A 144179-nucleotide genomic window follows, 5' to 3' on the forward strand; every position below is an offset into this window, starting at 1 on the left:
AGTAGCACCTAATAAACAAGCAAAACAACAACAACAAAAAACATTTCTTTGTTGAGACTACGTTGTGAAATTTTAAATAACACTAAGCTGTAGAAAAGTCAGATTTGTTTTTTTATCAAATTGTTTATGTTTCCAGGAGTGTTGGATATTCATGTTTTTGAGACTTTACAGATATTTCAGCTGATTTTCTCTAAAGCTGAATAAATAATTATTATTCCAAGTAATGTCCAGCATCATCCATTCACTGCGAACCATGTTAAAATAAAATGTATTATTATAAATTCTGAATCTATGTACTGTTTACCATTGTCCCATGTCTGCCAAACATGTTGTGTGGTCCAAACATCAACTGCAGTCTGAAACTGAACTTTTGATTCTGATTTTAGGATTGAATGCACTTAACTGCATAGAAAGTTATAGGATGCCCCCTTACTATTTAGTGAACGACTTAAACTCCAGTGTGCTGTCTGTCTGCACTGGTCTCAGTTTGAAATGCACCTTATTTTCACTACATGCAGCCTCTGAAAGCATAGCATTCTGAGATGCTGTTCTTCTCACCACAATTGTACAGAGCGATTATCTGAGTTAACGTAGACTTTGTCAGTTCGAACCAGTCTGGCCATTCTCTGTTGACCTCTCCTCATTAACAAGGCATTTCAGTGCACAGAACTGCCGTTCACTGGATGTTTTTTGTTTTTGGCACCATTCGGAGTACATTTTAGAGACTGTTGTGGATGAAAATCCCAGGAGATCAACAGTTACAGAAATACTCAAACCAGCCCACCTGGCACCAACAATCATCCATGCGATTATCTAATCAGCCAATTGTGTGGCTGCAGTGCATAAAATCATGCAGATACGGGTCAGGAGCTTCAGTTAATGTTCACATCAATCATCAGAATGGGGAAAAAATGTGATCTCAGTGATTTGGACCATGGCATGATTGTTGGTGCCAGATCCTATTCTGAGATGCAGGTTGGCGCTGTTTTGGCAGCACGAGGGTGACCTACACAATGTTAGGCAGGTGGTTTTAATGTTGTGGCTGATCGGTGTATATATAGGATTGCATTTACTAATGTTAATGAATAGAACCGTATTGCACAGAAATAACAAAGTTAAACATAACAAAATGTATATTCAAATGAAGCTAAATGATTCAAAGTTGTGTTAGAGTTGAAAGTTATTCAAAATAACTAACATGTTTTTTTTTCTTTACTTTTGAGGAAATGTGGTATGAGTTTGATATCACGTGTTTTTTTTTTTTTTTTTTTTTTTTTGTCCAGATCTGTTAAATTATTCAAAAATATACATTACAAATGCAATTAACAAAATGTTTTACTTTTTTACTGGAATCTTCTATGATGAACACGTTTTCAATTACTGTACCTTATTATTTACAATTACCTTATTTGTCAAATACCCTTAAATAAGAACTCAAATATTTCTCAACAAATTCTTCCAAAATATTTTTTTGGAGTTGCCTCGTTTGCTTCTATTTTTATTTCTCCAAAATAATTTAAAGCTAAGCTTGTAGGCTCCTCTATGTAGAAGGTTCTGCTAGTATCCAATCAAACAACCAAAAGTAGACGTTCTGGAAACCGAGAGCCAATCAAAACAAGCAGAAAAGTTGAACGTTAGGTGTCATCATGTGTAAAGGGATAGAATAATAGTGCCGCTCTGCGGATCCGATCAGATACAGGAAAATAGGTCAAGAGAAGGAACGTCAGAAAAGTTTATTACGTATAGACATCGTAGGCAACAATATCATTTCAAACATGGATAAGAAACAGACTATTAATTTTGGAGCGGGACCGGCGAAACTTCCAGAGTCGGTAAGTGCTTCTCCAAAATTGGTTGAACTTTACAGTTGCGATTTTATTCACGGTAAAGTTAACGATATTTGATAATATAGTTTTATTTACGCGTCAACGCGTTTGCGTATTTTGTGCCAATATAATTTGCTAAATATGTTTATTATTTGGGATGCAGGCTGTAAAACAACAGCAAATCCGAGGGAATACCGAGTTTCGCTGGTCTCCAGAGATGTGTGATTTTGTATGTGTGATGTTGCATCAGCCACAACTTGGTATTCACATGTCTTCCCCCCAATGCCTGAAGAGTGCAAAGGCTTTATATATCCAAAGTGTTAGTAAAAATGCTACTGATAAATGGATGATGGCTTGCACCTTCTGCGTTCAAAGATTTCATTGTTTTTATTTAGTTAAACCATGCATGCCATGTGCATTAAAATGGCTCATTTTGCATTGTGCATGAAATTCCAACATGTTCATTCAGTGTTTCTGCTTATTGCATGACTTTCCAACAGTTCAAAACTTGCCAGCAATTGTGTGAGAACCAGATACAGCATAACCAGAAGGTTTGACAGGTCGTGATTTGTTTTGATAGTTGTTACACATCCAGATATGCGAGTATATGGATATGTTTTTTTATGCTTTATTTGATCTATCCAGTAATCAGTTGCTTGCCATTTCTCATTAGATAACCAAAAAAACCCAACTGATCTCTTTTCTCTCATGTGATTTGGTGTGTTGTCTAACATTACTTAATCCATTTGGGCTTTAGTTTCAAGTTCAGTGTCAGATTTCATTTTTTCATTGATGTGTCCTGTTGTAAATTAATAATGCCATTTAATAATGTTAATGATTACACGGGCTTCATTTCTTATTAAACTGATCATACGACTTGTCCAAAAGCATGTCCATCCTTTTATCTTGCTGTTTGGATTTCTGAACAATGGCTGTCATGTTCGGAGGTTTGAAGTTGTATTTCACTCAAGCATTAATGTACATGTTTCATTCTTAGGTTTTATTCCAAGCACAAAAAGAGCTGCTGGATTACAGTGGCACTGGAATAAGCATTCTTGGTAAGGATCTGCATTTTGAAATATAAATTGGGTATGGGAAATCCCAAGATTTTGGGAGGTAATCATTTCTTTTTCACGTCTTATCCAGAGATGAGCCACAGATCGTCCGATTTCACCAAGATTTTGAACACTGCTGAAAGTCTTCTGCGTGAACTTTTGTGAGTATTCAAGTTTCATGAAACAGACCTTTCTTAAAGGCCAATGGACATATGTTTTTTTGCTTGCATATTTCTTATATCTGTTCACTTTGTACAGGAATGTACCTGAAAACTATAAGATACTGTTCTTGCAAGGTGGTGGCTCGGGACAGTTCAGCGCAGTTCCTCTAAATCTGATTGGCCTGAATGAGGACAGGTGTGCTGATTATCTGGTGACGGGTGCTTGGTCTGCAAAGGCAGCCAAAGAGGCAGAGAAGTATGGAAAAGTGAATGTGATCCATCCAAAACTGGATAGTTACACCAGTGAGTCATCAACATTTTTTTTTTAATGACTGAGAGGTGCCTTTACTGATATTAGATGATAACCTGAAAAAGAAAATACACTTTTAACTGAATTGAAAGAGCTTTACACTTATAAGAATACAGGATATGGATACAGAAAATGAGTTGACATTTCTTTAAAGTAAATAATAGTTTTAAAGATCCCATGAAATTAAAACTGAAGTATTTTGGCTTTTACATCATGTCTATTAGCTTTGAGGTAATCTTTATGCTTGTGTACTTTTAATAAACTAAAAATGAACTAAAATTGTATTTGTCACCATTTTATGCAGTCTATGATCTATAGGAAATAATCTTATTACAACAATTTGAGTTTTTGTTAACTGTGCTTTCATACAGTAGTCTGACTGATCAGTTTTTTCATACCGGTCTGAACTGATTCTGATTTCTAAGCATAAACAAGAAAAATTTGCATTGTAGGAAAGTTTTGATATTTGTGATAAACTGATGATAATCGGATGATATTTGGCGGTTTTTTTCACTAATATTTTGCTATTGAAATGAGAGTGCATGTTCTTTTGAAAAATAATTTTTGTGAATTTTGACTAAATATTGTGTAAAATAAGTGTCAAATTAGTTTAAATTTCAGTACATCTTATTTCCTGTCATTAAATGTTATTATATATTGGCTTTATATCGGCCATCGGCCACCCTGCTCTCTAGATGTAGGCATCAGCCATTAAATATAGAGTGAAAAAAGTATCTTTTCATTGTAATACAATATGTTGTGTTGTTGAAGGTCTTTATTCTTTCTTTATTCTTTCATTAGTAAATTGCTGTTATTTAAACCCTCAGTCTTGGAAAATCTGTATTTGCTATGTACATTTGACATTGACCACATTTACATGCACTTAAGAAAACAGTTTACTCTGGGGGTTTTGCAGAAAGCAGCATTCTGTAACGTCATGTAAACAAGAATGATGATTTCCTTACGCCTTTAAAGGGATTAAGAGAAAGTAGTTTAACACACCTGGGTTTCTCCCAAAGATTGTGTTTTATGTGGCCACGTAAATAAATAAGCGGCATTCTTACAGGTTTTTGAGGAGTGCGCATGTGCGTGAACAGACCGGATAACGTCATAGGATAGAGCCCAACAACACATGGGAAAAAATTCAACATTTCTTGGAGCACAGTGGGAAAAGCAAATACACTATAAACTATACCCATTTAGACACACCAATGTAAAATATCGACTGGCCCTCACATTCGCGTATATGCGCACAAGTACATTGGGGGAATCCCAGAGTTTTACATAAGAGGGAAACCCCACTATTGCAGCGCAATTCCGCTGCAGGTTGTGATGGAAAGTTAAGAAAACAAACACAGCAACAACTCTGGAATATCTGGAAATAAAGCGAAGCAACAGAGAATAATATAGCAAAGTCTTCCTCAGATGCCATTTTTGTTATTTACTCAAGCTTTGTGGGGAAATTACATTGCTTTGGAGAAAGCTGATTACTGATCGAGCCACATGTATACGGGAGTAATGAGTACGCCGCTTACACAGTTCATGTAAACGGGAATGCCTCTTTCTCGCAATAAACCGCTGTATCGCAATAAGCGGCTATCTGGTGTCCGTGTAAATGTAGTCATTGTATCCAAATCCATCAATCTGATGACACAGCTCTTATCCTCCCATGACTGTTAATCCAAACCTTTTCTCAGAGATTCCCGACAGTGGCACTTGGTCATTGAATCCTTCAGCATCATACTTCTACTACTGCTGCAATGAAACTGTGCATGGTGTTGAGTTTAACTTCATCCCTGAAACTAAAGGAGTGGTTCTCGTTTGTGATATGTCATCCAACTTCCTCTCACGACCAGTAGATGTCTCAAAGGTCGGTGAAAGTTCTCTAGTTAACATTTAATTTTTGTATTTCAGTATCTTTATCATAAAAGTAGTAATTTAAAGGGGTCATATCATGAGGAATTCATTTCCTTGATCTTTTTAGAGTTCATTGTACTATGAAAAAATTATACTGTACATTTTTATTTGAAACTAAACTGCTCGTTCTGACCTTTCCCAACTTTCTGCCGTCACACATATAAATACCTATTCAGAAGCTTGAGTCATTGTGAGGTAAAAGGGAAAAAGCAGAATAGATGTTACTATTCCTAAATACCAGATAAACTAACAATAAAAGTAAAATGAGGGAAAGTTTGTGAACATTGAGCTGTTCCTGGCTGTGTGCAGCACCTGCCACACTGCATATCCTTCTTAAGGATCCCATTACAAACGAGTAGCTGAAGTTTATTTTTAATAAGGTCTCTGATCATCTTAGTAAGATCTTAGCAGTTTAAAAATAAATTATAAAAATATCTGATATTTCCCCTATAACAGAAAACTAAATAATTAAAAGAAAAACTTGCTAATAAAAAGAAAAATGATACTGTTACAGGGATCTCAGAATGTTCTGAAAATGATTTATCATAATTGGCTGATTTTAAGGTTGTGCTTTTGTCCATTTCCACAGTTTGGTTTGATTTTTGCTGGTGCACAGAAGAATGTTGGTTGTGCTGGTGTGACAGTTGTGATTGTAAGAGAGGATTTGTTGGGCAAAGCTTTGAAGGAATGCCCAATAACACTGGACTACCAGGTACAGGCCGGCAATAACTCACTCTACAACACTCCACCATGCTTCAGGTATTTATTTCTTTGTTTATCAAAATGTGTATCTCAGTATTGGGGAATAGTTATAGTAGTGATGCCACTAACTTAACCATATTGTCTCACTCATGTAGAGCTGAAAAACCAAATCTGTTAAGTGAATTGGTTCTTTTGGACAATTCGTGTAAATGAACCGGTTAAAATAAATGACAACTTTTATATTTAGTTTTAGGAACTCCAACTTATATTTAGTGAGCCGATTCTTTCGACGGTTCATGTAAATGAACTAGTTCACATAAATGATTCACTGATTCACCTGAGCCTCTATACGAACTCCTCCCAGGAGTGATGATTTCTGAAGCCCACATGAAATCATGCCAGTCTTATTGGCAGATGGTTCTTGACGCTCAGCCCCCCGTGCGCTCATCATCCCGAGCATATATACCGGAGTGCAGTGCCATTTTGTTTGAATTTTTCTCTTCAGGGTTCGTAATCTCTTGTGCTCTACTAAGCCTGATTCTTCGCTTTGTCGTCTGAGCTGGCACACCTGAACAGTGAGTGGATTATTTTCTTCTCCTTGTTGTGCTTCCAACGATCAGCGTATCCTTTACACTTCTGTGTATGATATTGATTACATTGTGTTGCATTGTGTATTGCTTTCAGTGAAATTAAACTAAAATAGCCTTTTGTTAAACGTCTTCATAGAGATGGCATTTCACACATTTTTCCCTCCGTGTGAGCAATATATCCCTCTTTCGGATGGGCACAAGTTCTGCATTGTCTGCCTGGGTCAAGCACATGTGATGCTGTGGTCATTGAGACTGACTGCATTCACTATGAGCACATGGAACTCAAGATGCTTCGCTCTCGTCTCGTTTTCTTTCTGAAAGCCAGTCCCCAATGTCGGCTCCCAAAGGATCTCATGAGGAAGGTAAGCAAGGACAGGATTTAGAGTGGAGACATTTTGAGGATTATTTCCTCTCCTATTTCAGTTGGCTTCCTCTATTTGGTTCACCTGTGGCGATCTTCAGCCCACCATTGGTGCACATGGTATGATCTCATTCAGTGGGCCGAAAACCGAGCAAGCAAGGTTTACGATGCAGAGTTGATGGAGGTTATTACTCAGGTGGTGTTCTCAACTAGATTAACTGTTTTTACCAAGTCTGTGCGACATGGACAAAAGGGACCCGGACCCTGAGTCCTTCAAGGAGCTGCGCTGCACCACAGACCTGGCACTACGGTCTACCAAGATTACTGCCTAGGCTATCGACAGATCTATGGGAAGTCTGGTGTACTTTGATCATCATCTTTAGTTGAACGTTTCAGAGATATGTGACAAGGACAAGGTCTTTCTGTTCGTAGCTGTGGTGTCACAGCAGGGACTCTTTGGTGACCCCAATGCTTCACCGAGAAATTCTAATCAGCCAAGAAGAATTTGGTTGCACACAACCACATCTTGCTGAGGCAAGGTGGTGTTGTAGCGCAGCTGGTTCGCTCACGCTCACTCAGTGGCCCGCAAAGCGCTCCTGAGTCTCTGGTTCTCCTTATTTTCGCCTTCCCTCGGCCTCAGCAGCCATGGCCAAGCTGCAAAATTGTGGTGTTCTGGTTATCATTCCAGCGTGAAATCTCCTTCTGGGCGGGGCTAGCGTACCTGATGTCCCCGAGACTACTCTCTCACTCTCCCCAATGCTGCATGCCAGGATCGATAACATGTTTCCAGTTCTGTAATTGTTTGTGCTGTTGTTGGTAGTATGCCAAATGTTTTGTCACAGGGCCCAAAACCGCTCTAACAAAATAAGATATGTCACAGGGGAGCTATTGTACCCATTAGCCCGTCATGTGGATGTGTGGCATAGCCTTCTGGGAGTCTCCAGCTGGGTACTGAGCACAATTGAGCATGGCTGCGTGATTCAGTTCATGAGCCGACCACCTCATTTCAACCCCGTTCTGTCAGGGTCTTTTTGCAAAAAAAAGGAGAGCATTCTTGTGTTCAGTGCTTGTGTGCAGTGCTCAGAAAGTCTTACTTCTAGGGGGCCTACCCTTCGGTTTGTACTTGGCTCCCCGCACATTTACAAAATGTTTCGATTTTAGGGCATTATGCGTGTGTATTGAGCGAACAACAAATCAGTTCAGCTCTTTGTCTGCCTTGAAAGCCTTTCAAAATGTTTGTCCGTCTCTAAGCAAAGATTTTCTATCTGGGATTTTGATGTCATTGTGCTCGCTTATGACTTTTAAGGCATAGAGTGCCCCATGGGTGTTAAAGCTCCATACCAGCAGGAGCATGGCCTCCTCATGGGCTTGGGCTAAGGGCGTGTCGGCGTTGTGGTATACAATTCCCACAGTGTCAGCTACTGGCGCAGCGTCGACGTGACCAACTTAAAAAAGGAAACGTCTCGGTTAAGACTGTAACCTTCGTTCCCTAAAAAGAGGGAACAAGATGCTGCGTACACATGCCGCAGTACAGATTTCTCACTGTTAAGAGACGAGAGATGGCTCCTACTACCTTCAATCAAACAATCCTGATGAAATGGTGCTGTGCTCCAGTTTATTTACTAGCGATGATGCAAACATGTGGGGTAGAGCGTCAAGCAGCATCCACCAGTGAGACTGGCATGACTCCATGTGGGCTTCAGAGATCGTCACTCCTGGGAGGAGATCCCATAATGTCAGCTACTGATGCAGTGTCTCGTTCCCTCCTTTCAGGGAACCAATGTTACAGCTGTTACAGAGACATTTACTATAGTAATATTTGTAACCATGACTGTAGTTAATACTACACTACTGTAAAACCATTGTTAATTGTCTTATGGGAATGTCACCCTAATTAAATATATAACTATCAAGTAATATTATTGACTCATGCAATCAGAACTGAATGCAGAATTAAATAAAATCATCCAATTGGTATATGTCTAGAAGTCTTTTGTTCTTTACATAGCTTCAAAATAGTTAGCTACTTTTTTAGTAGCTTGTAGTCTAGCTAACTACTTTTTTAAAAGAGTAACTTAACTGTACTTTGTTATGATTAGCTTGTAGCTTTGGAAGCTACAGTTTCAAAGTAGCTTGAAGTGATACTGGTGTATTGATACTGTGTATTTTTATTTAACTGGTCTGTATGTGGTACCTGTATATTGTGGAAATGTATGTAAATTGTCAATTCTGCGTTACTGTGACTAGGTAATTACAAATGCTTACCGGCATTTAATTTTGAAATTTTAATGCTTGTTCAAGAAATAGCCAGTAATATTAATCATTATTAATATAAAAATGTTGCTACAGGCAACCATAAACAGCCTATAGTAAATTAACCATATTACTTGGCACAACGGTTATTATTGTGATTATTACGCACAAATGTATCTTATTAAAAACCAGTTTCTTTTTAGAAAGCTGTAGCAAAAGAAATGTTATACAAGCATAAGCCACTTCATGCTGTGCATAACAATGTTTGTAGCACTGTTTGTGAGGTTTTAGGCTTATTACTGTAAAAATGTTTTTAATGAAGATAAAGATATAACAGGGATGTGAGAAAGTCGTGGAAAATCTGTACATGATATACTTGCTTTTTAAAACATTTTATAACCTTTTTTTAATTATTATATAGACCTATTTCTAAATAAGTGTGGACTTGTTTTCAATGCATTGAATTGAACAGACTCCTTGACATCAAAATATAAAAATTTATATCAATATGTAGTAAAAGCTAACCACATGTTTATGTTTGTTACAGTATTTACATCATGGGTTTGGTACTGGAGTGGATTAGGAACAATGGAGGGGCAAATGCCATGGAACTACTAAGCAAACAGAAATCTGACATGATCTATGACATCATCAACAGCTCCAATGGATTCTACTCGTCAGTGAGATTATTTGAATATCATAACATGTTAAAGCCCAGTTTTGGACATTTTTAAGGCCAGTTTTCTTTCCTGTGATTTCTATTGAAACAGGAAGTTTGGAAGGAACATTGAAGAACTTTCCCCCTTTTTTTTTATATAGCCAATAGTCTTCATTTTACGTCACAGCCATGAATCATGATTTGCTACGTTGTGGGATAAGGTGGAGGGACATTCTCATTCTAGAGATCATTTTAGTAGACAAAATTATTAAAATAATTTTAGCAGTATACCAGCTTACTGATGACCTCAAAGCTAACATTTAAAGATTTTAAGTATCTGTATCATTATTTAATAATAAAAATCATTAGAATAATGAGAATTTAGTTGAAATAAAAATAAACAAATGATGCTTTTGCATATATTATAATCCCCTGATTTCATATCTTACCATTATAGAAGATAACCTTTATTTTAATCTCTTGTCTGGTTGTAAAGTTTTCACAATCACTTTGATTGTTTTTGTCAAAATGACATTTTTACACCGTTTTACACCCCCTTCGTTGACTTTATTGATTTCAGATGCCTTGTTGATGAGGCGTGTCGAAGCCGTATGAACATTCCCTTCCGCATCAGAAAGAAGGAAGGAGATGAAAGCCTTGAAAAGTTATTTCTGGATGGTGCCTCAAAACTTGGAATGATCTCACTGAAAGGACACAGGTGTAAAAAATATTACATAAGTGTTTCTGTAATTTATGCTTCTAGGTATATATTTTAAAGTTAATGCCTGATATGATAGTAAGAGATTAAAATTTTTGGTGACTTAAAATATTGCACAAACTACAAAGAATAACCCCCGATTACCCTTAATTTATCCATAAACAGATAAGGAAGTGTTGCATCTAGTGTAATGTTACCATTTATGTCTTTTTATGGTAATGATTTATTTTATTATTATTATTATTATCATTATTTTGCAGGTCTGTGGGTGGTATCCGAGTTTCCTTGTACAATGCTGTGACTGTTGGAGATGCGAAGGCTCTCGCCACATATATGGAAGAATTCCTAAGGGATCATCAATAGCCTGAAGGTTGTTTAAGCTTGTAGTAGTTTTTACTTAGAAGGGTTCTCAATTGTGACATCATTAGGCTAAAATGATACTAACAGCTATCTGGCAATTATTGCAACAAGTTGTAGCAGTGGAACTAAATATAATAGGAAATCTTATCCTTTACTCTTCCATTCGAATTACAAATTGTTGTCATTGTTGCGTTGTGACTTTTTTTCACACAACTGAGCCTTTTATTCTAAATCTAGTGTGCCTTAATGCGTGTAAACATTGTAATTCTAAAACATTCCATGTTTTACTGTTGAAAATGTGTATATGTTATTAGTGAATGAATAGACAGAATGCTGTGATACAAGCAAAATAAAATAAAACACTACTAAAATGCCTCTTTTCTTCTACGCTAGCTTCCATACTTGGTAGTGCCAAACTGCAGCTATTGTTGACTTTTGTATGACAGATTACTTGCTATGTTCCTCATTTGTAAGTCAAGTTGGATAAAAGCGTGTCTACTAAAGATAAATGTCTACTAAATATAATATGTAAATGTCGGAGTATACCAAGATCCCATGATGAGTGGTGTTACTGAGATCTCAATTGTTTCCAAAACGACACACTTTACATTGGTATGCTATGGGTTCAGTAAATGGAATCCTGTAGTTTAATCTGTATGCCTTTTCAGTACTACGTATATATTATTCAGTGGTATTACCATTACCATTTCTTTACCATGGTATCACCACAGTATTTTTGTAAGGGTGGGTCTATACGTTATCTACACCCAAGTGACCGATTTGTTTATGTGTGTCAGCAAGTGCTAAATTAAAGTTCATTTTGGAAGTAAATGAAATAATATTATGTGTGTGGCCTTTGTATTTGTGGATAATTGTAAAATGAACATATTTTTGTAAAGTACTGTCTTTATTGTGAAGCACTGAGTTTCAGATGGCAAGCAGGAAATGACTTTTATTTTGACGGCATGAAAGAACAGGAAGTGGAAAGACCCAACAATTACACAACATTTGAGAAGGCAACAGCGATAATAATGTCAGCTGTCAGGACATGCCCTTAAAAAAGTAAGATGTTAAATTCATACTTAATTTATGTGTAATTAAGAACTACATTCACATTTATGCATCTGTTATTTAAAATGATGTTTGAAATATGAAATGATTGATCAGGATAAGGCTGGTGAATGTTGATCAAACACCTGCATGTATGTTTGCTGGGAAGATTGCGGAAATCAAAGATGATCTCATTTGGAAGGCAAGATTAATATTAATGCGTAGTTGATGAGTGCGGCTTCTCATTATTAAACGGACTGTTCTTGTTTTTCTGTTAGTTGGACTCATGAAGTGTCCTCCTCCTAGTACTTCTCACAAGTTGCTCTTTGTCCTCGGCAGTTAAATTGTTACATAGAAACTACTCATTTATTACTTCACGATTTGATGATGCTTTCAGACGACAACATCAAACATGATACAATATAATTTTTTTTTCGCCGAGGTAAACAAGACATAAAGCACATTTGCACAAAATCTTTTTCATCTTTAAATACTGCCTGTGAGTCGTATGGTTGAGTCATGTTCTGTGCTTTTTATTTTTTAAACTATTATTAACATGTTATTTGGCATCATTACTCTTTCAAAATGCGCCATCATGACCATAGCTTCTGTTATTATCGTTACAGTAAAACTTTGGTAACTTGGTATTAGTCACCACTGTCATCAAAAAAGAAAGCTTTTTACACTGATTGAGGAGGTCCCATATTAGGCTAATATCAATTAATAATATGGGATCTCCTCAGAACCCAGACTTTATATTGGTCATCAAGTGGTGACCCAAAATAGTGAACCGTACAAAATATCAACAAAAATGTCCTTTAATCAAACGTTGGAATTTCTAAATATGTCCAAGAAATGCTTTGGCCCAACAGTATGCAAAACTGACAATTTTATAAATGTTTAAACAACAGCAGAAGTGTGATCTACCAGCCTAACAGATGAATCAAATACTGGGTGAAATACTTTATTAGTAATAACCAGTGCTGTGTGGATTACTTGTGAATTGCAATCAGTAAATTACATGACAAAAAATGCAATCAGTAACATAATCTCATATTTTACATTTTGGGTTAATCTAATCCGATTACTTTCAACCTAATTCTATTTTATTTTATGTTACGTGCATTTGAGTAGGATAATAATTTTAACATAAATGTACAAAGAGGAAGAAAATGTATTCCCTTCTTTATTACTAACAAAAAGAGTCTCGTTAAAAAGAGCTCCTTATGATATTTTTAAAAAGTGCATTAAACGTTACATGAATGAAATAAACATTAAATCTAACAGCAATGACAGTGCATGGCCAAAGTTTATAATTCAAAACACAGACATTCATTCACACAGTTCATTTTAAGTGCATAAAACAATAGCAACATTACGAACATTAATGACCATAAAATCAACATAAAACGATCATAAAAGGAACGAATGACCATATAATCAACAGCAACGATGTTACCTAGGTCAAAGCTTTCATCTAAAAACACTGAAACACTTTTAACCCTTTCTGCTTACTGATAGTCCATCACATATACCAAAACTGAGGTGCAAGATATTATCATTTGAACAGCAAGAATATTCTAAAAGAGCAGAATATTTTAAAACAGAAGAGTTTCACTGAGTCGCACAAGGAACAATTGTGTCAAGTTTCATGCAGTTGACTCCACTGCATCAGCAGCAACAGTGGAGCGATGGGCTTTGTTCCATATTGCTTCTCATTTTGCTGTTGAACTATTGTGAACCCTGCGGTGTACCTTATAGATGGCATCCACTAGATCCTTTGAAGCAATTAAGTTCAATGTGTGAGCAGCACATCATTGTTGAGGTAGTACGAAATAATATATATATATATATAAAAAACATCTAGTTCATTTTAAGTGCATAAAACAGTGAAACATTATATGAACAAACATGAATGAACCTGAAATCAACAGCAATGACATTACGAGGTCAAAGCAAACAGATCAAAACTCTGACAAACGTACTTTTAACACTTACTTCTTAGTAATAGTCCATCACCTGGGGCCGGCTGCACCAGCTATACGTAAGTTACAATTTAGCCTAGTTGTGGCGTAAATGGGCACTGAGTCACAATTTATGCACTACTAAATACGTGAGCGTTGCACCATTAAACTTAGGTAGGACGAAACCCTACGTATAAACTAAATATTTACGGAAGCCTCCGACCAGGAGTAACGGATGGAATAAAAAAGCAGACTCATTTAATGACTTAAATGAGCTCATGTTTTGGTTGACAGGCATCAGTCCTTTCGACATATGATGATGTTGACATTTACACTCGTTTACATTTACAAGAGAAAGCATTATGTAAAAAACGTACCTCTTCAGCAGGAAACCGATCTAACGGTGCACTTTCCTGTGTACGCCGCCCGGTGTCAAGTTTCAACATATACGAAATAGTTATTAAAATGAATAAATGTCTGTTTTTCCAGCCTGTTGTATTAGTATTTATATATTTATTGTCCCTTATTCATTTTAGATACAGTTATTGAATATTGTTATTTACATAGGCTATACCATTAATAAAAAGTGTTTTATTACGTATCGTATTTCAATGGGGATATAATTTGTTACAGCTGACAGTTACGTGAGCAAACAAGGTTTGAACAAGTTCAAACTGAAATTCACAGCTTTTTAAGACTTCTGTGTACAAATTTCAGGGCTGCTTATTGGATCAATACAGGTAAACGTCATATTATGCGACTACGCCTTATTTTAATGGAGAGCTTACGACCTACTAGTTAAGTCTTGCCTTAAGAATAGGTGGTGCAACCAAATTAAGCACTGACTTAGTTACAAACTAACTAGTAGTTACTATGCCCTTAGTGTGAACTTTACGTCCCAATTTACGTGAGAACTTAAGCACAGCTGGTGCAGCCCTACCCTGTTCCTTAGCTGAGGTGCATATCTTACTGTTGTAACGTAAAAGGAGCACATGCTCAAAATGTTCATCTGTGAGACTATTGCGCTTTGGGGTAAAATGATGTTATTGATATGAAAATGATCAATAAATTATTAACAATTAACTGCAATTGCCTTGTTAATATGTAATCATGTAATCTATAAAGAGTAACTGTAGTCCAATTACAAGTATGTTAAAATACAAGTACTTGATTTTTGTAATCAGATTACATGCAATCCATTACAACTCAGCACTGGTAATAACCATATTACCAAATTATTTTTGCACTGGAGTAATGTATTAATTAATGGGCCAGTGGTCTTTGACATTAGCACAAAAGAAAAAGAGAATTTTCTCTTATCTTCTAAAAATTGATAAACCTATTCATTTGCTTTCCAAAGAATGCATGATTATGTAGTAATCTGCATTTTATTATTGGCATTTAGCATTTTTCTACCTGCTTTCTGCAACCCTACTTAAACCACTTTTGAGAACTACTGCTTTAGATAGTTTATAATACATTTAATTTTAGTGACCATAATGGGAATATTTGGATTAACACTGAAGTAAACTGGGAATTGTAAACAAGGTATAGCTTTTTGTTCTACTTTGTTTGTTCTCAGCATCACCTAATTTTTCATCCATAAATCCAGACAGCAAAGAAAATGAGTGACAAGGGAAACAGGAAGTTCTCTCCGCGATACAGAAGGCAGAAGGAGGCGGATGAAGCAGAGAGCTGGAGGAGCCCGTCCGGACGAGAGAATGTGAGATATGAGCACAGCTACAGTCCTATATCCGACGGTCGAGCTTGTGACAGTGATGGGAAAAGAAGATTTAAAGCCTCATTGTCATACAGCTCTCCTGAAGGAAAAGCCCTCAGACAGAGTCCGTCTCACAAAGACCGAAGTCAGAGGGGCTCACCTGCCGACCACAAGAACTGGAGACAGCGACCACGAGATGGACAGAAACAAGACATGCTTGGTAAAACAAATAGAGAAAGTATGACGATGTGAGGAGATCGTGATGTTAAAAACGTAGCTAAAATCTGTCTGTCGATCTATCAGATAGCATGCAGAGTTGGAGGGAGAGGAGCAGAATCGTGTCAATTGAAAGGTGCCTCACGAGACGGGATGTTTCACAGCTCTGTTTGGAAGTAGATGGCAGTGATTGTGACAGTTTTGTTCAGAACAGAGAGGTAAGGAAATTATGGACTAACCGGTTAAACATTTTAAAACTCAAACTGGGCAAAATGCAAAGAGATTCATGCCATGCTGAAAGGAATATTCCGAGTTCAATACACGTTAAGCTCAGTTGACAGCATTTGTGGCATAATGTTGATTACCACAAAAATGTATTTCAACCCGTCCCTCTTTTCAATGTTAATCAAGGTTACAGTGAGGCACTTAGAATGGAAGTGAATGGGGAATTTGGAAGTGAAATCTGTAAATGTTAAAATACTCACTGTTTAAAAAGTATAGCCAGCAGACATAAACAATTTGCATGTTAGTGTGATAAAATCGCCTACTAGTTTTGGGCTCATAACTCAAATTTCTATGTTCCTTGAACTTATTTTTATCACATATCCATAGACTTAAGATTTTAAGTGTTAACTCAAACTATTGAGTACAAAACTGAGGCTATGGGGAATATCCGTAATGTCTTGCGCTTGAATTAATTAATTATGTTTCCTTGGTCAAAGGGAACTTATGGAGACCTTGCTTTTCTGTATTCAAGTTTGTCGACATTGGTCCTTTTTAGATGAAAACATGTGATAACTGACATGCATAATTTACCTGTCAAAAGTTTGGACATCTTTGACTGAATTTGTATCTCATAATCTTTTCCCTTTTGATCTCAAGGATCATGCTTAAATGCTTGTAATATAAATTGTGGCTGCATATGAATTTCTTTTTAAAACTAAAATTGTACATTTAAAAAAACAGAAATGGATGACTTGGGCCGTATATTTATAGTGTAGGAAAAGTATATGTATAATTTCCATACTTCCTCAATCCCCTACTTTGTGTTATTTTATAGTTCTGATGACTTCACTATATATATATATTTTTTTTTTTAAATGGTACAGTAATAATAATGAGTGTGTTCACACATTTGACTGGTAGGGTAATACAATTACTATATTTGTTGACATTTTCAGACTTTTTTCTTTTTATGTATTCTGATTAGAAGTCAAGCATCAGTCTCAAGTTTAAGTGTGATAAATGTAAAATATGCTTTGAAGACATCTCATCAGCTCTCAACCACATCAGAGAAAGATCCCACAGAAGGAAAGCCAAGGTGAGAAACCAATCATGACTAAATAACACATAAAAACACAAATTAAAAAATTAGAAAAGTCAAAAATGTTTTCGTTAGTCTGTTGTTTAAAGTCTGATGAAGTCAAAAGGCTACGTCAATATGAACATCTCAAAAATAGACCTTCTCTTTTTGAATGACATACTTGCCAACCAGTCGTATGCATACCCCAGGGAAAGATTTTGTTTTTGCTCTGAGAAACCTATAAAACAGAAATTACGACTTACAAAATATTTGGGCCATCAAAGATTTGAATTACTTTTAAAATGTAATTACTAATACACCGATCAGCCACAACATTAAAACCACCCACCAAAAGAGCGAATTGCATTCTGAGATGATATTCTTCTCATCACAGTTGTACAGAGCGGATTTCTGAGTTACCGTAGACATTGTCAGTTCGAACCAGTCTGGCCATTCTCTGTTGACCTCTCTCATCAACAAGGCATTTCCATCCGCAGAGCTGCCGCTCACTGGATGTTTTTTGTTTTTGGCACCATTCGGAGTAAATTCTAGAGACTGTTGTGTGTGAAAATCCCAGGAGATCAGCAGTTAGAGAAATACTCAAACCAACCCGTCTGACACCAATAATCTTCTGTCTATGTGATTATTTAATCAGCAAATCGTGTGGCAGCAGTGCAGTGTATAAAATCATGCAGATATGGGTCAGGAGCTTCAGTTAATGTTCACATCAACCAACAGAATGGGGGAAAAAATGTGATCTCAGTGATTTCGTCCATGGCATGATTGTTAGTGCCAGACGGGCTGGTTTGAGTATTTCTGTAACTGCTGATCTCCTGGGATTTTCACACACAACAGTCTCTAGAATTTACTCCGAATGGTGCCAAAAACAAAAAAAACATCGAGTGAGCTGCAGTTCTGTGGACGGAAATGCCTTGTTGATGAGAGAGGTCAACAGAGAATGGCCAGACTGGTTCGAACTGACAAAGTCTACAGTAACTCAGATAACCGCTCTGTACAATTGTGGTGAGAAGAATATCATCTCGGAATACTATTCTGAGATGCAGGTTGGCGCTGTTTTGGCAGCACAAGGGTGACCTACACAATATTAGGCAGGTGGTTTTAATGTTGTGGCTGACCGGTGTAGATTAAAATACTAATCAGTTGTGATTAAACAAACCAAAATATTGTGTCTGTAATGTGTACACGTTCATATGTTGTTGTGGGTGATGATGCAAAATGATGTCCAGTAATGTGTTCAAAGAAGCATATTTCTGGTTCGTGTTGATGAAGAGGTACTTGAGTATTATTGAGGGGCTGTGAGGGTATACAAGAATAAAAGGTTGGGAAACTCTGGTCAAGATAAGAGATAGTTACCTGCCGCAGAGTGCTCTGCTTTTCTAAATTGTTTAAATATGTCCTCCCTATACAGGAACTGCAGAAGTTGACACTGCTGTTGAATATACCACCACCTGGAAAAGCACAATGTAATTCTATCAGCTCTGCTATGGAGAGTGTTGTTACTAAATTTGGCTTCAGTGATGAGGATCTGAAACAACGCCAGAATATTCTTACTCTCATTGAGAAAGTCCTTCGACCTGTCCTTCCAGGTATGTAACAGCAAAGCAGTAAATGTAAAACTTTTTGAATGCTTGAATGGGTGGTTCTTCCAATAGTTTTTATTTATTTTGCAGAATGCCAGTTCAGGTTATATGGATCTTCTTGCACCAAGTTTGGTTTCAAGGATTCTGATGTAAACATTGATGTGAAGTTTCCGTCCCATGTGAGTAGAGCGTGCTTATGGGGTATCTATGTATCTATTTGTATATATTTATGTATCTATGTATATATAAATAACTTCAGGCCTATTTAAATGAGTGATTTTTACATATTTACGTGTACAATTTTACATTTAGAATGACAAATATAATGTAAAATATTATTAGCTCAATGATTGGCAGATCGTGGGTGTATGAATCAATCCACTTTTAATGGTTGTTTCTTTATTTTGGACCTAATTGTGTCAGTTGTGAAGAAAGACTGATTAAAATTTGATGTCGACCGATAGTGACATTTGCCGATACCGATAGCTAAGGTGGTGGAAAAGGCAGATAACCGTTTATTAAAATAACAAATATGCATTGAAGTGAGCATAAAAATATGGATGAATATTGTCGATAATGAAAGATTTAGATACAGAAAATTTCCACTTAATTGTTTTTATTTCCCCTCTATAAGCCACTGTTATACTGTAGAACAAAGCAGTTCTGTCTGTAGCCTCCTTCAGCACTGACCACAGTGAAACATGAAGGAATAAAAAACAAAAACTTTCAGCAACTATCGGCATAGATTTTTGTGATAAACCATACTTTCAAAAAGCAACTATCGGCATGATTAATCTCTAAAAACGATATATTGGCCTACCTCTAATTGACCTTTGTAGAGCCGAGGAGGGCGGGGCCGGGCTAGAATGAGACACACCCGGTCCCAATCAGCCTGATGGGGCGCGCGAGGGATAAAGGCGGCCGGGGACGACAGTTCGAGAGAGAGAGAATTACAGACAGCTGTGCTGTGTTTTTAGTTGTGTGTTTTTGGTTGTGTTTTTGGTTAATAAATTATTATTTAAGTTGTCAAGCCAGTTCTCGCCTCCTCCTTTCCTCTAAACCCCCTTACACTGGTGCGAAACCCGGGAAGGAGGAGGGATTCCCGTTGCAGGGTCCTCGACACTGCCGTCCACCCAGGGGAGCGCCGCTGCCGTCCGACGGGGGACGGAGTAGCCCGACCACCCGGACGCGGGGAACGGCCGCCGTCCGCGAGGCGAGTGGGGACGGGACTCCCCGACCGCCTGGAGCGAGGGAGCCGCTGCCGGGGGCGGAGGAGTGCCCTGCCGTCCCCCGGGAACGCGGAGGGGTCGAGAGAAGACCGCCGTCCGCAGGGGGAGGAGGGAAGTGACTCCCCGACCGCCTGGAGTGGTAGGGCCGCTGCCAGGGGCGGAGGAGAGTCCCCATGGGACGTCGGGAAAGCGGAGGGGCGTTCTGTCCGCTGGGGGTCGGAGGTCTGACTCCGGTCCGCCCGGGGAGGAGCGGCTGCAGTCCGCCTGAGAGGGTGGAGTAGTGATCGAGGGCCACGCGACGGCGCATCAGAGAACCGGCTTGACAACTTAAATAATAATTTATTAACCAAAAACACAACCACAAACACACAACTAAAAACACAGCACAGCTGTCTGTAATTCTCTCTCTCTCTCGAACTGTCATCACCGGCCGCCTTTATCCCTCGCGCGCCCCATCAGGCTGATTGGGACCGGGTGTGTCTCATTCCAGCCCGGCCCCGCCCTCCTCGGCTCTACAACCTTTTTTATTTTACTTAATTATAATTAATCTCAGCATATTTATTCAATTACTATAAACTGATATAGAGATCGTAGGGACAGTACATAAAATACTGTGTTCATTCCCATTTTCTCCCCTTATAAAAACACCTGCATTTATGATTCAAGCAAGAATCTACAGTGCCACAGTAAATAGACTACAGGTGCATCTCAATAAATTAGAATGTCATGGAAAAGTTCATTTATTTCAGTAATTCAACTCAAATTGTGAAACTCGTGTATTAAATAAATTCAATGCACACAGACTGAAGTAGTTTAAGTCTTTGGTTCTTTTAATTGTGATGATTTTGCTCACATTTAACAAAAACCCACCAATTCACTATCTCAACAAATTAGAATACATCATAAGACCAATAAAAAAAACATTTTTAGTGAATTGTTGGCCTTCTGGAAAGTATGTTCATTTACTGTATATGTACTCAATACTTGGTAGGGGCTCCTTTTGCTTTAATTACTGCCTCAATTCGGCGTGGCATGGAGGTGATCAGTTTGTGGCGCTGCTGAGGTGGTATGGAAGCCCAGGTTTCTTTGACAGTGGCCTTCAGCTCATCTGCATTTTTTGGTCTCTTGTTTCTCATTTTCCTCTTGACAATACCCCATAGATTCTCTATGGGGTTCAGGTCTGGTGAGTTTGCTGGCCAGTCAAGCACACCAACACCATGGTCATTTAACCAACTTTTGGTGCTTTTGCCAGTGTGGGCAGGTGACAAATCCTGCTGGAAAATGAAATCAGCATCTTTAAAAAGCTGGTCAGCAGAAGGAAGCATGAAGTGCTCCAAAATTTCTTGGTAAACGGGTGCAGTGACTTTGGTTTTCAAAAAACACAATGGACCAACACCAGCAGATGACATTGCACCCCAAATCATCATAGACTGTTGAAACTTAACACTGGACTTCAAGCAACTTGGGCTATGAGCTTCTCCACCCTTCCTCCAGACTCTAGGACCTTGGTTTCCAAATGAAATACAAAACTTGCTCTCATCTGAAAAGAGGACTTTGGACCACTGGGCAACAGTCCAGTTTTTCTTCTCCTTAGCCCAGGTAAGACACCTCTGATGTTGTCTGTGGTTCAGGAGTGGCTTAACAAGAGGAATACGACAACTGTAGCCAAATTCCTTGACATGTCTGTGTGTGGTTGATGCCTTGACCCCAGCCTCAGTCTGTTCCTTGTGAAGTTCACCCAAATTCTTGAATCGATTTTGCTTGACAATCCTCATAAGGCTGCGGTTCTCTCGGTTGGTTGTGCATCTTTTTCTTCCACACTTTTTCCTTCCACTCAACTTTTTGTTTACATGCTTGGATACAGCACTCTGTGCACAGCCAGCTTCTTTGGCAATGAATGTTTGTGGCTTACCCTCCTTGTGAAGGGTGTCAATGATTGTCTTCTGGACAACTGTCAGATCAGCAGTCTTCCCCATGATTGTGTTGCCTAGTGAACCAAACTGAGAGACCATTTTGAAGGCTCAGGAAACCTTTGCAGGTGTTTTGAGTTGATTAGCTGATTGGCATGTCACCATATTCTAATTTTTTGAGATAGTGAATTGGTGGGTTTTTGTTAAATATGAGCCAAAATCATCACAATTAAAAGAACCAAAGACTTAAACTACTTCAGTCTGTGTGCATTTAATTTATTTAATACACGAGTTTCACAATTTGAGTTGAATTACTGAAATAAATGAACTTTTCCACGACATTCTAATTTATTGAGATGCACCTGTATATTTATCATGAACCTTTTTTCCCCCAGCTATTACAGGCATCACATAAAGGAAGTATTTTCATTGTTGCGGCTCATGTTATCTGTGCCTCACTGGAGTTTGACTGTTGTTGGCTCAAACTTGTGATACACAGTCATTTGTCTTTGGCATTTGGCCTTTCCCAAACATCAAATAAAAATGTTGCATTTTTGTCAATGTTTGATTCATAGTTAAAATGTATCATTTGTTTTTGCTGCTGAATTTTGGTGATTTGTAAAAAAGAAAACCAAATCTCTCAATAGTTGCAGCACCCTGATGTTTTCCTCCTAGCTCAAGAGCATCTCTCTAAAAGTGGTAAGTTACTGTTCATTTTTTATTTTTATTTTTTTAATTACAGGTACTTTACAGGTAAATTTTTTTTTTTTTTTTTTTTTGATTAAATATTTTGTTTAATTGGTGCAGACTACTTTTTTTTTTTTTTAAATGTATTTTATTATTTATTATTATTATTATTATTATTATTTAATTCAATTAAATTATGATTATTATGTGTTTATTTTGTGAGGATATTTTTAAAGTATATGAATGAACAGATGATTAGGACCTGTGTGTTTTATTTGGCCATGGTACAAACATGAGGGGTATGGTTTCAGGGATACATTACTATAGAATCTTTTTGAAAATGTAATTTAAAAAAAGTAGAATTTATAAATATGTATATTGAAAGGTATAATCTTTATTTATATATATATATATATATATATATATATATATATATATATATATATATATATATATATATATATATAATTTTTGAAGTATCTTAAAAAAATATTTAATTTATCACAAGAGAATGGAAAGTTTCCTCTACTAGTTTTAACTAGTTGTAATTCCACAGCTCTGTTCATCAGTGTGGAGGGAGACATTCATAAGAGGATGCCTGTTGTTGTTTGCAAAGAGAAATCAAGGTGTGTGCTTCCTCTCCTATTACTCATTTCATATCCATTCAAATCCTATAATTTATAAGCTATCCATTAAGCATATTACTGTATATTGACAAGCCTTTTATACAGTGCATTCAGAAAGTATTCAGACACCATCATTTTTTTCACATTTTGTTATGTTGCAGCCTTATTCTAAAATACTTTTATACTTTATTTTCACATCAATCTACACTCCATGCCCCATAATGACAAAGCAAAAAAATGATATTTTTATACATTTGCAAATTTTATTAAAAACAATAAAATGAAATATCACATTGACATAAGTATTCAGACCCTTAACTCAGTACTTAGTTGAAGCACCTTTGGCAGCGATTACAGCCTCAAGTCTTCTTGGGTATGATGTGACAAGCTTTGCACTCCTGGATTTGGGGATTTTCTGCCATTCTTCCCTGCAGATCCTCTCAAGCTCTGTCAGGTTTGATGGGGACCGTCAGTGGACAGCCATTTTCAGGTCTCTCCAGAGATGTTAGATTGGGTTCAAGTCCGGGGCTCTGGTTGGGCCACTCAAGGACATTCACAGAGTTGTCTCTAAGCCACTCTTGCGTTGTCTTGGCTCTGTGCTTAGGGTCATTATCCTGTTGAAAGGTGAACCTTCAGCCCAGTCTGAGGTCCTGAGTGCTCTGGACCATGTTTTCATTAAGGATATCTCTGTATTTTGCTGCATTCAGCCCTGACCAGTCCCCCAGCCCTGCTGCTGTGAATTTCATTTTTTTATTTTTTATTTTTTTTAAAGCATTTTAGCATAAGACTGCAACATAAAATGTGAAAAAAATGAAGGGGTCTGAATACTTTCTGAATGCACTGTATATTATTATGAATGCTCATTTGTCAATTTAAACTTTGTTGCTGTATTTTTTGTTCTCCAAAGTGGTCTGATATGCAGAGTCAGTGTAGGCAATGAAAGTGCATGCCTGACAACAGCATATCTGGCTGAGCTGGCAAGTCTAGAACCACATCTCATCCCTCTGACTGTATGCTTCAGATACTGGGCCAAGGTAACACTCATTTGTACTACACCATGTGTGTTATTATACGTAGGTTTAAATAAATACTAAATAGTAGGTGTCTCTTTTCTGGTCAGCTCGTTTGCACAAAGGTTGCTCGGGCTGCAGAAATGTCTGGAAATAAAGAAATGTATGCTACTCATAGCATATCGAGTTGAATACCACCCATGTTAAATTGCTTTTTCCCCTCAAAAGTTTTATTTCATGTCTTTTTGTTTTTCTTATCAAGCAAATGCTTAAAGGGGTCATGAAATGCTCTTTTTATATGTTTTTTTTTTTTAAAATCTTCCCTGAGGTACACTGATAATGTTAAGTTTTTTTTTGCACCAAAACAGTCATAATTTAGTAATATATGATCATTTTCCATCCTGTCTCTGGCCCTCTGTCTGAAACATTCGGTTTTGGCCTATGCGCCTCCTTAAAACTTCAACATAATTCCTCTGTTATGATTTGCTAACAGCGTGCAGCCCCTCAAAATCAACCATATTTGAAACACAATCGGAAGAAAATGAACAACCCCACAATATTATAAAACTACATTTCAGGTTTTACACATAACGCACATCCAACACAGTGCATTTGAATATATTAAACTGCTCATCTCAAGCACAACTATTAACACTCAGCACCATAAACTATCAAACAGTCATGACATTTGAAATATTCATGAATTAAATGGTTTACTTACTGCTTTGCATTGGGTCCAAGTGTTGTAGGGTAGTCGTGGAAGTACAGAATGAGGCGTTTTGGCAGCTTGGTTTCAGTAAATGCTTTTATTGCATTGGGGATTAAGTTTTGAGTTCTGAAATTTGCAGTATGTTTTTATAGTAGAAAGAGCTTTTATATGCCAAAATATCAAGGAAAATTGTATTCCTCATGACATGACCCCTTTAACCTAGCAACTCAACATTGTCCAAGAGATATGTTGTTAAAACAGTGATACATGGGTTAAATAGGCAACATTTTATCATGAAACTGTATAAACATTAAAGCTCTAATTTAAAGGGTGTGTGTGTATTTTTATATCTTAAAAATATGTGATATGTTTGTTGTTTATGAATCAGATTTGTGATGTGGACCAGATGGAAGAAGGTGGTCTTCCATCCTATTGCTTTGCACTAATGGTGATCAGTTTCCTGCAACAACGCAAAGAACCTGTCTTACCTTCATACCTCGAGTCTGTGGTGTGTCAGTCAACTTTAATACATAAAGTAATAATAAAATAAAATAAAAAAGTAATGTATATGCAGCTGGTTATTAGCTCAAAATAAATGGTGAGAGGAGTGATGAGGGGGGTTATTTGGTGGTAATGACCAGCTGATTATATATTATCTTTCTTATTACAACATGGCTACTTTCCAGGTAAATTCATACATAGCCAAGAAATATTTCTTTTTTGTTGAAATAATTTTTTTTATGTGAGATGAAAATCAGTGCAGATTTATTTGAGACAACTAACACAGATATGTTTGAAATTATACAATTGCACTGGGACAGTAATACAGTTTAGTAGTCACTACTGTGTAGTGTGCCATGAGTTACCAATCAGAATCAAGTATTTCAGAGAGTTGTTTAACTAACATCAATATGGCCTTTACTCCACCTATGAGATGCAATCTCAAACTAGAAGATTTAGAAAATTGTTAGAAAGGGTCACTAATATTTATTAAGGAATTTTTATAGTAAATGGTTTAGCATTGTGACGGTTTATCCAATAAAAAGTGATATTTAGAATCTTCTCTTGTAACTTTTTGAAGTCACTACAAGGTGACAGAGACTGATGTTGTGCCTGTTTTTTAGGGTCTGTCCTTGAATAAATTGAAGGGTTTCTCTTTAACTGGTGTTGAAAAGGGGTGTGTGCTCTGGGAGTTTGATCAAACCTTCACTGATTCATCTTGTGAAAAAGTTATCAAGAAGGGAAAGGTTAGTATGTTCTTAGATAACTAAGTTTGGTACAGCAAATACCAAAATGCAAATACAGTCAAGCCAAAAATACTACAGTAATTCTACAGTAAGGTTTTTTTTTTTTTTTTTTTTATAACCAATTTCTTCATAATTTTTTTTCTCTCTGTAGGCTCCACTGGTTTTCAAAGACCACAGTCCTTCTGTGCCATTGGGGAAGCTTTGGGTTGAGTTATTACGATATTATTCCCTAGAATTTCAAATACCTGAGAAAGTCATTAGTGTGCGAACCAATGCCGACCTTTGGCGTGATTTTAAAGACTGGCCCAAGAAAAGGATTGCAATAGAAGGTCTGTATCCATAACGTTTCACGATACCATCGTTGAACTGTAGTTCCATTTCATAATGGAACAAATCAAGATGTATCTTTTTCTTTTTAGATCCATTTGCCGTCCAGAGGAATGTGGCTCGGACGTTGCATAGCCAGCTGATTTTTGATTACTTCTTGCATTGTCTCAAAACAACATATAAGTACTTTGCGTCTCCTGCTAAATCCCAAGCAGGCAAAACCAGTTCAAATAGGCAAACCGACAACACTGTACATATCAAGCAACAGTCTAAGAGTGCCACAAATCATGTTGATTCAGCATTGAGGAGGACAAAAGTGGCCTCTGAAGTCTTGGTCAGGAAACATGCGAGATGCAGCTTAGATCATGCTGAACATCTCGAAGACTCCGACTGTCTGATTGAGCTGGAACAGTACGATGAGGAAGAATGTGGCTCTGACATTGACAGTGAGGTATGAAATAAGCATAACAGTCTTTTTGTTTTGACATTTTTATTTCATTTTAATTTCTGTTGCTATTTTATTATCAATTTGTCCTTTTATTTTAGTTTAGATCATTTAGTTTTAGTTTTGTTTGCATTTCCTAGTTTTTCAAATTCCTTATAGCCTTTTTGTTAAGTCATATTACAGAAGTAAAATTGGGAGCGAATGCCATGTCAGGTTTACTCTATGGACATTTAGTTGTTTTCCAGGAAAAATATAATTTTTTTTTAAAAAAAATTACATTGAAAATGCAAAATTGAAATATTGTTGCTTGAGATTCGGGAAATACTGGAGACCCAGTTCTTGCATTCAGCTGTTCCCCTCAGAAATACATAATGTTGAAATTTCTTGACCTTGTAGGCTGAAGACGAGGAAGATGATGATGATGATGACGACGACATAGAGCTTGATGAATCCGGGTGTGATCATTCGGGCGATGAGATCTTCCCCTTTGACCGGGAGATAAGTGATGAGATGGGCTCAGATTCAGACCCAACGGAATACAAACCGCAGACAGAGCTTTCCAAATCTCAATCAACTGTCCAAACACAGTCAGACACTGAAGGCATTCAATATGTCTTTAACAAGCAAGTGTTCAATAATGGCAAGGTAGGTGCAGTGAAAAATGTTTGTGCAGTTTAAGTGTATAATTTGGTCATTCTCACCTCATAGCTGCCTAAAGATGAGGCCAGTAAATGAAAGGGTTGTGGCCCTGTTTGTTCAGAATGGATTTTGAACATTGGGCATTAAATATTGAAACCAGTTACTTTCCAATGGGACACATTAGCTACATTTTCACTATCGGGCCAGGGCCAATAACCTCAGACCTCAAGCCGCGAGACCAAAATTGACGTATATCCACCATCGTGCCAATAGCCCCGAAGCGTTGCCCTAAAACCCACCCTTAATATGCTGCCCTGGTGCTAACTTCATGAAGCTGCTGTTTTGTTTACTAATCTCCACCTTTGACATTGACCCCGCCTCAATCCCCAGTTGGCCTTCTTTGGCCCACAGGTAATCGTGGCCCAAAGGGGCCTGACCTTTGGCCCTAAGGAAGCCCAGAGGAGGCACGATGAAGCCCCCGGAAGTGACATTGGGAACTCAACTAGCCCTGGCATGCACTAGCACACCCCCATCTGGCCCAATAGTGGAAACGTGGCTAATATTGTCTTCCTCAATTGAGCAATTGACAGTTCAAAAAGCTGAATCTTACATTGTCACATTCAAATTTGGGGATATTTTTGGTCTTATTGTAGACACTTGTAAGCTAACGTGAATGAAAATCCAGCTCAGCAGAACCCAATTCTTATCAAGTAATCATGAGCAGCTGTTTTACTTAACAGCAGTCTATACATAATTTACACCTGAATAATGACACTGCAAAATTTTTATAGTCATTGAATTGAAAATGCACAATAAGGAATTAAAATGGGGGAATTGTTATTTATGGTGCATCTAAGTCATGTCAGAATGAACGTATTTACGAGTTAAGCACGCATGAACACCACAACAAAGTCGTAGTTAGCAGTGGGAAATTCTGGATTTTCTTTAAGCCCTGACTTTCCGAGTTGGGGGATTTTCGATCAAAGAATCATGACGGAAACAAATTGGTATTGGAAATAATAGGGGTGTGTGATATGACCAAAATCTGATATCACGTTATGAGAAATGTTATATCACGATAACGATATAAACTCAGCAAAAAAAGAAACGTCCTCTCATTTTCAACTGCTTTTATTTTCAGCAAACTTAACGTGTAAATATTTGTATGAACATAAAAAGATTCAACAACTAAGACATAAACTGGACAAGTTTCACAGACATGTGACTAACAGAAATGGAATAATGTAGGGGGGTTACTACACTAGGTGACCTATATGAGAATGGAGTGTTGAGATCCTTTCAAAATTTGGTTCAACTTTTTGGGATTCCTAGATTCCTAGAAGTATTTACAGCTGCGCCACCTGCTCTGTACTGTTTTTTGGGAGTGGTTTACACCCCCCCCTAAAGCGGCAGATACTCTGGGAGTGGTGATTACTGCTTTTGGAAAAGGTCACGAGGCATCAGTGTATTACTCCCTGCTAATTCAGAGTCTGGGGGACGGAACTTCAACTTCTCTTAAAAGATTATCTAAACCTGGCATTGGAGGAGGGAGTGTGGTCTAGGATTCTAGAAAACGTAAAATCTGCATCTAGAGATGCAAGGGTTCGCCTTATTCAATTTAAGATTTTACATATAGTCTGTTGGACCCCCTCTAGATTGCATAAGCTTGGTCTTAAAGACACACCCACCTGCTGGCAATGTCAATCAGAAGATGGAGACACAACCCATGTCTTTTGGGGATGTGTTAAAATTCAAGAATTTTGGTTGAGGGTCCAGAGTTTTATGGGTGATGTATTAGGTACTCAGATTTCATTTTGCCCCAGACTCTGTATTTTAGGTGATGGGGCGGTCATTGATGTAGGGGATAAGTACATAAAGAATTGGATCCTGGCTGGTGTTATGATAGGCAAACAGGTTATCCTTAGAGGATGGAAGTCAGCTGGAGCCCCCTCGTTTCGTGAGTGGTACGAGGAGATGGGCAGGGTAGCGACTTTGGAGGAGTTGTCATATAGAATGCTAGGCAACATGGATATGTTCATCAGGAGGTGGGGTGGCTATTTGGCCTTTTTGGAGGGCTCTCGGGGAGGGGCAGTGGAGGGAGATGTGTTGTTTTAAATGTGTGTGTTGTAGCCTTTTTGATTTTAAATGTATACTGTTTTATTGTCTTTTTGTGTCTTTGTCAATTACGTTTGACCGCTGGGGGATCTGTTCGTGTTGGGTGGGGGGGGTTAATGTTCGAGAAAAATGGGTTGTAAATAATATTAAAAAAAATATATATATTATTTTTTTTTATTTATTTTTTTTTTATTATTATTATTATTATATTTGTATATGTTATATGGAATCAATAAAACTGTTAATAATAATAAAAAAAATAAATAAAAAAAAACAAAAAAAAAATGGAATAATGTGTCCCTGAACAAAGGGGGAGGGGGGGGCAAAATCAAAAGTAACAGTCAGCATCTGATATGGCCATCAGCTGCATTAAGTACTGCAGTTCATCTCCTCCTCATGGACTGCACCAGATTTGCCAGTTCTTGCTGTGAGATGTTACCCCACTCTTCCAATAAAGCACTTGCAAGTTCCTGGACATTTCTAGGGGTAATGGCCCTAGCCCTCACCCTCCAATCCAACAGGTCCCAGACATGCTCAATGGGATGGCCTTGGCAGAACATTGACATTCCTGTCTTGCAGGAAATCACGCACAGAACAAGCAGTATGGTTGGTGGCATTGTCATGCTGGAGGGTCATATCAGGATGAGCCTGCAGGAAGGGTACCACATGAGGGAGGAGGATGTCTTCCCTGTAACGCACAGCGTTGAGATTGCCTGCAATGACAACAGGCTCAGTCCGATGATGCTGTCACACACTGCCACAGACCATGACGGACCCTCCACCTCCAAATCGATCCCGCTCCAGAGTACAGGCCTCGGTGTAACACTCATTCCTTCGACGATAAATGCGAGTCCGACCATCACCCCTGGTGAAACAAAACCGTGACTCGTCAGTGAAGAGCACTTTTTGCCAGTCCTGTCTGGTACAGCGAAGATGGGGTTTGTGCCCACAGGCAATGTTGTTGCCAGTGATGTCTGGTAAGGACCTGCCTTACAACAGGCTTACAAGCCCTCAGTCCAGCCTCTCGCAGCCTATTGCGGACAGTCTGAGCACTGATGGATGGATTGTGCGTTCCTGGTGTAACTCGGGCAGTTGTTGTTGCCATCCTGTACCTGTCATGCATGTGTGATATTTGGAAGTACTGATCCTGTGCAGGTGTTGTTACACATGGTCTGCCAGTGCGAGGATGATCAGCTGTCCTTTCTCTCTCCCTGTAGTGCTGTCTTAGGCGTCTCACAGTACGGACATTGCAATTTATTGCCCTGGCAACATCTGCAGTCCTCATGCCTCCATGCAGCATGCTTAAGGCATGTTCACGCAGATGAGCAAGGACCTTGGGCATCTTTCTTTTGGTGTTTTTCAGAGTCAGTAGAAAGGTCTCTTTAGTGTCCTAAGTTTTTATAACTGTGACCTTAATTGCCTACTGTCTGTAAGCTGTTAGTGTCTTAATGACCGTTCCACAGGTGCATGTTCATTAATTGTTTATGGTTCTTTGAACAAGCATGGAAAACGTTGTTTAAACCCTTTACAATAAAGATCTGTAAAGTTATTTGAATTTTTACAAAATTATCTTTAAAATACAGTGTCCTGTCCAGTGACATGGATATATTGACATACACAATGTACAAACCTTGCAAATCGCTGTTTTCTGCTCAGTATTGCGTTTTAGGTATGAGCGGTCCCTCCGCCTTCCTCCATTTATCCGACAGAGTGTGTAATGCGTACGTGTTATGTGCTGTACACATTTCTCGTGTGGCAATTTTGCGTTACTGCGATAGAGACAATAATCCAAAATGCATACCGTCTGGCACATTTTTACCGGTTTATCATGTCTACCGATATATCGGCCATCCCTAGGAAATAATTTAGTTTTACTTGTGGATTTCTAACTAGTTGGTGTGCATTTTTGTATTGTTTATAAAGAATAGCGATAGGTTGCCAACAAAAATAAGACTCATGTTGCTGGTTTGAGGCGACTGGCGTGTGCAACAAAACTTCATTTCTAGGGATGCACCGATGTATCAACTGCTGATATTTATCGGTCAATTATTGATCAAGTTAAAACCATCGGAATATCGATAATAAGCATGAAAAGGGCAATATGAAAAACCGATGGTTTATTTAGAATGAATTAGTAAAACACTATGTAAAAACTCTGTGAATTCAAATGCACAATCAAGAAAATTAATAGCCACACTATGTAGAAGTGTTGGCTCTCCTAAGAACATGTAATATTTTGTTCTCACATTAATGCAAGAAAAAAAAAAGAAACAGTGTAAATGGACGTGACAGTTGTGAAAGCGGCATTTAGCTTTAGGCTACGTGATGTGGAAAACATCCAAAATGCTTTGAAACCAGCATACTTTGACTTCTGAGATATCAGTATAGAACATGTAATATTTAGTTCTCACATTAATGCAACCCCCCTCCCCCAGTCTTTGACTTCTGAGATATTGGTATGATATCCAATAATGCTGCATGATTGATTGAATTAAGAGTGAAATTGCAAAATGGCTTTGTGCGATTACTGAACCTTAAAAGGCTGTGTTTTAAACTGCAAAAACAGAAGTATGAAATAACCTTTTTTTCATATCAATCATCATGTTATCCTATTTAGTCATTTTTTAAAATCTTTTTTTATCTTGTATATATCTTTCACTGTGGCTCTCTTTAAAATATTGGTCATGTGTTCAACAGATCCAATGTTCAATGGAAATTATTTGTTTAACAGTGGAAAAAGCTTTTGTTTTTAGATTTTTTTTTTTTTTAAGCTTTCCTAATTAAAACAGTGATCTGATGACCAAATAAGTTGCAAAATATCATTATCAGCTTATGGTTTTTTTTAAAATCGGTATCAGCCAACAAAAATTATATTGGTGCATCCCTATTCATTTGTGGCAGCACGGTAATGATAAAATGGTAACACTTTACAATAGTGTTCCATTTTGTAACATTAGATAATGCATTAAGTATCATGAACTAATAATGAACAATATATTTTTTTACAGCATTTATTAATATTTGTTAATGTTGATAAAAATCAAATTGATCATTGTTAGTTAATATTTGTTTATAGTGCATTAACTAATGTTAGCATATACAACTTTTGATTTTAAAAATGGATTACTATTTGTTGAAATTAAAATGAACCAGGATTAATAAATGCTGTAAAAGTATTGTTCATTGTTAGTTTAACTAATATTACTAACTAATGTGAACAAATGAACCTTATTGTAAAGTGTTATCAATCAAATATATAGATGACGCATCATTTACACTCCTAATGCTTGGCTTTGCTCTTCATTTTGTTAGATTGGTGCTGAAAAAGCTTCTTGTCTTTGTCAGGAAGCGAAAAAGAGAGAGAAAAAAATGAAATAGCATAATGGTTACATTCCGACTAATCACATATGACTTGCGACCTCATGATTACGGACTTTCACAGGTGGACTTGAATGCAGCATTAGGCCTATCGTCCTTGACCAATCAGAGACCAGATCTAGGCTCTTAAGTTCTGGGCTTTTCATGTGTACCTTTTATTATGCTAATTGTCATTCTGCCTGCTAATTCTATCATTTTAGGTAAAGGGATAGTATCAGATAAGCTGTTTTATTAAAATCCCACTGACTTGCACAAAAATGGCACTATTTAACCTTCTCCCTCTCTGTTAGTCCCACATTCTAGTGTGCAGCCTCTGTAAGAGTGATGGACATTTAAAACAGGAATGTCCTGAAGACTTTAAGCGAGTGAAGTTAGAACAGCTTCCACCTTTGACTCAGGAGTTCCGCAAGATACTCAGTGAAGTCTGTGAGCAATGCTACAGTAAGTACACTGTGAATATATTTTTAAATGAAAATGTTATATTTAAGGCATCTTAGAAATGAAGTTTTAGGATTTTGAGAATAAGAAATATTTAAAATTACTGTATTTCTTGATCATTATTTCTAATAATTATTTCAAAATGTTTAGGATTATTTCTAGTCAAATTTAAGTTAATATGTGATATAGACCATGTTAACTCCTTTGTTCAAAAGGTCAGATTTTCTTGTTTCAGCTGATGTACACAAGATGCTCTTTAGAACATTCTCAAATCATGCTGTATAACATGGATGTTCAGGTTGTGCACAAACTTGGGGAGTCCATGCCAGCTTAAGTGCATGCCATAATTAAAGCAAAAGGGAACATACAAAATATAAAGACATTTTTAAATTCATGTTAATTTTTTAATGAAACTATAAAACAATTTTATGCTGATAACACAAATGTAAAGTGTTGTTAATGATCACCGATGGAACATGTTGTCCAAGGTGATAAAATGAGAAATATTTTAAAAATCTAGTTTAAAACGTGTCAAGTTCATAGAAATGTAATCTTTGTGTCCAATATGGTTTCATAAATTTTTGGAAAACATTTATAGCATTTTTCTACTTTAAAATTGTCATGTGGTGTAATCATCAAGTTAGGGCTGTCACGATTATAAAATTTGGCTGCCGGTTAATTGTCAAACAAATAATTGCGATTATGATGATTAAATTGTCTGTTTTAGGGTTTCACAATTAAGATGATTAATTGTCATATAAATTGTCATACTTTTGTCATAGATGTATGTGCTTCATAAACCTTTAGAAGTCATTTATTCATATTTAACTATTACATGATTTCCTTTAAGGCTTTAAAAACGTATGAATGACATTCAAATAATATTTGACAATAGGCCTACTTAAAATATCTGTCACTCTTTTTGGTCAACTTTAGTTTTGGGCCATTTTGCATTTACACGGATGTTGCTGAAACCCAGCCAACCTGAATATGTATTATATTATATTATATTATGCAATAGTAAAATATTTCTGTCCAGAATTCTTCACTTTCACGTTAGTATAAGGCTCTCCGATTAAACCCACGAGCCCTTGTTTCACATGAAGAAAGACCTTTGAGATTTTCTGTTCTATCATCTCCTTAGAAATAGAGGAAGCAGGCTTGACACAGGGCTCCTCACTGCGTGGCATTAACACCACGTGTGTGAACCAACAATGACAAACCGGAGCGCATTAGAAGAATTTTCACTAGTGGAACAAGACTTTTGGAATGTTTGAATTATGATTAATGATTTTTGAAATCAGAATGAGCTTTATTGCCAAGTATGCTGACACAAGGAATTTGTCATGGTGACAGAAGCTTCCAGTGCAAGAGAATGCAACGTATATACATACATACAAACATATACATTTAAACATATACATATAGTGACATAAAAAAATAAGATATAACAGATAAAAAAAGAGAAATATACAATTGCGCAATAATGTTGTTCGAATATTTTATATACAGATATACAGTTATGTGCAGGTGATGTAATTATTTAAGAAGAGGTAGGATATGTTAAAGAATATAAATTAAATATGGATACAAGTAGGCATGGATGGATTTAATTGAATATTGCACATGGTTGTATTGACCATAGGAAAGTATTTGGGGGCAGATTTAACTCTTCATGAGGTGGATGGCCTGAGGGAAATTTTTTTTCCTGTGCCTGGCTGTTCTGGTGCTCAGTGCTCTGTAGCGCTGGCCAGAGGGCGAGAAGAACAGGAGAGCTCCATACCAAGGCGTCCATCCACGGCGCATCTAGATGTCTAGAAATCTTGCCGACACCTCATTTCTTGTGCTTAGTTTCAGTGATTCTTGTTTCAATAAAAATGATCTAATTTCTTTAGGTGACTTTGCACCAGATGATGTCGAGGAGCAAGTCAGAGAGCGTATTCTGCAGGATTTAGAGAAATTCTTGAGATGTCAAGTGCCAGGTAGCACATTTTCTCACTGAGTGTCAGCATAAATTATTTTTAGTACAACAAATGCTACTGTGAGGCTTACTTACAGTACAATTGTACTTCACTAATGTATGTGAATATTTAAATAACATATAATTAGAGTATTTTTGCTCTCAATACAGTATTGAATATGATATTTTCTTACATTATAGCAGGCAATTGAGAATTGTATTTGAATGTGCTTAATTGTCATGAGAGTTATGTCACAATGCAAGAAATCTCAATGGTCCTAAATATGGGCTTTGTTTGTTATACAAAATGTAATAAAAAAAATATATATATATTTTTTTTTACAAATTAAAGAGTTATTAATTGAAATCCAACTGTTATATATACAATTGAAGTCAGAAGTTTACATACACCTTAGCCAAATACATTTAAACTCAATTGTTTTACAGTTCCTTACATATAATCGTAGAAAATTTCCCTGTCATTAGGTCAGTTAGGATCACTACTTTATTTTAAGAATGTGAAATGTCAGAATAATAGCAGAGAGAATGATTTATTTAAGCTTTTATTTCTTTCGTCACATTCCCAGTGGGTCAGAAGTTTACATACACTTGTAATAGTATTTGGTAGCATTGCCTTTAAATTGTGTAACTTGGGTCAGATATTTTGGGTAGCCTTTGACAAGCTTCTCCCAATAAGTTGCTGGAATTTTGGCCCATTCCTCCAGACAGAACTGATGTAACTGAGTCGGGTTTGTAGGCTTCCTTGCTCGCACATGCTTTTTCAGTTCTGCCCACAAATGTTCTATCAGATTGAGGTCAGGGCTTTGTGATGGCCACTCCAATACCTTGACTTTGTTGTCCTTAAGCCATTTTGCCACAGTTTGGAGGTATGCTTGGGGTCATTGTCCATTTGGAAAACCCATTTGCGACAAGCTTTAACTTCCTGGCTGATGTCTTGAGATGTTGCTTCAATATAGCCACATCATTTTCCTTCCTTATGATGCCATCTATTTTGTGAAGTGCACCAGTCGCTTCTGCAGCAAAGCACCCCCACAACATGATGCTGCCACTCCCATGCTTCATGGTTGGGATGGTGGGACATTTCTACAAAAAGAAAAATATTTGTCCCCATTTGCACCTGCAAACTGTAGTCTGTCTTTTTTATGGTGGTTTTGGTGCAGTGGCTTCTTCCTTGCTGAGCAGCCTTTCAGGTTATGTCGGTAGATGACTCGTTTGACTGTGGATATAGATACTTGTCTCCAGTATCTTTACAAGGTCCTTTGCTGTTGTTCTGGGATTGATTTGCACTTTTTGCACCAAACTACGTTCATCTCTAGGAGACAAAATGCGTCTCCTTCCTGAGCGGTATGATGGACGTGTGGTCCCATGGTGTTTATACTTGCATACTATTATTTGTACAGATGAACATGGTGCCTTCAGGCATTTGGAAATGTGCTCCCAAGGATGAACCAGACTTGTGGAGGTCCACAATATTTTTTCTGAGGTCTTGGCTGATTTCTTTTGATTTTCCCATGATGTCAAGCAAAGAGGCACTGAGTTCGAAGGTAGGCCTTAAAATACATCCACAGGTACACCTCCAATTGACTCAAATTAGCCAATTAGCCCGTCAGAAGCTAATTGGCTAAATGCTTGACATCATTTTCTGGAATTTTCCAAGCTGCTTAAAGGCACAGTTAACTTAGTGTGCAAACTTCTGACCCACTGGAATTGTGATATAGACAATTAAAAGTGAAACAACCTGTCTGTAAACAATTGTTGGAAAAATTACCTGTCATGCACAAAATAGAATCCTAAACGACCTGCCAAAACTATAGTTTGCTAATATGAAATCTGTGGAGTGGTTAAAAAATGAGTTTTAATGACTTCAACCTAAGTGTATGTAAACTTCTGACTTCAACTGTATATAATGTGAAGGACTATGTGGATGATGATTAATTCATATTTATTCAACAGGAGCCAAGTTGGTTCTGTTTGGTTCATCTAAAAATGGCTTTGGCTTTAAACAGAGTGACTTAGACATCTGTATGACTCTAGAAGGCCAGGACACAGCAGAGGTATTTTGCAAAGACCTCCTCCCCATTTATATTAAAAAAAAAAAATCCCTTGGGATCAAAGTATGGGTTCATGAAATAAATACAACTGTGAATTATTCACTTCTACACTTCAGATATGTCTTACTCGATTCTGTAGCAATCATTTAGTTTCCAATTCTGATGCCTTACACACATTCTCTTTGACAGGGCTTGGACTCTATTGCTATTATTGAGAACTTGGCTAAAGCATTACGCAGACACCAAGGTAAGCTCGCAGTATCAGTGTTCTGGGTGTAATAACTAAATATGCTTCAGGCAACATCCATTTACTTCCAGTTTAGTTGTATGATGTTAAAATAAAGTACAATTTTGTTTTACCTCTGCTGCCTATATCTCTCTCTTCCTCTCCTCATGTCTGTTTATCTGTTCACTGTAGGCGTGAGAAACATCCTGCCTATTACTACTGCCAAAGTCCCAATTGTGAAGTTTTACCACATCAAAACTGGACTAGAGGGAGATATAAGCTTTTACAATATACTGGTGAGAAAATAACTGTATTGAATTCTTTTTGTCTAAAATAGACACAGAAATTTAGCATTAACTTAATGAAAGTGCAGGCCAAAGGCAGCATATTTCAGGGTTTATGGTGCTAATATTTAACTAGAAAAAAGCTCCTCATATTTTTGCAATGTGTCTCCTATTGAACAATAATGTTTTTTGTTGTAGCTCCTCCATTCTCACAAAAAGTAGTATGCACTTGCCATTCAAGACATACAGCTGTGCATGTGACTGTTTATTTGTAAAACAAAACTTTGTTCATGCCCCCTTTTTCACTAAATCTCTGAACTTTTTCTGGATTTGTATTTCTGTCTGACCTCTTTTCATTAACTGGACACTGCAACATCTACATCATGACTGTTGAAACGAGATACATTAGTGTTGTGTGATTAGATTTGGAATGATGTACTGAATTAACATGACAGCCCTAATATATATATCATTACTGGATTTAAATGTACCATTTAAAGAGTATAAGGGGCATAGTAAATGTAAGAATTAGCTTTAAGCAGAGACAGAATTGCCAATCTAATATATATATATATATATATATATATATATATATATATATATATATATATATATATATATATACAGTTGGAAGGAAGTAATCATCTTGATGACTTTGAGGTGATTCGGATGAGCAAATTCTTCGGATTACTTTTGAATAATATTTACTGTGTGTGAAAACAAAATTGTGCAATTCACAAAATACTTTTTATTATCATTTCTATGTTTTACAAACTAACCGTAACACTTTGCCCACTAAATTCTCACTAGAATTCAGTTGGGTCGCATCAGTTTTGTGGTCTGTGCCGCGATATCGAGGGAAAATCTGTTGACACGTGCACACTCCAGAGATACAGTTGAAGTCAGAAGTTTACATACACCTTAGCCAAATATATTTAAACTCAGTTTTTCACAATTCCTGACATTTAATCGTAGAAAACATTCCCTGTCTTAGGTCAGTTAGGATCACTACTTTATTTAAAGAATGTGAAATGTCAGAATAATAGTAAAGAGAATGATTTATTTCAGCTTTTATTTCTTTCATCACATTCCTAGTGGGTCAGAAGTTTGCATACACTTTGTCAGTATTTGGTAGCATTGCCTTTAAATTGTTTAAATGGGGTCAAATGTTTTGGGTAGCCTTCCACAAGCTTCTCACAATAAGTTGCTGGAATTTTGGCCCATTCCTCCAGACAGGACTGGTGTAACTGAGTCAGGTTTGTAGGCCTCCTTGCTCACACACGCTTTTTCAGTTCTGCCTACAAATGTTCTGTCGGATTGATTTCAGGGCTTTGTGATGGCCACTCCAGTACCTTGACTTTGTTGTCCTTTTTTAATTAAAAAAAAATAATTCTCTTTTCTCCCCAATTTGGAATGCCCAATTCCCACTACTTAGTAGGTCCTCGTGGTGGCGTGGTAACTCACCTCAATCCGGGTGGCAGAGGACATGTCTCAGTTGCCTCTGCTTCTGAGACAGTCAATCTGCACATCTTATCACGTGGCTCGTTGTGCATGACACTGCGGAGACTCCCAGCATGTGGAGGCTCATGCTACTCTCCGCGACCCACACACAACTTACCACGCATCCCACTGAAAGTGAGAACCCCTAATCGCGACCACGAGGAGGTTACCCCATGTGACTCTACCCTCCCTAGCAACCAGGCCAATTTGGTTGCTTGGGAGACCTTGCTGGAGTCACTCAGCACACCCTGGATTCGAACTCGCGACTCCAGGGGTGGTAGTCAGCGTCAGTACTCGCTAAGCTACCCAGGCCCCTGACTTTGTTGTCCTTAAGCCATTTTGCCACAACTTTGGAGGTATGCTTGGGGTCATTGTCCATTTGGAAAACCCATTTGCGACCAAATTTTAACTTTCTGGCTGATGTCTTGAGATGTTGCTTCAATATATCCACAAAATTTTCCTTCCTCATGATGCCATCTATTTTGTAAAGTGCACCAGTCCCTCCTGCAGCAAAGCATCCCCACAACATGATGCTGCCACCCCCATGCTTCACGGTTGGAATGGTGGTCTTCGGCTTGCAAGCCTCACCCTTTTTTCTCCAAACATAAAGATGGTCATTATGGCCAAGCAGTTCAATGTTTGTTTCATCAGACCAGACGACATTTCTCCAAAAAGTACGACTTTTGTCAAAGGTGCACTTGCAAACTGTAGTCTGGCTTTTTTATGCCGGTTTTGGAGCAGTTTCTTTGCTGAGCAGCCTCTCAGGTTATGTTGATATAGGACTCGTTTTACTGTGGATATAGATACTTGTCTACCTGTTTCCTACAGCATCTTCACAAGGTCCTTTGCTGTTGTTCTGGGATTGATTTGCACTTTTCGCACCAAACTATGTTCATCTATAGGAGACAGAATGCATCTCCTTCCTGAGCAGTATGATGGCTGCGTGGTCCCATGGTGTTTATACTTGCGTACTATTGTTTGTACAGATGAATGTGGTACCTTCAGGCATTTGGAAATTGCTCCCAACGATGAACCAGATTTGTAGAGGTCCACAATTTTCTTTCTGAGGTCTTGGGTGATTTCTTTTGATTTTCCCATGATGTCAAGCAAAGAGGCACTGAGATTGAAGGTAGGCCTTAAAATACATCCACAGGTACACCTCCAGTTGACTCAAATTAGCCAGTTAGCTCAACTCATTGGTTAAAAATGAGTTTTAATGTCTTCAACCTAAGTGTATGTAAACTTCTGACTACAAATGTACAGTTGGTTAGAGTAGAGCATCGTGCCACACTCTCGCAAAAATCAGCCTTAAGTACCACCTGTTTTCTCCAGGGGGCAGTAAGCGAAACTTCAGCAGTATAGGCAATGCACAGCTTATACAGAGAACAAACCAACCATTCAGCAGACAGCACAACACGAGGACAAGTTCAAAACACAGCTTGATGGAGCACAACTCCGAATTTATGGATCTTAAGAGGTGTTTTTAACAATGTTTAACTTGACACAGCGACCTAAACATTTTATGTTTGTGACACAACATTATTGTTAATTATTTAAATATAACTATTTATAATTATTTCATCATTATATATTGAATTATTGTTATTTGAGGGGCTTTCTCAGCAAATATTTATATATATGATTAAATGTGATTAATTCGATGAATTAGTTGGCACACAATGTATTTAATTTGATAAAAAAATGTAATTGATTGACAGCCCTAATAAATATGATTTTCTTTTTCTTTTTTATTATCGTAAATGCTTTGAAAATCGACTTGAATTATTCAAAATGCTGACTTATTTTGGTTAATTGTTGCTGGGACATTCACGTTGGCGAATTGTATCTATTTAGTTTTTAATTGTGGTAAATACAGGATATGTTATGAATTCACACAAGTAATGTAAAAGTGTTGTAAAAATTGTAAACAAATAGGTCAGATTTCTCACTTTGTCCCCTCAGGCTTTGCACAACACACAACTACTGGCATCATATGCTGCAATTGATGCTCGTGTGAAGATCCTCTGTTATGTCATGAAAGTTTTTTCCAAAGTAAGTTTGAAACATTGATAAATATCATATTGTAATGCCATCACTGCTTCAGTCATAGAAACACAGTACACAGTAGTGGCTAAGTTGCAAACTTGGTTTATGAGAGTCAAGAAAGTTTTATTTTTATTTTTTTTTTTGTTGAAAATTTCCTAGTAGTTTTTTGGAGTAGTGGGGAGAACCATGGAATTATCTAGATGTGACCATCAATCATGATTTTAGCTGTGGCTTTTTTATTAATGATCAGTGATCCACATGTAAATGTTTTTGGGCTCCAGATAAAACTTGTTTACATTTAACTCATAGATTAAATATCTTGATCATAAGAATAAAATTATTCTTGTTTCTTCAGATATGTGACATTGGAGATGCATCACGTGGGAGTTTATCTTCCTATGCCTACACACTGATGGTGCTCTACTACCTTCAACAAAGAAACCCTCCTGTTATCCCTGTTCTCCAAGAGGTGTGCCTTTTGTTACTGTTAACCTTTTTTTTCTCTAAAATTTTACTATTGGTAAAAGAATTAAATTTTAATTCTCTCACCATTTACTCACCCTTATGCTGTCTCAAACACGTATGACTTTCTTTCTTCTGCAGAACACATACAAAGATATTTTGATGTGAGGTGTTTTTGACCATACAATGCAAGTCAATGGGGTTCAACAGTTCCAAGATCCAGAATGCACACAAGGGCAGCATAAAAGTAATCCATACAGCTCAAATTGTTTAATCTGCCTCGTCTAAAGCGATACGATCGGTTTTGAGTGAGAAACTCAAAATTTTAACTATAAATCTTGTCTTCTGCAGTCTCCTAGCCACGATCATGATTTGAAGTGTAATCGAGCTTCAATTCATGATCTCGCAAAGAAGACTGCAGTAGATAAGATTTATAGTAAAAAAGGAGTTACATTTTGGTCTGTTTCTCACTCAAAATTGATCATATTAAACCACTTGAGTCGAATGGATTACTTTTATGCAGCCTTTTATGTCCTTTTTGGAGCCCATTGACTTGCAATTTTTGGATATATTCACCTAATATCTCATCAAAATATCTTTGTTTGTGTTCCACAGAAGAAAGTAAGTCATACGAGTTTGAGATGGCACAAGTGTAAGTAAATGAAGAGATAGGTTTAAGGTGGGATATGAGAAAGCATTTTAACATTGACCCAAATGCCAGAAATTATAAAACGTAAATTATAATGTGCATGTGTTAGAATATATATATATTTTTTTATAGATATATAATGGGGTGAAGAAACCTGTATTCTTTGTAGACGGCTGGGATGTGCATTTCTTTAAGGATTTAAAGAATTTGGTGAGTGAATTTAATGGTTCATCATATGAGCTCATCTTATGAGTAAAATTATATAAAAGTATATTATTATGTTTAATAGCATATTTATTAACATATTATCTGTACTCATAAAATAGTGATGTAATATTTTAGCTTTAGCATTACTTAAAGTATCCTAAAGTCATCTGATTGTTGGCTTAGAATGCTTTCTGTGGCAGATAATCTATATCCGTATCAGACCATGTGAGCGGAGTGGTGATAATTCCACCTGAGCGGAGAGCGCCTTTTTGAAGATTCCACTCCCGCTCGCTCAGGCCGCTCAAGAATGCACTTTGTGAAATGCTGGTTTGGGAATCTGCGAAATAAGCAATAGGCCTAATGTCATGGAGTTCAAACATTGTTTTAGTGGAGTGAGCTAGTAGGCTACACTACTGTTTGATAATAAATTAATAGATAAGCTATATTGTTGTTTTACCATCATGTCAGTGCAACTGCCAGCTAGATGCAGGCCTGGTTCTGCAGGGTTGTGAACATTAGAGCACCCTCAATTGAATATGTGAGCTTAATAATACTCTATATTGGCAAAGCATTTTTCCTTGAATCCCAGCGAACACACACAAAATATCCCTGCATCAAAACCAATAAACATGTATGATCTTGCAGATCAGTGTGTCCTAATTTGCAGGTGGAGCATTCTGCTTTCATGCCTCCATTGTACAATTGTTAGTTAGTAAATTAGTAAAGATTTCCGCTCTCGCATAGAGAATTTCCTATTAGAATTATCTCACTTAATCGACTGCCTGTTGCTTTCGATTTCTGCTTCGGGATAAAGTGGCAAAGCCAAATCCACACCTTAATGATAAGTGAAAAATAAAAAAACTGACTCTAGTTTAGTGGTTGAAAATAACATCTTCGACATCGCTTACTGCATTCATGCGCAGAGAAAAAAGCAATTTTCTTAAAGACAAGTGTAATTTGTGAATTAAATAATTTAATTTGTTTTGGAATCATTAAACATGATTTCATCTAATATATATATATATATATATATATATATATATATATATATATATATATATATATATTAGACAAAATCTCACTTTATGCAGGACAAAGATTTTTTATTTGTTATATCCATGGTTAAACCTTGCTGTACATATAAAGAGCGCATGCACAAGACATGATCGTTTGACGCATATAAAGTCCAGATTCACTTTATGCTGCTTTAAAAATATCAAGGAAAAACAAAGGGGGCACATGCTATCTACTAATGTAATAATTATTATATAAATAACCACAGTCCTTTAGTTTGCTTATTCGTACATTTTAAAATTGTAGGGAATATTAATAAAGCAACAACACTGAAAAAGAAAAAAAACATTCACTGCACTTTTCTGGATATCTTAATAAACCCTTTAAAACTGAACAAAAAATTAGTATGAGAAATTGCTCATTTTAATTTACAGACCCAAAGTCTTATAGCATTAAATCAGAAACCTACTAATGTCTAAATCTACGGTATAATCATTCCGTGGAAACAACTGAAAAATAATTATGAATTTCACTTTTACCTGCAATATTTTTCCTGGTACCAGTCCATGTTTTCATTATTGCCATAAACGATTGTGGTTTTCTGGGTCGGTCGTGTCACTCGGGTCCACTTAAAACAGAAAAGTGCCAATTTGCATGTATGCATGTTTCCGTGCCAACGCACATATGTTTTATCACTTATAGAGGCATGTTTGATAAAGGTAATTAGAACTGAAAACAAATGTTATGGCATTATTTGAAGATGTTCAATGACATATGTGCTAACAGATAAATATTTGACTGATTATAAATGATAAGGAAGTTCTGGTTGACCCGATTATCTAACAGCCATTGTAAACCAGTCCAAAATAAACAGCGAGACACATAATTTCATATAAAATACAATCACATCATTTCAGATGTGTACGTTACTAAGCATTTGATAATTTAGTAAATGTTGACCTATATATTTTCACCCAGAGGGACACCTCAGCCCATGTGGGCAAAGGGGCAGTTGCTCGGTCCACTGTAGCGACTCCCTGTGTACGTGCTCGGAACCAAGTATACTACAGAGAAATTTAATGTCGGACGGGATTTAAGCGAACACTTTTTTACCGGTGAGTGTGAACGGTACCGTGAGTGGTTGAGTGGAGCGCACACGCATGGAGCGGGTTATTGAGCGGGAGTGTCACACCGCTCCGCTTCGCTCACATGCTCTGATCCGTATACACAAAAGAAGATGCCAGGCAGAAAGTTAGCCTCAGTCAACATTCATCTTTTTTTAATACATTAAAAGTGAGTGGTGATTGAGGCTGTCAGTCTCTAACATTCTGCTTAACATCTTTTGTATTCCATGAGAGAAAGTCATAAAGGTTTTGTAACGTACATGAGAGTGAGTAAATGATGACAGAATTTTCATTATTTGGGTGAACTATTCCTTTAAACAGGCAGCACAAAAATGTGGCTTGGATTTCTGGTTTAATTGTTGCCGAGTAATAAGGGATTGTTTATTCCACAGCGTAATTACTGGCCGGAGTACAAGAAGAATAAGGAGTCAGTGGGGGAACTGTGGCTCGGGCTTCTGCAGTTTTACACTGAGATATTTGATTTCAAGGAGAATGTCATCTGTATCCGCAGGAAGGAACCTCTCACCACCTTTAAGAAGCAGTGGACCTCCAAAAATCTTGCTATTGAGGGTGAGCCTAAGAAATTAAGTGGCAGGAATCAGATCAGGAACCCTGTATATGCAGGGTTAGGGATAATGTGTTACATGATAAAATGACTAGAATTATACCGTTTTAATTTTTATCATAATATGTGAGATAATTGGTTAAAATAAGTAACGTTAATTTCTATTTAATTTCCTGACAAATACAGTTAAAAACCTCTCACTTACAACCAACTAATGTGTTACTTAATCCATTTCGGTGGACATCATTTTCTCGTTTTTTTGTTTTGTTTTTTGTCATTTGGTGCCACCTAAATTGCAAAGGATTTTTAGATTGGATGCTGCTAAGTTAAACAGTTTAATATCATTTGTTGTTATTTTTTTAACTGTTATATTTCTTTATTAAAGCTTCAAAAATAATAATTTGACCATTTTACAGTTAAGATGAGCTGTTACATTAGTAGGACAAGTCATAATATTATATTGAAAAGTTACATTTTTGACATACATTTTTAAAAAACATTTGATGCCCATTGTAATGGACAGTGGATCTCAATGCAAGCAAAAAAGATATGCTGTATACTACTGAAAAACTGATAGATTTCAGTAATCTACAGATTTTGTCCAGTCTTTAGACCATGCATGACAAAACGTACTAAAATGGAAAAATTAATGTTTTATGGAAATTTTGTTTTGTTTAAAAAAAAAAAAAAAAGAAGAGAAAAGATTGAAACATCTTAAACAGAATGTTTTTGGTTAATAGTTGTGTAACGGTTCACTCCGTTTTCTCAATGCATTGATTGCTAACCATGTCGATTCAAATGCATCGATCTAAAAATCGATTTTTGAATCGAAAATTGTTAGTGCTGGATAATAATCTGGTTAAAATGCTAAAAAATCACATTTCGGCAAAACAGTGTACAATATTTAAAAAATTTATAAATATTAAATTAGTTACATGTGTGGCGTAAAGCTCCTCGCAGCGTGCACCCTCACAGCTTTCCCTTCACAGACGCACGCTGCACTCATGGGTTCGCAAACTCTCCGATCGTAACTCTCATTGAAACTTTTTCTGATCAGCTTTCGAGCACCTCGTCTTAGGATGGCCATTAAGAATCACATGAGCAAATGTCAGCTGAACTCGCAGTGCTTTTGTCTCGAGTCAAACGCATCATACCATTGATACATTGCGTGGCCACTACTGAAATAAAATGCTTTCAACGGCTAATTTTCTTAGCCGTTTTTCTCTGTAAGATAAAATAGTGCTGTTTGCAGGGTTTCCGTGGGTCTTCAACAGGTCTTAAAAAGGCTTAATTCATACTTCCGCAAATTAAGGCCTTAAAATGGTCTGAAATTGAAGCAACAAGTCTTAAATTCATAAGGTCATGGCATTAAATGTTGCATGAGGGATTGTTTTCTCATTGTGTTTAAGTAGGGTGACCAGACGTCCCGTTTATAAGAGGTGTGTCCCGACAGTTCTCTAAACAATGTAATTATGTCCCATAATGTAATTTTCCTTCTCGCTATTGTCTTTGGTATCGTTTGCAGAGAAGAGAAGCAATTTCGATGCGTCACACATTGATTTGACGATACTTTCATTCTAGTCTTTCAGCAAATCCGCTGAAATGTGTCTGGTTACAATGGCAATGACGTCATGTGCTTGGCGTGCTCTCTTTGTTCTCCTGTCAGTCAGAGCAACTAGAAATGCACCAGTAAAAATGTGTTTTCAACAGCGAGCTGAAAGAAGCCAATCAATTTTTTTGCGCAATAAGTGAAAATGTAAGCAAGGTGTTTTGCTGTCACTGTGAATGTTTATTTGCGCACGAGCACTGAGGTGACAAGGTCACATTCAGACAGATACACTGCACTTTTTACATAGTACAGTCACTTATATGTTGAGATGTGGGGATTTTATTTTGAATTTTAGGTTCCAGTGTTGTGAATTTTGTGTTAAAATGTGCACCTGACATGACAAGTCATTTTATAATTACACATGCAATATGACATCATATGGATAGAATAGGCTACATGGAATTTGTACATTTAAAAAAGCTCTAATGTGGTTAAATCGTGAAAAAACTCAATTTTAAATAAAATATACATTTTCACAAACTATATAGCCTATACCAGGGGTCGGCAACCTTTTTGACATGGAGTGCCATTTTTTATTTTCCTGATCTCATCACATTTTAACTTTGTTTAAACTCCCATTCAGCTCATGAAAACATGATGCGTGATCATGAGGAAGGATTACATCAAGATGTAGATTGGAATGCAGGTGCAGAATTTATATAAATAAAATAGTCTACTCCTCTCTCGCCATTGCTGGCGTGCCAGTGATTATCCCTCAGCATGCCACACGTGCCATAGGTTGCCGACCCCAGGCCTAAACAGTTAAGGGCAGAAGTTTGCATACCCCTTTTGTTTTTATAAGTTTCCACACCCCTTTCAGAATGTATACAAATAGCCTATAAGAGATCAAATATGATATTTTTTATGTAGTACTTCCCTTCAAAAGCTACATAACACAAAATGTATCTTATTTACACAAATCATCCTGTTCAAAAGTTTGCACACCTTGGTTCTTCTTGTGTTGCCTGCTTGTGTTGTGTTGTCCCTCAAAAGTTGGATCTCATCATATAACCACTGAAGAACTCAAATGTACAGAAGATGCTGAGAAACCAAATAGTTATACAGTAGTTGGGGGTTTTTTCTTAAGAAAAGTGGACATCATCATTGCTCAGGACAAAGCAGGGACTCATGAACAATTATTACACAAACAGTCATTGATCATCGAGAAAGCAACACACCATATTAAGAACCAAGGATATGTAAACTTCTTAACAGGGTCATGTGGGTAAATTCAGTTACTATTTTGTCTTGTGGAATAATTATATACACACACACGCACTCACACACACACACACACACACACACACACACAGTATATGGTGTAATATCATGGTTGATCAGTTGTGTATATATTGTCTTTCTCTTGTTGATTTAGATCCCTTTGATTTGAGTCATAATCTTGGAGCTGGTCTCTCACGGAGAAGTATGTAATGTTTATGTTCCTTTTGCTGTTACTCTACTCCAACATGCACAGTTAATAGTATTCTACTGTTATTATTACTGTTACTCATGTTTCATAAATATTTCTGGGATGCCAGAAGACCAAAGGACTGGAAAAAAAATTTTTATTGTATGGGCCAAACTTCTTAGTTTCACTAAAGGATGATCTAAACATTATGCACACACTGTACAGTATATACATTCAGTACAGCTTATCAGTATACTAGCTGTCCTATGTCATGCTATCACACCATACCATTCCAACGGTTTGGTTAATATTTACCTTAAAAAAATATCTAGCTGAATCTAGCCTTAAAAGGGCTGAATCTATTATAGAAACAAAGGATGGCCAAATCCATATTTCTGCCCATCATTTTGGAATATGATGACTACTAGGTGGCAACATGCTTTTAGACATGTTTAAATCACATTGAAAACAGATCAAGGTCAGCTTAACTTGGCTTGAGTGACTTCATGTAGAGATATTAACATTTATTGACTTAATGTTGATTAGATCACTACACTGCAATAACTTGTCGCATTTTCCTTTATGTTTTCAGTGGCCAGCTTCATCATGAAGGCCTTTATCAATGCACGCAGAGTCTTTGGCACCCCTGTCATAGTTTACCCTCCAGAGTATTCAAATAAAATGGTTTGTGTCCTTCATCTTGACCACCTAAATTCTCTTTGATGCCTTTCAAGTCAAATGATTTTGCCTAATGTCAGTTTTGTGTTTGTCAGGAGTACTTTTTTGACCCAGAGGTTCTCACCGAGGGCAAACTCGCCCCCAGTGACCGCTGCTGCCGGATTTGTGGGAAGATTGGACATTTTTTGAAAGACTGTCCAATGAGAAAGAGGTAATTCAGCTAAATTTCTTTTTTAGAATAATTTGTTTTTACATACATTTGATAATTTTTTAACTAAAGATTACAAGAAAATCTTTATGAAATGGCATGAAAATGGTTGGTAATGTTTTACATTATAGTGTGAATGTTTTGCATATTACGGATTATCTAGTATTAGTGATCTATTAGTCAATGCCAGCACCACACAGTCTATTAAGTCATGGAAATTTGTATAGTAAATATATACAGTTGCAATCAAAATTATTCAGTGGCAGTGGCAGCACAGGAACCAAAGAATGTCAATGAGTTGGAAGCAGTTGCTCATGAGAAATGTGTAAATATTCCAATAGAGATGTGTTTGAAGCCTGAGAACACTTACCTGAAACACTTATGTGATGTTATTAAGGGTAAAGGATGCTCCACAAATGATTGACTTTGGGGGTTGAATATTTCTGACATGACATTTGTGGAGAGAATTAGTTATTTTTTGGGTAAACTGAACTCTTTGTTCTAAAAATCACTCAAATGTGTATTAAAAACTTACTTTGTCTGTTTACTGAGGTTTTAGTTGATGTGTTTTAATTCACATCACCAGAATGTATTGCTGGTCAGGGGGGTTGAATAATTTTGATTGCAACTGTGTATATATATCAGTGTTTCCCCTAGGATTTTTTTCAGCAGCGGTGCTGCTGTGCACGCATCCACAAGCCTGCAAGGCCAGACCCGTATTTACACAAGTCTGTGGAATAATAGCTTAAAATGACCTTAGAATCATTATAGATGGGTTATTCATGTTCACCTTGTAATGTGTGTGTTTTTTATTTACTGGGAGCTTTTGACACTGGAAGCGCTAAAAAAAAATCACTTTCACTATTTTTACTAAGCATAAACACCAATAGAAAATATAAACCTATCTAACAGAACATACATGTCACCACAGTGCTCCAGACTACATATGAGTGCAGTGGCACCAGCACCTGATTTGGTAGCAACAGTGGAAAAAGAAATATTTTTTGTTTAAAAAAAAAAAAATACCAAAAACAATTGCGCAAATCAAAATGCTTTTTGAATGTAACTATTCTAAATACCAATTATTTAAATTGTAACTGTAGTGGAATACAGTTACTTATATTTTGTATTTTAAATATGTAATCCCATTACATATATTTCGTTACTCCCCAACCTTGTATATACACACAGTATATATACACCAATGAGCCAAAACATTATGACCACTCACAGTTGAAGCGAATAACATTGATCATCTCCTAACATGTCAAGGTCTGGGTAGATTAGATGGTAAGCGAACAATCAGTTCTCGTAGTCAGCATATTGAATGCAGGAGAAATGGGCAGGAGTAAAGACCTGAGCGACTTTGACAAGGGCAAAATTGTTATGCCAGACGATCGGGTCAGAGCATCTCTGAAATGGCAAGTCTTTTGGGGTGCCCCGGTCAACCAGTGGTGAGAACCTACCTGACGAGTATTTGTCAGGACAGTTGTCCGAGGAGGGATAAACCACAAACTGGAGACAGGGTGTTGGGCGCTCAAGGGTCATCAATGTGCGACGGCAACGAAGGTTATCCCATCTGATCCGAATCGACAGAAGGTCTACTGTGGCACAAGTCACAGAAAATTTTAATGATGGTTACGGGAGGAATGTGTCATAACACACAGTGCATCGCATCCTTCTGCGTATGGGGCTGCATAGCAGCAGACCGGTCAGAGTGCCCATGATGACCCCTGTCCACCATCGAAAGTGCCTACAATGGGCACGCAAGCACCGGAACTGGACCTTGGAGCAGTGGAAGAAGGTCGCCTCGTCCGATGAGTCCCGTATTCTTTTACATCACATGGACGGCCATGTGTGCCATTTACCTTGGGAAGTGTTGGCACCAGGATGCACTGTGGGAAGACAGACAAGCCGATGGAGGGAGTGTGATGCTCTTGGCAATGTTCTGCTTGGAAACCCTGGGTCCGGCCAATCATGTGGACACCAATTTGACATGCCACCTACCAAAACATCATTGCAGACCAGGTACACCCCTTCATGGCAATGGTATTCCTTGATAGCAGTGGCCTCTTTCAGCAGGATAATGCACCCTGCCACACTGCACACATTGTTCGGGAATGGTTTGAGGAACAGGATGAAGAGAGTTCAAGGTGTTGCCCTGGCATCCAAATTCCCCAGTTCTTAATCCGATCTGTGGGATGTGCTGGACCAACAGGTCCGATCCACGGTGGCTTCACATCGCAACTTACAGGACTTGAAAATCTGCTGCTAATTTCTTGGTGCCAGATACCACAGGACACCAACAGGGGTCTTTGTAGAGTCTATGCCTCAGTGGGTCGGTGCTGTTTTGGTGGCACATGGAGAACCATCAGCATATTAGGCAGGTGGTCATAATGTTTTGGCTCATCAGTGTATATATAACTTGCCAATATCCAGCCCTATTATATCTAACTGTTCATACTGAGAATTTTACTTAATATGATTTAATTGAAGTTGTTAGTACTTTAGTTAGTTTAATTGAAAAATAAATACATAATCCATAGCACTTACACCTTTGCACATGCCAAAAGAGAGTTAAATAAGACTCTTGATGCTTTTTAGTTGGTTTTGTTCATTTTTATTTATATATACACTGCCGTTCAAAAGTTTGGGGTCTTTATTATTATTTTTTCTTCACATTTTAGAATAATAGTGAAGTCATCAAAACTATGGAATAACAAAAATGGAATTATGGGAATTATATTGTGAATAAACAAATCCAAAATAAATAAGAAATATGTTATATTTTTGCATCTTCAAACTAGCCACCCTTTGCTTAGAATTTGCAGAAATGTACTCTTGGCATTTTCTCAACCAACTTCTTGAGGTATCACACTGGGATGCTTTTAAAACAGTATTAAAGGAGTTTCCATCTATGCTGGACACTTATTGGCTGCATTTCTTAAATATTTGGTCCAAGTCATCAATTTCTAAAACTGTTTTTTTTTTATTTATTTTTTTATATAATTTTAGTTTTGTAATTAAATAAATTAATATGTTGGCACAATTATATTTTTGTCTAGAAAACTAAGTTCAAACATTTAAGCATACGCCTTCAGATTAGAAGGTTATTTAGATCATGAGAAACATTTCAGTCAAGTGACATCAAACTTTTGAATGGCAGTGTGTGTGTGTGTATATATATATATATATATATATATATATATACACATACACATACAGTATATGATATATGAAGACAGAGATGTGACAATACTGATTGATTGCTCAGTAGGCGTGACGTCACAAAGTACAACAAGGCAATGAAGGACTGCAGCCCTTATAAAGATGGAAGATGGCATCAGAAGGAGGAGAGATGCTGTTTTCTGTGTGGCTCCAATTCTCACATAAAGAAAGACTGCCTGCTCTCTAAATCTTTAGGTATTTCTTCATCTCTGGTCATTGCATTGTTTCATTATAGTTGTGCTTGATTTGGACATTTTCCTAAGATATGTTGGGATTGACATCGTTATTTACTAACAGGTGTGACTCTTGAATTGGCAATTCCTATTTCTATAATCACGATATCCATGAATAACGCCTGTAACCATAGTGACAGTGACTAAAGTAAATATCAACAAAGGAAAGTCTTGACAAGGTATCATTAAATGAATTAGCCAAATCGAGGCACCCGTTTTTCCATCAAATGTTTTGTAACCAACAGTGGCTTTGAATGCTTTATGCATTCCAAATATTCATGACGTAACCAACAACTTGTCGTCCAGTGTGTTTCCATTCACACAGCACGGGTTTACCAAACTCTCTCAAAGTGCAGTTGTAAATCCTGAACATTTAAGGGAATCAGTTTGGTTATAGAATGCAGGTGTCAGTCTTCTTTATAATGTGTTTATACTGTGTGTGAATAAGGGCTGTTTTAGGGATGCCTATTTTTAGGGAAAGTTTATTTAAATGTAAATTTCAAATTAACCTAATGAAAATACAACAGTTAATTTTCAACATGATATTGTCATATTTTTATCAAATGAAGTGCTTTTATACAGATCCTAACAGCACAATCCAAAATACAACATTGGAGTTATATTTGTCATATAAAGTGCTGCGTTACAGAGCAGATGTGAGATATTACTTGAATACAATTAATATTGAAGTAGTACTAGTACAGTGAATGTTTCTGTCATACTTTTTTCATTTAAATTAAGCTTTTATTTTGGCATATGCTTGTATTTTAGAGTGAAGCCCTTTCCGTTTCTGTGTGTTTTTGAGGTAGCTTCCCACTTCCGGAAAAGCAGGTCGCGATGTGTGTCAGAAACCGTGTACTGTATCAATATGTACTATATTTGATAGAGGACGCACTTCTTGGCCAGTAAAACAGTGCATTCTTTAGGTATGCATGCAAGTAGAATTAATAGATTCTGGACATACTTCATACGGGAATGTAGGTATTGTCCTGTGACCCGACTGTATGACATAATAACAACAACCATGGATTTAATCCGCATGTGTTTTGTTAAACAACACCATTTAAGCATAAGGAACAACTTTCTTGGTATACAGGTGCATCTCAATAAATTAGAATGTCGTGGAAAAGTTCATTTATTTCAGTAATTCAACTCAAATTGTGAAACTCGTGTATTAAATAAATTCAATGCACACAGACTGAAGTAGTTTAAGTCTTTGGTTCTTTTAATTGTGATGATTTTGGCTCACATTTAACAAAAACCCACCAATTCACTATCTCAAAAAATTAGAATACATCATAAGACCAATAAAAAAAAACATTTTTAGTGAATTGTTGGCCTTCTGGAAAGTATGTTCATTTACTGTATATGTACTCAATACTTGGTAGGGGCTCCTATTGCTTTAATTACTGCCTCAATTTGGCGTAGCATGGAGGTGATCAGTTTGTGGCACTGCTGAGGTGGTATGGAAGCCCAGGTTTCTTTGACAGTGGCCTTCAGCTCATCTGCATTTTTTGGTCTCTTGTTTCTCATTTTCCTCTTGACAATACCCCATAGATTGTCTATGAGGTTCAGGTCTGGTGAGTTTGCTGGCCAGTCAAGCACACCAACACCAAGGTCATTTAACTAACTTTTGGTGCTTTTGGCAGTGTGGGCAGGTGCCAAATCCTGCTGGAAAATGAAATCAGCATCTTTAAAAAGCTGGTCAGCAGAAGGAAGCATGAAGTGCTCCAAAATTTCTTGGTAAACGGGTGCAGTGACTTTGGTTTTCAAAAAACACAATGGACCAACACCAGCAGATGACATTGCACCCCAAATCATCAAAGACTGTGGAAACTTAACACTGGACTTCAAGCAACTTGGGCTATGAGCTTCTCCACCCTTCCTCCAGACTCTAGGACCTTGGTTTCCAAATGAAATACAAAACTTGCTCTCATCTGAAAAGAGGACTTTGGACCACTGGGCAACAGTCCAGTTCTTCTTCTCCTTAGCCCAGGTAAGATGCCTCTGACGTTGTCTGTGGTTCAGGAGTGGCTTAACAAGAGGAATATGACAACTGTAGCCAAATTCCTTGACACGTCTGTGTGTGGTGGCTCTTGATGCCTTGACCCAAGCCTCAGTCCATTCCTTGTGAAGTTCACCCAAATTCTTGAATCGATTTTGCTTGACGATCATAAGGCTGCGGTTCTCTTGGTTGGTTGTGCATCTTTTTCTTCCACACTTTTTCCTTCCACTCAACGTTCTGTTAACATGCTTGGATACAGCACTCTGTGAACAGCCAGCTTCTTTGGCAATGAATGTTTGTGGCTTACCCTCCTTGTGAAGGGTGTCAATGATTGTCTTCTGGACAACTGTCAGATCAGCAGTCTTCCCCATGATTTTGTAGCCTAGTGAACCAAACTGAGAGACCATTTTGAAGGCTCAGGAAACCTTTGCAGGTGTTTTGAGTTGATTAGCTGATTGGCATGTCAAAATATTCTAATTTTTTGAGATAGTGAATTGGTGGGTTTTTGTTAAATGTGAGCCAAAATCATCACAATTAAAAGAACCAAAGACTTAAACTACTTCAGTCTGTGTGCATTGAATTTATTTAATACACGAGTTTCACAGTTTGAGTTGAATTACTGAAATAAATGAACTTTTCCACGACATTCTAATTTATTGAGATGCACCTGTATATACAGGTATCACTTACAGTTGAAAAGATCCATCCGACTTGCTGTTCACCGCCATATTTTTTTATCCAGTATTTTGAACATGACATCGCCTCAAGCCATCGCCTAAGGGACTGTTAAGTGTTCAGTCGATCCGCACTTCAAAATCTCGCCGGAAATAGCGTTGTAGGTCATCCGGGTATTTCTTGCTTTGTTTTATAAATAATGAGGATTCGGACATACTACTCCATTGGCATACTGTTTTTGACATACTGTATAGGAGGTAGTCTCGTGTAGCCATACCTTTTTACTAAAACGGCAAAGGTCTGGGATCTATGATCAGACTCTGGACGCTGCCATCTCACTTGATGCCGAAAAGGTGTTTGATATGGTAGAATGGGATCATCTTTTTAACATTTTGGAAATGTACAGGTTCGGGAATACTTTTATTGGTTAGATTAAGTTACTTTATAGACACCTGATAGCAGCGGTACAAACGAATGGATTAATTTCAGATTATTTTACTCTGGATAGGGGCACTCGGCAGTGTTGCCCTCTTTCCCCATTATTGTTCTGTCTTGCCCTGGAACCATTAGCAGCCACGATAAGAAAGGAAGGTGATTTTCCAGGGGTGGTGCTGGGAGGTGTGGTGCATAAGCTTTTGCTTTACGCAGATGATATTTTATTATTCGTCTCCGACCCTACTAGATCTATGCCTTGCCTCCACAGAATTATTAGTTCCTTTTCTAAGTTCTCAGGATACAGAGTTAATTGGTCTAAATCCGGCTCTGACAGCGTATTGCCCGGTAACGGCTTTTCAGCCGGGTGCCTTCCAGAGGCCCAAACAGGGCATTAAGTATTTGGGTATTTTATTCCCAGCAAATTTGTGATTTAGTTAGTTAATTTTGACCCTTTAATAAAAAGGTTTTCGAGCGATGTGGGCAGGTGGGCTTCATTACATTTATCTATGATTGGGAAAGTTAATGTAATTAAAATGAATTTTATTCCAAAATTCAACTACCTGCTACAGTCTCTCCCTATAGATGTCCCCCTCTTTTATTTCAAGCAATTTGATAGCATAGTGAAATCCTTAATTTGGAATGGTAAACGTCCCAGATTAGATTTATGTATGACGTATTGGACACTCAAATTTCCAGACTCTGTATTTTAGACAATGGGGCTGTCATCAATATAGGGGATAAACACATAAAAAATTGGGTCCTGGCCGGTGTTATGATCAGCAGACAGATTGTTTTAAGTGGATGGAAGTCAGCTGGAGCGACCTCATTTCAAGAGTGGTGCACAGAGATGGAGAGGGTAGCGGATTTTGAGGAAGTGTCATCTAGAAGGCTGGGGAACTTGGATACATTTGATGGGAAATGGGGCAGCTGTTTGCCGTTCTTGGAGGGCTCTCGGGGAGGGGCAGTGGAGAGAGAAGTATAGCTTTAAATGTGTGTGATTTATTATATAAATATATAATTATTTTATTTATTTTATTTTTTTTTTGTGTGTGTGTGTGTGTTTGTGTGTATATACTCATGTGTGACCACAGGGATGTTTGTTGAGGGTCAGGGTGGGGTTGGGGATTAGGAGGGGGAGGGGTAATAGTGGGGGTTAAATGTTGAGGTCTAGGCTCTGCAACATTATGCGGCAATAAAATGAAGTCAGCTGACTACCTAAATGTACTGAATGACCAGGTGATCCCATCAATCTTCCCTGATGGCACGGGTATATTCCAGGACGACAATGCCGAGATTCACCGGGCTCAAATTGTGAAAGAGTGGTTCAGGGAGCATGAGGAATCAGTGGCTACATTTACATGTACACCAATACTCTGATTATTGCAATAATCAGAGTATAAGGAATATTTAGATTAAGTTGTTTACATGATTTGGTCCAACCACTTCAATCCCGTTTACATGCTTCTTGCCAATACGCTGATTATTTGCTGAGAAATGTGATGTTTTAATGCTTTTTTATAAATGAATATTTATTACAAAAAAAAAACTTGTTGCAAATATGTCTCTTTAAATACAGCTTGGCATAAGGAAAATTAGTCTGTTTGTGAGTCTTTTTGAAAAATTTATTAAAAGAACCACTTCATAAGAGTCATTTTCAATAACACTGGGTGAGATGTCTGTTTTGATTCAGTAAAAAGAATCGAGTCATTTGTGTGTGAATCGGAATACACATGATGGATGTTGATGTGTTTCGCCCGCGAGCACAAACTCATTTCAAAGACGTGTTTCCTTCTCATTATTTTGCGGCATATGGTCTTTTTATTTCCACAACATTCAATTTAGACTGCAAACGGACATTCACAACTCTGGAAAATATGTATTCTTTTGCCATGTGGCTGTAGACGGGGGAGCACCAGTGCTGGAAAGTAGTGCATGGAACTGCCGTTTTACATGAAGCCGAAAATTAAGTGCAGCTTCTTCTTTTTCGTGATGTTTTCGAACCTGTGCTTGAGTGGAACATGACCGTCTGCAGTACTGGTGCAGGTGCACTTTGCTCAGAGTGGAAGAATTGCGATTAAAGCGTTTACATGCCGGTATAAAGTGATTAAAATAGGAGTACTCCACATATCTTACTGCGATTATCATTACTCTGATTGTTAGCATAATCGCAACATCATAATCGCAATATTCTGTTTACATGAGCAACAGTTTAATCGCATTATTGCCTTAATCGCATTATAATCGCATTACGATGGTGCATGTAAACGTAGCCATTTTCACACATGAATTGGTCACCACAGAGTCCTCACCTTAATCCCACTGAAAGTCTTTGGGATGTGCTGGAGAAGATTTTACGGAGTGGTTCGACTCCCGTTATCTCGACCAAAAGTTAATGCAACTCTGGATGGAAATAAATGTTGTGATGTTGCATAAGCTTATCGAAACAATGCCATGACGAATGCACACCGTAATCAAAGCTAAAGGTGGTCCAACGAAATATTAGAGTATGCAACTTTTTTTTGGCCGGTGTGTGTGTGTCTGTCTGTCTGTCTGTGCTGACAAATAGTGGTTCCCTGTCTACCAATCACTGTGGGCGATTTAAAAGAGAGCGCTCATAAAACGTGGAGTCATCCATACATTTACATTTATGCATTTGGCAGACGCTTTTATCCAAAGCGACTTACAGTGCACTTATTACCGGACAATCCTCCTGGAGCAACCTGGAGTTAAGTGCCTTGCTCAAGGACACAATGGTGATGGCTGTGGGAATTGAACCAGCAACCTTCTGAAAAGGATAACCTACCAGTTATGTGCTTTAGCGCACTACGCCTCCACCACTCCCATAGCAACTGGGTCAACTACGCCTTAATCTTATCTTAAGATTTCCTTAGTAAAACTTGCTCTTAGCAGTGTTGTGAATAGGTTTTAAGAAAAACTCCTAGCTAGGAACTCTTTGGAGAACTCCTAGTGGTAAGATAAAAATCTTTGTGAATACGGGCCCTAGTATGTTTACAATAAAGGCATGTTTTGGGTGTTTGAGGCTTTGGTCAAGAATCATGCAAACATCCTCATGTTTCTCTTTGCAGAGTCCTCCCCACACACATACCAAAGAAGTCCTGCTTCAGACAGAGACAGACAAGTATGTCTGTTTTTTGTTTGTTTTTCCGATTATCCTTATTTAATAATAGTATTGTTTTTCTTATTAATACACATACAATTCAAAAATTTTATATGTGTGTACTGTACAGGGCAGTCCTCAGCATTACAAGAACAGGAAGCAGAAAGCAAAGAGAGTGCTTTTGGATCCTGAAGCAGGTGAGCGCAGTACTTCAGTGCATGGTGATTTATGCGGCGCTTGATATAATAACTCCTTGTTTAACCCTTCAATTCTGTCTATAAATGTTACGAATTTCAGTTTACAATATGTGTACTTATCTAAGCTGATAATAAAAAGGGACATGAATATTAAAATGTAATTTTCAATAGCATTGAAACTCTGGGCTTTGTATAAATCTGACATTGTTAGATGTTTTCTTGCACCACCAAACAAGGATTCGTAATTGCAACAATTATACTGTAACATTATACTGTAATATATTTTATAGTCTCTCTCTCTCTCATATATATATATATATATATATATACACACAGTGCTGTGAAAAAGTATTTGCCCCCATCCTGATTTCTTCTGGTCTTTTGTATATCTCATACTAAATTGTTTCAAAAATTCAAATAAAATCTAACATAGAACAAAGGAAATCTTAGCGAACACAAAATACAGTTTTTAAATGATAATGTTATTTATTGAAGCAGAAAAGTTATCCAATACCCACTGGGCCTGTGTGAGAAATTATTTGCCCCCTTAGTTAACTGCTAAAGCTAAATCCCCAAATCTATGAAACTGCATTCATAATGAGGTTCAGCTGGACTAGACACACCCAGGCCTGATTACTGCCAGCCCTGTTCAATCAAATCAACACCTAAATAGAACTTTTTCAGCAGCATGAAGTTGGCTAAAATGTCTCACCCTGTAGCACACTATGCCAAGGTCGAAAGAAATGATGAGGAAAAAGATGATTGAAATACATCAGTCTGGGAAGGGTTACAAAGCTATTTCAAAGGCTCTGGGACTCCAAAGAACCACAGTGAGAGTCATTATCTCCAAATGGAGAAAACTTGGCACAGTAGTGAACCTTTCCAGAAGTGGCCGACCTTCCGAAATTCCTCCAAGAGCACAGCGACAACTCATCCAGGAAGTCACAAAAATGCCAAGGACAACATCCAAGGAACTGCAGGCCTATCTCACATCAATAAAGGTCACTGTTCATGACTCAACTATCAGAAAGACACTGGGCAAGAATGGCATCCATGGAAGAGTGACGAGGCGAAAATCACTGCTAACCCAGAAGAACATTAAGGCTCATCTGAATTTTGCCAAAATACACCTTGAGGATCCTCAAACCTTTTGGGAGAATGTTCTGTGGACTGATGAGTCAAAAGTGGAACTGTTTGGAAGACAGGTCCCGTTACATCTGGCATTAATCAAACACAGAATTCCACAAAAAGAACATCATGCCTTCGGTCAAGCATGGAGGTGGTAGTGTGATTGTGTGGGGATGCTTTCCTGCTTCAGGGCCAGGGCGACTTGCAATAATTGAGGAAAACATGAATTCTGCTCTCTACTAGAAAATTCTTTAGGAGACCGTCCAGTTATCAGTCAGTGCGTTGAAGCTCAAGCGCAACTGGATTATGCAGCAAGACAATGATCCAAAGCATAGGGGTAAGTCCAACTCTGAATGGATCAAAACAAGCAAAATTAAAGTTTTGGAGTGGCCTAGTCAAAGTCCTGACTTGAACCTGATTGAGATGCTGTGCAGGAATTTCAACATGCAGTTCATGCTCGAAGACCCTCCAATGTGGTTGAACTAAAGCAGTTCTGCAAAGAAGAGTGGGCCACAATTCCACCACAGCGTTGTGAAAGACTGATGTCCAGTTATCGGAAGAATTTGGTTGCAGTTGTTGCTGCTAAAGGTGGCAAAACCAGCTGTTAGGTTTAAGGGGGCAGTTAGTTTTTCACATGGGTTATATAGGTGTTGGATAACTTTTTTGCTTCAATACAAAAAAAAATAATAATAATATATACATATATATATATATATATATATATATATAAACTTTGTGTTTACTCAGGTTGCCTTTGTTTTGTTATATCTGGTTTGAAGATCTAAAACAAATTAGTATGATAAATATACAAAAATAGGAAAGGGGCAAATACTTTTTCACATCACTGTGTGTGTGTGTATATACATATATATATATCACACTGGCGGCCAAAAGTTTGTTCAGAAGGAAATTGGTACTTTAATTCACCAAAGTGGCATTCAACTTATCACAAAGTATAGTCAGGACATTACTGATGTTTGATCAAAGCTAGACAGGCCCCATTTCCAGCAGCCATCACTCCAACACCTTATTCTTGAGTAATCATGCTAAATTGCTAATTTGGTACTAGAAAATCACTTGCCATTATATCAAACACAGTTGAAAGCTATTTGGTTTGTTAAATGAAGCTAAACATTGTCTTTGTGGGGTTTTTTTGGGGGGTTTTTTTTTAGTTGCCACAGTATGCAATAGACTGGACTGCCTTAAGGTCAATATTAGGTCAAAAATGGCAAAAAAGAAACAACTTTCTCTAGAAACCCATCAGTCAGTCATTGTTTTGAGGAATGAAGGCTATACAATCTTTGAAATTGTCAAAAAACTGAATATTTCATACAAAGGTGTACACAATAGTCTTCAAAGACAAAGGACAACTGGCTCTAACAAGGACAGAAAGAGATGTGGAAAACGCCTCACATGTCCTCAGCTGACAGCTTCACTGAATTCTAGCCGCTCAACACCAGTTTCATGTACAACAGTAAAGAGAAGACTCAGGGGTGCAGGCCTTATGGAAGGAATTGCAAAGAAAAAGCCACTTTTGAAACAGAAAAACAAAAAGAAAAGTTTAGAGTGGGCAAAGAAACACAGACATTTGACAACAGATAATTGGAAAAGAGTGTTATGGATCTTAACCCAATTGAGCTTTTGTGGGATCAGATAGACTGTAAGGTGCATGAGAAGTGCCCGACAAGACAGCCACATCTATGGCAAGTGCTACAGGAAGTGTGGGGTGAAATGTCACCTGAGTATCTGGACAAACTGACAGCTCGAATGCCAAGGATTTGCAAAGCTGTCATTGTTGCATGTGGAGGATTTTTTTATGAGAAGTTTTTGAAATAGTTTAAGAAGTTCTGAAAAAAAAATTATTTTTTTCAAATTGTAATAGTAATTTTTCATATTATTAATATCCTGACTATACATTGTGGTCAGTTGAATGCCACTTTGGTGAATAAAAGTACCAATTTCTTTCCATAAGAGCAAAATATGTACATTATACCAAACTTTTGGCCGCCAGTGAATATGTATATATATTATAATACTGTATATTAGTATAGACTTTAAAATGTCAAACTTAATCACATGATCTAGATTGATTCTATTGTGTTTCTCTATCCTGTTGTAGGTAGTCTTGCCAACAGAACACATCTGTAAATCAGTCTGTCCAGAAGTGGAGCCCTTTCAAGTAAAACCTCAACAGTAAACCATTACAGGCTACAGTGAACCATGTTTAATCCACAACAACCTAAACTGAGTATTATCTTAAATCAAAGTTAGATTACCTTGATGAATGTGCCTTTTAAAGTTGTCTAATTTTTTTATTTTTTTGTTCTTTTTTTTTATTTTTATGGAATGAACTATGGAAGTTTTGCATTTTATGTTTTTATTATTTATTTATTTTTAATGAAAGAGTCCAGCTGATTGAATTTGTAATTTAGATTGTAGCCCTACCTACTGTGTGTTTTGAAATCAAAAGTTTGCACCATTGTGAGTCTTGTGTGTGTGTCCCTAGAAGCATTTATTTTGTATGTACATATTTAAATGTTGGTTGGGGTCTGTGTATTTAGATTTGTGCTAATATCAATGCAAGTTTTTGTAGAGCTGTTAACAAAACTTGTTTGTAGTGCTTTTTTCTGTTTGGTTGGGATTGGTTTTAGTTTTTATACTTTGTTTTATAGTTGTGCTTTTATTTTGCTAAATGAGTTGTATATTTCTTTGCAGGCAGGCTACATTGCATTTGCATCCGTGTCAATAAACTCGTTTAAGAAAATGCATTCCCTCTATGTTAGTAGTTGATGTCTTTGTTATACCTGTGACTTTGTTTTTTCCTTCTGTGATCTTTTTTTCACCTTTTTTTCACCTTTTTTTAAAGCAGTAATCCTGCTCTTAAATAATGACTTCTACCCAGGGTTTCAGACTCTGTCGTAAATGCAGCTAAAAATATATCAAATAAAAAAGTGAAATTCATTGGCTTTAGAGAACACAGGGTCTAGGGGGTTAACCATAAAAATATATGCCACATATATTCTGCTGGGCCTTTTTCAAAATTGAGTCAATGTGGGTCTCCCACTTCAGGTCCTGTGAGATGGTAGTGCCCAGGAACCTGAATGACTCCACTGCTGTCACAGTGCTGTTTAGAATGGTGAGGGGGGTCAGTGTTGGGGAGTTCCTCCTAAAGTCCACAATCATCTCCACTGTTTTGAGCATGTTGAGCTCCAGGTTGTTATGACTGCACCAGTGAGCCAGCTGTTCAACCTCCCTTCTGTATGCAGACCCATCGTCATCTTGGATGAGACCGATGACAGTAGTGTTGTCTGCAAACTTCAGAAGCTTGACAGAGGGGTCCTTGGTGGTGCAGTCGTTGGTATACAGGGAGAAGAGTAGTGGGGAGAGCACACATCCCTGGGGGGCTCAAGTGTTGATCTTACATATGCTGGAAGTGAATTTCTCCAGTCTCCCTAACTGCTGCCTGTCTGTTAGAAAGCTGGTGATCCACTGACAGACAGACATGGAAACAGAGAGCTGGGTTAATTTATTCCATAGGAGAGCTGGGATGATGGTGTTGAAAGCCGAACTGAAGTCCACAAAAAGGATCCTTGCATATGCCCCTGGTCTGTCCGGATGTTGCAGGATATGATGTGTTAATAAATGCATAAATCTCGTTTCATTAATTGGTTTGCCAACTCCTGACTCTAGGTATTTTTTTTTGTTTTGTTTTTTGTCGCCTTTAGCCTAGGGCAGTGGTTCCCAACACTGTTCCTGGAGACCCCACAACACTGCACATTTTGTATATCTCCCTTTTCTGACACACCCAATTCAGGTCTTGGAGTCTCCACTAACGAGCTGATGAGTTGAATCAGTTGTGTTTGATTAGGGAGATGTCCTAAATGTGTAGTGTTGGAGGGCCTCCAGGAACAGGGTTGGAAACCACTGGCCTAGGGATTTACTTACTTTTTCCACAGCACTGTTAATGTTTAATGGGATGTGTTCAATAAAGACATTAAAGATTATAATTGTTTGTGTTGTTAGCTTAAGCACATTGTGCTTTTTCTATTGGGACTTTAATGAAGATGAGATCACACTTTATGAGCAATTATGCAGAAAACCAGCTAATTCCAAAGGGTTCACCTACTTTTCTTTGCCACTGTATTTAATATAATTAGAAATAGAGAATTTTATTAACTCCTGCCCATAAAATTAAGTAAACATCAAACCATTTTTTATGTGATAACTTGTATAACGAGGCTTAGAATAGAATATTAAGATTATATCATGTGTTATCAGTTAAAAACAGGAGGAAAAAAAACAAAAATAAAAACATTAAAGGTGCATTTTTGCCCTCACTTTCTGAATTTTAAGGCTATTTTGTCACTTTTGGTGTCCTTGTTGCCCAGAGGTCCATGTGCGAAAATTGGACAGTAACTCTTACACTTGTTTGGATCTTTGTCCTTTTTAAGAATCAGACTGAACTGGGCTTGTGACATGGTTGGCGGAAGCTTTCCATTCTTTAATGATTCTGTATAAACTTCTAGCAAAAGTGGAGCAAGTTCTGTAGCATAAGATCTCAAAAATTCAGCGGCAAAGCCATCTGGCCCCAGAGTCTTGCCTTTAGGCAAGGCCTTAATTACCTCGCCAAGCTCCTCCAAGGTTATCTCAGAATCAAAATAATTTTTTTGCTCAGTTGTCAGTTTAGGAAGTTCTAATGGTTCCACAAAGTTTCTAATATCTTCATCAGTAGACGAAGACGTGGAACTATAGATATAATTCTTTTAAAGCATTATTAATATCAATGGCCAAGGTAAATATTTCACCACCAGCAGATTTCACTGAGGGAATGGTAGAAAAAAACTCTCTCTGTTTTATATATCTATCCAAAAGCTTCCCTGCTTTGTCCCCCAATTCAAAGTATGACTGTCTTGCCCTGAATAACCAAAACTCCACCTTCCGTGGCAAAATAGTATTATATCTGTATTTCAATCGGGTCAATTCTCTGAGGCTATTAGACGACATTTGACACTTCAGCCTTGGCACTTTTAATATTCCCTTCCAATTCCACAAGTTCTTGTGCTTTGAATTTTTTGGTTAATGAGGCATACTGTATGATCCGGCCCCTAAGAACCATCTTAAGTGCCTCCCAAGCCACTCCCACAGAGAATACTGAGGACCAGTTGTTCTCCATATAGACACTGATTTCAGCCTTTAGCATTTGTTGAAATTCAGGATTTTGCAAAAGGGATACATTAAAGCACCAACTATATGATTTATTTTTCTCTGTATGTGGCAACACTCTAAACACACCAGGGCATGATCTGAGACTAAAATGTTTCCAATTGAGCAATCAACAACAGATGAAATGAGGGACATGAAAATGAAAATCTATATTAGAGTAATTCTAGAGTAAATCTTATGGACGGAAGAAAAAAATGTATAGTCCCTACCAGAGGGGTTCATAAGTCTCCAAATATCTGTAAGACCAAGATTTTTACACATCCTGTGAAGTGTCACTGTTGCTGTAGGGGGCTTTCACACTTATGCTTCACTATGATCAAGGACTGAGTCCATCAAAAGATTAAAATCTCCTACCAGTATTGTATAATGAGGGGTGCCAGTGGCTTGCAGCATCCCTTCAAGATCTATTAAAAAGCCCTGATCATCAACGTTAGGTGCATAAATATTCGCCAAAATAAGACTCTGTCCTTGAATTTCAGCTAAAACAATGACTCTTCCTAATTTATCTTTACTCTGTTTGAGACATTTGAATTGTAGATGATTACTTATCAGTGTAATGACTCCTCTGCGCTTACTCAAGCCAGCACTATAAAAAAATGCCCACCCCATAGCTTTCCAAAAAATGTTCAGCTTCCTGCGGGGAAATGTGCGTTTCTTGAAGAAACACTGTATCATATTTCTTACACTTAAGAAGAGAAATAACCTTCCTTCTTTTTATGGGGTGCCCCAACCCACTCACATTCCACGTTGAGAGAGACAATCCACTCATATTAACATTTGACATTTTGACGTAAGAAAAAATAGATTGTGTGTCAAAAACAGGATTATAAAGACCACATTCCAACATTAGTGCAACAGTCAAACCCCAAACATTCCCCAGAACCAAGCAAACAGAAAAAAAAAAAAAAAGGTGCGCATTAACCCTGCACACGACAGCGCCAACTGGCGTCCAGCCCTCCAAACTCAAACAATCCATGTACGCCTACGAGAACCTCCGCGACAACTTTGCCATCAGATTGCTCAAGTCCGGTGATTCTATACAAATTTTGTGAGACAGAATTACACAGCAAAAGATAATCTATAAAACAAACTCCAGCCAATAGGCAGAATAAGCACAAAGAGCATGTAGATTCATTCACAAAACCGTCCCGATGGTGTGTTGCTCTACAAATAAACTCCAGCCACTAGGAGGAACCAGCACAAAATGAGCACGCAGAATCTTCAAACAGTCGATATTCAGTGAGCTGGCCCACCCGGTGGCAACCTGAGCACCACAACATGATCCACTCACTCCATTGACTTTAAGAAGGACATCACTTGCTGTGGGCATGTGAATGTTTTACGGCCATCCTTACCATCTATTCTCAATTTGGCTGGGAATATCAGTGCAAAAGCAACCTTCCGTTGATGTAAAAGTTTCTTGCATTCCTTGAATCTATCACATTTCTCTCGTCGAATTTGCAAAGTCTGAGAACAAGAAAATGCTGTGATTCTTCCAAGAAAGCCTTCCTTTACTCCTTACCTCATGTAACACAAGATCAATTGGCCAGAATTAATCGGGGCCTGTCTCCCTCAGCGGATCGCTGAGCTGGAACCCTGTGAGCTCGCTCGATTTCCAGCTTATGGCCTGCTATGTCGAGCAGACTCGGAAAGAGCTCATCCAGGAATTCCATCATATTCTGTCCCACTGCTCCCTCCGGGACTCCCACGATACTGACATTATTCTGCCGGCTATGGTTTTCCATGTCCTCCAACTTCTCCAAGACACGCTCCAAATCCACCTAGGTCGCTAGCTGATTAGCAGATAATTCCCTCTCCAATGACTACAGATAATCGATCAGTTTCTCAACATCCCCCACTTTTGTGACCACATCAGTAAATTTCGCCTCCATGGCAGTGATCGATCGACGTATTACAGCAAGATCCTCCAAGTCAGCAACGACCTTCGTCAGCATTGCCAACATGTTCAACATCTCTCGCCACATTTCCCGGAACTCTCCCACCAAATCAACTCCCTGGTCCGCAGCCTTCTCAGGGGTGTCAGCCAGAGCACGTAAGTGTCTTTTAATGTCTTCAGAGCCCGAGGATTTTGAATTCTTTGACATATTGTCCTCTGTGATGAGGAGGAGGGCGGAGCCAATCAGCCGAGGAGAGAGTTAAGTGCAGCGGAATGCGGCAGTTCGAGAGAGCGAGAGAGCCACAAACAACTGCCATGCGTGTATTTGTGTTTTGTGTCTTTTTGTTTTCATTAAACATTATTTTGATGGTTCAGCCGGTTCCCACCTCCTCCTTTCTCATTTTAACCTTGTTACATTGGTGCTGAAACCCAGTAAGGAGGAGGGATGCGCTGTCGTGGAGTCCTCGCCACTATCAGCCAATCCAAAGGAGCAGCCGCGGCCATCCGCCGGGGGATGGAGGAGTTCCCTACCAGCCGCCAAAACGCGGAGGGGCATTCTATCCACCAGAGGACTTGTTCCGGTCCGCCCGGGGAGGAGCGGCTGTCGTCCAGCAGATGTTGGGGAGTGGCTGAGGGCCGGGCGACAGCATATCTGGGCGCTGGCGAACCAGGTTATTCCTCTCTCTCCTCTTCTCTCTCTCGCTGTAGCTCCGCTTTGCCATTTCCCTCTCCTCTTTTTTTTTCCCTCCCCTCGTCCCCCTCCCCAGCTCTAGAGAGCCAGGGAAAAGACTCCCCGGCCTGAGGCAAAGGAGGGAGGAGTGCGATGTGGAGGAGGGCGGGGCCGGGCCGTGAATACGCACGCCCGGCCCCCATTCGGGCTAATCAGCTGAGGAGAGTGTTAAGTGCAGCGGAATGCGGCAGTTCGAGAGAGACACATGCAGCTGCAGTGTGTGCATTTATGTTTTGTGTCTTTTTGTTTTCATTAAACATTTTGACAGTTCAGCCGGTTCCCGCCCCCTCCTTTCCCAAACTTAACCTTGTTATATCCTCCTAGAACAGTTATGGGACAGAGTGTATCGAATCTCACCATTTTAAGTCATTAAAAGGTATCAAAACCAGCAAAGTGCGCAGACCTTGCCGTTCACACGTCTGATCCTCGCATGGCATCACGTGACGACATTTAAGGCTTTTAAATATTGTATGAAAACAGAGCACCACATACTGAAGTTAAGTTAAGGTTAGTCTTTGGTTGTCTCATACAAATGACAATCAAAAACATATAATTTAAATGTTTTGTATTAGTATTAATGGACTATACAGGTTAATTACATTATTTGTGCAGTGTTTTGAGGATCAAAGCAAGTAGAAAGAAACAGCTTATATTTTACATTTTACAGCAATTATGAACCACACAATCTCAATATATTTAATGTGTAAAGTATTGAAAATAAAAAAAGTACAAAATAAATAACTAACCATAAATTTCTCACACAATGTAACACTGTAAAATGTATTTAAAATTGCACAATTCTAACTACAATTAAAACCAGGGGCTCTGTTTTCGTGAGTGCGCAAAGTGCAAATGGGCATGGCTGGAAGTGTTTGCGCTACTTGGGTGTAGGCATGCAAACTGTGGGTATATATATATATATATATATATATATATATATAAGGGAAATATCCTAAATATGTTGTCCAGGAACAAGGTTGGGAACCACTGGCCTAGGGATTCACTTACTTTTTCCACAGCACTGTTAATGTTTAATGAGATGCGTTCAATAAAGACATTAAAGGTTATAATTGTTTGTGTGTGAAGTGAAGTGCGTTCCGATACATTCAATGTTAATACTAGCCATGATTTGTGTCAGTAGTTGAAAATTATTAATAATACTTACATTCTTTATAATTTAAAGGAGCATACATCCAAATTCTGGCAAAAATCGCATTTTCCATTCATATAAAAGCGTGTCACTGTCATAGAAATATGCCAAACATTCAACAAGGACACAGTTAATGCACAAAAGAACATAAATCCATATTTCTATTCTGAAAATTAATTGCATACAGTCCATTTACACTACCAACTTCTAATGAATGTGCTGTCTTTGTTTATATCGTTGGAGCTTGAGGGAATGACGCAGATGGTGGAATAACCGGAGAAGAACCTCAGAATTAAATGACACTTGGTCCAGCATTTTGCGCGTTGCACGCATGATTTCGCCAAACCCACTTGCGCCTGAACTTAGTGCATGCTTGCACAAAAATACCAAAACGTCATGGCCATGCCCATTGACTTTGCACTTATGACTTAAGGCATTGCGTTGCACAAAACGCTTGAGCTCTTAAAATAGGGCCCACTTATATAGTGATAAAAGAAAAGGCGTGTACTATATCTAGTTAGTGCTTATTTTAAGTGTTTAACAGTCACTACTGTACCAACAACAAAAACTGCTGCTTGAAAAAAAATAAATAAAATAAGCATATGAAAACAAATAAGAATATGAAATAAAGCATGAATGCTTATTTTGGTGTTACTTGTGTATTCTATTCATGGAACAGCATGAGCTGCAAACGGTCACACAGTCATGGGAAAAAGAAAGTACACCCTCCTTGAATTCTATGGTTTTACGTATCAGGACATAATAAAAATCATCTTGTCCTTAGCAGGTCTTAAAATTAGGTAAATACAACCTCAGATGAACAACAACAGGTGACATATTACACCATGTCATGATTTATTTAAAAAAATAAAGCCAAAATGGAGAATCCATGTGTGAAAAACTAAGTACACCTTATGATTCAATAGCTTGTAGAATTACCTTTAACAGATGATTTTTATTATGTCTTGATACGTAAAACCACAGAATTCAAGGAGGGTGTACTTTCTTATTCCCATGACTGTATGTCTGCAGTCAGACTTGCGCCCCCTGGTGGAAGACTCCTTTATTGTCTCATACGACAAAGTTATTAGAATCAAATGCAATAATGTCACAGAACCGGGTTTAGTTCAAGTTAACAATAAACACACCGTTATTTTTCATAAGCTTTTAAAAAACAAGGCGTTCTCTGACATTACGTTAGTTGCGTAATAGCGTATATGTCACGTGGTGCGTAAACACACTACTCGTAGGTTTCCAAAGCTGTCACTCAAAAAACCAACCAATCCTGTGCTTTCTGGAAGTCAGGTTTCCGCTTGTGTTATCAGTATTCTCATGTTTACATCCACGCAAAGTGCTTAAGTAACTTCAACATGTCAGCCTCCATAGCACGGGCGACAGTAAGGGCGGTTAGCAGACGGAAGATATTGCCCACAAGAGCCGCTCTAACGATGGTGAGTACTGTCTAAAACAAATCGCACAATAGCGAACATAAACAACTCGTTCGTTTTAAAATACTCCCCAGCGCGAGCTTCCATACGTGCCAGATGTGTTTACTTGCACTCAGAGCTCGGTTATCTGATCAGTAGCTTGCTAAAAAGAGACAACGTCTGGCATTCTGGAACATTCAGAGATATATTCAAATTTACGAGTTGAAAAGATCTGATTCACATCGTGGTTGTGTTGAGCAACATAAATGTGACATCAAGGTCAGTCTATGGGCAGGTTAGCGGTTAGCAAGAATTTGAATAGGATAGGTTTTGTGTCAATGTTTATGGGTTAAGTTTTTGCATCAGAAGCTTCTAGAGCTGAGTCGTTGTGGACTGTGGCATTCTGTCTGTCTGTCTATATTATTTTGCTTTTCTCTCTCGACTTCGTTGGAATGGACTGGGTGAGGTCAGTACATCAAGTTTTGAATGTCCTTATCCGTACTTTCCTGATCAGATAAGAGGAATTTAATTTGGGTTTGTGGGAAAAGATGAGCCTGAACTCTCTACAGATGTAATCATTCCACAAGAACTGTAAAAATGTTTACTTTTGAGTAGTTATTGTAAATGCAAAATGATTTGTGTACAGGAAATGTTTCTACTTTGTTAAAACAGTAAATTTAAGTAAGGAAAAAAAAAAACTTGACTCTCAATGATGACAACACGAGTGGGTTGCAACTTACAAGAATGTTCCTTTTTCGTATTTGCAGGAACATGACAGAAACCACTACCTTCAAATTATTGTTCATCAAGTTCCTTGTTTAAGTGTCCAGATGTCACACAAATGGATTTAGTCTGGATAAAGTCATTTGTTAGATTGTTCACATCCACTGACCCAGATATTTCTATGGCCATTTCATGTGCATCTGTTTCTGACTGAAGCTAAAAAAATACAGAACTTATTTAACCTCCTGGGACCCGAGCGTGACTGCGGTGTGCATTTTCAATTTCCCTTTTTGATTTGTAACTAGTAGCACATAATAAACAAGCAAAAAATAAATAAATAAATATTTTTGCTCTAGCAAATAGCTTTCCTAAAAATGTATGTCCACATATGTGGACATCAAGACTATGTTGTGAAATTTTAAATAACACTAAGCTATAGAAAGTCAGATTTTTTTTTTTTTTCATCAAATTTTTTGTTTCCAGGAGTGTTGGAAATGCATGTTTTTGTGACATTACAGAAATTACATCTGATTTTCTCTAAAGCTGAATAAATAATAATTATTCCAAGTAATGTCCAGCATCATCCATTCACTGCCAACCATTTTAAAATTTTATTTAGCATTATAAATTCTGAATCTATGTACTGTTTACCATTGTCCCATGTCTGCCAAACATGTTGTGTGGTCTAAACATCATCTGCAGCCTGAAACTGAACTTTTGATTCTGATTTTAGGAGTGAATGCACTTAGCTGCATAGAGAGCTATAGGGTGCTCCCTTACTATTTAGTGAACGACTTACCTCCAGTATGCTGTCTGTCTGCACTGGTCTCAGAACAGTTTGAAATGCACCTTATTACTCCATATAAAGCCTATGAAAGCAACATTTTTCAGCTTTTGGATGAACCCAATGACCCAGTGTGAAAATGCACAGTGTGTATGTATATATAAATATAATATATATATATATATATATATATATATATATATATATATATATATATGATTGCATTTACTAATGTTACTGAATAGAACCGTATTGCACAGAAATAACAAAATTAAACATAACAAAATGTATATTCAAATGAAGCTAAATGATTCAAAGTTGTGTTAGAGTTGAAAGTTATTCAAAATAACTAACGTTTTTTCTACTTTTGAGGAAATGCGGTACGAGTTTCCACATATGTGGACATCATGTTTATCAGCGTGCTGAAGTGTGAAAAATGAACGCATTTTTTAAAGTGGCATATCAAACGAAACTAGAGACGCTCCTCTTTACATCCAAACAGGTTTCAATGAAAAAACATAGAGGTTTCTTACCAGAGGCACTTTTGTTGCCGCTGCATTCGTAGGAGCGCTTCATGGAAATCAACGTCATGCCATTGTGTTACATGACTCAGTGCGGCAGAAGTTTAACCCTTAAATGGCAGTCTAGAGTCTTGTGAACAGTATTCAGTCAGTTTTTATTCATTTAAATTATGTGTTGCATATAGCGAAGTCAAAATACAACGTCCACACATGTGGACACGGGGTCGTACAAGGATAAAACATAAAAAAGCACTTGTATAATTAATATAGTGGGAAACATTTGACATTTACATTTGACTGACCAATTAATGTGCAGTTTAATAAAACAATATTTCATGGTTTACTTGAAGACACCTTGTTTGACTTAAAACAATGAGAATGTGATTATTGTTTTGTAGTCCTGTTTTTACCAAAAAGAAAATCTAAAACAGTAGGGCTGGGTGTTGATATAGATTTACTGATTCGATTCCAATTCAGAAGCTCTCAATTAGATTTTGATTCTATGTTATTCAGATTCATTTGGGTGTATTTAAGATTGGGGTGGGCGATATGATCAAAACTTTATATCACGATATGGATAATTTAGTATCATGATAACGATATTAGGGATGTGAAAAACTACCAATTTTCATAATTGTCTATTTGGTCGGTTGTTTGAACGAGTAGTCGGTGTTAAAAATATTAATGTATAATATAGGCGCCGTTATGATCACGTGACCCCGATCAGACCCATTTCAGAGGGATATACAGATGCTAAGGGTAGCACTTCAACATGGTAACTTATGGATATTCAACAAATAAATAGGCTAAATAACTATAACATCGTATTGCAAAAAACTGTCATAGTAAAAAAGTAAACATAAAATAAGAAAGGCTTCAGTACAGAGCGGCACAAAACAAAAAGCGCAGAACTACAAGATAACGCGGGTACATGTATCTAGTTCATAACATCGAGCAGTTTAAACATATTTTACTGCAACTATTTTTTTAAGCAGTGTCAGACAGAATCAGCAAGTCTTAAATCTCTCCACAACACCTCACAAATATGGGAACATTACTCACAGCAGAAGATTTAACATCTGACTCTGATCAAGTCAAGTGCTTTTCACAACACACATCATTTTAAAGCAGCTTTACAGAAAATTATGCTTTAACAGAAAATGAAGCTGTAATTTTTCATTGATCAATTACAGGTGATTCAAATTGAGTGTATTTTCTTCTTCATTCTCAGACACCTTCAGCTGTGAATAAAGTCAAACAGCTTTTACAGGATAAGACAGAATATGTGAGTATTTATTTGAGTTTATCATCAGCAGTGAAAGTCTTGCTGTCTTTTTATTTGCCTTAATGACATATTTTCCTCTGCATTCTTTTAATTCATTTTGTACAATATTCCTCTGATCTTAAACAGATTGGCCTTAAGGTTGGTGTTCGAACCAGAGGTTGCAATGGCCTCACCTATACTCTTGACTACACCAAGGAGAAAGACAAATCAGATGAGGAGGTGCTGCAAGATGGTAAGAAAATGAATGAACACTCCATCTTCATGGATAGTTCACCCAAAAATGAAAATTCTCTCATCATTTACTCGCCCTCATGCCTTCCCAGATGTGTATGATTTTCTTTCTTCTGCAGAACACAAACAAAGAATTTAAGAAGAATAACTCAGATCTGTAGGTCCACACAATGCTAGTAAATGGTGACCAAAATATTGAAGCTACAAAAAACAAAAAAAACAAAAAAAAAACACATGAAGGCAGCATAAAAGTAATCCATAAGACTCAGTGGTTTAATCCATGTCTTCTGAAGTGATCCTATCGGTTTTGGGTGAGTACAGACCAAAGTATAACTCATTCAATGTACATTGCAGTCTCAAGGCATGATCATGATTTCAATCTTTATTACACTTCCTTGTGCTTGACACATGTGCAGAGTGCTAGATGGCGCTAGGAAGTGTAATAGAGATAGAAATCATGATCACCAAGGAGACTGATGATGTCAAGATTTATAGTGGAAAAGGAGTTATGTTTTGGTCCATTCTCACCCAAAACAATTGGATCACATCAGAAGACATTGAGTAAACCACTGGAGTCTTATGGATTACTTTTTTGCTGCCTGTATGTGCTTTTTGATCCTTTAAAGTTCTGCTACCATTCACTTGCATTGTATGGGCCTACAGAGGTGAGATATTTTTCTAAAAATCTTTTTTTTTGTGTGTGTTCTGCAGAAGAAAGAATGTCATACACGTCTGGGATTGCATGAGGGGGAGTAAATTATGAAATAATTGTAATTTTTGATTAACTATCCCTTTAAAACAGCATTTTGTCTCACTGCACAGTGCACAGCTACTCGTTGGAAAAACTAGTTTGTGACTGAAAAAGCTACCGGTACTTTATTTTGAAAACAGCTGAGCTACTGTCATGCTACTGAAAAATATAGTTAGGTTATAAGTGTCACTTCTTTTCGGTAGTCCATGACAGGCATGTCGTGAGTGCCAGTTCATATCATGATAACATTAACATTAAATTTTTTGATTTAGCAGACAACAAATAGGCCTAGTATGTCTTGAAAATTTATGTATTTTATATTTGCGGTAGGGGGTGTAACGGTTAAAATTTCTCATGGTTCGATTTGTGTCACGGTTTCGGTACGGTTCGGTATTTACAATGTACAGAAAAAAATATATATATTAAAAAATAGTAACCACAAAATCAGCATGGTTACTGTCATTTTTACAATATATAGTATAATCATGGTTACTATATAGAAACTACAGTATTACTGTTGTAAACCATGATTTCTGCAAAGAAAACCATGGTGACAGCAGTCAGGGTTACTACAATATTACTATAGTAAAACCATGGTTAATTTTCGCTGGGTCTTCAACTAAAAACTCTTTTCTCTAATTAATAAATCAACATTTTAACTTAATACCTGCACTATTACGCTTCATGCATTGACATAAAATGCATTTCAACCTCTGCTGCACATATATTCAATATTCGGAATCTGTACATCACTATAGAAGGAACTTTGCTATTAAAATGGATATGAGGGATATTGTGACATGGCTCGAGTGTTTTAATCAGGGCCGTAACCACAATATACTTTGAGGGGGACAAGTCCCCCCCAATAACTGACATCCTTGTTGCTGTTCTGCTGCATTCCATTATGCACCGCTGTCTAATTGTCATTAAGTTGTAGCAGGAATAACATAATGGTTTAAAAAAGTGTCATTTTTACCGTGCTCCGTAGTCTAACACCGCTCAATGTCTTTTGAGATAGTCAATCAAATCGAAGAAGGCGGGACTCAAGTTTAAGACGCTAAACGGATTTTGTTTTCCCTTAATAATAACAACCTTCATTTAAAAACTGCATTTTGTGTTTACTTGTGTTATCTTTGACTAATATTTAAACTTGTTTGATGATCTGAAACATTTAAGTGTGACAAACATGCAAAAAAATAAGAAATCAGGAAGGGGGCAAACACTTTTTCACACCACCGTATACACAAATAAAGTAGTTTCAGAGTGTAGGAAGACCGCCTCGATTACGTCATCAGGCGCAAACTGCAAATCTCTTGCCTTGATTTGTCACGATTCTCTGATTGGTGGACCTTTTTCAGCAGCATGGGAAGTGTAGTTCTTAACCAGGAATTTCACTATTAAACATGATATTTTAAAAAAATAACGTGGAGCTCATGGTAGGTCTGTCTCTAAAGTTATTGGTAAAAATCAATTTGCCTAAAAGAAAATTAGATGGGATTTTTACTTCTGTAACCCGACTGTCATGATCTATTGCCAGATCACCATGGAGACCTGTTTACTTATAATGTTGCTGCATATATTTACAGGTGTGAGGGTTTTCATTGAGAAGAAGGCACAGCTTACGTTGCTGGGCACAGAGATGGATTTTGTTGAAACAAAACTTTCCAGCGAGTTTGTATTCAACAATCCGAACATCAAAGGAACTTGTGGGTGTGGGGAAAGCTTCAACATATGAACCTCACTGCATGTGTCACTGCACCTAAAGCTCTACCCCTTCGGGACATCCACTCCAAGTCCAAGATTCAGAGATCCATCCTGAAGAAGTGTAAGACATAGGAGACTGAGAAAGACACTGCTGTTTAGTGGAATGTATGGGCATCACCTCCTGTGCTGCTTCCAGCCATGTCAACATTCACTGATATTTCTGGAAAAAAAAACATGCTTGTGATTCTCATCTTTCAATAGAGGTTCAAAAGATTCATTTAATTCCTTCATCAAAATCTAAAATGATGAATTTTGCTTTTAAACCATTAAATTAATTAATTAAAACCAAAAATTTAAAATGATGTTATTATACAGGATATACCCTTTCTGTGGAAAACAATTGGAGACATTTTGAGTAATCTTTACACAAATTTCTCCTTTTGTGTTCCACAGAAAAATAACAACATGCAGGCTTGGAACGATAAGAGGGTGAGGAAATAATGACAGAACTTTAATTTTAGGGTGAACTACTATTCCTTTAAAGAATATTTTTGTGTTTGATGGTGTCTCTTGAACATGTGCCTGTACAGCCGTCTCACGCAGATCTCAGGGGAGAGATTAGAACTGCACTCCATGTTTTTATGGAGTTTAATAAATTGATTTGATCTCTTCTGAGGAAGTTATGCTTCATCCAGTTGAGCTGGCACCCATTCATATTTGTTAACCCGGTTAATGAGATCTAATGAGGCTTATCTTGAAAAGTGAAAACCTGGTGAATGTCATAACATGTCTCATTCTTAAAACGAGGGCCTTGATGTACAACACAGGAGCTTTGCAGTTGCTTCCTCTTGGTTACTTTGCACACATTTGGTGGATTGTGGACCAGGAATAATTGACAAATCTTTTAAACATAACCTGTCTGGTCAGTAGATACATATGTTGCAGCATGTACCACTTTCCATGGTAGTGGAAAAGCATGCAGCACAGGAAGAGATGCCATTTAGAGAATTTTCAAATGCAATTGTTTGACTTTGTCAAACTTGTTATCTGGTGTTTTATGTATGAGTATAATGTGTACATAACAATGTAAATCCCGTCGACTGTCGTTTAACGCACAAATAAACTTCTGTTATACATAAGTGTGTTGTTGTTGTTTTTCCCCCTTATTAAATTAAATGCCCTAATTTTCTTATGACCTGTGTGGCAGTAACAATCTATTCTTCAGTGCAATGGCATAATGCAGTAACTGCAAATGTTGTCAAAATTGAGTAACAACTGAAATTAGGTCTCTTAGAATATGATCTGTCTTGTGATCTTATCAGTGGGTTTGTCTGAATTATGCTAAGATTTGGAGAAAACATTGAAAATTGCAGTGTCCAAATCTACAGAGCCATTTTGTTACAGTTTTTTATTTTGCCTATGCGAGGCGGCACTTTGCCTTTTCTTCTTTGCTTTGACATACTGTAAGCAGTGTTGTTGGAATTTGAGAGGATATGTGTATTTTGAATTTAAATTTAGATTCTAAAGTCAACATAGCAGCAATGTAATATATGTTTAGACCGCAGCACTTATTATATACAGTTTGCTTCCAGATATTGGCAAAATGAAGATAATGACAAACTACCAACTAAGATGTGGTTTTCACAGTTAGAACAATAATTAAAGGAATTAATTCACAGAATAAGAATAATGTGGAAAAACATATCGGGGTATAGTTGACAAAGAGCATGTCCATGAACATTTTCAGTTCAAGGTGTTAAGTTACAATTTATATGATGTATAAGTGAGTATAGGCTCACTGAGCAATTAATTGGAAACACCTGCACACCTACTTATTCATGCAATTATCCAATCAGCCAATAGTGAGGCAGCAGTGCAATGCATAAAATCAATCAGATACAGGTCAGACGCTTCAATTTATGTTCACATCCACTATCGGGGGGGGGGTGTGATCTCAGTGATTTGGACTGTGGCATGATTGTTGGAATCAGATGGGCTGGTTTGAGTACTTCTGTAACTGCTGATCTCCTGGGATTTTCACACACAAAAGTCTCTAGAGTTTACTCAGAATGGTGCCAAAAACATCCAGTGCGTAGCAGTTCTGTGGATGGAAATGTCTTGTTGATGTGAGGTCAAGGGAGAATGGCCAGACTGGTTTGAGCTGACAGAAAGGCTACGGTAATCCAGAAAACCACTCTATACAATTGCAGAGAGCAGAATAGCATCTCAGAATGCACAACACCTCAAACTTTGAGGCAGATGGGCTACAACAGCAGAAGACCACATCTGGCACTTTATTAGGACCATAGTGTTTCTAATACAGTGCCTGGTATTTAGATGCTGTAAATGGTCATTATTTCTTAAAGCTGAAGTATGTAACTTCTTTTTTGTGTGTGTGTGTGTGTGTGTGTGTGTGTGTGTGTGTGTGTGTGTGTGTGTGTGTGTGTTAAAATACTTCTATCCCATCTTAATATGCAGAGACAACTATAAGTAAGCCATTCATAGGTTAAAGGTGCTGTAAGTGATTTAAGTTTTCCACAAACTGAGCCACTGGATTAGCCAGGCCCCTTTTTTCCAAAACCCTGAACTCCAAAGATGACAAATGAGCTTTATTGAGACCGACATCATGCAGAAACGTTTGTTAAAAACAACAGCAGCAAAATGGCACCCTCAACTGATAATGGCAATAAGTTTCAATAATTCGCTGCAACTACAAGACTCCGATAACGTGTAAAATGATTGACATGCAAAAAGTGCATTTTAGTTTGCTGTTTACAAAGTCTAGAGCTGTCACAGGGGCCAGGGAAATATATCAGGACATTTATTCTTTCAAGGAGTAGTAAAATTGTTTGCATATCTTTCCATGAAAAATTTGCTTGCAACACCTTTAATTTTCCCAAAAACTAAAAACTGGCACTTTAAAAAAGTCCTGTGTTTTTTATAGTGGCCCGCGTAGACCTGCCCCAACACTTAACCAATTGCGTGAGTTGGGGCCGGGACTCTCTGACTTTTTGAACAACTGCAGCTGTGCATTCAGAAAGCTGTTTTGCAAGCATTTATTTTTTACCATGTTCCAAAAAGGAAAGTTTTATCCAATAGAGACGTATACCTAGTTTGAAGGTTTTATTTTTTTAGAAGCAAGCCAAATTTTTTTTCATGAACTTGAACGCTGTGCAAAAGTAGGCCAATTTCAAGGACTAAAATGATCACATTTAAACTAGCCTTCTAGGGTCCCTGCTCATCTGCATGAACATGCTGCATGGAGGCATGACTGCAGATGTGATCAGGGCAATAAATTGCAATATCTACAGGGAGAGAGGAAGGACAGCTGATCATCCTCGCAGTGGCAGAACATGTGTAACAACGCCTGCACAGGATCGATACATCCGAATATCACACCTGCGGGACAGGTACAGGATGGCAACAACTGCCCGAGTTACACCAGGAACGCACAATCCCTCCATCAGTGCTCAGACTGTCCGCAATAGGCTGAGAGTGGCTGGACTGAGGGCTTGTAAGCCTGTTGTAAGGCAGGTCCTTACCAGACATCACCGGCAACAGCGTCACCTATGGGCACAAATCCACCTTCGCTGGACCAGACAGGACTGGCAAAAAGTGCTCTTCACTGACGAGTCACTGTTTTGTCTCACCAGGGGTGATGGTCGGACACGCGTTTATTGTCGAAGGAATGAGTGTTATACCGAGGCCTGTACTCTGGAGCGGGATCGATTTGGAGGTAGAGGGTCCGTCATGGTCTGGGGCGGTGTGTCACAGCATCATCGGACTGAACTTGTTGTCATTGCAGGCAATCTCAAGACTGAGCGTTACAGGGAAGACATCCTCCTCCCTCCTGTGGTACCCTTCCTGCAGGCTCATCCTGAAATGACCCTCCAGCATGACAATGCCACCAGCCATACTGCTCGTTCTGTGCATGATTTCCTGCAAGACAGGAATGTCAGTGTTCTGCCATGGCCAGCGAAGAGCCCGGATCTCAATCCCATTGAGCACGTCTGGGACCTGTTGGATCGGAGGGTGAGGGCTAGGGCCATTCCCCCCAGAAATGTCTGGGAACTTGCATGTGCCTTGGTGGAAGAGTGGGGTAACATCTCACAGCAAGAACTGGCAAATGTGGTGCAGTCCATGAGGAGGAGATGCACTGCAGTACTTAATGCAGCTGGTGGCCATACCAGATACTGACTGTTACTTTTGATTTTGTTTAGGGACACATTATTCCATTTCTGTTAGTCACATGTCTGTGAAACTTGTTCAGTTTATGTCTTAGTTGTTGAATCTTTTTATGTTCATACAAATATTTACACACATTAAGTTTGCTGAAAATAAAAGCAGTTGAAAGTGAGAGGACTTTCTTTTTTTTTTTTTTTGCTGAGTTTTATAACAGGTAAAACGAATATGAAACTCGAAACAATTTATGAAACATAAAAATTTACAACACATAATACAACAGGGCTAAAGGCACTCTTGATTTATTTTCTCCCAAAACACTAAACAGCGACAAGAACCACCACAGTACTTTCATAAATACCTGTTTGTCTCTATACACCGCATACATCTATACACGTGTCTAAAGTTTGGTTTTGAGGGTTTTTTTTGGGTTTTTTTTAAATGTGGCATAAAAATCCCTGAAATTCACATTTATTTTAAGACAAAATACTTATTTGTCATTTCAGTTTTGTTTAAGGTGATTAAACCAAAATATTTTTATTATAACTGTCCAATACATGAAAAGATATTTAGGGTAAAAAGCCCCCCTGTTGCAGGGGTTAAAGGCCTCCCATATAATACATTGTTTTTCTTAAGTGGGGTGAATAGATTTATGAAAAATATTCAAAATGTGCTCATGTTGACTAACTGAATCACAATGGAGATTAATTTGTTTATAGAGTACTTGATGTTATGAAATGCCAAATGTGAAATTAACAGGACATGGTTAACCCTTTTCTGACGTGAATATATGGAGTATCTTAATTTATTACTAAAAAAAAAAAAAAAAAAAAAAAAAGGATATTGCTGTCTCATTTATTTTCCTAAGCTGATAAATTTTGACCTATCCCTGTATCTACACGATATTACTATAACCCTTCTGGGGACCTTTTACCCTAAGTGTTTTTCTTTAATCGAAACAATCTTCAGTTATTTCTTTTTACACAAGTTATGTTGCTCCATGAATATAAAAAAAAAATACATGTATTTTTTCAATCTTGATAAACTTTAATTGTGACCAGAAATAAAGCACATCTTCCTTAAGGTACGACTTTAGCCCCTTTGTACTCCAAGTTCACTATATTTTATATCTTTCCGCGCGAAAAAAAATAATAATAATAATTTGTGAGTTTTGCCCGTGCAGTGCTATAAACACAAAAGTGACACCTGCGCCTTCTGAAGGACGGTTGTCATGGTAACGCGTGTACGCGGGCTCTGTTGCGCCATACAATGCGCGCTAAAACACCCGGGAAAAATCCCGCTTCACCTGACGACCTCAGCATTACGATGAAACAGACAATGGTAGGATGCTGATAATATGGGACAGGTCTTTGAGTACAGCATCACTCCCAGCAGTTCAAACTCATATCTGGAGCAGTAAAAGAGAAATTAATAGAGAAGAGAATTGTATTCGTCAGAGATGTCTACATTAAGTGACTCAGGCTTTGAAGAGGACCTTCAGAGTTCTCCGGCAGTAAAACAGTGGACAGGAGATTCAAGCATCAGACTGACACTGGACTGGGATGGGTGCGATTATGAAGAGTGCTGCTTCATCATTCAGAGACACAATGAGCAGCAGTTTCTGGCGCAGAACTGTCTGGATAATCAACCGCAGGTGAGATGACCATGATGCACACCTTGAATACATCAGTCAAACAGTCTTTGTGTTACTGCAACCCGGTCTTGCTCAGGAAACAATGCCATTTGTATTGGAGGCGTATATAGGGATATTTCTTTTACTAACAATGTCCAACAGTGTATGCACCAGAGAAGATTTATGTCATTTTTGTTATATTGTTTTCCTTCTGAAAGTTATGAAAAAGTCACCACAGTGCCATTTCCAGCACATCTCAAATTCTCCATTTTGTTTAATAGAATTCTGAGGTGGAAATTACAATTTGACCAACTCGTTTGTCTTGCTGAGGCTATTTCATAGCAAACATTTTATATATCCTAAATACACAAAATTAAATAATATTTTCACACTTTTTATGCAATTTGGCAAAACTACAGCTTGATTAGAAATGACGCCCAATAAAAAGTGATATGTGGCCCAGTGACGAATAAGGTTTTCAAAACTGCACATCAAAGTAGTTTTTGCCTTTATGAGGATGTTATTGCCTTATTACTAAAATCTTACTTTCAAACAATGTATTGTAAGTGTTTTAATTGAGAATCATGTGACGACAACAGTCAAAATGTCATATGGGATAACGTTAATGAATTTTCAAAATATTATCATATTAAAACTTTTTTAATCAATAATACTTCATGAATATATAAAGTGAGGCAGTAACCAATATTTAGAGCTCGAAAAATAAAACTTGCACAAAATGTTTTATTCTCATTATAATGTGTTTGCTTTAAACGTGACCCTACTTGTTAAAGTTCTTTACCCATATTTTAAAGCTGCAATGTGTCTGAAAATATTTTACAGTACTTGGCATCATACTATTATTGTTTTCTCAACTCCATAAAATGAAATTATGCGTTTTAAGGGAAAAAATCTGCGTTATCCCGCCTGACTGAAATTGTTACACATGAATTGTCATTTTTACACAACTTACACATAATTGGTGTTCATAAATAATTATTTTTTATGTTATGCAAAGGGAGTCACACTGAAAATAGTTTTTTTCAAGGAAATTAATTAGGCTACGCTGTAAAGAAACCTTGCTGCTCTCTCTTTTTTTGACAGTGGCATCTAGAAAAATCATCAAAATGTGAAAACTGTACATATAAATATTAACTGTTAATGATGAATAATTATATAAATATTAAGCATCTAGGCAAATGAAAAATGTTATGAATATGGTGCATTCTCTTTTGACAAGTTTAAACAAGAAATAACTAAATGCGCTGTGTATGAAGTATGCTTATTAACATGCTTTATTAACCGAAGAAAAGTTATTTCATGTTCATTAAGGCTTTATTAATGTGTAATGACACTACACTTAATATAAAATGTGATCCAACAATGAATCAGCAATAATATACGCTAGTTTTGTTTTTGGAGGGGGGTACAATATGTCCACATTTTGAGCTTCAGTTAGCATATTAGCTTACAACAAACTGGGACTAGCTAACTAGCTAGTCTGGTTGTTGAAGAGAATTTGGTATAGTTAAACGTACATATTTTGCAAAAATTTTATTCTAATCACTTCTGGCATATTTTATGCCGACAGGTAGAAAACCTATGGAAAATATGTCAGTAGGAATGTAAGCTACTCTCTCACCTCAGTTGAATTTCCCACCACTGAAGAGAGAAAAAAAACTGCATTGTGATGTCACTACAGTGGATGGCCTTTTCTTAAAGGGGCAGATTCCCCAATATGACAGGTTGGACAATCACTGAATTATAATTGAATAATTAAATACTATTATTAATATATAATTTGTTAGTATTTAACTAAACAATGTTCATAATAATGTGTTAATATCACAATAAGAATGGAAATTATACAAATAAAGCTGAAAACTGTATAAAAAGAATATAATGTTAAACGTGCCATCCGGGATAACGGATGACATTACGGGCTAACAGAAAATAACTGTTATCCGATATGACAAAATTGTTATCCGGTATGACAAAATCCAGTTTGAACCTTAATCAAGAATTTGTTTTGGCTACCTAAAGAAATCTGCAACCTTGACCTTCAACTTCCAAGTATGTAAATTCATATTAAATAAACACATTTGCATAAAATTAACATTATATATATATATATATGTATATATATATATATATATATATATATATATATATATATATATATATATATTATTATTTTTTATTTTTATTTATTTTTTTGCGTTATCCCAAATGAAAAGCGAAAAGGGTAAATTAAACCCATTTTAAGAGAGACTTACTAACCTTTCGCCATTGTTTGGGGGTCCTTCAGGGTTTTCCTGACTGTGTAACATCCTGTCTGAAAAAGTGTCAAAATAAAATGCCCCATAAAATTGTTCCAGATTGCTTGTTATCCGGATGACATTGGCTGACTGCCAGTTTTGGGACAGAATGCTCCAAAGCATAACAATCAACTGGATGTCATATCTTTTTAATATTTAAATAAATTGTTGGCAACACTCATACAATAATGCCTGTGGCAGAGATTTTAGGTTTTATTTGATTTTTAACACTTTTTGTAGCTTTTTTGCTTTTCACCATGAGGTCCAAACAGTTATCCAGTATGACATTGTGTGACTATAATGTCTAATAATTCTTAAACTTTGTAAAACCATCATTACATGTTCATATCATTTGATAAACAGAGATTAATAGATTCAATAAATGTAATTTTTATAAATATTTTCCTTATTTTTACTCCATAAAGGGTTTGGACATCAAAATTGACCAGTGACGTGTCATTGGTCCATTTACCTTTTTACTGTTTTCTTCAAACACCTGCTGTCTCGCTTTTCATCACAAGCATGCTCTTCACTGACATTTTTGGCGACTTTGTTAACAAGTACACTAACTTTTGAAAAACGTTTTGTAGCATAGTGTTGGTTGCCACAAAAAATAATTTGGACTTCTCTCTTATTTATTTAAAAGGATAGTTCACCGAAAAAAGAACATCCTCTCATCATTTACTCCCCTTCATGCTATCCCAGATGTGTACGACTGTCTTTCTACTGCTGAACACAAAAGAAGATTTTTAGAAGAATATCTTGGCTCTGCAGGTCCTTTCAATGCAAATGAATGGTGATCAGACATTTGTAGCTCCAAAAATCACAGGAAAGAAACATAAAAGTAATCCATATGACTCCAAATTAATCCATATGCAGCGTGAAGCATTTACCCATTGAACATAGGGAAGAGGTGGGGAAATATGATTTCTGTAAAGTTCAGCAGTAACCTTTTCAAATGAAATGATAAACCCACAAATGGCACAGTTTCCTGACAATGACCCACTCATCACCATTATTGTTGTTGGTGGTGGTGCTATTTTGTCTATTCATTTTAACATTAACTTTAATATCCTTACAGATCACTGCAGACGCTCGCAGCAGACTGGTCAGCTGGCTCATTGCTGTACACAGACAGCTCAAACTATCCTTTGAATCATGCTGTTTGGCTGTTAATATCATGGACCGTTTTTTGATCACAACCTCAGTAGCTGCAGACTGTTTCCAGTTACTGGGAGTGACATCTTTGCTGATCGCAACAAAACAAGTAGGCAATAGCTCTTTCTCAGTAACATTTCATTCAGTTTCATTGTAATTATATGTAATAATCTTTAAAAAAAAAATGAAAAAACTTTCAAATAATTTCTGGTAACTGTGTCCGGAAAATTAGTATTAGGACCTCTCAGGTCTATGGACAGTGAATTTCTGTACATTAGAAGTATTTGAACAATTAAAACACACTTAAAAATATGAATGTCGTTGTACTAGATCACAAAATATCAAACCAAGTAGTGTTTATTTTAAAGAAAGATACCATAAGCACACATCTCAAGCTAAATGTGTCACAAAAATCAGTTTTGGACTTTAAAAGATACTGTTCAAAATGACAAAAGAGACTAAATGTACCCAGACACTTTCTAGTTGTCAAACAGAAGAGAGAAAAAAAGTGTTAGTGGAACATGTCCATAATTACTGTGATGAACTAGATCTGTTGTTACTCTGCTAGGACACCTGTGTGAACATAAGAGGAACTGATTTCATACATCCACTAAAAATCCCATTGACACCCATTGCTGAAGTCATTGCAAAAATGGCTCAGATTTCACTTGGTTTGATATTTTGTTAGCTAAAGCAATGGCATTCAGACATTAAGCAAGGCCTATGTGTCCAAATACTGTTTGGGGCCTTGTTATGTCAATCTGAGTGCGTTTGTATTTTTTATTTTCCAGGTTGAAGTGTGTTCACCTCGCATCAAAGAACTCCTCTCACTTTGCTGCAACTCTTTTTCCAGGGAACAACTATGCAATCTTGAGTGCCTTATTCTTCTTAGACTCAATTTTAGACTGGCTGCACCTACCCTAGCTTTCTTTCTGGACTATTTCACCAGTCGTGGCCTTCTTGGTCATCAACCTAGTGGACCCTTGGTCACTACACAGGATAGAAATAGATGGAATAAGCACAGAGCTGCTGAAGACCAGGATTCTAGTGCAAAGAAGCTGAATTGGTTGGCTTGCAAAGTCTGTGAACTGAGTTTGGCAGACTACACGTTTAACAAGTATATACCTTCTGTCATTGCACAGTGTGCTATGAAATTGGCAAAAGATCTGCTGAAGATATCTTCAATTCAATCTACGGACAACAACACTGGCTCAAAAAAGACATTCGATTCATTCTGTTTGAATGAAAAGCTACTACTTACCTGTGAGAATCAGGTTTTATTTCAACAATGCACTGAAGATCTGAAATTGTTAGTTTCTCTTAATCAAGACGCAGTTCAAGACTTCATAATACTATAAACTATATTTATTTATTTATCCTATCAGATTTGCTCTACATTATATTATTCTTAACTCATTTTTACTGTTACTAAGATACTGTAGCAAGGGAATGTTTATTATTCTTAACGTATAGTCATTCTTTTATAGTGCAATTGGTTAAACTGCATGTATTCAGCTTGATGTTTGTCGACCTACCTCTAAAATCAATTCTTTAGTTTAAAGAGCGATTGTCACAAAATTGTCAAGAAAATGTCCTCTTCACATTTTATTCCACAATCAAATGAAAGCTGAAACTATATTTTGAATATAGAAAAAAAAAAAAAGCATATTGTTAGGGCCCTAAAGAATTTTTACATTTTGACATTATTTTCATGAAAGTTCTGCACATTTTACACCCGATTTTCATTTTCGCAATGTGAAAAAAGATGGTCATTGTGATATTCTCATTACCACAACATGAAAAAATTATATATTAAAGTGTAAATTTTAACATAGAAAATCATAGTAAAACAACATATTTATAGTAAAAACTGTTACGGTAATGAGAATCTTCATTGAAAAATGAGAATATTAATAGTAAAATTTCTGAATGTGTTACAGTAATGACAAATGGGGGTAAAATGTGCTTAAGTGTCCATGTGTGTGTGTGTGTGTGTGTGTGTGTGTGTGTGTGTGTGTGTGTGTGTATATATATATATATATATATAAAAGATTATTATTATTATTATTAATATTATTGATTTGGGGTAAATATGACCAGGACATTTTCTTGACAGGTTTTGTGAGAATCACCCAAAAGCTGAATTAAAAGGTGGATAGATATCAAACATTAACCCTTTGAATGCCCTCAATCAGTATCTTAGCATTTCTGTTTGTCAATATATAAAATTAAAACTGCAATTCATGAAAATAGCTTTTAAAAGCTACTGTATGCGTGGATTCATTGGGAATAGGTCAAAAATGTCAGATAGGCTTTGATGTCAAATCAAGTAATTGTTATTTATATAGTGCTTTTCACAACACCTTTGTTTCAAATCAGCTTTACATAGAATTATACTCTAAAAGAAAAATGATGCTGTAATGTCTGTAATGTCATGAAATCCTCATTATGCGTTTTATGTGAATAACGTGATTGAAAATCATGCCTTAAATATATATACACTGGCAGCCAAAAGTTTGGAATAATATACAGATTTTGCCTTTTTCGGAAGGAAATTGGTACATTAATTCACCAAAGTGGCATTCAACTGATCACAAAGTATAGTCAGGACATTACTGATGTCAAAAACAGTGCCATCACTATTTGAAAAAAACGTATATTTTTGATCAAATCTAGACAGGCCCCATTTCCAGTAACCATCACTCCAACACCTCATCCTTGAGTAATCATGCTAAATTGCTAATTTGGTACTAGAAAATCACTTGCCATTATATCAAACACATTTGAAAGCTATTTGGTTCGTTAAATGAAGCTTAACATTGTCTTTGTGTTTGTTTTTGAGTTGCCACTGTATGCAATAGGCTTGCATGTCTTAAGGTCAATATTAGGTCAAAAATGGCAAAAAAGAAGCAGCTTTCTCTAGAAATTCATCAGTCAATCATTGTTTTGAGGAATGAAGGCTATACAATGCTTGAAATTGCTTGAATGCTTGAAGATTTCATACAAAGGTGTACACTACAGTCTTCAAAGGCAAAGGACAACTGGCTCTAACAAGGACAGAAATAGATGTGGAAGGCCAGATGTACAACTAAACAAGAGGATAAGTACATCAGAGTCTCTAGTTTGAGAAATAGACGCCTCACATGTCCTCAGCTGACAGCTTCATTAAATTCTACCCGCTCAACACCAGTTTCACGTACAACAGTAAAGAGAAGACTCAGGGGTGCAGGCCTTATGGGAAGAATTGCAAAGAAAAAGACACTTTTGAAACAGAAAAACAAAAAGAAATGTTAGAGTGGGCAAAGAAACGGACATTGGACAACAGATAATTGGAAAAGTATGTTATGGATCTTAACCCCATTGAGCTTTTGTGGACTGTAAGGTGCGTGAGAAGTGCCCGACAAGACAGCCACATCTATGGCAAGTGCTACAGGAAGTGTGGGGTGAAATGTCACGTGAGAATCTGGGCAAACTGACAGCAAAGCTGTCATTACTGCACGTGGAGGATTTTTTTGATGAGAACTCTTTGAAGAAGTTCTGAACATTTTTTTTCCAAATTATAATATACATTTTTCACATTATTAATGTCCTATCTATACATTGTGATCAGTTGAATGCCACTTTGAAACAGCAAAATCTGTACATTATTCCAAAATTTGGCTGCCATATAAACTCAGCAAAAAAAGAAACATCCTCTCACTTTCAACGGCTTTTATTTTCAGCAAACTTAACATGTGTCAATATTTGTATGAACATAAAAAGATTCAACAAATAAGGCATAAACTGAACAAGTTTCACAGACATGTGGCGAACAGAAATGGAATAATGTTTCCCTGAACAAAGGTGTCAAAATCAAAAGTAACAGTCAGCATCTGATATGGCCATCAGCTGCATTAAGTACTGCAGTTCATCTCCTCCTCATGGACTGCACCAGATTTGCCAGTTCTTGCTGTGAGATGTTACCCCACTCTTCCACCAAGGCACTTGCAAGTTCCCGGACATTTCTGGGGGAAATGACCCTAGCCCTCACCCTCTGATTCAACAGGTCCCAGACATGCTCAATGGGATTGAGATCGGGGCTCTTCTCTGGCCATGGCAGAACACTGAAATTTCTATCTTGCAGGAAATCACGAACAGAACGAGCAGTATGGCTGGTGGCATTGTCATGTCAGGATGAGCCTGCAGGAAGGGTACCACATGAGGGAGGAGGATGTCTTCCCTGTAACGCACAGTGTTGAGATTACCTGCAATGACAACAAGCTCAGTCCGATGATGCTGTGACACACCGCCCCAGACCATGACGGACCCTCCACATCCAAATCGATCCCGCTCCAGAGTACAGGCCTCGGTGTAACGCGCATTCCTTCGACGATCAACGCAAGTCTGACCATCACCTCTGGTGAGACAAAACCGCAACTCGTCAGTGAAGAGCACTTTTAGCCATTCCTGTCTAGTCCAGTGAAGGTGGGTTGGTGCCCACAGGCGACGTTGTTGCCGGTGATGTCTGGACATTGCAATTTATTGCCCTGGCCACATCTGCAGTCCTCATGCCTCTATACAGCATGCCTAAGGCACATTCACACAGATGAGCAGGGACCCTGGACATCTTTCTTTTGGTGTTTTTCAGAGTCAGTAGAAAGGTCTTTTTAGTGTCCTAAGTTTTTATAACTGTGACCTTAATTGTCTACTGTCTGTAAGCTGTTAGTGTCTTAACGACCGTTCCACAATTGCATGTTCATTAATTGTTTATGGTTCATAAAATCAGCATGGAAAACATTGATTAAACCCTTTACAATAAAGATCTGTAAAGTTATTTGGATTTTTACAAAATTATCTTTAAAATACAGTGTCCTGAAAAAGGGACGTTTCTTTTTTTGCTGAGTTTGTATATATATATATATATATATATATAAACACACACACACACACACACACACACTGATCAGCCACAACATTAAAACCACTGACAGGTGAAGTAAATAACATTTATTATCTTGTTATATTGGCACCTGTCCAAAGTTATTATAGCAAATGAAAACTAATTGTAAAAGATACATTTTTGTAAACTGAAATAAAAAATAATAATAACATCATTGGAAAAACTGAAACTAAAATAAAATAAAAATTCATGGCTCTGAAAGTAACATAAAATAAAAATAATCTTAAATAAAATTTTGTTTTTGTTGCAGTATGTTTTTAAACCCTTAAAACCGGCATTACCATAACATGGCGATAATAGACGCCTGACCTCACTGGATACTATTGACTGCATCAGCAACAGAGCGAGAATCAATACCAGAGAGGCAAATCAGGTAGATAACAGTCTGTTCATTAATTGTTTTATCCTCTCAATCTGATTTGTTGTACATTTAATTTTGAACTGGTAAAGAGTTTGGTTTGAAGTTCAGCAGGGCTCGACATTAACGCTTGTCCGGGACAAGTGGATTTTTGAAGGGGCAGGCACATAAAGAGAAAAATAGCCTGAATGTCAATGGCTGTGTCTCGTTTGGAAGGATGTGTCCTCCAGAGGGCGCGTCCTTTGAAGGCTGCAGTATAGCAGTATAAACGAGACGGCCTTCATAGGATGAATGGAAACGGAACGTAACGGTTGCTATGACAGCATGCCACTCTTTAACAAGCACGAGCACTTGGGAATTAACATTACTTGCGTTTGAGCATCATATTTACGGGCAAATTGGCGTCATTTTTTTAGACATTTCCGTTGAAGCAAAGAATTGTAGGTTGTGAGTGCCCACAAAGGATACACCTCATGCATCCTCTGAATTCCCATGAAAGAAGGTAGCATTCGAAGTGTCCTACTCACTTTTCTGAAACGAGACAGCCTCAATGACGTATGCGGCCGACAAATGCGACCTCCGGAGGACGCATCCTTCCAAACGAGACACACCCAATAATGAAAAGATAACCGGCTATATTTGTGATATAGCCAAGGCCTTATTACAAAGATAATATTCTTATTCTGCTGTTGAAAATAACTCAGAGCGTGTAATTTTATAATTCGCTAGCGATCAAATAATAGCTGTGCGCTTTCACTGGCAGATGACTTTGTGCACTTTCATACACTTGTGCTCCAAGAACGCTCGTGAAACGCGCCTGAACGATCATTTCAAAATTCCGCCAAAATGCCCATCTTGTTGAGGTATTCATTTAAACAGAGAGTGATGTCTAAAGTGAATGTAATTGGGGGGAATCAGATTTGTATCAAAATATCGGACATGTAAGTTTTAATGCAACCTAATAGACCAGCTGCTGTCTGTGTGTTGTTAATATCAAACAACCATAACAAGAAAACGAGAAAACCACTCACTGTTCTTGGCTGGATAACTTTATTAGCTTTAAAAAGTATTAATGCATTATTGAGTACATTATACAGTTGTTAGTAAAATACGATTTGGTTGCTTTATTCTGCCTTCCTCGCAGTCACTCTTCGATCAGGAGATGAATTCACCGGTGGGAAGAAATACACAGACACAGAATGTCACAAGCAGTTCTTCAATTCATTAAAAGCAAGCAAGGGGTTTATATGGTTCTTGTCACACAAGGCTGGTTACACCCCCCACCTCGAACTTTCTCAATCCTCCATATATGGGGTTGTTTCCTCTCGCTTACAGAAGTACATTCTTATCAAGTACATTTTGTGTTCAAGACAGTGCCAAAAACATACAAAGCAGATGAGCAAGCATCAAGGTCACATTGTTCCATCTGAGGCCTATTTTTCTCATAACAGTGAAGACCAGTAATAATTTTACTTAGCATTTCATTCTGAACGTTTACTTGAATACTCGATACTGCTGTTAAAAACATTTAAAGCTGTTAACAAAACCACTGTTTTCTTAATTTTGTATTTTTTGTTCTATTTTAATTTATTTCTATTCATTGCTATATTGTTATGTTATTACTGACTGTTTAGTAGTCTTGAATAATTATTTGTTGTAGTTGGGACAGGTCTTTTATTTTCTGACTTCAGGTCTCTTGGGTTTCTTTAATGCACTCAGTTCTTGTAAATTCATAACACTCAATAAGGTAACAAAAAAACAGTGTTTTTTAAACACTCTGTAGCGTCGAGCTTGTGTTCTCAGGTCGCTCTCTCTCTCTCTCTCTCTCTATTTCTCTCTCTCAAACTGGTGAGCTGGTGCGGCTTTTAAGTCTACCTCCAACATCACTATAACAAGAGACAGGTGATGAGTCTTACAGCTCTCTCTCTTCTGCAGATAGACAAACAACCATGCCCCCATCACCACATATCCCCACCGCCCGACTCAGGCCAGAACAACCGGCCTGCCATACCCCCCCCCCCCCCCCCCATTTCTGAAGAGGAAGTCAACCACAGCCATCTGTGCTCCTGGTCTGCCAATTATTTTACTGTTATTGACCTGTGCTCTGCTTTTTTCAGCATCCCTTTAGCAGAGGAAAGCAGACACCTTTTTTCATTCACCTATCAATGTAAACAGTATACATACACCAGAATGCCCCAGGGATTCAAACATTCACCACAGGTGTTCAATCAAGTTTTGAAAACTGATTTGGAAGATCTTAGATGGAATAGCACGTTGATAAAATATGTAGATGATCTGTTGATTTGTTCAACAACATTAGAACAATGTCACCAAGATTCTATCAAAGTGCTTAGCAAACTGGATGAAGGAGGCCACAAGGTCTCTAAAGAGAAACTGCAATACTGCCTACCACAGGTAGAATACTTAGGACGAATCATTGTCAATTGGAGGGCATAAGTAAAGCACCTCAACCACAAACAGTGGGACAAATGATGACCTTTTTAGGTATGACAGGGTTTAGTGCTGATTGGATAGAAGATTACACTTTCAAAACAGCTCCCTTAAGGGCACTGATGAAACAGACAAGGCATCAGAATCTCCGAGCTCGACTAACATGGGATACTGATGCATTGATAGCCTTTGAATTATTGAAAAAAGAGCTTCAGACAGCTCTAGCAACCCCAGACTATGCCAAACCATTTCATTTTTATGTAGCAGATAGAAGAGATGGATATGCGTCAGCAGTCTTAATGCAGGAAACTTGCAGTGGAATTAAAAAGCAACCAATTGCTTATTATAGCACCAAATTAGACAGTGTAGCACAAGGCTACCCGCCATGTTTTCAAGGACTTGCAGCAGTGTATTTTGCTTATGACAAACCTTCCACTGTGACAGCGGCCTACCCAGTAATAACTTACATTCATCACAAAGTAACAGAACTATTAGAACAAGGTAGATTTGTTTTAAGGTGTTTAACATATTCAACACTGCTAACTTACCCAGACATCATCATAAAGCAATGCACAACAATAAACCCAGCCAATTTCATTCCTCTAGAAGGGGAGGGAACACCTCATGAATGTGTAATAGACTCTCTAGCTTTTACTTGTTTAAGACTGGATTTAGAGTCAACACCGATCATTGATGCAGAGGCAGATTACTTTGTAGATGGGTCATGCTTTAGAGACCATCTGGGAAATCATGCTGGGTATGCTGTTGTCAAGAGAGAAGACAAAAATGTTGTCGCAATTGTGTTGCAGCATTGTAAGCAACCATGCTCAGCACAACTGGCTGAATTAAAAGCACTGACTGAAGCTTGTCTATTAGCTAAAAATCAAATTGTTAATATTAATACAGATTCTGCATATGCACATGGAGTGTGCCATCTATTTGGAGCAGCTTGGAAGCAAAGATGTTTCAAAAAGAGTGATGGGACACCAGTTCAGCATGGTGACCAAATAATCAAGTTCATTTCAGCCATGATGCATCCAAAGAGATTGGCTATCATCAAATGTCAAGCACACAAAAAAGGCAATGATTTTGTCATTCAAGGTAATAATGCTCCTTTAATTTTGCTTGAACCTCAACCCCAAATAGATGATATTGCACGTATGCAGCAACAAGCTGGCATTTATGAACACAGGGTATGGCAACAAAGAGGTGCAAGCAGGGATGTAAATGGTATATGGCCTGAAGGACACATGATTGCTCCAACAGCACTCCTTACTATTCTAATCTCAGATGTGCATGGTTTCGACCATTGCGCAACGGGGGAAGTGATTAAAAAAAATAAAATAACAGGAATATTGGTCCCCATACCTACAAGCAATGGTAGATGTATTTTTGGCTGAATGTGAAATCTGCACCCAAAATAATGTCAGAAAGGGTACATCTGCACCAAAAGGTCACATACCAGTTCCAGAAGGACCATTTAAACATCTGGTAGAAGATTATGTGGACATGATAAAATCAGTGAGGGGAAAAAGATACATGATGGTGATAATAGACAGATTCAGTAGATGGGTAGAAGCAGTACCATCAGCAGATCAGGGAGCTCAAACTGTGATCAAATTGTTGACCAGAGAGGTCATTCCAAGATTCAGCGTACAATCTCAAATTAGTTCTGACAATGGCTCAGCATTCATTCAAAGAACAGTGAAGACAGTGTTGCAACAGCTGAGAATAAAACAAAGATTAGGGTGTGTCTATCATCCACAGTCACAGGGAATGGTAGAAAGAGTAAATGGAACTCTCAAAGCTAAGCTCAACAAAATATGTGCTGACACTAAGCTCAGTTGGGTTGTGTTGTGGCTTCTGCCACCTCTGTGAAAAATCACTCTAGAAGTCTTTGGGTTTTGATGCCAGAAGATAGACTTTATTATCAGAGATAAAAATCCAGAATCTGGGTTTGCACCCACTTAAATACATATGATCTACCAAGGCGTGGCAAATGTCACCACCATCCATCACATTTCCAGTCAATTGTTTCTCAAGAAGTGAACAGGAAATGTCCGTGGAGAGGCTTCACCATATGTCTTCTCTAGTGTCAACACAGGAGACTAGTTTACCATATGTGAGCACATTCCATTCTTACACAGGCACACACAGCAATATACATGCTTGACCACCAGAAACAACTGTAGAATAAAATGGCTATATTTACATTGATTATACTTGATTCATTTATATTTAACTTTATAAAAATATTCCACAGTTGATGCTCTACCTCTTGCACTGATGTGTTACCACATGCAGGATCACCAATCTAACACTGCATGAAATGATAACAGGCAGACCCATGCCAGTACCATATCTGAGAGGTCCTTATGAAGGCCCACCTCTAGAACATTTGCAGATGGAATTAAGGGCTTATATGAGACAATGAACTGCTATACATGAAGCCATTTATTCACTGGAACAGAAAAGGAGACCCAGACAAGAAGAAAAAGTTCCCTGTAAGACCAAGTGTAACTGAGAGTTTTTAGGAGGAAATGGATTGAACCCAGAAGGGAAGGACCTTATAAGGTAGTAAGGGCAACCCCAACAGCAGTCCAGGTGGAAGGTAGCACAATGTGGTATTATTTGAATCACTGCACTAGAGTACCTAGACTAAGACCAAGAAGATGAGAAGACCAAGTAGATAGTGCAGAAGAGGATCAGGAAGACCCAAATGTGGCTCCTCCTGAAGCTGAAAGAGAGCCTGAAGCTCATGACCAATAAAGAGCAGAACAAGGAGAAGAAAGGGCAGAGCAGGAAGGAGAGAGTAGTAACACTGTTGCACCTCATTTAAGGGCAACTGAACATGCTGAAGCAAGAGATGACATACAACTGCAGGAGGAGGTGCTGCAGTCAGCAGAGACAGAACAGGAAGGTGAGAGAGGTTCTGACATTAACATTGATGCTGATACATCTGATGCAGCAGTTGCCCCAGACCCAAGGCTTTCCAGAGACCAATCTCCAGATCCATGGCATGAAGAGTTTCCCGTGCTTGACATCGCAGACCTCGAATGGTCCCATTCAGAATTTCAATGGTCTCCATAATGTCACTGACTCAACACAAGGTACCCAAGTAAATAAATCTTTTAAAAAGAGGTTTATAGGGGCCTTTTATAATGACTATGAATATTATCAGGATCTGTATGGTGGTATTGATAAAGCAGACCCATTTTTGGAAAAAGAAAGATTGCTAGAGAACGTGCATCTGAATTGTATTTAATTATCACATGTTATACATTTGCACATAGACAGTGAAATTCTTTTTTTCACATATCCCAGCCAAGCTGGAGTCAGAGCGCAGGGTCAGCCATGATACAGCGCCCCTGGAGCAGATGGGGTCAAGGGCCTTGCTCAAGGGCCCAACAGTGGGATTGTAGTGGTGTTTGGGCTTGAACCCCTGACCATCTAGTCAGTAACCCAGAGCCTTAACCACAAAGCCACCACTGCCCCTAAAAAAATGACTGGTTCAAATGGGCAGAGTATACAGTAAAATGATCAGGAATGTCTAGTTGCATGTTATGTTCACCATCACCTATGAAAAAGCTTACAGTATTGCCCAATTGATATGATTATATACATTGTGCTCAATACTACTCACAAAATTGTGTTAAAAGGGAAAAGGCACCCTTTTGTCCAGTCAAATGTCTGGCATTTCTAGGATATCCAAAATTTCAAAAATATTATGACAAAGAAGGATGGGGAGATGACTGTAAACATTTAGACATTCGAATAAATGTGAGAAAAAGAGAAAACTCCTTAGCATATGTAATAAACCGCACGCTTGAATATGAGTGTTTTAATAAATTCAAAGGAGTGGTAGATATGGGAAAATGTAAAGGCAACTGTGAAATAATTTGGCATCTGGATGAAAAAATTTATGATCAGGAAGGAGTTTATAAGTTTAGCAGAATGATATTTGCAACAGCCACAATGAAGGACATTTTTACAGTAATAGAAGCCCCAAGATGTGTGGGTAAATCTGGGGAAGGATGCCTTATAAATTGTGAAAACCAAACTTTAGTTTCCCCTGTGATAAAAATATATGAGGAACAAACAGCAGTCATAGCAGACTACTTTTGGATTTGTGGAGGAAAAGGATAGAGAGCTATATTACCCAAAGGGTGGAAAGGAATATGTATCAGAGTAAGACTGTTGCAAGAAACAATGATGTTAACATGAAACCCAAATGCAGTTGAAACCCCAAATGAGTCTTGAGAGACTGTACAGACAAATTATAGAGTAAAAAGAGTTTTTCAGCCTGACCCTAATATATACTTCCAAGAGGAATACCGCAGGAATTTAAGGCTAGGGATGAAATAAAATCAGGCTTTGAGTCTATACTCGTATGGATAACACTCAATAAGAATACAGAATGGATTAATTACATTTACTACAATCAGCAAAGATTCACCAATTACACTGATGAAGCACTGAAGGCTTTAGGAGAACAGTTAGCTGCTACAAGCAAAATGACATGGCAAAATAGACAGGAACTAAATTGGCTGCTGGCAGAAAAAGGAGCGGATTGTGTAATGTTTGGAGCTGACTGTTGCACTTATATCCCAAAAAATACAGCTCCTGATGGATCCTTTACTGAAGCAATGAAGAAGCTGAAGAGACTGAGGGAGGAAGTGACTGAAAACGCAGGAAGAGATCAACACTTTGGAAATTGGGGGTGGGGGGGGGGTCACGTGACGCCATGCAAGGAGCGGACGTGTGAGCGACGAGCTCTGCGCACTTTGCTGAATTTTCGATTATTCTCATGTTATAATCTGGTGAAATTTGATACACCCAGTTACACAGTTGCCCTTTGTTGCAAAACATGGCAAAGAAGTCAAAATCCTCAGGCTCTGGAGACATTAAAAGACACTTACATGTTCAGGATGAAAGCCCCGACAGGCCTACAGTCCGAGGACTCGATTTGGATGGCGTGGCGGGAGAAGGAATCCAGCATCAGTTGTCCAACATGTCGGTGATGTTAACTAAGGTTCTTGCTGACTTGGAGGATCTTGCTGTAATACGTCGATCGATTATGGCGATGGAAACAAAATTCTCTGAGTTAGCTACAAGAGTGACTGATGTTGAAAAACGAATCGATTTTCTGGAATCTTCGGAGAGGGAATTAACTGCTAATCCGCCCGTGACCAAAGTTGATTTGGAACATCTCCTTGAAAAGCTTGAAGATCTTGAGAATAGAAACCGCAGGAATAATATTCGAATTGTTGGAATTCCTGAGCATGAGGAGAGATATGGTGAAATTCCTAGATGAGCTTTTCCCGAGTCTGCTTGACATAACAGGCCACAAGCTGGAAATCGAACGAGCTCACAGAGTCCCAGCTCACAGATCTGCTGAGGGAGATAGGCCCCGATCAATTCTGGCCAGATTTCTGAGATCATCCGATAAAGATCCGTGTTGCGCCAGGCGAGGAGCAAAGGGAAGCTTTCTTGGAAGAACCATAATATTTTCTTGCTCCCGGACTTTGCGAGTTTGACAAGAGAGAAACGCGATCAGTTCAAGGAATGCAAGAAACTCTTACATCAGAAAAAGATCTCATTTGCTCTAATGTTTCCTGCCAAACTGAGAATAGAAACGAAGGTCGGTCGCAAAATATTCACATGTCCAAATCAGGCAATATCTTTTATAGAATCAATGTCTGAGTAAACCATTGGATGTTTCTCATGTGAGTGGGCCTGTCTCGCTGTACTTACCCTTGAGGAAGCTGGGCGACATTTTAAGTTTTATGCATTGGCTCCGCCGAGTGGCCGGAGCTTGTTTTATGAATAACACTTTCCTTAAAGAAACTTTTACATTGAATTTCCCGGACAGATTGAGAGTGGACACTATGGATGACCGCAAAATATCTACATGCTCACACAAAGGATGTCTTTTATAAAGCTGACGGATTGTGTAAGTCATGGTATATACTTTTATGCAGCCTCTGAGTTAATTGACTCGATCATCCGGGGGAACCGGGATGCCGGTTTTGTTTCTGTTTGTATTGGTTCCACCTAGCGGCTGGAGCTTGTTCTGTTGAATAACATTCCTTTGGAACAGCTGTTGATTCATCTGTTCGTTCTTTGTGCTTATTCCTCCTGCTGGCTGTGGTTTGTTTTGCTGAGTTTTTTTTTTTTTTTTTACGGGACACTGGAAAGATTACGTCATCTGTTGAACTCATAACAGCCAGCTCACTGAACATTCGTTTGTCTGTCCGAGGAGTCTGAACGGTTTTATATCAGCTGGAATTTGTTTTGTGGAAGATCACATCTTTGAGACAGTTCTGTGAATGAATATACACATTCTTTGTGTTCATTCTTCTTATTGACTGGGTTTATTTCACAAAGTATTTTCTATGATGTAATGTTGCCTCACAAATTTGTGAGGAAAAATTTAACAATCCGATGGCAAAGTTGTCGCGGGGGCTCGTGGGTGTTCATGGACCTTTTGAGTTTAGAGGGATTGTCGCCGGTTGGCGCTTTCGTGCGTGGGGTTAATGCGCACGTTTTTATTTTTTCTGTTTGTTTTGTTCGTGGGGGGGATGTTCGGGGGTTGATTGTTTCACTAATGGGGAATGTGGTCTTCATAATTTTGTTTTTGGCACATAATTTATTTTTTCTATTATATGAATATGTCAGTTGTTAATATAAGTGTACTATCTCTCTCCACATGGAATGTGAATGGGTTGGGGCACACCATAAAAAGAAGGAAGGTTATTTCTTTTCTTAAATGTAACAAATATGATATAGTGTTTCTTCAAGAAACACATCTCTCCCTGCAGGAAGCTGAAAAACTTGGGAAGATATGGGGTGGATATGTTTTCTTTAGTGCTGGCACAAGTAGGAGCAAGAGAGTCATTATATTGGTAAATAAACATCTATAATTCAAATGTCTCAAGCAGATTAAAGATAAAGGATGTTGCAAACCGCTGACACCCCTCATGATATAATATTGGGAGGAGACTTTAATCTTTTGATGGACTCAGTCCTTGATCATAGTGAAGCAAAAGTGTGTAAGCCCCCTTGAGCAACACTGATGCTTCACAGGATGTGTAAAATTCTTGGTCTTTTGGATATTTGGAGACTTTTGAACCCGTCCAGTAGGGACTATACATTTTTTTCATCAGTCCATAAGATTTATTCTAGAATAGATTTTTTTTTGATATCCAAATCCCTAATTTCATTTGTTGTTGATTGCTCAATTGGAAACATTTTAGTCTCAGATCATGCCCTGGTGAGTTTAGAGGTGATGCCACATATAGAGAAAAATAAATCATATAGTTGGCACCTTAATGTATCCCTTCTGCAAAATCCTGATTTCCAACAAATGTTAAAGACTGAAATCAATGTTTAAATGGAGACCAACTGGTCCTCAGTAACCTCTGTGGGCATGGCTTGGGAGGCACTTAAAGCATTTCTTAGAGGCCGGATCATACAATATGCCTCATTCATCAAAAAATCCAAAGCACGAGAACTTGTGGAGTTGGAAGGAAATATTAAAAGTGCAGAGGCAGAGCTGAAGCGCCGTATGTCAGCTGATGGCCTCAGAGAATTGACCCGATTGAAATATAGATATAATACTATTTTGTCGCGGAAAGTGGAGTTTGGTTATTCAGGGCAAGACAGTCATACTTTGAGTTGGGTGACAAAGCAGGGAAGCTTTTGGCTAGATATATAAAGCAGAGAGAGTCTTTTTCAACCATTCCCTCAGTGAAATCTGCTGGTGGTGAAATATTTGCCTCAGCCATTGATATTAATAATGCCTTTAAAGAGTTCTATATTGATCTTTATAGTTTCACGTCTTCGTCTACTGATGAAGATATTAGAAACTTTGTGGAACCATTAGATCTTCCTAAACTGACGATTGAGCAAAAACCTCTCTTGATTCTGAGATAACCTTGGAGGAGCTTGACGAGGTAATTAAGTCCCTACCTACTAGCAAGGCTCCGGGGCCAGATGGTTTTGCTGCAGAATTTTTTAGATCCTATGCTACAGAACTGGCTCCACTTTTGTTAGAAGTTTATACTGAATCATTAAAGAACGGAAAACTTCCTCCAATCATGACACAAGCCTGGATCAGTCTGATTCTTAAAAAGGAGAAAGATCCAAACGAGTGTAAAAGTTACCATCCAATTTCCCTGATCCAACTAGATATAAAAATATTGTAAAGTAAAGTTATGACATCTCTTATACATATAGATCAGGTGGGGTTTATTCGGGGCCGCAGCTCTTCTGATAACATCAGGCGTCTCATCAATATCATGTGGTCAGTAGCGAATGATCAATCTCCAATCGCTGCCATCTCACTTGATGCCGAAAACGCGTTTGATATGGTAGAATGGGATTAACTTTTTAAGATTTTAAAAATTTATGGGTTCGGGAGTACATTTATTGGTTGGATTAAGTTACTTTATAGACACCCTGTAGCAGCGGTACAAACACACCCTGTAGCAGCGGTACAAACAAATGGATTAATCTCAGATTATTTTACTTTGAATAGGGGCACTCGGCAGGGTTGCCCTCTTTCCCCATTATTGTTCTGTCTTGCCCTGGAACCATTAGCAGCTGCGTTAAGAAAGGAGGATGATTTTCCAGGGGTGGTGGCGGGAGGTGTGCCGCATAAGCTTCTGCTTTACGCAGATGATATTTTATTATTTGTCTCTGAACCTACTAGATCTTTGCCTTGCCTCCACAGAATTATTAATTCCTTTTCCAAGTTCTCAGGATACAAAGTAAATTGGGCTAAATCCGAAGCTTTGGCTTTGACAGAGTACTGCCCAGTAACGGCTTTTCAGCCGGGCGCCTTCCATTGGCCCAAACAGGGGATTAAGTATTTGGGGATTTTATTCCCAGCAAATTTGTCTGATTTAGTTAGTGTTAATTTTGACCCTTTAATAAAAAGGTTTTTGAGCGATGTCAGCAGGTGGGCTTCATTACATTTATCGATGATTGGGAAGGTTAATGTTATTAAAATGAATTGTATTCCAAAATGTAACTACCTGCTACAATCTCTCCCTGTAGATGTCCCCCTCTCTTATTTCAAGGAATTTGATAGCATAGCGAAGTCCTTCATTTGGAATGGTAAACGTCCCAGATTGCATTTTAATAAGTTACATAGGCCGATAGACAAAGGAGGGCTAGGCCTACCCAAGATTTTTTTTTATTACTATGCGTTCAGTCTCAGACATTTGGCTCATTGGTCACTTCCACCTGAGAGAGCCCCTCCCTGGTTTGTTATTGAACAGGCAGTTCTTGTCCCTATTTCGCCATTACAAAGTATCTCTATCAAACTAATCGGAAAAGTTAAGTTATACCCCGTTATTTCGCATTTACACTCAGTATGGACTAAAGTGTCCAGATTGTTTAAATTGGACACTTGTTTAAATGCTTCCTCGAGCATATGGCAGAACCCAAGACTGTGTATTGGCAAGTCTCCTTTCTGCTGGCCGGAGTGGATTGTGAGGGGGGTTGCTACACTCGGTGACCTACATGAAAGTGGTGTGTTGAGATCATTTGAAAACTTGGTCCAACATTTTGGGATCCCCAGACCTCAGTTTTATAGGTATTTACAATAGCTTTGCACTATTTTTGGGAGTAGCACACATCCCTCTAAGGAGGCAGATGCTTTGGGAGAGGTGATTGCAGCTTTTGGAAAAGGTCATGAGGCATCAGTGTACTACTCCCTGTTAATTCAGAGTATGGGGGACGGAGCCTTAACTTCTCTCAAGAGAGTATGGGAGAAAGATTTCAACTTGGCATTGGAGGAAGGAGTGTGGGCTAAGATTCTTAAAAACGTTAAGTCTGCATCTAGTGATGCAAGGGTGCGTCTTATACAATTCAAAATTTTGCATAGATTTTATTGGACCCCCTCTAGACTGTATAGGCTTGGTCTTAAAGACACACCCACCTGCTGGAGATGCCAATCGGAGGATGGAGACATGGCTCATGTTTTTTGGTGGTGTGTCGAGATCCAGAAATTCTGGTCGAAGGTTCAGAATTTTGTGTGCAACGTGGTGGGCACTCAGGTTTCATTTTGCCCCAGACTTTGTGTTCTGGGCGATGGGGCGGTCATCAATGTAGGGGATGGCCATATAGGGAACTGGGTTCTGACATGTGTGATGATCGCCAGGCAGGTTATTTTGAGGGGTTGGAGGTCAGCTGGTGCGCCCCCCATATCCGGAGTGGTGCACGGAGGTGGGGAGGGTGGCAGCTCATGAGGAGGTGTCATCTAGAAGACGGGGTGGCTTGGATAAGTTTGTTCAGAAATGGGGCAGGTATTTGGAGTTTTTGGAGGGCTCTCGGGTGGGGTGTGGAGAGAGTAGTGTATTATAGTTTGTATGATTATTATGTGTATGTATGTATGTATGTATGTGTGTATATATATATATATATATGTATATGTATTTATGTTTGTATATGTATGTATGTATATTGACCACAGGGTTGTTTTTTTTTTGGGGGGGAGGGGGGTTGTGGGGTTTAAATGTTGACTTTATATATATATATGTATATATATATATATATATATATATATGTTTACATTTCATTGTAAGAAAAAAAAACACTTTGGAAATTGGTTTGACAAACTATTTGGATCCTGGGCTTTCTGGCTTTCTGGCTTTCTAAAGTGGGAATGATAATAGCTATAGCTATTGTTATTTTTGTGTTGTTGTTTTGTTGTGTTGTGCCTCTCCTCAGATCAATGCTGGCCAGTGCTGCAGCCAAACAGATGCTCAATGTGTCTGTAAAGCAATCTGGAATTGACATTGGGGCCACCGTATGTCCCATAGGTCCTGGACTGGATGAACTGGACGAAATAATGTAAAACTTTGTTACACAAAAAGTGGTAGGGAAGGGGAGCCTTTTATTTTTGACTCTTTATTTTAAATTTTCTTTGGTTTTTGGATAGCAAGGGAGTCAGCATACTCATTGTATTTTCTTTTATAACAAAAATTAGGTAGTACATTAGATTGGATAGAGTAGGCAGGAAGATAGTGGGTGTTATGTTTATTATTTTGGCATATGCCCCTTCCTTACTGAAATTATTACTCTTTTACTTTTTTGAATTTTTCTGAAGTCATTTATCCTTTTCTTTTAAACATTCAATTTATGATTTTTGTTGTTTAATCAAGCTATGTACTCTTTGAATATCATTTATTGTTTGAATGATTTCTGAAGGTACTATTAACCAAGTAAATTACTTTTAAATGAAATATAGTATGCATTTATAAACTTTGAAAAACACTGGAATTACCACTGGAGGGCCAGAGGATAAGACATCACAAAATGAAGAAAGGATTGATGAGCACCTCAGTGCTTAGCAGCAAAAGCAAGACTCTACTGGTGGTTTAAAAACCCACTGTCTGCTCCAACACCACCAGACAGCACTCCAGGCTACCGGAAATGTCTGTGAGTTCCTTTGGCACCGTGGGACGTATCATATGCTGAGTAATCTGCTGATATTGTTTAATCACTTAAGTATGTTAACCTACTGAAATAAGTCTAATCACTCATGTACTCTACATAACGCAAGGCCAACTCTGCACGCACATGCTTTTATACATGTTTTTTTTTTCTTTTATGTCACCCTCAAGAAAGTACTTAGTTAGGGAGATGAGATCTTTTACTCCCTCTTAGCCAAATGTGGGGGAGATGTTTGGTCTTATTTCTCCTCTAGAGTGCAGCTCCATAAGAAAAGACATTGTTAGAAGAATGTGTGACCTACATTGGTCACTTGGTAGGAATGAAGGAGACTGACTTGTGAGATTGCACTCTGGGTAAGGGCAATAGAGGTGAGACTTTGAAAAGTCTCAAAGGGGGGAATTATATAGTCAATTTTAATATCAAAAGGTACTTATATAGAATAGTTTGGGCATTATATGATCCAGGAAAAAGGTTAGAAGGCTGTAAGGCCTACGTGATTATGCTGTGAGGAGTACAGGTGCACTCCGTGAGGAGTACAGGTGCACTCAGCCTTAACAAGCACAATGGTACTAGGTGGAGGAGACATTCCTCAGACACTGGATGGCACAGCCAATAGCCAAGTTATCTTATTACGCTTAGACTGTTATATTCTATTTACTTAAAATGTATACTTTCATAATAAATTAATTTAAAAGTTATTTTAAAAAAAATAAGCTGATTGTTAAGATTCCACTATTAAAGAGAAGCCAAAGAAATTGAGAAATAAATGTGGAAAGTGAGAAAATAAAAGCAACACAGCCATTGGCTAAAATACAAGAGAGGTGTGCCTATGAGGTAATGTGTGATAACATAAATGTATAAAGATGAAAGCTTTGAATGAGAAAGTCATATGAACAGCTGGCATCTCAGGTTTTGTTGTTTCGCTCAATAAAGCCTAACCTTTTACATCTGGAACTCCTGACTTCGAGAGTTTTCTTACTGAGAGGGAAAGAGACTTTTTGTGAGACAAAACAAATTGTGGTATGTTTTGAGTGTTGTAAGTCTACACATGTGGGTGTATTAAAGAATTAAAGCTTTTGTTTGAAATTTTTTTATGGGGAGGTACACCTGAAAAAGTTGCATATGATACTGCATATGATACTACGAATGCTTTTAAATGGTCAAGAAGAGTCATTTGACGTCATGCGAGGATCGGACGTGTGAATAGCGAGCTCTGTGCACTTTGCTAGTTTTAACACTTTAATGACATAAACCGGTGAGATTCGATACACTCTGATCCGAAACTGTTCTAGGAGGACAATATGTCAAACTTTTACATCAACGGAAGGTCGCTTTTGCACTGATATTCCTGGCCAAATTGAGAATAGATGCTAAGGATGGCTGTAAAACTTTCACATGCCCACAGCAAGCGATGTCCTTCATAAAGTTAATGGAGTAAGTCATCCTGTTGTACTCACAATGCAGCTGAACATTCGCTTGACTGTTTGAGGAAACTGAGCGTTTTTATTTTTTTGTGCTGGTTCCGCCTAACGGCTGGAGTTTTTTTTGTAGAGTAACACACCTTCTGGACAGTTTTATGGATCAATCTACATGCTCTTTGTACTTATTCCTCCCATTGGCTGGAGTTTGTTTTGTGGAATATTTCTTGCAAAGACATTTGAGTGATTAAGTCATTTGTTTGCACTCATGTTGCAGCCGAGTGGACCGGCTCACTGAACATTCACTTGACTGTATGACAAACCTGCGTGTTTTTTGTGCTTGTTCTGCCTAGCGTCTGGAGTTTATTTTGGAGAGTAACACACCTTCAGGACAGTTTTATGGCTGAATCTACATGCTCTTTGTGTTTAGACCACCTAGCGGCTGGAGTTTATTTTGTAGAGTAACACACATTCAGGACAGTTTTATGGATGAATCTACACGCTCTTTGTGTTTATTCTACCTATTGGCTGGAGTTTGTTTTATAGATTATCTTTTGCCATGTAATTCTGTCTCACAAAACGTATATAGAAACATCGGACTTGAGTAATCTGACGGCAAAGTTGTCATTGTGGTTCTTGTAGGTGTGCATGGACTGTTTGAGTTTGGAGGGATGGACGCCAGTTGGCACTGTCGTACGTGGGGTTAATGTGCACATTTTTCTTTTTTCTGTTTTTCTTTTTTTTTTTTTTTCAGAGGATGTTCAGGGTTTGATTGTTGCACTAACGTTGGAATGTCTTCTTTATAATCTTGTTTTTGACAGACGATCTATTTTTTCTTATATGTCAAAATGTCAAATGTTAATATGAGTGGACTGTCTCTCTCCATGTGGAATGTGAATGGGTTGAGGCACCCCATAAAAAGAAGGAAGGTTATTTCTCTTCTTAAGCGTAAGATATATGATATAGTGTTTCTTCAAAAAACGCACTTTTCTCCTCAGGAAGCTGAAAAATTTGGAAAGAAATGGGATGGGCATTTTTTTTTATAGTGTTGGCTCGAGAAAGAGCAGGGGATTCATTAAACTGATAAGTAAACATCTACAATTCAAATGTCTCAAACAGAGTAAAGATAAATTAGGAAGAATCATTATTGTTTTACCTGAAATTCAGGGACATAGTCTTATTTTGGCTAATATTTATGCACTTAACCTTGATGATCAGGACTTTTTTATAGATCTTGAAGGGATGATGCAAGCCGCTGACATCCCTCATGATGTAATATTGGGAGGAGACTTTAATCTTTTGATGGACTCAGTCCTTGATCATAGTGAAGCAAAAGTGTGCAAGCCCCCTAGAGCAACATTGACGAATCAAAGGATGTGTAAAAAGTTTGGTCTTACAGACCATCTGGTAGGGACTATTCATTTTTTTCCATCAGTCCATAAGATTTACTCTAGATTTTTTTTATTTTTATATCTAAGTCCCTCATTTCATCTGTTATTGATTGCTCAATTGGAAACATTTTAGTCTCAGAACACACCCTGGTGTGTTTAGGGGTGTTGCCACATATGGAGAAAAAGAAATCATATAGCTGGCACTTTAATGTATCCCTTTTTCAAAATCCTGAATTCCAACAAATGCTAAAGGCTGAAATCAGTGTCTATATGGAGACCAACTGGTCCTCAGTATCCACTGTGGGCGTGGCTTGGGAGGCACTTAAGGCGGTTCTTAGGGGCCGGATCATACAGTATGCGTCATTCACCAAAAAATCCAAAGCACAAGAACTCGTGGAATTGGAAGGGAATATTAAAAGTGCTGAGGCAGAGCTGAAGCACCGAATGTCATCTAATGGCTTCAGGGAATTGACCCAATTGAAATACAGATATGCTGTATTGCGCAGATAATGCAGATATGTGGGCTATTTTGTCACAGAAGGTGGAGTTTTGGCTGTTCAGGGCAAGACAGGCATACTTTGAGTCGGGGGACAAAGCAGGGAAACTGTTGGCTAGATATATAAAACAGAGAGTCTTTTTCTACCATTCCCTCAGTGAAATCTGCTGATGGTGAAATATTTACCTCGGCCATTGATATTAATAATGCTTTTAAAGAATTCTTTCGTGATCTCTATAGTTCTATGTCTCCGTCTACTGATGAGGATTGTAGAAACTTTATCAAATCACAAGTCTTTAGAACTTCCTAAAAAAAATGATCTTGAATCTAAGATAACCTTTGAGGTGCTTGGTGAGGTAATTAAGGCCTTGCCTACAGGCAAGGCTCCAGGGCCAGATGGCTTTGCCGCTGAATTTTTTAGATCTTACGCTACAGAACTGGCTCCACTTTTGCTAGAAATTTATACGGAATCATTAAAGAATGGAAAGCTTCCACCAACCATGACACAAGCCCAGATCAGTCTGATTCTTAAACAGGACAAAGATCCAAGTGAGTGTGACAGTTACTGTCCAATTTCCCTATTCCAGCTAGACGTTAAAATACGGTAAAAACTTTTGGCTAACCGATTAAGTAAAGTTATGACATTTCTTATACATATAGATCAGGTGGGGTTTATTCGGGGCTGTAGCTCTTCTGATAACATTAGGCATTTAATCAATATCATGTGGTCAGTGGCGAATGATCAGACTCCGGTCACTGCCATCTCACTTGACGCCGAAAATGCGTTTGATATGGTGGAATGGGATTATCTTTTTAAGATTTTGGAAATGTACGGGTTCAGGAATACTTTTATTGGATGGATTAAGTTATTTTATATACACACGGTAGTGGCAGTACAAACAAATGGATTAAATTCAGATTATTTTACTCTGGATAGGGGCACTCGGCAGGGTTGCCCTCTTTCCCCATTATTGTTCTGTCTTGCCCTGGAACCATTAGCAGCCACGATAAGAAAGGAGGATGATTTTCCAGGTGTTGCGCATAAGCATTTGCTTTACGCAGATGATATTTTATTATTCGTCTCCGTCCCTACTAGATCTATGCCTTGCCTCCACAGAATTATTAATTCCTTTTCTAAATTCTCAGGATACAGAGTTAATTGGTCTAAATCTGAAGCTTTGGCTCTGACAGCATACTGCCCGATAACGTATTTGGGTATTTTATTCCCAGCAAATTTGTGTGATTTAGTTAGAGTTAATTTTGACCCTTTAATAAAAATGTTTTTGAGTGATATGGGCAGGTGGACTTCATTACATTTATCAATGATTGGGAAGGTTAATGTTATTAAAATTAATTGTATTCCAAAATTCAACTACCTGCTACAATCTCTCTCATCTATTGATGTCCCCCTCTCTTATTTCAAGCAATTTGATAGCATAGGTAAGTCCTTCATTTGGAATGGTAAACATCCCAGATTACACTTCAGTAAATTACATAGGCCAATTGACAGTAGTGGGCTAGGCCTACCCATGATTTTGTTTTATTATTATGCATTCGGTCTCAGACATTTGGCTCATTGGTTGCTTCCACCTGAGAGAGCCCATCCCTGGTTTTGTATTGAACAGGAAATTCTTGCCCCTATTTCACCATTGCAAAGCCTTTCTATCAAACTAACCGGATAAGTTATGTTACACCCCGTTATCTCACATTTGCACGCAGTATGGACAAAAGTGTCCGGAATGTTTAAGTCAGACATTTATTTAAATGTTGCTTCGAGCATATGGCTGAACCCAAAATTATGTATTAATAAGTCCCCTTTCTGCTGGACAGAGTGGATTGTGAGGGAGGTTAATACGCTCAGTGACCTATATGAGAGTAGAGTGTTGAGATCCTTTGAAAATATGGTTCAACATTTTGGGATTCCCAGGTCTCAATTCTTTAGGTATTTACAACTGCACCACATGCTCTGTACTATTTTTGGGAGTAGCATACACCCCCCTAAAGCGGCAGATACTCTGGGAGTGTTGATTACTGCTTTTGGAAAAGGTCATGAGGCATCAGTGTATTACTCCCTGATAATTCAGAGTCTGGGGCACGGAGCTTCAACTTCTCTCAAGAGATTATGGGAGAAAGATTTAAACTTGGTATTGAAGGAGGGATTGTGGGCTAGGATTCTAAAAAATGTCAAGTCTACATCTAGAGATGCAAGGATGCGGTGCACCTTATGCAATTTAAGATTTTACACTGATTCTATTGGACCTCCTCTAGATTGTATAGGTTTGGTCTTAAAGACACACCCACCTGCTGGCGATGAACCCATGTTTTTTGGTGGTGTGTTAAGATCCAAGAGTTTTGGTTGAGGGTTCAGAGTTTTATGTGTGACGTATTGAACACTCAAATTTCATTTTGCCCCAGACTCTGTATTTTAGACAATGGGGCAGTCATTAATATAGGGGATAATTGCATAAAAAATTGGTTCCTAGCCAGTGTTATGATCAGCAGACAGATCATCCTTAGGGGATGGAAGTCGGCTGGATGCCCTCATTTAAGGAGTGGTGCACAAAGATGGACAGGGTAGTGGTACTTGAGGAAATGTCATATAGAAGGCTAAGCAACTGGGATTTATTTAATAAGAAATGGGGCAGCTATTTAGCCTTTTTGGAAGGCTCTCAGGGAGGGGCAGTGGAGGGAGATTTATAGTTTTTAATGTGTGTGATTATATATATATATATATATATATATATATATATATATATATATATAATTTGTTGTGCCAAGATCAAATGCCTACTGGGAAAAAAATATATGTTAATTTTGAAATTAAGAAAATATGGGAAGATTTAAAAATTAAGTGGAAGAGGTCTCTTTTAGAAAACTTTTATTATGCCACAATTGTATTTTAACGGGAAACAAGACTGTGCAAATTAGGTATAAGTACTGATGCAAAATGTAAAGTATGTTTAAATGTGGATGAAGGATTACTCCATTTGTTTTTAAAATGTAAAATGCTGGAATGCTTTATAAAGAAAATCAAAGCGATTTTCAATGCTTTATTGTTTGAAAATATTGTTGTGCAAGAGGAATGGGAGACATTGTTTTTATTTGGTTTAACAGGAAAGGCTAAAAATAGGTATGTTCTGAATTTGATGTTAGCAGTTGCAAGGTACACAATATGAATGAGAAGAAATGTTGTTAAACAAAAGCAAAGAAAAGTCTTGATTTGTGAGCTTTTTAAACAAAAACTATGTTTTATTTTCAATGTATTATATGATTATTTTAATAAGACTTGTCAACCAGATGTTTTTGTTAAAAACAATCCATTTATTGAGAAAACATAGAATCGTATTATTGTTAAGTTACCTAAATGCACGTAATTTTTTTTTCAATGGGATGTATATAATGCAATGTTGTTTTGCTCATGTCTAATTGTAAAAAAAATGCTAATAACACCAAGGTCGGGGGTTCAATCCCTGTACGGGCCAAGAAGTCTTTTGATCTGAATATGTCTTCTGCTCTGCTCTCTCGTGCTGGCTGGCCTCATGGAAATGTCTTACAGAGCAGTGGAAATTAGTCAGGAGGCTGAAATAGCTCAGTTGGGAGAGTGTTAGATCTGAAGATCTAAAGGTTCCTGGTTTGATTCTGGGATTTGGCAACAGATGCTTTCATCTGCTATTAGTACATGGCTGCCCATGGCCCAGATCATGCCCCTTTCCACAGAGAAATTATGCTCTCCACCTCCAGGGGGCTGAATGCAAAAAGACTCAGTATAATGATTAGCACTCTGGACTCTAAATCCAGCATTCCAAGTTCAAATCTCAGTGGGTCCTTCTGCAACTCTTATGCAAAAGGTGTGGAGGACCCAATCAGAAGGACTTTTCAAAAGCAGTTAGTCTCTGAATCCTCTGTATAAAAAGCATTCATACTCTGATGGCTAGTGGCCTCATTTATAAAGATGTTTGTAAAATGATCTTAAATGTTGGACAATTTCTTACATTTTCCTATTAATTATTTATAAAACATTCCTTCACACGAAAATGTTTGCATATTCTTGCTTTTACATATAATGAAATATGCATAGTCTACATGGCAATCGTGTTCTGTATAAACTACATGCGCATTCTTTTCCCGCTGTTCTCTTCTGCTCGCTTTTGCCATTGATTATGCTGCATTTTAGTTACATCATACACTTTTATTTATATCTCCAACAACAGAGGCTGAAGGATGAATAGATTAAAAAAAAAGCAGGTGAGTTTTAAATTAGACTGTTGCTTTGCTTTTTAACCATCTGTATATTGATTTAACTATGTATAACTATAATTTCTCCTTCTCATTCTTGCTGTTTGACATATTAAATACTATATATTTTACCGGCTTGTTATCTTGTAGGTGTCAAAATGAATTTATGAATGAATGAATTAACCTGCACAAAGGACTAAAAATAAGTATTTTGTTAAAGCAGATATCCAAAATAAAACATTTAAATGACACATACTTATTCTAAATAAGACCTCTTTCACATTCATATTGTGATACCAAAGTTTGTCACATTAGAGGACGGCGACTAAAATGAAAAGCTCTCAGGTGGAGAATGCACGCATCAGTCCTGCTACCTCTCTCATGCTAAGCAGGCGCTCTACCATTTCAGCTGTAGATTCCTCTACAGGTAGATTTGTAACATGCCTTGCTTTCATTGTTTTTTGGTTCCTCAGTTGTGCATCCCAGAGTAACCCAACCACCCATTTTTTATTCGTTTTGGATTGGGCCATGGGCCAGTAATACCTTGCAATAGTCAGACAATGTCCAAGGAGTATCACAAGTTATTGATCCAGTATCAAAAGTGAGTTTTGTGGTCAAGTAGGTTTGGACCCAAGAGGAATGTGACATGGTGATGTAGGGAACTTAAATGGTGACCCAATGAAACTTCAGTACACATTAAACTTGTGTTTTGAGAAAGCTATAGATCCAGATGACAGTGCAATGAGCGCTACATGAGAAATGGAACAAAAGAAGCTAAATATAGATTTGCATTTTTGTTAGGATTTATTGGGGATTTGATATGTTATTGAACTGTATGCTTGCCAAAGAGCTTTGAAGATTTCTTTATTTCCCCATTTATGTAGATAGGAGCTGTAATTGCATGACTTGAAAAGCTGTACGTGAGTGTGGCATGCTGAGCACTAGAACTTCATGAGGTTTGTGTTGACTTTGTAGAGGAGAGCTAACAGTACAAAGTGCCTTGCTGGTCTAGGGGTATGATTCTCACTTTGGGGACGAGAGGACCCAGGTTCAAATACTGGGCAAGCCTGTTCTTGCCCTTCAAACTTTCTCATATGGTGTGCATCTTCTTACTGTTAGCATCACAAACTACCAAGCATGTTGTGTGAATTTGGGCCCAGACAGCAGTTATGCATCTTATGGAGTTTTGGATTCCTTGCCACAATTGCCTTTGACTTACTCAATGGGGGCCTTAAGACAATATATACTGTATATATACACCGAACAGCCACAACATTAAAACCACCTGCCTAAATTCATGTAGGTCCACCTCGTGCCACCAAAACAGCTCTGACCTGTCGAGGCACGGACTCTACAAGACCTCTCAAGGTTTTCTGTGGTGTCTGGCACCAAGACGTTAGCAGCAGATTTAAGTCCTGTAAATTGCGAGGTGGGGCCTCCATAGATCAGACTTGTTGTTCCAGCACATTCCATAGATGCTCAATCAGACTGAGATTGGAGGCCAAGTCAACACCTTGAACTCTTGTTCCTCAAACCATTCCTGAACAATTTTTGCAGTGTAGCAGGGCGCATTATCCTGCCATCAGGTAATTCCGTTGCCATGAAGGGGTGTACGCAGTCTGCAACAATCTTTAGGTATGTGGTACATGTTAAAGTATCATCCACATGAATGCCAGGACTCAAGGTTTCCCAGCAGAACATTGTCCAGAGCATCACACTGCCTCCTCCGGTCTGCCTTCTTCCCATGGTGCATCCTACTGCCATATTTTCCCCAGGTAAATGATGCACACGCACCTAGCCATCCACATTATCTAGAAGAAAACGTGATTCATCAGACCAGGCCACCTTCTTCCATTGCTCCATGGTCCAGCTTTGACACTCAAGTGCCCATTGTAGGCGGTGGACAGGGGTCAGTATGGGCACTCTAACTGGTCTGTGGCTACGCAGCCCCATACGCCGCAAGCTGTGATGCACTTTATGCTCTGACACATTTCTATCATGGCCAGCATTAAGTTTTTCAGCAATTTGTGCTACAGTAGCTCTTCTGTGGGATTGGACCAGATGGGCTAGCCTTCGCTAGGCCACACTTCTTTGGAATGAGATCTACTTTTTCAGGTTATTGCAATTTGCAGCAAGATCTACCATGCACAATATGTACATTGTCACAAAACAAATATTTCTGTAGTTGTTAGTGAAATTTGACAATTCTCGATACCAGCTTTTCACAACAAATAATGACACTAACTAATTTGTAATGTAAGAATTGTACTCAAATGTGGTGATGGGGGCATGGTCGAGTGTCTGTCTGCAGCAGAGAGAGGGGGTGGTAAGGCTCGTCACCTGGGTCATAATTATCTCTAACACCTGTCTCTTGTTATAGTGATGGCGGAGGGAGACTTAAAAGCTGCACCAGCTCACCAGTTCGAGAGAGAGAGAGAGCGACCTGAGAACACAAGCTCGACGCTACAGTGTTTAAAACATTTTTTTTGTTATCTTATTGAGTGTTGTGAATTTACAAGAACTGAATGCATTAAAGAAACACAAGAGACCTGAAGTCAGAATATAAAAGTCTTGCCTGCACTGCTTTGTTGGCTCCTGACTCCTCCATTGCCCAAAAGAACGGTCCCGCTACAGTGGTGCCGAAACCCGGGAATTTGGAGGACAATGCTTTTATGGATTCTTCACCGCTGGACAAAGTTATCAAATCCCTCGCCAGCATTTAGCAGACCCAGCATCAAGCCCTCATTGAGTTATGCCTGGAGCAGGAACAGCGCTTCCAGCTCCTGCTCCAGGCCCAAGCGGAGGACCGTCAGGTGTTCCGGAGCCTGATCGAGACGGAGGGGGCTGGTGCTGCGACCACCCTGGGCCCACTTCCCTCGGGACCCTTATGAAGCTGGGGCAAAATGACGATCTGGAGGCCTACCTTGACATGTTCGAGAAAACCGCTGAGGTGTGGAAGTGGCCGCCCGACCAGTGGGTGGCCCACTTGTTGCCTTTACTCTCTGGGGAGGCACAGCTAGCAGTCCTAAAACTTACCACGCCAGCCTCCTCAATTACCCCAACCTTAAAATAGCCATCCTACAGTGGGTCGGTCATAGTCTGGAGCAAAGCCATCAGTGATTCCGATCCCTGAAGTTCGGGAGGCACAGCCGCCCATTTGCCTTTGCCCAACAGCTCCAGGATCCCTGCCAGAAATGGTTGCTGGATGAGGGGACCCGCTGTGCCATGGACATCGACAAACTAGTGGTACTGCAGCAGTTCAATGCCCGATGTGGCTGGAAGAAGCCATCCAGCTGGCAGAGGACTACATTGCGGCATTTCCAGGAAACAGACTCTCTCTCTCTCTCTCTCCTGCATCTCAAACCGCCCCGCCCTTCCCCTTTCCGTCCTGTTCCGGCTCAGTGGAGGAACCTAACCCAAACATCTTCCCCGAACTAAAGGGTCCTTCCCTCTGTCTGTGTCCCCCACTTCTCCTGTCTCTCTCTGCTCTCCTCCCCAGGTTGAGTGGGGGGGGGAGAGTTGCTGTCCTTTTCTGCATATTGCGGCACCATTTCACAGCCGCCCACCGGGAAAAGTCCCGGTTCTCCCAATGGCCAGTCCACGCCCAGTTGATGCTGCAGGGATGCCAGGCACTTCCAGGATCAGTGCTCGGCGATGGAGGTGGTCTGGATCTGGTTTGGATCCCTGACGCTCTGCAGGCCGCCCCCGATCGGGCAGGGGCATAGTGGAGTCTAAAAAGGGATACATACCATGCGTTGGTGGATTCATGCTGTTCTCAAACCTCCATTCACCAACGTTTGTTGCAAGATGGGGCATTGGGCACGAATAAACGGGTGAGTTGTGTGCACAGGGATATTCACAGGTATCCGGTGGTTACCACTGAGATTGTATTCAGGGGAAAAAAGTATAGAGTAGAGGCCGTGGTTAATTCTCACCTCACCCATCCACTGATTTTGGGAACTAATTGGCCTGGTTTAAAGAATCTATTAAGGGAAATATGTGTGGATGGATCCTGTAAAATGTTGTCTCGGTATGTGACATGCGATGCTATGGCTGTAGAGGCGGTGCCAGGGCTGTCTATGTCTGCTCCGCATAATGATGACACAGGGGAGAGAGTTCCCATCCTCAGGAGATTCCCTCAGGAGGATTTCCCTCTAGAGCAGTCATGTGACAAGTCTCTCAAACATGTGTTTGACCAAGTGAGAGTGATCGATGGTCTACAGCTCTGGCCTGACGTTGCACCCACATAGCCATATTTTTCTGTTATCAAAGATAGGTTGTATCGAGTGAAGCAGGACACTCAAATGAAAGAAAATACAACCCAATTGTTAGTACCGAAGAGCCATCAGGAAACCCTCTTCCAGGTGGCTCACCATAATCCAATGGCTGGCCATCTAGGGCATGAGAATAATGCCTATATATAATGACTCAACCGAATAATGGCCCATTTTTTTTGGCTGGGCATTCATGGGGACGTTCGCAAGTGGTGTGTGGCGTGCCGTAAATGTCAGTTGGTGAATCCACCGGCCACCCCAAAAGCATCATTGCGCCCTTTACTGCTAATCGAGGTCCCCTTCGAAAGAACTGGCATGAACCTCGTCGGGCCATTAGAACGGACTGCACATGGGCATCGCTTTGTATTAGTTCTGGTGGATTATGCAAAGAGATATCCGGAAGCAGTGCCCCTGCGCAACACCTCAGTACGTAGTGTTGCGGAGGCACTCTTCAGAATAATCTCCCGAGTGGGGATTCCAAAAGAAATCACTGATCAAGGCACTAACTTTATGTCACAAACCCTGCGCGAACTCTATGAATTGTTAGGTATTAAATCGATTTGCACCAGTGTTTGCACCCACAAATGGATGGGTTGGTGGAATGGTTTAATACAACCTTAAAAAACATGATTCGTAAGTTCGTAAACGAGGACGCTAGAAATTGGGATAAGTAGCTCGTTCCCCTGTTATTTGCAGTATGAGAGGTCCCGCAAGCCTCCACAGGGTTTTCCCCAATTGAGCTGTTGTAAGGGCGTCAGCCACGCGGCGTGCTCAACGTCATATGGGAAGCTTGGGAGGAGGGAGCTTCAAACAGTAAAAATGTAATTCAGTATGTTCTTGATCTTCGAGCAAAACTCCACACTTTGGGTCAGTTAACACAGGAGAATTTGCTCCAAGCTCAGGAATGTCAAATCTGGCTGTATGACAGGGGCATCGACTATGGTAATTCACACCGAGAGATAAAGTGCTTGTATTACCTCAAGCTTTAAATTACTCGCCAAGTGGCAAGGGACCTTTGAGGTCACATGGTGAATCAGAGACTTCTCCATTCGGGTAAGCGAATGGAGAGGGGCTGGGCACGTCAAGTTTACAACCTCAACCTTCTAAAATCATGGAGGGAGGTGGTCCCTGAGGCCTTAGCGACAGCAGTCCCTGAGAGGGCGGAGCTCGGTCTTCAGTCTAATGCTTTCCCAACTGAACTATTTCAGCCTAATTATTAAGTTTCACTTCTCTGTACAGATTTCCATGATACCAGTGGGCACGTGAGAGTAGAGCAGAAAATATATTCAGAACAAAAGTCTATGTGGCCCGTATGGGGATTGAAACTGCAACCATGATTGTTATTAGCACCATGATCTAGCCAGCCATTCAAAACAGTTTACTGGGCCCAAATTCACACAACACGATGGGAAGTTTGTCATGCTAACAGTAAGAAGACACAATCTATGGGTGGAAATTTGAAGGGAAAGAATGGGTTCATCCGTGATTTGAACCTGGGACCTCTTGAACCCAAAGCAAAAATCATACCCCTAGACCAACAAGCCACTTTGTAATGTTTGCTCTTCTCTGCAAGGTCAACACAAACCTCATGACGTTGTGGCAATCAGCATGCCACGCCCACGTCCAGCTATTTCCAGTCATGCAATTACAGCTACTATCTACATGAATGGGAAAATAAAGAAATCTTCAAACCTCTTTGGCAAGCATACAGTTCAATAACATGTCAAAACGGCAATAAATCCTAACAAAGATGCCAATCTAAAGTTTGCTTCTTTTGTCTCATTTCTCATGAAGCACTCATTGCACAGTCATCTGCATCTATAGCTTTCTCAAAACACAAGATTAATATGTTCTGAAGTTTCATTGGGTCACCATTGAAGTTCCTACGTCACCATATCACATTCCTCTTGGGTGCAAATCTACTTGACTACAAAACTCTTTTTTGATACCGGATCACTACCTCGTGATACTTCTTGAACATTGTCTTTCTGATTATTGCAAGGTATTAAGGGTGGTTGGGTAACTCCTGAATGCACAAATGAGGAACCAAAAAACTATTAAATCAAGGCTCATTGAAAACTTACCTGTAGGGGAATTAGCTCAAAATGTAGAGCGCTCGCTTAGCATGGGGTCGATTCTCTCATTCTCCACCTGGGAGCTTTCCTTCTTAGTCCCCCATTCTCTATTGTGACAGACCTGGGCATCACAATATGAAAAAGATCTTATTTAGAATAAGTATGCCTCATTTAAATGTTTTGTTTTGGATATCTGCATTAACAGAAAACTTATTCATAGCCCTTTCTGCAGGTTTTGTAGAATATTTTTATAAAGTTAAGTATAAATTAATCAAGTATAATCAATGTTAATATAGCCATTTTATTCTAAAATTTTTCTGGTGGTCAAACATGTGACTGGCTGTGTCTGTGAAATGTGGGGCCCCTCGCATATGGTAAACTGAGTCTCCTGTGTTAACGCTAAATAAAATATGGTGAAGTCTCTCCACAGTGGGTCCAGTGACACATATGGAATGTATTAGCCACTCCTTGGTAGATCATATGTATTTAAGTGGGGGCAAACCCATTTTTCGGGAGTTGTTCTGGGAGCAACTCGGCTTATTTATCTCTGATAATAAAGTCTATCTTCTGGTATCAAAACCCCGAGACTTCAAGAGTGATGCTTCACAGAGGTTGCAGAAGCCACTACAAATTGGCGACCACGAAGGGACAGGAAAGGAGCAGAAGAGGGTTTTCCACAGCGGGCTGGCTTGACAAACAACACAAAATAGGTGGCCACCTGAAAGGTAAGCATTCTTTGCTTATAATTAGTTTGTGTTGCTTGCCAGAGTTTGCCCGTGGTGTTAAGGACACTCAAAAAGCTTCTCCAAATTTAAAGCACAAAAAGACTAAAAGGGTTTTGATTCCAGAAGAAATAATTGCATGCAATGATCTGTTTTTACTATTAAGAGGGCCTAGATGAATAACAGTAAATGAAAACAGATAAAAGTTTAAAGAAGCCAGGTAGGCAAAATGCTGCAGGGCATTGCTTTTCACTGTGTTGAGGAAGTGTATCAGTGAGAGCAGAATTGACACACTCTGTTTTGTTGAGGAAGTGAATCACAGAGGCCAAAAAGGTAGGCAAAAAGCCTACTAAATACGCTTTTTCATCATGTCGAGGAAGTGAATTGGCGAAAAGGGCTGTTTGGTACGTCACCTAAGAGAGGTGGTAGAATAGTTGCGTTTTAGAATTTTATTGTATTTTTTGAGAGCTCTGTGTTTATAAAGGCCTTGTGTTTGTAAAAAGTGTGAAAGTTTCTGTCTGTGAGAGTGTTTGTGTCTGTGTTTGAAAGTGTGTGAAGTGTGACTAAGGTGTGATTGCGTATGGAAATGTATGACTGAGTACAAATATGAGCCCAGTAGAGGGACTGGAATGTATGATGCGTCCTTAAAATAAAAGGAACACAGTGTGTATGTTATATGAGTCCTATAAATAAGGGTACAAGTGTGAATTTGAATATAATATGAGCCCTAAAAAATAAAAAATAATAAAAAATTAAAAGGATACGATGATTGGAGTAAATGTTGTCGAATAAAGAAGGTTTGTCTTTTATATGTTGAATGGATGTTGGGAATTAAAGCCTGTCTCTTGTGAAAATTTGGAAAGGAATTTCCTTTGTTAACACAGAGAAAACTAAAAACATTCCGAGATATTGGCTTTGTAGGTTGTTTGGCCATTCTTCAAATTGTAGAATTTGTGATGCAGATAGAGAGACTATATGCAATTTACAGCAAAAAAAAATCTATTTAGGCCTATTTTCAACCTTCCATCAATATATGAGGCAGAAGGATCTGATGATTAGAGGCAAAGAGGGCACTTAAAAATTATTCTGGTTGTATAGTGGAGTTAAAACCAATGATGATATATATATATATATATATATATATATATATATATATATATATATATATATATATATACTGTATATGGAAGAGTAAATATAATACAGTATATATATATACTGTATATGGAAGAGTAAATATAATACAGTATAAACTGACAATAGGAAAAAGAATAAAAATGGTGAGACAACACAGCTGTAAAACAAAATGTGCATGAAAGCAAAAAGTTAACTCTAAGCTGACTGAACAAAAATAAAGTCTTGGGCTGTTCATTTCATGCCATGAAGGAAGCCTAATGTAAGATTAACTAAACTGAGAAAGTGCAGCTGTTGTTGGACGTGTGCCAGCTCATAACTCCTAAACTAGACTGCAGCATAGAAATTTATTTGACTTCATACAGATAATTTATACATTCAAGTGATATAACTGTGCTTAGAGTTAAAGTTCATCTCACAGTGACAAGGAAGAATATTGAAATTATAAAGGACTATAAAGTGATTGAATTCCATTTGGGAAATCACATTATCTGGACAAACAATAAAGCTTTGAGTCCAGTGTATTGCATTAAACTAAAGTCAACTAAGTAATTGAATTTTAAACAAATATTGTATTTAAGATAAGTGTTGTTATATTACATAAGGTATAATTATGGTGAACACTCCAGTGAAAATACTAAAATCTAGAAATCCACTGTGTAAATAATTGATTGATACAATCTCAAAGAAATGAGAATGTATAAAAAAGTGAAGATGAAAGAAATAAAGATTCAGCTAACCTAAGAAAAAGCAGCTGTTATTGTGATTTGGCACTACTTGGATGTAGAGTGATCCTAAAAGTAAATTGACAACATAGGAAATTTGTACATATATATGGCATAATAATTATTAAAGTGCATGTAAATTGGTTTATAAATAAATGAAAGTAATTGAATTTCCTTTGGAAGATCATATTATTTGAACAAATAAAAATTGACCAAAAAAACCAAAAATTGTTACAAAAATTAATACATTGCTACATTTTTCCTAAAGTTAGGGTTTGTAGTATTATAGGACAAATCATGGCAACCACTCCTGTGGACAAATTAAGGATTAAAATATCCATTGTGCAGAGAACTTATAGATAAGTTCTCAAGCAAATGGCAAAAGAGAACAAAGATATGATGACAAAATGGCCAAAGGAAGGGACATCTGATGTAGCGTTGTGTGAGGAAATGGAAACTTTGATAAAAAATTATAAAAATAAAGATAAGAGTAAAGAAGTAAAAAGAGAGAAACAAGAAGGGAAAAAAGAGAGAGAAGTGCTAGCACTGAAAGGAGAAAATTCTCTGAAAAATACTGAAGGATGCAGAAAAGGAGATAAGTAAAAAAAAAGAGGTCCTTGCTAAATCACCTCCATATGTGCCCTCAGAAGGTCAGTTCCAAATACTCAAGGGAACTGTAGAAGTTTTAGGAGAAATGCAGATGGAGGGTCATGTGAAGTTAGAAAAGAAAGACAAACAAGGCTGTGACCGAAGAAGGGAAAGGACAGAAAAAATGAGAGAAACAGAAAAATTAATATGAGACAGATAAATTGGTAAGAAATAGAAGTAGACTATTGGACAGTAGTGTAAGAAAAAGTGAAAAGGAGTCATCATTTGATGGAGGAAGGTGGGCACAGGGAAGAGAAAAAGGCTATAAACTAAAAACAAAAGTGCCTCCATACCTATCCTGGTATCAAATCATACTTCTGTTAATTTGTTAGGGAGAGATGCATTATGTAAATTGGGAATGATTTTGGGAATTGCAATAATGCTAGGAGGGCTATTGTTTTGTTGTGTACTTCCTTTATTGAGATCACTAGATATCAAAGCCACGGTTAAGCAAATAGAAATGATAAGATGTCAGGAAAATGGGGAAGAGAAATTAAAAGAAAGGTGAAACTGACTAATAAGAAAATTATATTTTGTAACTTGAGTATGAAAAGTAACCCATAAATGTGAAAACTTCACATTCATGTGTCTGTTTTATGTTCTGTCTGGTCCAGTTTATGAGAGAATAAATAAAAAATTTAAAAATATTAAATTAAACAATATAAATTCTTGATATCTAAATCTAAGAACCCATGATTATTTGTTTTGTTCTTGATTTTCTATTTGTTTAAATATGTCTGGAGAACAAATTTACATGTGAGTTGCAACTTTATTGGTGTAAACTTGATCAACCAAAAAAACTAAGATAGGTAGAGTTTACTATTTTTGTTAGGGTCTGTCTGGTGGAGAGATTGAGTGAGATGCTGTTAGTGCTCTGAATAAACAGAGACCTCTGACCCTTACTCTCTAAGGATGGCACCTGCAGACTTTTAATAGGAGAACTCATTTCTCTCAGTGTCTCCACTCAGACAGGGGCGCCCCAGATTTAGAAAAGATAGATAGCAGATTGTTTTAATTAAGATTAGATATTTTTCTTTTATTTTCTTGTTTTATATAAACAGTGTAGCATTGGTTGATCATGGGTACACTGAGAGCTGCCTTTGAGATTAGAATTAAAGGAAAGAAATTTAAGAATGATTTGGATGATTTCATGTTCTCTGTTTTTTCAATTTGTTGGAAAAGTTGTGCTCTTAATATCTGTTCTTATGATCTTTATGTGTGACAACCTTACCAACATTGTGATGCTTTTTCCTTGGGTTTTTTATGTGACCAATCATGCCTGATAAAATAGAAAATAAAGTCTCAACCTCCAATAAGGAGGCAGAACTAAGCAAACCTTGTAAACAGTTTTGCTCAGATGCTCTGATATCTAACAAAATGAAAGTTTTCTTCTTTTGGAAGTACATAAAATGGAAAATGTTATTCGTGCTGAAAATTCTGATTTAAAGATTTAAGAAATAACTTTGAAGTATTTGACTGTAAAAATATTGATAATGCTAAGGAAAAACTGGTAATTGGTAGTGAGTGAATCCCATGGAGAAACATTAAGATTAAATTGAACATCATAAATAACTTCATATTCATGCATTTATTCTGTGTGTGTCTTTGATACTAAGTATGTTTTACCCTTTCTTTTGTCATCATTATGTGTATGTTGTTTCACTAACTCATTCTGGAACAAGTCTCTCACCATTGCAGATGGCTAAGCCAGATGATTTTTTGAGACTGCTAATAATGTAGGAGGTAGTCCAGAGAAAAAAGTCTGAGAATGATGTGGGCTTTTATAAGATTGATCCTCCCACTCTCATTACTGCTGGTAATCATTACTGATTTGACATTTCAAATGTGGATTCAAATTTCTCTGAATAAGTTGATTTCAGTATTATATGAATGCTGACTGCCATCCATGGGTTCAGTACCCATGTCTAAATTGTTCTCAGGGTCTAACTTTAAATCCAGCATCTAACCGCTGATTTATTGACTTGAAGAGTTAAATATTACAAACTTGATGGCAAAGTTAGAGTTACCTAATGGATTGGTTACTCCCTCAAATTTTCCAGAGAGTACCCTCAAAAAAAAGGTTAGTGGGTGCTCAATGAGTTGATTGAGTGTTTTTTTTCTAGTAAACTATTTCTATTTTGAGATTAATCCTTGAAAGTATCACTTTAGAGGCATACAGTTTCTGCACTGAGAATTTTGGTTTTGCTATTTAACTGAATCATTTGATAAGAAATGCTGAGAAGTATAAAGAATAATAACTGAAAAATCTTATTGTTAAATGATGCTGAAACAGTAGAATATAAATAAGAGACATGAAAAATTAAAAGGACGCAGTGTATGATATTGATCAAATATTTCAAAACACAAGAGATTTGTCTGAATTTCTTGAGTGTCTCTTTACTACTTTATTTTTATTTGTTTACAATTTTTAATTACTTTTGTTTGTTTAAAAAGGTGATTTGTGTTGCTTCATTAGATAGAATGAAAGTTCCTTCTCCTGAGAAAGAGTAAGAAAAGGGAGAAAGTAATCATAAGAGAGTTAATTGACTTAAAAAAAAAGAAGGGATTATATTAGTAATAAGATGACAGGACTGCAATAAAATGACAGGACTACAGGATAAGTGTTGTAAATGTAAAGCTCTGCTTGAACAGAAGGCTAAAGTAAGTTGTATTGAATGAAAAGAGAATGTCGAAAAAGAAAGGTAAAGTTTGTGTTTTATTAAAGATTTGATGGTTCTTGGTTTAGGGATCACAAGGTATATGACGTTCTCATGAAAGACAGATTGTTGCATCAACTACATTAGTAGTAGGGAACCAGTAAGTTGAAAGATCTGGAAGAGGTTTTCTTGAAGATGGTTTAAGATGGGAAAGTAGTTAATATACAGAATTATCACTGTTGAAGAGTAACTTAAATATGAGATTCTAAAATGAAAAAGGAATAACTGTAACAAGATTAGAAACAGTGTGAAGGAGTGGAATGTCCTCCTCTGAATTCCTCCCCCTCTATCTCTCTCACTCAGTTTAAGTTTTTGAAGTGTGCTAAAGGCACATCTCTAAATTGTTTTATTTTCTTTTGATTTTCTTTTATATGGACAACTGTAATGAACTGGCCATGGAGACGGTGTTAGGATCCATGTGCTGGAAGTTTATTAGAACACAAGCAAATAATCCAAATCAGCAGGCAAATAGTATCATTATGCAGGCGGCATAATCCAACAAGGCAAACAAAAAGGTATCCAAAAAGCAGAAAATCCAGGAATCAGGCAAAGGTCATAACAAATAATCAGAAATGGCAATGGAAAAACACTCAGTAAGGCAGTGTAAGCTGGCAATACTTCACAATGTGACAGTGGAAACAGCATGGTATTTATATAGTTCAGACAGGAAGTAACCAATGAAGAAACGGTACAGAGTTAGTATTCGGGAGTGGGCTCCCTCTGGTGGTTGGTGGGGTAACAACCTCTGATGTTACAGAACCCTCCCCTCTACGAACAACTCCTGGTGTTCTTCTGCTGGGACGTCCCCTTGGTCGTGGTGCTGGATGATCAGGATGGGCATGATGAAATTCTTGGATCAGGGACGGGTCCAATATGTCCTTGGCAGCTGCTCATGGTCTCTCCTCTGGTCTGTAACCCTCCCAGTCCACCAAGTATTGCATCTGGCTTCCTCGTTGTCTTGAGTCCATGATCTCTCTGACCATATACGCTGGGGCTCCATCTACATCCAGTGGAGGTGGAGGCTCAGAATCCGTGGTTCCAGAGCCAGACGCTGGGTGGACGGGTTTCAGCAAGGACACATTGAAGGAAGGAGAGATATGGTAATTATCAGGAAGCTCTAAACGGTAAGTAACTGGGTTTATTTGAAGGATAATTCTCAAAGGACCCACATACCTTGGATTGAGCTTCCTGCAGGGTAGCCGCAACTTGAGATCCCTTGTGGACAACCAGACCCTCTGTCCTGGCTGATAGTTGGGATGGGGATGCCTCCGCCGGTCAGCCTGGAAATGTTGAGCTCTGACAGCTCGCTGTAACCGGACATGTACGCTGTCCCACACCCTCTCGCTTCACCTAATCCAATCGTCCACCGCTGGCACCGTAGAAGGCTCTCCTGACCAAGGGAACATCAGGGGTTGGTAGCCATTAATGAGGGTTAGACCCATATTAGTATGGGTGAGGGAGTTCTGTGCATATTTGCCCCAGGGCAGAAGTCGCTCCATTTCTCCTGTTCACGGCTACAATAGCTTTGAAGGTATCTGCCAATCTCTTGATTCAGACGTTCCACCTGTCCATTGGCCTGAGGGTGATAACCAGAAGTGAGACTCACATTAATGTCCAACTGTTCGCAGAATGCCTGCTAAACTCGTGACGTGAACCTCGATCAGACACGATGTCCTCTGGTAATTCATAGACCCTAAAGACTTGGTGGAATAAAGCATTAGCAGTTTCCATGGCAGTGGGTAAACCCTTGAGAAGGACAAGTCTACATGATTTGGAAAATAGGTCAATGATTACCAGAATGGTAGTGTATCCATGGGATTTTGGCAGGTCTGTGATGAAGTCGATGGACAGGCGAGACCATGGTCTTTGAGGTATGGGCAGTGGTTGAAGCAACCCCGTTGGCAGTTCTCTAGGGGTCTTGGATTGGGCACACACCTGGCAAGACTTCACATAATTAGTCACATCATGAATCACAGATGGCCACCAGAAGGAATTACATACCAGAGTGATTGTTCTTTGGATGCCAGGGTGACCTGTGCTCAAGGAAGTGTGGACCCATTGGATTGTCCTCTGACGTAGAGCTTGGGGTACGTAGTGCTTGTTGAGGGGGGGGGGAGTTAGGTGGTGATGGTTCATGCTGTTGTGCTTGTTGTATTTCTTCCATTAAGTCCCAGCTAACCGGTGCTATGACAGATGGTGGCAGGATGGACCCAGGGTAAGGTTGAAGGGGAGGTGGATCGTGTCTGCGTGAAAGAGCATCTGCCTTGCGGTCCTTGCTGCCAGGGCGGTAAGTGACTGTGAAATTGAACCTGGTGAAAAACAATGACCGTCGGGTTGGCGTGGATTCAATCTCTTGGCTGCCTTGATATATTCAAGATTCTTGTGGTCGGTGAGAACTTGGAATGGTTGGACTGCCCCCTCATGATGCCATTCCTCGAGTGCCGCTTTCATGGCAAGTAACTCCTTATTCCCCACATCATAGTTATGTTCAGCTGAGTTCAACTTTCTGGAGAAGGCACAAGGGTTAAAGCTTGCCTGGTGTTCCGTGACGTTGTGACAGGACTGCTCCAATCCCACAATCTGAAGCATCTACCTCAACGACGAAGGGAAGATTGGGGTCAGTATGTTTCAGTATTGGAGCGGTTGTGAAGCTTGACTTGAGGGAGATGAAGGCTTGGTATGCGGCATCATTCCATGGCAACTTGCTTGGCTTTCCTTTGAGCAATGACGTGAGTGGTGCTGCAATGGTACTGTAGTTCCTAATGAAACAGCGATAGAAGTTGGCAAAGCCCAGGAACTGCTGTTGTTCCTTGAGTTTAGTAGGTTGAGGCCATTCAGTGACGGCTGTTACCTTTGAGACATTCATCTCTACACCTTGATGGCTGATGTTGTAACCCAGGAAGGTGGTATGAGAGGTATGGAACTCACATTTCTTTGCCTTGACGAATAGTTGATGTTCCTGGAGACATGACAAGACTGTCTTGACCTGCTGGATATGTTGTTCCATGTTTTGGGAGTAAATGAGGATGTTGTGAATGTAAGCCACCACACAATGATTCAGTAAGTCTCTGAAAATCTTGTTGATGAAAGACTGAAAAATCGAGGGGGCGTTGGCAAGTCCATATGGCATGACCAAATATTCATAGTGCCCCCTGGTGGTGATGAATACAGTCTTCCACTCATCCCCTTCTCGGATCCTGATGAAGTTATAAGCACTCCTTAGATCCAGTTTGGTATAGATCTTGGATTCACAGAGTTGTTCAAGGGCAGAGGGGATAAGTGGCAATGGGTAACGATATTTTATGGTGACGGAGTTCAGGCCTCAACAGTCAATACAGGGATGTAGACCTCCATCCTTCTCCACGAAAAAGAATCCTGCAGCAGCTGGGGAGGTGGAGGGATGGATGTAACCGGAGGCAAGGGCTTCCTCAATGTAACTCTCCATGGCGAGGGTCTTGGGGCATGACAATGCATAGGCCTTGCTTCTTGGTGGAGTTGTATTAGACAGAAGTTCAATGGCACAGTCCCATGGATGACAAGGAGGAAGTTCTGTAGCTTTAATCTTGCCAAACACTTCACTGAACTCTGCATACTCCTTGGGAATCGTGGTCTCCTTCTGTGATTTAGGGATCTCTACACTGGTGATAAAGCAAGGCCTGGAAACAACATGAAGACAGTGTTCATGACAGAACCTTGACCAATGTGTGAGCTCACCTTGGTTCCAGGATATCGAAGGGTCGTGGACGGCCAGCCAGGGATGACCCAGGATAAGAGCATGATTGGGGAGTTGATGATATATAGTGAAATATTTTCAATATGAAAAAGTCCAATCTTGATGGTTGTAGGAACAGTCTGTTGAGTCATGCCAGTACCAATAGGTGCGTTATCCGCAGTGGTGATGTTAAGCTTAGGAAAGCATTCAGTGGTGGGTATGTTGAGTTCTTGTACAATCCCCTGATTAATGAGATTAACAGCAGCCCCAGAATCCACTAATGCTGTAACACCTCTTACATGATCACCAATGGAGATCTCTACAGGCAAGAGAAAATTATGTGAGATGGGTGATTTAATGTTCATAGTACTCATGTGCTGCCTTGACTCAGGGAACCTAGATTTGTTGTGTGGGCATGCAGCATTGAGATGACTTTTTGAACCACAGTAAAAGCAAAGGTTTTCATTGCGTCATCTTTGGCGTTCCTCCATGGAAACACGAGTGCGAGCAACATGCATGGGTTCAAGTGATACAGTGGATGTCTGAGCCTGTACTGAGACTGTAGAATCCGGGGTGAAACATAACGGAGGCCGTGAAGCATTCTGAAGCAGGTTGTCAATCTTGATGGCCATAGTGATCTATTCAGAAAGATTCATACCTTCACCCTTGCAGGTTAGTTCCATCCCGAGTTTCAGGTTAAGCCCCACACGGAAAAACAGTCTTCAGAGTGACATCATTCCACCCACTCTGAGCCGCTAGTGTCCTGAACAGAACTGCATAACCTGCTGCTGATCGATGACCCTGGGGTAGATAAAGTAGCCGAACAGAGATATCTTGACCGCCCGCTGGATACTCGAAGACTTCGTGGATTTGTTGAACGAAGTAATCAAATGAAACCTGGATTTGAGTATCTTTATCCCAGACAGCGGCGGCCCAATCGAGAGCTTTGTCGGTAAGCAGTGACATCAAAAAAAGAACATTTCCTGGCATCTTGATCAAATGATTCAGGCTGATTTTGAAAAAATACCTTACATTGTCGTAAAAAACCCGGCATTTTTCAGCAGAACCATCAAACTTATCAGGGAGAGCAAAGCATACCGGGTTAGCATGGGGAGTTGACAGTGAGTGAATGTATTGTGTCAAACATTCGTTGGCAGCTCGTAGTTTGTTCAGCTGGTCTTGGTAACCCCTTAATACCTTGCACTAGTGTGCGAATGCGGCCTGGAGCTGTGAAACTTCTGCTGGATCCATGGTAGGCAAAGTATTCTGTAATGAACTGGCCATGGAGACGGTGTTAGGATCCATATGCTGGAAGTTTATTAGAACACAAGCAAACAATCCAAATTAGCAGGCAAATAGAGATAGTCGTTATGCAGGCGGTATAATCCAACAAACCAAAAGACAGTCCAACAAGGAAAACAAAACAAAGGGGTATCCAAAAAGCAGAAAATCCAGGAATCAGGCAAAGGTCATAACAAATAAACAATCAGAAATGGCAATGGAAAAACACTCAGCAAAGCAGAGTAAGCTGACAATACTTCACAATGTGACGATGGAAACAGCATGGTATTTATATAGCTCAGACAGGAAGTAACAAATGAAGAAATGGTACAGAGTTAATATTCAGGAGAGGGCTCCCTCTGGTGGTTGGTAGGAGGGGTAACAACCTCAGATGTTACAAAAATGATGTGAATTGACAATAATGTTAGATACAGTGATATGAAGGGGAGGTTCAACAAGCTTTCCTCATCATGATTAAAGATTTTATATATTCAGAGGGCAATTTGAAGTTAAGTGTTTATACTAAAGAGAAGAGATTCAGTTGAACGTTCATCTGAAAGAATAAATGTAGGTTCAAAGACTATCTAGAGACTATTATTGAATTAAGGTGATGTTTTTAAATTAAGCTTCCTAGAAGCTTGACAGAGGCTACCCTTTATTTTGTTTTGTTCTGATGTTAGTCCCCACCGTGATACATGGATTTTGTGAGTTCAATTGTAGCATTTTACTTTTAATTTGGAAAATTTTAAAAGATTGTTAAATTTTGAATTGAACCATGTTTTGAATTGTCTCCATGTTTAAGCAGTTGTTGATGGTTCCATTGGCTGTGACAGTTCTCAGGTGATACTCCCTGAAACAAAAGAAAATATCTGTTTACAGATACCAAATTATTAAGGATTGGCCAATAGGACTGAGCGGTATCGAGACCAGTGGCAAGAGGTGATGACCCAGTGATGGGTAAGACTCTCCAGTGGCAAGAAGGGGGGGCAACCTAAGGCAGGGCATCACTGCCCTGAAAGCCTGCCCAAAAAGGGGTGAGATGGGTTTAAGGGAGTGGATGGATGCTTTTAATTCGGAAGCATCAAAAGGGAGGTCTAGAAGAAACCTGCCCGAAAATTGTGAGTTCACTCAACCCGACTGTATTTTAATAACCGCTTTACGAAAACAACTTATCACAGTGTTAAATACCAAGCATTCTGTCGCTGTGCAATCAGGGGATCATACCCTGTGTAGAAGATTAATTATAAATTTTGGGGGTAAAATTTTGAGAACCGTTGCAGACAAAGGAGTGCCTGACTTATTAAAGAAGTATTAAACCTGGGAATATTGGTATGATGAAGAATTAAGATTGGAAAATGATTTATTACTTTTTACTTATGTTTTATTGAACTCATGTACATTTTAATATTAATGTAGAATGGAAAAAGAAAACATGGTGGTGACTAATGATTAACAGTGCTTGTCTTGTTTGTTTATAAATTTAAATAGAATAATTTAAAAAACGGGGTGCATGGTTGGCTAAAATTGGTATAATGATTGAAACAACAATCCTTGTGGGAGGAATAATATTCTGTTGTGTGTTACCATTGATAAAATCATTCTTGATCCGAGCAACAGTGAAGCAGATGACATTGATCAATGTGAATGATCCAATGCAATGACAACTACCCTGGATGGACAAAAAGACCAAATTGGGAGGAAATTGATTCCTCCAATGAATATATATGATGAGCCATGCCCCGGAATAAAAGTGCTAGCCTAACCTCTCCCCGGAGGTGACCCTCTACGATGCGCAAAATATCTGGGTTGAAGATATCTACACTACAAAACAGAACTCTTAATATTATGATGAATATTTTGTTTTATGTTTGATGTACTCTACATTACTGAGACAACCACAGGCAAGACTGAACCAATTGCACGCTCATGCTTATAACATGATCATATGTTTCATTTATTGAATGAAGGTATAAGGAGACAGAATCTTTTTACTCCGTTCTTAATCAAATTTGAATGTGTTCTGCAATCTCCACTGGAGTGCAGTTGCATAATCTGGTCATTGGTAATGAAGCTGTGTGACTTAGTCACTAGATAGCATGACTGAGGCGACTGAATTATGAAACTGCACTCTGGGTAAAAAAAGTGAAGGTGGGACTTATGTAAGTCCCAGAGGAGGGATAATGTAGAATATTTTTATAAAGTTGAGTATAAATTAATAAAGTATAATCAATGTTAATATAGCCATTTTATTCTACAATTGTTTCTGGTGGTCAAACATGTGACTGGATGTGTCTGTGAAATGTGGGGCCCTTCGCATATGGTAAACTGAGTCTCCTGTGTTAACGCTAAAGAAAATATGGTGAAGTCTCTCCAAAGTGGGTCCAGTGACACATATGGAATGTATTAGCCACTCCTTGGTAGATCATATATATTTAAGCGGGGGCAAACCCAGTTTTCGGGAGTTGTTCTGGGAGCAACTCTGCTTTTTTATCTCTGATAATGAAGTCTATCTTCTTGCATCAAAACCCCAAGACTTCAAGAGTGATGCTTCACAGAGGTGGCAGAAGCCACTACAGTTTCCATAATAAATTAATTTTGAGACCGACGAGATAACAGGCCATTGTAATATACGGTATGCAATATGTCAAGTACATTTTTGGAGCGAGGAGGAGGAGGAGAGATTATTGTTAAACATAGTTAAATCAATATACAGATGGTTAAAAAACAAAGCAACAGTCTCATTTAAAACTCGCCTACATTTTTTTTCATCTATTCATCCTTCAGCCTCTTGTCTGCTGTTGTTGGGGACATAAATAATAGTGAATGCTCTAACTAAAATGCAGTGCAATCAGTGGCACGAGCGAGCAGAAGACAACAGTGGGAAAAGAATGCGCATGTAGTTTATACAGAACACGACTGCCATGTAGACTATGCATATTTCATTATATATAAAAGAGCATGTAAACCTCTTTTCGGAATTAAGGTTTAGCAAGAATATGGACATTGGTTGAAAAATGGTGTGAATTTACAGTAAACGTGATCAATGATTGGATTTATTATTGATAATGAAAATGAATAACTGATGAGTCTTTGAATAGGATGCATTTTATGGGCCAACACCAGTAGCTGCACTCACTTTTATAGAAAAACTTGCCAACCGCACAAGAACAATCCATACGAATGAATGAATATTTTGCAAGTGTGCTTTTATTGAATTCTGTCTCACCATTTTTTTTGTAATTAAATTTTTTTATTAAATCATACAATAGCAATGAAATGTAAACATATATATATATATATATATATAAAATCAACATTTAAACCCCACAACCCCACCCCTCCCCGACCCTGCCCACCCAAAAAAACAACCCTGTGGTCAAACATAATAAAATATATAGAATTAAAAATCAAACTGACACACACATATATACATATATAAAAAAAAAATATATATATATATATATATATATATATATATATATATATATATATATATACACATACATATACAAACATAAATGCATACACATATATATACACATACATACATACACACACATAATAATCATACTAACTATAATACACTACTCTCTCCACACCCCACCCGAGAGCCCTCCAAATACTCCAAATACCTGCCCAATTTCCGAATAAACTTTTCCAAGCCACCCCGTCTTCCCGATGACACCACCTCATAAGCTGCCACCCTCCCCGCCTCCGTGCACCACTCCGGATATGGGGGTGCACCAGCTGACCTCCAACCCCTCAAAATAACCTGCCTGGCAATCATCACACAGGCCAGAACCCAGTTCTCTGTATGGCCATCCCCCACATCGATGATCGCCCCATCGCCCAGAACACAAAGTCTGGGGCAAAATGAAACCTCAGTGCCCACCACGTCGCACACAAAATTCTGAACCTTCGACCAGAATTTCTGGATCTCGACACCACCAAAAAATATGGGCCATGTCTTCATTCTCTGATTGGCATCTCCAGCAGGTGGGTGTGTCTTTAAGACCAAGCCTATACAGTCCAGAGGGGGTCCAATAAAATCTATGCAAAATTTTGAATTGTATAAGACGCACCCTTGCATCACTAGATGCAGACTTAACGTTTTTAAGAAGCTTAGCCCACACTCCTTCCTCCAGTGCCAAGTTGAAATCTTTCTCCCACACTCTCTTGAGAGAAGTTAAGGCTCCATCCCCCATACTCTGAATTAACAGGGAGTAGTACACTGATGCCTCATGACCTTTCCTAAAAGCCGCAATCACCTCTCCCAAAGCATCTGCCACCTTAGGGGGGTGTGTGCTACTCCCAAAAATAGTACAAAGCAGGTGGCGCAGTTGTAAATTCCTATAAAACTGAGGTCTGGGGATCCCAAAATGTTGGACCAAGTTTTCAAACGATCTCATCACCCCACTTTCATATAGGTCACCGAGTGTAGCAACCCCCTCACAATCCACTCTGGCCAGCAGAAAGGAGACTTGCCAATACACAATCTTGGGTTCTGCCATATGCTCGAGGCAACATTTAAATAAGTGTCCAATTTAAACTATCTGGACACTTTAGTCCATACTGAGTGTAAATGCGAAATAACTGGGTGTAACTTAATTCTTCAGATTAGTTTGATAGAAATGCTTTGTAATGGCGAAATAGGGGCAAGAACTGCCTGTTCAATAACAAACCAGGGAGGGGCTCTCTCAGGTGGAAGTGACCAATGAGCCAAATGTCTGACACTAAACGCATAGTAATAAAACAAAACCTTGGGTAGGCCTAGCCCTCCTTTGTCTATTGGCCTATGTAACATTAAAATGCAATCTGGGATGTTTACCATTCCAAATGAAGGACTTCGCTATGCTATCAAATTCCTTGAAATAAGAGAGGGGGACATCTACAGAGAGAGATTGTAGCAGGTAGTTAAATTTTGGAATAAAATTCATTTTAATAACATTAACCTTCCCAATCATCGATAAATGTAATGAAGCCCACCTGCCCACATCGCTCGAAAATCTTTTTATTAAAGGGTCAAAATGAACACTAACTAAATCAGACAAATTTGCTGGGAATAAAATCCCCAAATACTTAATGCCCTGTTTGGGCCACTGGAAGGCGCCTGGCTGAAAAGCCGTTACTGGGCAGTACGCTGTCAGAGCCAAAGCTTCGGATTTAGACCAATTGACTTTGTATCCTGAGAACTTGGAAACGGAATTCATAATTCTGTGGAGGCAAGGCACAGATCTAGTAGGTTCAGAGACAAATAATAAAATATCATCTGCGTAAAGCAGAAGCTTATACGCCACACCTCCCACAACCATCCCTGGAAAATCATCCTCCTTTCTTATGGCGGCTGCTAATGGTTTCAGGGCAAGACAGAACAATAAAGGGGAAAAAGGGCAGCCCTGCAGAGTGCCCCTATTCAGAGTAAAATAATCTGAAATTAATCAATTTGTTTGTACCGCTGCTACAGGGTGTCTATAAAGTAACTTAATCCAACCAATAAATGTACTTCCGAACCCCTACATTTCCAAAATCTTAAAAAGATAATCCCATTCTACAATATCAAACGCCTTTTCGGCGTCAAGTGAGATGGCAGCGATTGGAGATTGATCATTTGCTACTGACCAAATGATATTGATGAGATCAGAAGAGCTACGGCCCCGAATAAATCCCACCTGATCTATATGTATAAGAGATGTCATAACCTTACTTAATCGGTTAGCCAAAATTTCTGATAATATTTTTACATCTAGTTGGATCAGGGAGATTGGACGGTAACTTTAACACTCACTTGGATCTTTGTCCTTTTTAAGAATCAGACTGATCTGGGCTTGTGTCATGGTTGGAGGAAGCTTTCCATTCTTTAATGATTCAGTATAAACTTCTAACAAAAGTGGAGCCAGTTCTGTAGCATTGGATCTAAAAAATTCTGCGGCAAAACCATCTGGCCCCGGAGCCTTGCCAGTAGGTAGGGACTTAATTACCTCGTCAAGCTCCTCCAAGATTAGCTCAGAATCAAGAGAAATTTTTTGCTCAATCGTCAGTTTAGGAAGATCTAATGGTTCCACAAAGTTTCTAATATCTTCATCAGTAGACGAAGATGTGGAACTATACAGATCAATATCGAATTCTTTAAAGGCATTATTAATATCAATGGCTGAAGTAAAAATTTCACCACCAGCAGATTTCACTGAGGGAATGGTAGAAAAAGACTCTCTCTGCTTTATATATCTAGCCAGAAGCTTCCCTGCTTTGTCACCCGACTCAAAGTATGACTGTCTTGCCCTGAATAACCAAAACTCCACTTTCCGCGACAAAATAGTATTATATCTATATTTTAATTGGGTCAATTCTCGGAGGCCATCAGCTGACATACAGTGCTTCAGATCTGCCTCTGCACTTTTAATATTTCCTTCCAACTCCACGAGTTCTCGTTGCTTCGGATTTCTTGATGAATGAGGCATACTGTATGATCCGGCCCCTAAGAACCGCCTTAAGTGCCTCCCAAGCCACACCCACAGAGGATACTGAGGACCAGTTGGTCTCCATATAAACATTGATTTCAGTCTTTAACATTTGTTGGAAATCAGGATTTTGCAAAAGGGATACATTAAGGCGCCAACTATATGATTTCTTTTTCTCTATATGTGGCATCACCTCTAAACTCACCAGGGCATGATCTGAGACTAAAATGTTTCCAATTGAACAATACACAACAGATGAAATGAGGGATTTGGATATCAAAAAATTCTAGAATAAATCTTATGGACTGATGAAAAAAATGTATAGTCCCTTCCAGATGGGTTCAAAAGTCTCCAAATATCTGTAAGACCAAGATTTTTACACATCCTGTGAAGTGTCACTGTTGCTCTAGGGGGCTTACACATTTTTGCTTTACTGTGATCAAGGACTGAATCCATCAAAAGATTAAAGTCTCCTCCCAATATTATATCATGAGGGGTGCCAGCGGTTTGCAACATCCCTTCAAGATCTATAAAAAAGCCTTGATCATCAGCGTTAGGTGTGTAAATATTAGCCAAAATCAACCTTTGCCCTTGAATTTCAGCTAAAACAATAAATACTCTTCCTAATTTATCTTTAATCTGTTTGAGACATTTGAATTGTAGATGTTTATTTACCAATATAATGACTCCCTTGCTCTTACTTGAGCCAGCACTAAAAAAAACATGTCCACCCCATATCTTCCAAAATTTTTCAGCTTCCTGCAGGGAGAGATGTGTTTCTTGAAGAAACACTATATCATATTTCTTACATATAAGAAAAGTAATAACCTTTCTTCTTTTTATGGGGTGCCCCAACCCATTCACATTCCATGTGGAGAGAGATAGTACACTCATATTAACATCTGACATTTTGATATAGTAGAAAAAATTAATTGTGTGTCAAAGACAAAATTATACAGACCACATTCCCCATTAGTGAAACAATCAAACCCCGAAATTCCCCCCGAACAAAACAAACAGAAAAAAGAAAAACGTGCGCATTAACCCCGCGCACAAAAGCGCCAACTGGCGACAATCCTTCTAAACTCAAAAGGTCCATGAACGCCCACGAGCCCCCACAACAACTTTGCTATCGGATTGCTCAAGTTTGCCTCACAAATTTGTGAGGCAAAATTACATAACAGAAAATACTTTGTAAAATGAACCCCAGCAAATATGAAGAATGAACACAAAGGATGTGTAGATTCATTCACAGAACTGTCTCAAAGGTGTGATCTTCCACAAAACAAATTCCAGCTGATATAAAACTGTTCAGATATGTTCAGTGAGCTGGTTGTTACGAGTTCAACGGATGATGTAATCATTCCAATGTCCCGTAAAAATACTCAACAAAACAAACAACAGACAGCAGGAGGAATAAGCACGAAGAACGAACAGATTAATCCACAGCTGTTCCAAAGGAGTGTTATTCAATAGAACAAGCTCCAGCTGCTAGGTGGAACCAATACAAAAAGAAACAAAACCGGCATCCCGGTTCCCCAGGTGGTCGAGTCAATTCACTCGGAGGCCGCATAAAAGTATATACCATGACTTACACAATCCGTCAACTTTATTAAAGACATCCTTTGTGTGAGCATGTAGATATTTTGCGGTCATCTGTAGTGTCCACTCTCAAACTGGCCGGGAACTTCAATGCAAAAGTTTCTTTAAGGAAAAGTGTTATTCACAAAACAAGCTCCAGTCGCACGGCTGAGCCAACGCAAAAAGAAAAAAGAAACCAAAATTTCACCCAGCTTCCTCAAGAGTAAGTACAGCGAGTCGACCCACTCACATGAGAAACATCCAATGGTTTACTCAGCCATTGATTCAATAAAAGACATTGCTTCATTGGGACATGTAAATACTTTGCGACTGACCTTCGTTTCTATTCTCAGTTTGGCTGGAAACATTAGAGCAAAAGTGATCTTACGCCGATGTAAGAGTTTCTTACATTCCTTGAACCAATCGCGTTTCTCTCTTGTCAAACTCGCAAAGTCCGGGAACAAGAAAATATTATGGTTCTTCCAAGAAAGCTTCCCTTTGCTCCTCGCCTGGCGCAACACAAGATCTTTATCGGATGATCTCAGAAATCTGGCCAGAATCGATCGGGGCATGTCTCCCTCAGCAAATCTGTAAGCTGGGACTCTGTGAGCTCGCTCGATTTCCAGCTTGTGGCCTGTTATGTCGAGGAGACTCGGGAAAAGCTCGTGTAGAAATTTCACCCTATCTCTGCCCTCCGTATGCTCAGGAATTCCAACAATTCGAACGTTATTCCTGCGGCTTCTATTCTCAAAATATTCAAGCTTTTCAAGGAGATGTTCCAAATCAACGTTGGTCGTGGGTGGATTAGCGGTAAATTCCCTCTCCGAAGATTCCAAAAAATCGATTCGTCTCTCAACATCAGTCACTCTTGTAACTAGCTCAGAGAATTTTGTTTCCATCGCCGTAATCGATCGACGTATTACAGCGAGATCCTCCATGTCAGAAAGAATCTTCATCAACATCACTGGCATGTTGGACAACTGACACTGGATCACCTCTCCCGCCGCGCCATCCAAATCGAGTCCCCGGTCTGTAGGCCTGTCGGGGCTATCATCCTGAACACGTAAGTGTCTTAATGACTCCAGAGCCCGAGGATTTTGACTTCTTTGCCATGTTTTGCATCAAAGAGCAAATGTGTAACTGGGTGTATCAAAATTCAACAAATTATTACATGAAAATACTAAAAAAATTTGCAAAATGCACAGAGCTCGTCTCTCACATATCTGCCCCTTGCATGGTGTCACGTGACCTCCTCTGTCTCACCAATTTAAGATATTTGTGGATGTTCTTTAGGTGGAGTCCATGCAGTCATTCACAAGCATATGATTTTAAGAAGAATTGTGATATATAAAGTGGGATGTATTAAGGAACATTTTTCCGTGCATAGGGACATTTTATAAAAAAATAGCAGGAACATGAAGGAAATTATGCTACATTTACATTTGAGGTCATTTTATGAACGTCTTTATAAATGAGGCCACTGGCCATCAGACTATGAATGCTTTACATACAGAAGGTCCCACTGAGATTTGAACTCGGATCGCTGGATTCAGAGTCACCATGGAACCACGGAACCAAGAATTTATTTCATTCTGCCCCATGTAGGTGGAGCGCATAATTGCTCTGTGGAAAGGGGCAGGATCTGAGCCACTGGCAGCCATTGGCAGCCATGGACTGAAAACAGACAAAAGAGCCATGTGCCAAAACACAGGACAGAACCAGGTTAGTGTAGCACTTCGGAATAATACTTTGCCAACTGAGCTATTTCAACCTAATCATTTAGGGTCACTTCTCTGTGCAGATTTCTATGATACCAGTGGGCACGTGAGAGTAGAGCAGAAGATATATTCAGAACAAAAATCTACATGGTCCATATGAGGGATTGAAACTGCAACCATGGTAGTATTAACACAACGCTTTAACCAACTGAGCTAACCAGTCATTCAGGACTGATTTTTGGACACAAATTCACATATCACGATCGGTAGTTTGTCATGCTAACAGTAAGAAGACGCAAACCACGGGAGGGATTTTGAAAGGAAAGGACGGGCTCGTCCGGGATTTGAACCCGGGATCTCTCGCACCCAAAGCGAGAATCATACCCCTAGACCAACGAGCCACTTTGCGCTCTCCGCTCTTCCCTACAAGCTCGAAACAAACCTCATGACGTTGTGGCACGCAGCATGCCACGCCCACGTCCAGCTATTTCCAGTCATGCAATTACAGCTACTGTCTACACGAATGGGAAAATAAAGAAATCTTCAAACCTCTCTGGCAAGCATACATTTCAATAACATGTCAAAACACCAATAAATCCTAACAAAGATGCCAATCTAAAGTTTGCTTCTTTTGTCCCATTTCTCACGAAGCGCTCATTGCACAGTCATCTGCATCTATAGCTTTCTCAAAACACAAATTTAATATGTTCTGAAGTTTGATTGGGTCACCACTGAAGTTCCTATGTCACCATATCACAATCCTCTTGGGTGCAAACCTACTTGACTACAAAACTCTTTTTTGATACCGGATCACTACCTCGTGATACTTCTTGAACATTGTCTTTCTGATTATTGCAAGGTATTAAGGGTGGGGATGGGTAACTCCTGGATGCACAAAAGAGGAACCAAAAAACGATTCAATCAAGGCTTGGTGAAAACATCCCTGTAGGGGAGTTAGCTAAAACTGTAGAGCGTTCACGTAGCATGCGAGTGGTAGTGGGGTCGATCCTCTCATTCTCCACCTGGGAGGTTTCCTTCTTAGCCCCCCATTCTCTAATGTGACAGACCTGGGCATCAAAATATGAAAGACATCTTATTTAGAATAAGCATGCCTCATTTAAATGTTTCGTTTTGGATATCCGCATTAACAGAAAACTTATTCATAGCCCTTTCTGCAGGTTTCCATAATAAATTCATTTTGAGACCGACGAGATAACAGGCCGGGGTAATATACGGTATGCAATATGTCAAGTACATTTTTGGAGGGAGGAGGAGGAGGAGAGATTATTGTTAAACATAGTTAAATCAATATACAGATGGTTAAAAAGCAAAGCAACAGTCTCATTTAAAACCCGCCTACATTTTTTTTCATCTATTCATCCTTCAGCCTCTTGTCTGCTTTTGTTGTGGACATAAATAATAGTGAATGCTCTAACTAAAATGCAGTGCAATCAGTGGCACGAGCGAGCAGAAGACAACAGTGGGAAAAGAAAGCGCATGTAGTTTATACAGAACACGACTGCCATGTAGACTATGCATATTTCCTTATATATAAAAGAGCATGTAAACCTCTTTTCGGAATTAAGGTTTAGCAAGAATATGGACATTGGTTGAAAAATGGTGTGAATTTACAGTAAACGTGATCAATGATTGGATTTGTTATTGATAATGAAAATGAATAAGTGATGAGTCTTTCAATAGGATGCATTTTATGGGCCAACACCGTTAGCTGCACTCACTTTTATAGAAAAATTTGCCAACCGCACAAGAACATTCCATATGAATGAATGAATATCTTGCGAGTATGCTTTTATTGAATTGCGTCTCACTATTTTAAGATATTTGTGGATGTTCTGTAGGTGGAGTCCACGCAGTCATTCACAAGCCTATGATTTTAAGATGAACTGCGATATATAAAGTGGGATGTATTAAGGAACATTTTTCCGTGCATAGGGACGTTTTATAAATAATTTGCAGGAACACGTAGGAAATTATGCTACATTTACATTTGAGGTCATTTTACGAACGTCTTTATAAATGAGGCCACTGGCCATCAGACTATGAATGCTTTTCATACAGAAGATTTGGAGGCTAACCGCTTCTGAAAAGCCCTTCTGATTGGGTACTCCACACCTTTGGCACAAAAGTTGCAGAAGGTCCCACTGAGATTTGAACTCGGATCGCTGGATTCAGAGTCACCATGGAACCAAGGAATTATTTCATTCAGCACCATGTAGGTGGAGCGCATAATTGCTCTGTGGAAAGGGGCAGGATCTGGGCCATTGGCAGCCATGGACTGAAAACAGACAAAAGAGCCATGTGCCAAAACACAGGACAGAACCAGGTACGTTTAGCGCTTCAGCATAGTACTTTCACAACTGAGCTATTTCAGCCGAATCATTTAGGGTCACTTCTCTGTACAGATTTCTATGATACCAGTGGGCACGTGAGAGTCGAGCAGAAGATATATTCAGAACAGAAAACTACATGGTCCATATGAGGGATTGAAACTGCAACCATGGTGTTATTAACACCATGCTCTAACCAACTGAGCTAACCAGTCATTCAGGACTGAGTTTTGGACACAAATTCACATATCACGATCGGTAGTTTGTCATGCTAACAGTAAGAAGATGCAAACCACAGGAGGGATTTTGAAAGGAAAGGACGGGCTCGTCCGGGATTTGAACCCGGGATCTCTCGCACCCAAAGCGAGAATCATACCCCTAGACCAACGAGCCACTTTGCGCTCTCCGCCCTTCCCTACAAGCTCGAAACAAACCTCATGACGTTGTGGCACGCAGCATGCCACGCCCACGTCCAGCTATTTCCAGTCATGCAATTACAGCTACTGTCTACACGAATGGGAAAATAAAGAAATCTTCAAACCTCTCTGGCAAGCATACATTTCAATAACATGTCAAAACACCAATAAATCCTAACAAAGATGCCAATCTAAAGTTTGCTTCTTTTGTCCCATTTCTCACGAAGCGCTCATTGCACAGTCATCTGCATCTATAGCTTTCTCAAAACACAAATTTAATATGTTCTGAAGTTTGATTGGGTCACCACTGAAGTTCCTACGTCACCATATCACAATCCTCTTGGGTGCAAACCTACTTGACTACAAAACTCTTTTTTGATACCGGATCACTACCTCGTGATACTTCTTGAACATTGTCTTTCTGATTATTGCAAGGTATTAAGGGTGGGGATGGGTAACTCCTGGATGCACAAAAGAGGAACCAAAAAACGATTCAATCAAGGCTTGGTGAAAACATCCCTGTAGGGTGTTAGCTAAAACTGTAGAGCGTTCGCGTAGCATGCGAGTGGTAGTGGGGTCGATCCTCTCATTCTCCACCTGGGAGGTTTCCTTCTTAGCCCCCCATTCTCTAATGTGACAGACCTGGGCATCAAAATATGAAAGACATCTTATTTAGAATAAGCATGCCTCATTTAAATGTTTCGTTTTGGATATCCACATTAACAGAAAACTTATTCATAGCCCTTTCTGCAGGTTTCCATAATAAATTCATTTTGAGACCGACGAGATAACAGGCCGGGGTAATATACGGTATGCAATATGTCAAGTACATTTTTGGAGGGAGGAGGAGGAGGAGAGATTATTGTTAAACATAGTTAAATCAATATACAGATGGTTAAAAAGCAAAGCAACAGTCTCATTTAAAACCCGCCTACATTTTTTTTCATCTATTCATCCTTCAGCCTCTTGTCTGCTTTTGTTGTGGACATAAATAATAGTGAATGCTCTAACTAAAATGCAGTGCAATCAGTGGCACGAGCGAGCAGAAGACAACAGTGGGAAAAGAAAGCGCATGTAGTTTATACAGAATACGACTGCCATGTAGACTATGCATATTTCCTTATATATAAAAGAGCATGTAAACCTCTTTTCGGAATTAAGGTTTAGCAAGAATATGGACATTGGTTGAAAAATGGTGTGAATTTACAGTAAACGTGATCAATGATTGGATTTGTTATTGATAATGAAAATGAATAAGTGATGAGTCTTTCAATAGGATGCATTTTATGGGCCAACACCGTTAGCTGCACTCACTTTTATAGAAAAATTTGCCAACCGCACAAGA

General features: G+C 38.4%; 4 protein-coding genes and 2 non-coding genes across 7 annotated transcripts; 4 read left to right on the forward strand and 2 right to left on the reverse strand.

Moving 5' to 3' along the window:
• Nucleotides 1-1652: 1652 nt before the first annotated feature.
• Nucleotides 1653-11286, forward strand: LOC127431148 (phosphoserine aminotransferase-like). Its single transcript, XM_051681430.1, has 9 exons — nucleotides 1653-1832; nucleotides 2824-2884; nucleotides 2973-3042; nucleotides 3140-3345; nucleotides 5050-5222; nucleotides 5859-6028; nucleotides 9723-9851; nucleotides 10414-10551; nucleotides 10812-11286. The coding sequence occupies exons 1-9, from the start codon at nucleotides 1776-1778 to the stop codon at nucleotides 10912-10914; spliced, it is 1107 nt and encodes a 368-aa protein (XP_051537390.1). The 5' UTR covers nucleotides 1653-1775; the 3' UTR covers nucleotides 10915-11286.
• Nucleotides 11287-11840: 554 nt separating this feature from the next.
• On the forward strand, nucleotides 11841-63322 carry LOC127431101 (terminal uridylyltransferase 7-like). Of its 2 annotated transcripts, none has more exons than XM_051681363.1 (30): nucleotides 11841-11973; nucleotides 15538-15865; nucleotides 15949-16079; nucleotides 17072-17182; nucleotides 18594-18771; nucleotides 18856-18944; nucleotides 22552-22603; nucleotides 23148-23217; nucleotides 24125-24251; nucleotides 25325-25444; nucleotides 26061-26183; nucleotides 26335-26512; nucleotides 26603-26961; nucleotides 27352-27600; nucleotides 33378-33528; nucleotides 35421-35507; nucleotides 37460-37560; nucleotides 37747-37804; nucleotides 37976-38079; nucleotides 41530-41619; nucleotides 41969-42082; nucleotides 42857-42934; nucleotides 45462-45639; nucleotides 48619-48666; nucleotides 49244-49335; nucleotides 49425-49540; nucleotides 52812-52960; nucleotides 59200-59252; nucleotides 59362-59428; nucleotides 62676-63322. In XM_051681363.1, exons 2-30 carry the CDS (start codon nucleotides 15550-15552, stop codon nucleotides 62702-62704), a joined length of 3618 nt encoding a protein of 1205 aa, XP_051537323.1. In that variant the 5' UTR covers nucleotides 11841-11973; nucleotides 15538-15549; the 3' UTR covers nucleotides 62705-63322. The 2 variants fall into 2 exon arrangements, with proteins under 2 accessions (XP_051537323.1, XP_051537331.1); XM_051681371.1 differs by having other exon boundaries at nucleotides 52815-52960.
• Nucleotides 63323-70864: 7542 nt separating this feature from the next.
• On the forward strand, nucleotides 70865-77357 carry LOC127431197 (iron-sulfur cluster assembly 1 homolog, mitochondrial). Its single transcript, XM_051681513.1, has 4 exons — nucleotides 70865-71007; nucleotides 74243-74296; nucleotides 74423-74528; nucleotides 76865-77357. The coding sequence occupies exons 1-4, from the start codon at nucleotides 70927-70929 to the stop codon at nucleotides 77011-77013; spliced, it is 390 nt and encodes a 129-aa protein (XP_051537473.1). The 5' UTR covers nucleotides 70865-70926; the 3' UTR covers nucleotides 77014-77357.
• A 5266-nt stretch (nucleotides 77358-82623) lies between these two features.
• Nucleotides 82624-87631, forward strand: LOC127420838 (cyclin-O protein B-like). The gene is made up of 3 exons (XM_051663403.1): nucleotides 82624-82818; nucleotides 86197-86382; nucleotides 87065-87631. Exons 1-3 carry the CDS (start codon nucleotides 82624-82626, stop codon nucleotides 87629-87631), a joined length of 948 nt encoding a protein of 315 aa, XP_051519363.1.
• A 52768-nt stretch (nucleotides 87632-140399) lies between these two features.
• On the reverse strand, nucleotides 140400-140471 carry trnap-ugg (transfer RNA proline (anticodon UGG)). The gene has a single exon. It is a non-coding gene; the product is annotated as a tRNA-Pro (tRNA).
• Nucleotides 140472-142739: 2268 nt separating this feature from the next.
• On the reverse strand, nucleotides 142740-142811 carry trnap-ugg (transfer RNA proline (anticodon UGG)). Its single transcript has one exon. It is a non-coding gene; the product is annotated as a tRNA-Pro (tRNA).
• Nucleotides 142812-144179: the final 1368 nt, after the last annotated feature.

Source organism: Myxocyprinus asiaticus, chromosome 3 (assembly GCF_019703515.2).
Source record: "Myxocyprinus asiaticus isolate MX2 ecotype Aquarium Trade chromosome 3, UBuf_Myxa_2, whole genome shotgun sequence".
Taxonomy (NCBI): Eukaryota; Metazoa; Chordata; class Actinopteri; order Cypriniformes; family Catostomidae; genus Myxocyprinus; species Myxocyprinus asiaticus.

Coding starts and splice junctions, on each gene's coding strand:
- LOC127431148 (XM_051681430.1), top strand. CDS start 1,776: ATGGATAAGAAACAGACTATTAATTTTGGAGCGGGACCGGCGAAACTT. Junction 3,043..3,139: donor AGTCTTCTGCGTGAACTTTT/GTGAGTATTCAA, acceptor CACTTTGTACAG/GAATGTACCTGAAAACTATA. Junction 5,223..5,858: donor GACCAGTAGATGTCTCAAAG/GTCGGTGAAAGT, acceptor CCATTTCCACAG/TTTGGTTTGATTTTTGCTGG.
- LOC127431101 (XM_051681363.1), top strand. CDS start 15,550: ATGAGTGACAAGGGAAACAGGAAGTTCTCTCCGCGATACAGAAGGCAG. Junction 16,080..17,071: donor GTTTTGTTCAGAACAGAGAG/GTAAGGAAATTA, acceptor TATTCTGATTAG/AAGTCAAGCATCAGTCTCAA. Junction 52,961..59,199: donor CCTGCTCTCTAAATCTTTAG/GTATTTCTTCAT, acceptor TTCTCTTTGCAG/AGTCCTCCCCACACACATAC.
- LOC127431197 (XM_051681513.1), top strand. CDS start 70,927: ATGTCAGCCTCCATAGCACGGGCGACAGTAAGGGCGGTTAGCAGACGG. Junction 74,297..74,422: donor TACAGGATAAGACAGAATAT/GTGAGTATTTAT, acceptor GATCTTAAACAG/ATTGGCCTTAAGGTTGGTGT. Junction 74,529..76,864: donor TGAGGAGGTGCTGCAAGATG/GTAAGAAAATGA, acceptor ATATATTTACAG/GTGTGAGGGTTTTCATTGAG.
- LOC127420838 (XM_051663403.1), top strand. CDS start 82,624: ATGTCTACATTAAGTGACTCAGGCTTTGAAGAGGACCTTCAGAGTTCT. Junction 82,819..86,196: donor GTCTGGATAATCAACCGCAG/GTGAGATGACCA, acceptor ATATCCTTACAG/ATCACTGCAGACGCTCGCAG. Junction 86,383..87,064: donor TGCTGATCGCAACAAAACAA/GTAGGCAATAGC, acceptor TTTATTTTCCAG/GTTGAAGTGTGTTCACCTCG.